The following is a 144,179-nucleotide window of genomic DNA, read 5'->3' as shown; positions in this document are numbered from 1 at the left end:
AGTAGTATTCTATTAACTGTAAGTGGTGATATAAAGAAATTTCGTCGAAGCATCGCACATGTTAGCGTTTGCAATTTCAAAGGTGTTATCCAGAGACACGGCAGCGTGTCAACGTCAAGTACATGAGTAGATCGCTGCTGCGTATCTTTTTAATGAAATTAATATTGAAGTTTGTTAAAAAAATATTGCCGCTGTTCAAAATCGAACGTACTCTAACAAGGAAAAGGAAAGACCGAGAAGAAAAGAAAAAAAACCACTATCAAAAAGAAGCTGGAAGCAGACAGATGTGTCGTTATTCGAAACTTTATAAATCATTCTATGTATATAGATTTCTACAGTAAATTGAAAATGTGTAGTTCTGTTAAAATTCAGTTCATTACAATTTTCATTTGGTTATAGGTCTGGGTTAGGTAAAAAGTTCTTTGGTTTATTTCCTTATTGTTATCAAATTTTAGTTTTCTCGATTTTTCTATCACACATAGTTTAATTGCATTTCACAGTTACGATTTCTACACAAACTAAGTTTCAAGTATAAAAAAATTTCGTTCTATATGTACTTTCAGTTTATCTTTCGATATAGAATCATTTCTCACGTGGTTGTGGTTTTCATTACAGTACGCTCTGCATAATAATCTCATTGAAGTAGTAGAGAGGTGGTCTGACGAACGAAAGCTCACCGATATGCGTTCACCTAGTGCATCTAAACTGAACGCCTTCTGTGAAAGTCATGCACATCCTTGACCTAGTATCCTGAACGAAGAAATCATTAGCATCAATAAAATGTAACTCTTCGCACTTCGAGGATCATCATCTCAAATGCGCAACATCCGCTGTTACCTATTACGCTTAGATTTGCTTCCTTTCTCAGCCCATTAAATACCTATTTGATCATGTTTAATTTTCTAAATTTTTTATTTTTTTTCTCTTCTACTTAAGTATTACTTGTCATAGATGCAAACGTTCGCCAACAGGCTGCTATAATTATTTAGTAATTATAGTTATTGAATAATCGTGTTACGTCGCTCTGCGTTGTACATACATATATTAATCAGCGTGCATCTTAATTAGGTACGCTCATAAATCTCTCTTCCTAACGACACACGACAACCCTCTTCCGCCGTTTGAAATACAGTGAGAATCGCTCAGTCACAGCCGCTCTGACCCGATTTCGCATAATTAAATGGTTACATGGTCCGTTGGGATTTCATTAAGTTCGCATTCGTCTAATTAACGACGAGCATCGCGGTTGATTCTACTTCTCAAGCTTATACGTATACATAACTCGCGGAATTTGGATACTCGTTTCGATACACTGTGACGATACCTTCTTATTCTATCTTTCTAAGAAGACCATAGAATTTTAACCAATTTTCAGTGTAGATAATTCAATGAGGTTAGTGTTTAAAATGAGGTTAGAACTTTAAATAGATGTGATTTACTCAAAACAGCACATATGTATTTAATCAAAACAACTTGATATGTATAATGTGGGTCCAGCATGCCTGCATTACGGCCCTGATAAGAAAGGTGTGTGAGTGTAGAAGTGTGATATGATGGCCATGAAAAGGCTATAGGAGCGAGTACAAGTTTTGTTTTCCATTTATTTTATATTTCATAATAAATACATATTTGAATAGAACCAAGGTATAGAGTTATTAGGATCGATCCACAAATCACAACACGACTGTTTTCTATGATCAATTAATTTTATTACTTCAAATTCGTAAAAATAATTAGTTCTAGAGTTTTAAACATTTATGGATGCTTCTTTTACATCTCCTTTGTTTCGAGACACTTTATTTATTTAAAAAAATGGTTATATGTTTCAAAAGATAATAGTCACTAAGCACTAGATCAAGACACAAGACATGAAGAAAAGAATAAAAAAACACTTGTGACTTGACATCACCAAGAATGTTATCAGAAGTATGTAAAATCATCATAAACAGAATAAATAAATGGTTAGAAATGAATGGCCAACATTTCGATCATTTAATAAAATAAGTTTCAGTCGTATGTAATGTTTACTTCGATGTCTTTCTATCCTCTTTTAAGCTACTCTTGCGAAACGTATTTTTCGCTTTAACTTTTTAGCTATGTAAAATAAGAAAAAGTTTCAAGTAGATGTTGTTAACTTGAACAATAGCTGTATAAATATTGGAAAATTAATTATTGCCGTGTCATTAAAATAGAGGCGCAATCCTTTTCATCCACTAGAAAATCATTCCTCAAATGTTTTACATCCTAAAAAATTAGCCCCTCTGAATTATTTGAGTTAAAAGGAATTTAAGTCGATATCTGCAGTGGTTTCAGAAATAACACTGTTATTTGAGACATCCCATATGTGTTGTCTATAAATATGTACTACATATTTGTAACAGAAAAACAGGAAGTTGTTAGAAGATATTTTGTTCGAATAACAGTGGTTTTAGGCTATTTGGATTTTGGATGTGCAGATATAACAAGTACTACTGTGCTCGAATATCTCGGTCATTCTTGATGTCAAATAATAATTCCTTAATGACATAAATTTTGTTTCGATTTATTTGTATCGTTCCACCTATTTCAAATTTTATGAAAACGACACTTCATATGCAATAAATATGCACTGTATATGCAATATGTAATCGCTACCTAACACGTGTAGCGATAGTACCTTCAAGTTTTCTGTTCAAACTTCGTCAACGTATTCTGTCAGTAAAAGTAAGACTAGAATTACACGAAACTAAAAAGTTATACAAGTTTTATTAAGGAATTGTAATTGAAATATGAAACGTGATGCAAGTTTAATATCCATATACTTGTTATTAAATTTGTTGCAGATTAAATTCCGTCGTGATATTGCCTAATTCCTTCACACGCGATGCTTTATAAGTGCGATGAAATCTAAAAGTATAAAATCGAATGGTTCAGGAGGACCAATGTTCATTAACACATTGACAGCGGCTAGTTTCTAAAATCACTTAAAATAACGCCAATCTGCCGTCAAGCGATCGTCATAGTGTTAAGATCATTTTTTAATTGACGTACACGATGTATTGACCATCCATATGATGTTAGTTTGCCATACAAAAGCACAATATCAATAGATTATAGATAATACAAACATTACGTATCTCGTCTTGCCCTTTATTTAAACTTGGAGACATAAAGTTATCGTGTTTTATGTTATAATTTCATATTACATGACATTTATATTTAGCGCATGGAGTAATTTTCCAGTTGAAAGTTTAAGATCCTATTTTTTTATTTATTGCTTCTATTAAGTTAAATATTTTTATTTAATCTTTACTTTACATCAATATTTTAAGACAAAACGTTTTCTTTTTTACATAATCACTAATTTTGATTATATGTGTATCTTATTCCATGATTTTTACACAATGGAAATTGTATTGTAATGTAGTATGTAGTACAAAATGTGACTTTATTTCGCAACATTATTCAAAATTATACACGCAGTGTCAAAGATTAAAAGACAAGATTCTGGGTTTGTAACTTTTACGAAGGTTAATCCTATTTACTCTGATAGTTTGAACGAAAGGGTGAGTTCGATTCTGTTCGCGAGCTAACATCCCCGCGATGACCTTACCAACGCCGCTCATCTTGCCATAGTGCAGGCGATTTGCATAAGAGCAGAATTATCGAGCGAACGCGAGGTCGGATCGTCCGATCGTCATGCAGCGAACATGTGCTTCAGCTGAGCCGAGGGTTCTTACCTTAAGGCCGCGTTCCGGACAACACACGTATACCTACCTATATTGTTTGTCTATAGAGCACCGTAAATTTCATTCGCATCCTACAAAGATCAAATTAGCCTCGGTTACCTCTACCACACATGTCCGCCGCAAATCGTTTGCTCGTTAATGCTTCACAAGTCTGCCTTTCGAAACGAAGTCTCTGTTAATCGTTGTTGCACGCGGGGACGCGACATAATGTTACCGAAATTTTTCAATAAAGTAGCTATAACGAATTGATAATTGTAACGATTCCGTCGGAACTTCTGGAAGCAAATTATGATTGAAATACATATGTTGGAAACCCGAATTAGAAACGTAGATCGATTATGTTTTAGCAATATAATATGGCGCGTGTATTTCAAAAGTGACAACAGTTATAACCCTAAGTAAGAAGAGTTTTTAATATTCGAAGTTTGGTTAATCGAGGTTCTACTATAGTTACTCATTACTTTCAAAAAATGATTTTGTTGAGATCGGTTAAATAATTTGTAGTTTACATTTAAAGAGTTTTTTAAATCAACTTTACAATTTCGAAGTTTAATTAGTGTAAATTTTATGATGAACAGAGATGTAGGTATTTATCAAACTGTTTCATGGTTGTAAATCAAAATTCGAGTTTTTGAGGTTGTGTCACTTTTAAAATATATGTGCAATATATTTTAATAATATTACAATTAAATTTAGGCACAATAAAATTGAAGTAAAAGATTCAGTACTCTGCAAGATTAAAATCGAAGAATGGAAAGTGCTAAATGAAAAATGCAGTTCTTAATAATGTTGTCTTACTACTTACATACAATTAGATGAGGTCTAAATAGTGGTTCTGTACGATTTTGTACTTTGGAATGAAAAATGTGATAATGTATAAGTTATTTTGGACGAAACTGTTACAAAGTTCTTATCAAGAAAATTCCTAATGACTAACAAAATGTTAGCAAAAAGCTAGCTATTGTATATAACTGGTAAATTGGCAATTAGGACGGTAACTAAACCCATCTTCGTCGCTTGTACAGGCATCGATTAATGAATGTAACCGATTCAGTCAAATAACGAAAATTCATGTGCCCTGACTATGATTGTGGCCAGTAGGCTGGCTCGCTACAATAAATTAGATGAGCATTTCGTCTGTGTGCCAACTTACCAACCGATACAGTAGATACTGTCTCTTTTTTGTTACACTTCGCGACAAAAGGAAAGCACACTACAATTTTATTAATTTTCATTTGTTAAACATTGTAAAGTTATTTTTTCTTTATACACATAGTTTTTCGATGTGTCTTTATTAATACCTATACATAAAACAAAACTGAGTTTCAGCAATCGGTTTTGGATTATTAAGCATAAAAGGAATTATCAATGAAATTTTGTACGATAAAGTAATAACACATTTCATAAGAAATTTGAAATATAAATAATAATAGCAAATCACTCAATTCCTAAATTCAGACTGTCATGTCAAATGAATTAGTAAAACTATAGTGTGTCATTTTTTTGCCGGAGTGTCGGAATATGGATTATTCGAGTTTCGCGAGCAAGTTGTCCGAGATAACGAGCTCCTAGCGACACTCAAGCACACATGTGCAGTTTGCTCAACACTTTCGCGCGAGACTCCAAAAGGTCTCGTTCAAATCTGATTGCCTTCCGTGTCTTAAAATTGCAATCGGTCGATCTTTCGCGTTGAAGAACACATTACTAAATACAGGTATTGCGAAACGCAATTTCGATAGCTATGAACCATGACTCCTACCATCTTTGCTACGTTTAGACTCTTCTCTTTCATTTATCTCTTTGGGTAGTAGCTTTGTAAGCAATACAAACTCACTTGAATTCAAACTATGTGCCAATATGCTCAGGTATGTCATTTTCCAATTCATTTTTTATTTTTAAACAGGTGTAGGATACACGTTAGAAAATGTGCATCAACAATTCCCTATTCCCACCATATACTGCTATGCAATAGCATATATCTATAAGATACGCACATTTTATTCTGTAGTCCAATTCACGTACCATGCCGCACACGGACTTCAAAAGTGACATAACTCAAAGAACGCAATTTTTATGTTACAACTAGATAAATTAGTTTGATAAACATACCCCTATTCACTGTATATGAAGGAACATCATTTTGAACACTTAATATGGTAACTAAACAGCAAATAACTGATAGATGATTGACAAATGTAATAGTGATCAAAGCTTCTGGAAAGATGTTTTTTATGTACATTCACAGGTTCTGGCCCGCCGCGCGCTGGTAAGTTCTGTGATCTTGATGGAAATAAATTTCACGTTTAATTTTAATTTTAGGTGTTGAAGATTACTTGAAAGTGATGTTATTATACGTTGCTGAATGCATTTTACTATATGAGCTATCATATGAGAGGAAAAATATACACAGCTATATGCAAAAAACATCGATAACCTTGCAATCTCCGAATAAAAGACCTTGATACAATTTTTTGTAATGTATTGGTCTTTTAATAACATACAAATGGCATACAAAATATTTTTTATACCATTACAACTGAGGGAGATATTCAAGTTGCTACCTTTGGGGAACCACCTCGTATATTAATTTCCTATTCCCTATCAAAATTAGTGTAAGTACGTACATCACCGGAGAAATATAACGTAGTAATATCCCAGATAGCACACGACGTCTTGAAGACGTCTATTCATTTTATGTCTGAACGTCTTACGACATAGTTTAGCTTTACGTAAGTCCTAAAGACTTACGCTTTTGGACGTCCTAAAAACGCTTAATTTTTGTCTGAAAGTCTTATATACGTAATTTGGACGTCTCTAAAACGTCTTATAAATGTTTCTTAAGACGTCCTAAAGCCATACTGATTTGTAACATCGGACGTCTCAGAGATGTCTTTTGGACATTTTTAGGACTTTACTGGATGTTTTTAAGACGTTTTTAAGATGTCTCTGTGCTATTTGGGATGATTCATCAAATAATGCATTATATAAATAAATAACAACAACAAATCGTGGTTCTGAAACATACTGAAATCTTTTTCTCAATATTTCTCTTCGCTTGTCCCAGTATCCAAGAAAATATTTACTCTTCGATGAATCTAACAAATCCACCCTATTTTAAAGTCGAAATTGAGGAGGTAAAGTGCCGATATCTTCGGGCTTTAGTCTTTAAGAGCTTTCATTTTTTCATATACTACAATAATATTTCTGTAAATACTCAAGCAAAAAATAGGTAAATCGAATTTATACGTTTTTCTTAAAAAATCACATTTACTTTGGAACTTTGAAGTTTACTTTGGATCAAAGAGTGAAAATAGTTATCCTTCATAAAATCGTCTTAAAAGGTAAAGAATATTTTAGTATAGTTGTATATATAGTACATAAAAACTTCACTGGCCCCTGGCTTTTTGCAATAATTACATATAGACCAATTTTAATTGCTTCCGTAAAGAGTTATTTTCTCCTTTTTTTTTTACCTCTCTATATTCTAAGCTTTTGAGATTGTATGTATAGTATAAATTGCGAATAGAACGGAGTACAAGTACTACCACGTGGCACGAGCATATATTCCGTTGCCGAGAAAAAGTGTCAAGTTCGTGCGAAATTAGATAGTTTATTAGATACCCCCTCGATAAGGGAATACAATGCCTGAATACTGGCAAGCGGGATTACTCGAACGTGCCTCGCATAATGGCAGGATGTTTATGCCGTGCGGGAGTCGTAAATTTAAGGGACGCGTACACGATAAAGTTGCATCGCGGTAAGGCACTTTAACGGAAAACCATTGAAGCAGTGTCTCCCAAATTTTGACTCTCAGATCTGTTATACTGTTACCGTTATTCATCCGAACGTTGTTATTTTCTGTGAATATGTACCGTTAACAGGTTTTCATAAAGCTAAACAAAACTGATAACAGTCTAAAGGAGTTGAGAAATCATTTAAAGTAATGTTTATTGTATCAGAGGAGTCCAAGATAGTTCACACTACATAAATAGTTCGCAGCAGTACATAGACAATAATTTGAAATAATTTCCATTTATTACTCAGGTTGGATCATAGTAACTTAGAATTGCTCATAGGCAAACAAATTTAACTCAAAGGCTGAAAATGATCATGGATTTACTTGTCAATGATAAAAACAATTCATTTCGTTCAGTAGTTAAGTTCAGTTGAGAAACACTGCATTAGAATAATACGCAACAGAAGAAACGAGTATTATCCCCCGCGATATTAGATCTTTTCAAACGGGACCTCATTAAGATCTCTCTGTTCTGACGTTTGAGCTCATTAAACTCGATTCTTGATATGATTACCGCCATAAATCATTGTTATTGAGATTTACGCGCAGCACACGCACCGGAAGGAAACGAAGAAATCCGCTATCCGGTTAAGAGACACACTTTAAATACTCCCTGATGTCATCCGTTTCTCTCATATACGTACGTATCTTTAACGAAAAATCTCATGGGATTTAGAGACAGGGAAAATCCAAGAACTTCCTCTTGGATTAGATTTGTCTATAACCTTCCAAAGCTGGTGTTTAGCCTTTGAAGTGACCTTTGTCCAACAAATATACCCCTTACCTTTGATATATAGCATTCATTATCCGCTTTTTCGTCGATTACATGGTTCACGGATGGAAGTCAACGATGACGCAAAACCGGCAAGTAACAAATTATTACCCCTTAGGTAGTTATGCCTTCAATATGATCGTCGTAATTTTCCAGTTGAACCATTCTTTAATGCAGTTGAAAGAAATTAGAAAAAATGGAGTTTAAAGTTTCCTGTCTGAAACGAAATATATTTTAATACGAACTTTCAAAAAATGTTCAATCTAAAATAATCGAAAAAATTAAAACTGGAATTCAAGTAACTGAAATAGTTGAAATTGATATTAAATTAATTCAGATGATCATTAAAAAGCTTTAAGTAATTCAAATTGGGATGAATGTAATAAAAATTATAATTTGAAGTTAGATAATGCAAATATCTGAGCTATGTAAAAAAATAAAGAATAAGAATTGTAGGTAAATTATGTAATCAGAGTAATTATTATACTTACAAAAATAGTTAAATTTCTTAATTCTGGAGTTAGTTAATATAAAATGTGAGAAATTGAAAGAAATGAATAATTGAAAGTTAAGTAGGTAATTTGACTTATTATATCCCAGCTGTCACATCTATAACAATATTAACAATAAAGTATTTTCTATTATGCCATTCAATAGAAACTGCTTTTGTGGCGCGTTGCTTAAATATTGCACTGCCATGTTTCATTGCAAAAATGTTGCTATTGTTCTAAATTAAAGGAAATTTAAGAATACTGTTACATATTTTGAAGAGTAAATCATTTATTGCTTCTTTAAACCATAGCATTTGCTAAATAATTTGTATCCATGTAAAGGAAAATAAGGGAAACAAAAATTAGACATAAATAAAATAGGGAATAGTTTATAATGCTATTAATTTTGGCAACAGTTTTATTCGTGGATAAAATAAATAATGTTGCAAGTAGACTCAGGTAAGTACATGTATGTTATATACCTATAAATACCACAGTGTAACTATTACTGCTTTTCAAGAATGTTATATCAATAATTTCTTAAAGTACACTATTTTATTTAATAATGGTGATATTATATTATATCAAAAGCAAAATATCGTAGAAAATTCTCAATTTCAATTAAATCATTGAAAAAGTTTATAAACGAATTTAATAACAAATGGAGTAATTTATAGTGCAATAAACATGCAGATTTATTTTCTGAAGACATTGCTTCACTTGCCTTAATAAAGAATTCCAATGATGTTACCAAGGATTCCAATTCTCAAAGTAATTAATTTGCCTTAGAAATGCGCTCGTAGAAGAGTGAAGACAGTTCATCTTCGCAATAATTCGCAATTAACATTGTTATATGACACGTGGGAGAAGTTGCAGCGCCTATCTCTTCCAGACCACGTAATGAGACAATTGCTCTGCGCTTGAATAGCGGCGGAGATTCTAATTTTATGGATATATCAGTAGTTTCGGCGAGTCTCATCAATTTATAACGGTACCTACTCGAATTAGATAGTAGAAACATTAACCACCGATGACTACATCAAACAAGATGTACGTCTCCGGTTCGTTGACTTTTAGCTGTGTTCCGCGTCGTCTGAGAAATATGTGCGCCAACAGGTTGTAAAAATCGCGCCTACGTGCCCCGGGGAAGGTTCTGACTTGTTCTGCAGTCGCTGCAACGAACCATTCAATGGAACATCTAAATTTCAATCGAGATTTAGTACCGTGTGAAAACACTATTTTACTTCCATTCACTTTTGAGGAGATAACGTATTACCGATATACATAATAGATAGTAGAGTACTTTTCGAATATTATCATGTAGTGTCGGTCACAAAACACGTCTTTCAAGAAATATTAGAGATACAAATTATTTTTCAGAGTTTTAGGGCTTTTTGTGTAATATCGATAATACCCTTATTGTATGCTTAGGATAGAATTGTTTCATAATATAATACAATGTTGGATGACCACCTTTCTGCTGAAATTCTGTTAATCACCATGCATCTCCTTGATAAGATTGTGAATACTCTACTTTTTAAAGAAGTCCACAAAGAAGGACTAGAGGATTTAAATAAGACGGACGAGGTGGTCAAGAAGTAGGATTGTAGGTGGCAAAGTGGTAAACCATTCTTCTGCATAAGATTCCATCAAATAGTATCGTGTTCTTGATTCGTATCTCTTATTCGCAGACTTTAGCTTTTGTAGAAGATTTAAAAGGGTTACGGTTAATTGCTCAAGTATCATATCTAAATAACTAAATAATATGATGAAAAATATTAAGAAAAGGATAGAAAAGTATTTCAAGTATAACGATAGAACGTTCAGGTATTTGTTAAGAATTTTTAAAGAAAGTAAAATATTTCGAAAAGTAATGAGTTGTCAGTGACTTTCCTTTATACCTTCCATGTGCAACATTACATAAGAAATCAATTTATGCAAAGAAAATCGCAAGGTTTTATTTAAAAAAGGAAAGTGCAGTTATACTTTACAATTGCGTCGGTGCATTTATTAAAAAAGCCTTACAGTAATACGATACAACAGTGCAAGAGTCTCCTATATCATTTCTTTCCTAAGTTCGCTTGTCCCAGTTTTTACATACACTATGTACGTTCAATAAATAATTTATTAAATATGGTACCAAAAACTTTGAATAATATTTATACATTCCAAATTGTAAAGAATAATTCTACATGTTAAGATTAGGTGTCAATCAAGGAGTCTTACTGTATTGATGCTATTGCGTCTGACTTGACTGATATACGAGAACAGTAGAATAAGTCTTTGAGTCAGACACATTTTTCAGACATTTTAGGTATATCTTTAATGCACAATCACTCTTTCAAATTTCTGACACATCTTGTCAAGCGACCTGTATGGCTGTATACATATATTCTATTGTATCAGTTGTTATATTTTTTCAGTAACATTTTAGAATTTTTAAAACTATTTGGAAGTGTCAGAATGCAATACAATGGACACCCATACTTTAACAATTTCGAGGATTTAAATAACTAAATTATTCACATTCGAACAGTTACAATACTTGTCGAAAATGTATACATGCAAATGTATGCTAATACTTTCGAATAGAAATGTACATACATGAAATACTGTTTTAATAATATAGAATATTGCTCTTGGTAACTACATATTTTCGATTTGAACTTCTTATAGGTGAAATACATATTATTTTTATCGTGATAGGGATTGACCACTACTGATATACAAACTACTGCATATTATAATTCGAACAAACAACACACCAGGTACTTTTTTCATTTGATATGAATGTTATACTTATTATTTATTTTACTACTTTACTAGTTAATAAGTACAGAAATTCAAGACTGTTCTTAGAAGGTGACAGTAAAATTAAGGTTATTTACGTAGATTTATAAAACGTACGTGACAGTTATTTATTAAAACGTTTATAATTTTAAACCAGAAAATTAAATAACATACCTACGTCTTTTCAATACTAGAAGCGTCAAAGTAGTTAAAATAATATCTACCATTATTTATACATATATTTATTAACATTATTACGGTTATATATATTGATATATTTGTTACGATTAATATATTTATTTTGAACTCATAGTAATTAAAACTAAAACAAAAGAGGAACAGATAGTAGATCTGCAATTATACATTTTTTTAAATATGTATATAATGACAATTGCTTCAAAAAAAAATGTATAATGTCAAATTTTCATCATTTTAATAATAAAATACTATAAAAGTCAAACACTTCTTTAACTGTAAATTGTTTAACCTATTTAAATCCACTATCATTAATTTGAATGACGATACTATTTCAAGACCACAACATGCATCGTCCAGATTTTTTACTCACTTAAGCAAGTGATGTTATTAGACCTTCAAATGACTAAATCTAACGAGGAAAATATGTAAACGGTAGTTATCGATCAATAAATGATATAGCAGCGATTACTGATCATCTGCCTACCCTGAGATTTGCATAAACGAGCGTTGTAAACGATTAGTTTCAGAGCTATCGATCGAGGTCTACGAAAGCTTCTCCTCTACGCGAGACTCGAGTTTTCGTAATCCCTCGATAGATATCAATGGATCTACCGCTGGCTCTCGGAATTACGGACCCGAGACCAGAAGCCTTCGACCAAATGGCATAATTTACAGAGCAACAATGAGATTATGACCGGTACACCGTGACGAGGTGTACCGTGTATGAAGCCCAAACGATATATCGAATCGTTCTCATCGCTTTTGCAAACAGGCGAATAAGGGCTGAAGAGAAAGGGATCGGGCAGCAAAGCATCCGGCAAATTTCGACGAGATCTCATCCGCTCGCTGTTCATATGCTGGAGATAGCACTGATTTTATCGACGATAGTTACCACCCTTGCGAAAGTCGAGGTTGTTCTGAAAATGTTGCGTTCTATCACTGTCTCTAGGCGTTAATAAAACGCTGTCGTGGGAATGCGAACTTTGGATGCAATGATTGAGAAAATAATTGAAAGTATGTCGCTTACATCGAATAAATGAGGTGAAATCTCATCATTAAGTATTTCGTGTTCTCTTTAACGACCCGTTGCATCTAGTTTTTCAGAAACAGTTACAAGTTACCTAAAATAGCTAATGCACTTGTGTACATACGTTTCAAAAGTAGTAGTAAAAGTAAAATAAGTACTAAAAGTACTGAGGTGACTGAAATCAAAATATTAGGTCGTTCACTAAGTTCTGTAGTAATTGCGTGTAAAAGGGTACACCTCACCGATTTTAATGAAATTAAAATATATTGCTCGGCTCTAGTTTTCGAGGTATGTGCAAAAAATTATTAATACACATTGAATTTTACTTATACGTATGCGTCCGTGGCATGAATCAATATGCGACGGCTGTTTTTCTGCAGTTTCTATAAACATAGCACGGTTCGGAGCTCGAGCATTGTCTTCAAAACCGTTACTTATTGCCTATGGTATAAGTTAATCTTATGGACAAGTCTAAAACAAGTCCCCCAGGTGATTCAACACCCTATTAGGACGTAACAGGACCTAATCTAAGTCGATTCAATGGACAAACACAGAATGTAAGAGAACTGGATTAGGTTACCTTTGTCCACTGGCTTAACTTAGACCCACTATATCCTAATAAGGTGTTAGATCACCTGGGAGATTTTTTTTATAAAAGTAGTCAAAACCAAAATGATTAAAATCAAAAACAATTCAAATAAGCAAGAAATAAAAACAACAAAGTAATTCAAAATAAAAGAAAAGCGAAGTAAAAAACGGTGAAAGTAACTGAAGTTTAGTAAGAGGTAAGAGACTCTCGTATCCGAACTAACAGGGAAACAAAAGTGGCTGGATAATAGAACAACCACTTTTTCTTGTAATAAACTTTAATTATTTAAGTAGAAATGAATACAATTGATAATTTATTTCAATGTTTAAGGTTTCCATATCTTTGTAGTTACTAAATCATATAAACGCGTAATTTTCAATATTACGTATCTGTTTTTTAATGTCTGAGGTTAGTCGAGTTCTGAAGTTAGAACTAAACATTTCGGTTGCTTGTTATTACAATACATACTCTGTCAGCCTCGGACTGAATTATCATGATTAGAGTTTCATCGTTCGAACATCGGAAAATATATATTACATTGTATGTAAACCTCGCTACAGCATACTGTTCAGATAACAGAACATTCGGATAATAGAACGTTCGGATGTTAGAATATTCGGATAATAGAGGTTGGGATACGGGAGTCTCTATTGTACAACTGACTAGAGTTTCTATTAGGCTCAGTCACGAATAAGTTTCGTGTTACAAAATGAAATAATATGCTGATAAAATGTGTCACATTGGACTTTAAAAACATGTCAATTCAGCTTGCATGAAATTCTTGAAACTATTCTAAAGCTGTCTACAAATGTTCCAGTATACTTATCAGATTTACCGAAAATGCAAAATGAAACGAGAGACAAACGATAAACCTGATAGGTATATCGGAACATTTGTAACCGACTTCACTAACACCTATTTTCCATATTTCGAGCCAATACATTTATTCTTCTCTATTAAAAATAACTACACATGAAGCTTTGAGTGATATATACTTACTAGCAAGGGTATAAAAGCAGTCCAATTGCAGGTAGCAATTCTTCGTGAATTGATTCTAAAGAAACCTATGAGTCATTGTAAGCGATCATCGAGAACGTTTAGAAACTAGTACTTATTGTAAATGTGGCTACAAAGGTTCGCGTGCCTTAAACGATAAAAGCGGATTCATTCTTACTTCGATTATAGACGTCGTAACGTTGTTGAGTACAATGTGGTACCGAGAAAAGGAACAGGTCCAGGAAGATCTAGAATGTTGGCCAATTAATCCGTGTGCACGTTCGCGGTTCATAATTGCACAATGTTAAGTAGAGTCACACGTCAGTACGAATGTGCGTGTCAAAGGTTACTATAATCCATGGTTGCATAATATCAGAAGCCTAAATGTCTTATAAACACAATTTTGCTGTCTACATGAAAGAAACATTACAAAAGGCCACCTCAAAGCATCATACCAATCTTGTCAGAACGATTTGATATTACATCTTAGCGTCCCTGTAGCGAGAAAATAACGCAATCGTTCTGTTCATTTCTGCTCTGTAACCGTTGGTAATGGCATGGGGTCTCTCAAGTTAAAGTCCAGCTTTGAAATATGAACGGCTATACGTTTCCTTGAATCACCTTCTATGACGAAAAAAGCTTATAAAAGTCTAATTTTATCTATTATTTGGTTTATGTATAATTTCGTGCCACATTACTCCTGCTTTTTTTCTCCGTAAAATTATTGATATTTATCCAAGTATTTTATTATTAACACATATGTACATGCTATGGTGACAAATAAAAACAAGAAATTATACCTATAGTATAAAATTATACTTATAGTATAAAAAACATATTTTTGATAGATGAAAAAAAGAAAAAAGTCACATCAACCCCATATACACATTCTCTACAGTAAATCACGAGTTTTGACTTTTGACTGCTTAGAATCGTTATATAAATAGCGATTGAGGGAAGATCAACCTTCCCCGTAAGCTTGCGCATGCACAAACTCTATGAGCAGGTACGTAGTTAGCTCTTGAAAAATGCAGCATTTTCATGTGTAGCAGAATTATTATTGGGTATCATTAAAAATCCTCTGTTTCTTACGCTAAATATTATCTGTTACATATTTTATACACATTTTTATCTATACATCAATTGTACACATGTACAATTATTTACTTAGACATTATTTAGACAAATTTTTCTAAACATTTTCCAAAATGAAGCTCCATGTAGAACCCGCTGTATGAAGCTATATGTATATAGTATACCATAAAGCTTAGTGTAATAAAAATTACTTAGTGTTCAGTGATGATTATTTAGATATGTTGAATAAATATTAAGTAAATATTATACAATCAACAATGACAATAGCCAATGTTCAATGACAACATGACAATGTTCAATGACAACATAGCCGTACTATCATAGTGTACAATTATAACAGAATTCGTGATACCAATACATTGCATTTTTAACTTTCTTAAACACTCTCAGCATCTTTATAAGGCTTGTTTACGATGGCAGAGACATTCTCAAAATTTTGTCCTTTAGCATTGACGCCTTTGTATAAAACTTTTTACCACTCGAAGACGAAACCACATTCCTCGCACAATTTAATAACAATGAGAGAACGGGCAGTCGCTCTATTCGATAAACTGCATCTAATATCATGATGTACGTTTTTATAGACGTCTGAATTGTATGGTAATGGCGCGGTTCAACGATGAAATTAGTTTCATTCACTGAACGATTAACTCTACTTACCTTGGACTGTTCACTTAAACGATTAGTATAGGATGCAATTTATGCTCTCCTTTGTTTCGATAGCTTCGCTACTTGTCTGCACGTGTCTGAACTACATAATGAAAACTGGAATATCTAAATTATTATTATTACATCTTTTCAGTATGTATTCGGTGACTTGATATTAATTACCATGCCGATGAGTAATACGTACAAATTATTAGTAAATTCTTGTAGTTACTTTATTATTTGCTTGTTCCAAACTCTACATGTTACAATACAGATTACAAACACAACATAAACAACTAATACAGTACACTTTATTAGACAGATTAATTTTAAGAGAAATTTACGAAATTTGTTTTAGGATTTTGAAATTTCCCACGTACAAAATTTGTCTGAATTGAAATGTTGTGCATACATTTGAACGAGGCGTAAACATAATCAACAAATTAGAAACCAACATACACACGCGCACACGCACTCACACGAACACAGATATAGTCTTCGGCTTTTTGGTATTTTTGGATTCAGGAGACCTCCAAATATCAAGGAAATAAGACAACAGAGGAGTCAAAATTTTACCAATAACAATACCTTTCCCTTTATTATATTATAACAGTTAAGAAAGTAATAAGTATTCATTTAAATTGTAATGAAATTTTAAGTTTTAAAATAATAGGTTAATTTTTAAGGTTTTAAAAAAATTATTAATTTGTTTCTGTAACGTTTTTAACTGTTTCCCCAATATTGATATAATATTATTCATTAAAGTCACGCAAATACCCCTTAATATTTCTTGCAAGAGGAAGAAAACGAAAAGGTAGAGACTAAAAAAGATTAAGGTTTTGATTAGAATAGAGGATAAAAGTGCACAATTTAGTTTCCTTCTACATAAAATATTATCACACAAGTTCATTACTCAGTAACATCAACCAAGAAATGACTTTTAAAGGAAATCCATCTGTTCTGGAGTTTCCTTCTGGCAAAATTACTTTAAATTATCAAGACTGAGAGAATGAAAAAATTCTTTTTCAATTAAGCTTCGAAAAAATTGCTTCCATATAGCACAACCATCTGTGGAAAACAAATTTATTTCTTCTAGATTCGTCTTTATTGGTCCCAGCTTCCGCAATGGAACCTGAAGGAAAGAACTTCAAAAGAAGGAATACTTGTCATTTTACTCATCCAATCATATCGCACTCATCAAGTCTATCATCACATAGAATTGCGAATTTTGAGAGCCAGTCACAAGAAATATTAGAAGCAATATTGTTCCTGCCGAGGACACGATTTCGTACGTCTACTCACTCTTCCAAAGTTTCCAGGCGAAGAAACGTTTTTCTGAAAGGGTTAAAGCGAAGAAGAAGACGTTCTTTCACGCGGCCGTAGAAAGAGAGGCCGTAAAGATCAAGGTTCATTGAATTAGATTCCATCTGATTTCGAAGTGCGTGACATTAACACCTCGCTTCTGGATCGCGGGATGCCCTGCTGAATGGATGCCATGGTGTATTCTTTTTCCTTACAGCAGGCTGTCCTACCTGTTCCACGGCCGTCCTCTGCCCCCATGTCCTTCCCTCTCCTGTGTGCACATTGTTCCAAGACATTCGTGACATTTCATCCTCCTCGATCTTAAAGTCTACGCTCCAAGATCGTTCCTCGTGAGTTACGTGATCCGTAATCCGCCGCCTTGATACAGCTGATTTTCTGTGCAACCATGTACTGAGCCTGTTAGAAAAGTCTTCCACGTGATTCTTCGGTTAGTTCTTCCTGTTATTGAAAGAAGAGGCTGAAGGGTGAGCCCGCGTGTTGTTCGTTTGACCTAGCGAAGAAACTTCGCCAAATGATATTTAGATATTTAGGTGCGTAATTTGAATCATTAAAAAACTCACATTAGCTTTCTTGATGTTAAGAACATGTTCTTCATATATTAAATGAAAATTAAAAACATGTTATAATAGAAATTGTATTATCTAAACAAAGAAATTATTTTGCTTCAATTTTTTGAGGGATACTAACGAATATGTGAAAACATCATTTTTTACATAATTTTTAATATAAATACAGTGATTTTTTTCAGCGTTTGATTAACTTGTATTTCTCTTATGATGAGTCTAAAGTATTTAACTGTTGAACTTATATTATGTGTATAGATCTTGTAATTTAATTCGAATTTTTGCAGTTCAATTTTGCTGACAAAGATAAAAACATTATGATAAATATTTAAAATTATATTTTAAATTATTTCGTAAATAAAATTATATCAGACATCGAACTTGTGCATTTCATATTTATTAATTTCGTTGTCAGGTTTGAGTTTTACAAACATAAAATTAGTAAAGTAGCTACTTTAATATTTTTGAATTTTATCTATTCGCTAATTATCATTTCCATTTTTAAATATTTCACAAAATATTATATGTAACTGGAAGTATACTGTCTTCTAAAAGTAATAAATTGTTTTTAAAGTTGTCAATACTATGCATCCTAAAGCCATATATTTTCATTTGGAATATTTGCCGTTCTATCACCATGTAAATCATTAACTAAATGTCGAACGATCAATTGAGATTGCTCTTTTTCAAGTTAACATCTCGAGCTCCAATTGGCAAGTTCTTTGATGACTGACATGAATTAATCCACCCCATAGTATTCGATAGATTACAATAAATCTAACCTATGTCGGCGCTTGGGAAATGTCTAACAACCGTCTCTCGTATTTAATTTCACTTCTGATTTGCGTAAATTTCATTGGGGACGCAGCTAGGCGCAATAAATTCATTATGGCACTGGCATGTCGTAAAAGCAACTAAAGTAACATCGATAATGATGATGATCATACGTTCTTCACCTCCCATTTCTCTTTTTTATTCTTTTTTAAAACATCTTCCATTCCGTAATGTTTCTAAATGCGTTTCTTCTGGGTTTTTCAGCTCTAATCTCTGACCTCTCCCCCACACACACCAGGCACGAAATTTCTTCTCGTCTTCCTTACTCATACAATTTTTTCTTCTCAGTTCATCCGTTAGTTTTAATTTTATTCCATTTAGATATCCAGATTTTGTCTTTACTTGTCTTCCTTTCCTTAGCTATTTTTTTTATTTCAGTTTTCTACTAGTTTTTTCATATTTAATCTTCCAGTTTGTATCGTTCTTTGGATTTCTTACTCTACTTGAACAAGATGTCGCAGAAACAACGGCAAACTGTCGTTTTTTGTAAAAACTCGATAGAATCGGCATTCCCAACAAAAACATATGTAACAAAATATAACATATATAATAAATATATATTATAATTATACAACAAAGGTAACTAAATAAGAGAAATAAGTAAAGTAAAATAAGAAATGGTAAAGGATCTGAGAACAGGAAAGGAGGGAATTAAATACTAACTGAAATTATGATTTAAAGACAGGGAAGTGTTGAGTAAAATGCACATAGAAGACAAGTAATAGAACCAGAAATAGGAAGTATCTAAGCTCCAAATAATAAACCATAGAAATATGAACATAAATAGAAAGAGAAAGGGATGCAAAAAGAAATAAAAGAATGAAGAAGAATATAAGCCAGGAAGAAAGGACCAACCAGAAAGAGAAAACCGCGTGACGTAAACAATTGCCCAATAAGTTAACCGGTAAATTGTTTTATCGTCGATTAAACGAGTTCGTCCGAACGCTCTCGCGTTTCACGTTAGTTTTTTTTCTTGTTCTTCGGTACGATTTTTAGGAGTCTCGTTAATTCTGAGCGGTGTACGTCCGGCAAGGACGTTCGCGAAACTCTTACATCATTTCCTTTCTCGTCTCACAGTGATTCGAACGGCGGCATAAATTGGATTTCGCCCGAAATTATAAGCTGCAATGAACGAGCGTCACTTTACGCAATTGTTTTATTTGACGAAAATATGAACGATTCCTCTGACATAATTGGTGTTTTATTTATATTTAAATTAATAGTGACAAAAAAATGACGCGAAACATGGTCGCGAAAAATTGTAAAGATAAAAAGGAATGCGCAAACTGCATAGCAAATCGTATTTACATAATTTTTATGTAAGATTTTATGTAAGAAAGATTCTTGTGTTTCATACGGAGGGAGAGGGATACATATTCTGTTGTGAAGAAAATGTCGCGTTTTGATCGGTGTTGATTCGAAAGAAACGAAAATAATACAGAACAAGCATGATGACACGATTCGAGAGCCGATCTCGCGCAGTCAGGCATTAAACTCACTTAATTACCCCGGGGAAGACTGATTGACGATAACCCAGCGAACTATAATAGCATTCCGCTGTTCGCCACCTTTATGAGGATAAACAAAGGGGACGGCGTGCGCGGTCGCCTTAAAGTTTAAGGCGAAGTAAAAGTTCACCGCGGTGTCGTTAACGAACGAGATCGATGTACGAGCGTAAATTTGCATGGAAAAGAAATGAATGCAACGACCAATTGGTTTCTCTTCGAATTCTAGAAGCTCGTTCTAATTTACAAGCACATTTTTACACAGTATAAAAGTATTTTTATTTACTTCTTCTGCTTGAATGAGTGCTTTTTAGTAACTAAATCTTTCTTTCTAAATTATTTTAATCATATCGTAATATTGTCTGAAATTTTTATCTAGGAGGATTAAAAAGGAGTTGAAAAATTATGGTACATTTTATTTAATAACGTTTAACACCAGAAGCATCCAAGTGGACAAAATTGGCACATACTATTGTTTATTCTACAAGATTTATTTTTTAGGAATATTATAGATACTTATATACATAAAATTAGTTGTGGTTTTCAGAAAATAGTGTATAAATAAATAATACATACATTTTCTCCAAAAACCTGTTTCAGCAACAACTCGAATAGTAAAATAAAAATAGTTAAAAATAATAAAAATACCAACCTTTCATTATGATCTTTGCGACGTAATCAGATTCTATAAATATAGTTCTAAAAGCTCAAATGTAACAAATTGGATAATGCGAAATCAGTTTTAGTTTACAAAAATACTTCCACTAGTTGCTAATTGAAAAACAGAAACTTATACAACATTCTCTCATAATCTGTATACAGAAGAGAATGAACAATTTCATAGATCTACGTCTATTTGCACCCTTCTTTCAGAGCACCTTGTACACAACTAAAAAATATTTGCTTCTAAGCACTTGTATCTTCATGTGTTCCATAAAGGGGCTATCTTACATGCAAGACTGTTCTCGGCGTCCGGTTTATGGTTTACAATCTATTCTGTTTTGCAAAGCATAAATACTATTTGAACGTCAATTAGAACAAGAAACCGTCTTAATCTTCTCGCTTGATCTCCCCACGCGGTTTCATCATTGACCGCCGCCGCAAGAAAAGAAGTTTCTCTCACTGTGAGGGTTCCTCGCCGCCGAAACCGTAACGAGTTCGCCACGGTCGTCGTTTCAGACACTTGTCTTTCTGTTTCTCGCTTACGTTCGAGAATAATCCGCATATTTCGTGGAGCATCTAGACAACATGAAATAACCGGCACACATTCTCCTCGCACTTCTTCCACCCGCGACCCTCGGAACTAGGACATCTTCATCGTCCAACCTTCGTCTCGCGGCTGTCATCTTTCCTCCCCGTATCCCCGGCTGGGAATCGCTTGAAACGCTCCTGACATTTCGGTCTCGCCTCAACCTTAGAGTCCCACCACCCGAGACCGTGGCTTGGTCGCCTGCGTGACACTAGTTATGTAAGCGAACGGTGATCTAAATTTTGGATGGAAAGATCACTTGGGAGAAGATTAGAGGTCAGATGGTAACTGGTGAACGAGTTCCCATGGATGTAAAGTTTCAAGTTTATATTCCAGATTTTTGGCCAACTTTTAGAACAGTTGAAAAGAGAGAGCTTATTGTAAGAATAAGCTTAGAATCTTTAAAGGTCTTCACGACTCTTCTAAGTCTGCATTCCTTCAAGATATGCAGTGTCTACGATTAGTATTCGAATCCTAGTATAATTATAACTTCCAAGCTTTTTAGATCTTGAATCAATATGAAACAAGCAACCAAATCATATTACTATAATACAATAGTAGGCCTCCATCTATTTATTATTCATTAATGTGACATTTATACAGGGTACTTCAGATATAGATTGCCAAACTTTCATATCGTATTCTACTCTTCCTAAGGCTGAGGAATGGTCATATAAATATAGGCTCAGAAACCCTGCCTTTTCAAGACATAAATGCTTTTTATTTGTGAGAGAATATTTTAGAAATGCTTGTAACTTACCTAAAAAAATTGTTAAAATAACGTTCTTATGCCATGTTATATTCTTGGTATAGATGTTTCAGTGACTATTAAAGATGTTTGAAAAGTTTGAGATGTTTTGAAAAATTTCTGAAGCACTCTCTTTATGTAAAAATATCGTTTCATAGACTTATTCATACATATTTATTAAAAATTCATTAAAAAGACATTTAAAATTATTTTCTTCTGTATTCATAATCATATCCGTACATAACATTTACAACACTTGTAACGATAAAAATTTATTATTAATAGATTTCAAAAATATTTTTATAGATAGAGGTATAAATCACATACAAAAGTCAACTTCATTTTTCTAAATAGAATCGTATATTTAATACATCAATTAATGCAACATACATTTTTTACAGAAAACTACTTATAACAAAAAAACCATTAATTTAGAATATTTTAATTTAAAGATTGTAAAGTAATATTTATATATGACTCTACACTTATTTTTTGAAAAGAATACATGGTATTTTTTCAGCAAAAAATATTTTACCCGTTTCTCTTTATTAGCGACATTTTTTAAACATTTTCGAAATAGGGCAAGTAACTCTTCACAAACTTTGGTATAGGATACGTTATGAAAGATCACTGCTATCAACATCGCATATAAAGGAAACTGCTAATCGGGTAGTATGGTTCAATTCGTTTCATTCCTATCCCTATCATTTTGTAGGAAAAAAATACTAGGTACGTGTTAGCAGGAAAAGCATATGTACTGTAAATAGGCCACTATACAAATTTCACTTTGCTATTTTCAGATTAAAATATTTCCAAATCTAATAGCTTTATCATAATGACTTAGTGCCTTTTGTAGAAAACGACAAGCTGTATCGATTTATATATTAAAAAATATAAGATTCGGCTTAAAAAAATAAAGTTGACTTTCATATCTTCGCTACATCTTCATTTATAAGAAACTTATTCGCACCAGATTATGTCCTTCTTTTTCAACAACAAGTGAATTATGGAAGTGACCTTAGTCTGTAGAGTTTGGAAATCAAACATACATGAACATCCGAATATTAATGGGATTTATTACAAATAAGTCTTCAGTTAGATCGTTTGGCAAACAGAAATGTCTTTGTTCAGAATGTTCGAGTGCACAAAGTTAATACTTTTTTAAAAACCCCTGGAATTCCTTGGAACAACCATTTTCAAATAAGAGCTCCCAACTGAAATATTTAGACACACATTTAAGGGGGAAGACTCAAGTAGTGGATCGAAAAATCGATTTCTTTGTTAATACATAAAACAATATATCTCCAGAGTATGGTGTAAATTTTTCAAACCGACATTTTAAGTTGTTTCTGAAAGAAGACCCTCGCTTGCGCTATCGGTTTTTCTAAATCGAACACTTTAAACCCGTTTTTCTCAAAATCACATTTTTAAAAATGGTGTGCAGCATAACTCAAAAAATAATTAACCGATTAATCTGATCCAAAATCTACATATACATATCTATAAGTTCCCTATCGTATGAATCTACTTGATTCATAATATTAATTATTCAAACTATATTTATTACATAATTAAAATACAAATTTTATGGAAAGATCATTCCTTTGCTTTTAGAGCCGCGTATTATAATTACTGTTGTATTTTTTTTAAACAAGATTTATGTTCATATGATGTAACGAGAAACTCCGTTTGACTTGTTTTGCTAGATCACACTAAAAAGATGCTAGACTGCACGCTGGTTAACACCGTCGACAGGAAGGTCCATGGAGAATAACCTTTATTACTCCAAAAAAAGACAATAAATTCTAACCAAAAAAAATGTTTATATCTAAAACTATTGGTGAACCTATGAGAAAAGTAAAGACAAGTTTCATTAAGGTTTTATGTTATAAAAAAATTGCCGTATATCACTTTTATCTTAACATTTCAACTGAGCCCCCTCCCTTAAGGAACAGTGATTTTAGTTATATTATTCAAGGAGAAGCTGTCTTGATTTTAGGGACCTCCCAGAAATTGCATCCACTTCATAACCGTCGTTCCAGTAACCGACTGGAACGGTCAGAATAGTCAGAATGAAGGTTTGGTAAGTAGTCTCTCATCCGTAGAGGTATCGGGAGAGGAAGAGGCCAAGTGGAACGTAGAGTTCGCACGAGCAACGCGCAAATTCAATGGAAGGTTATGAATATATCCGATTCTCTGTCGAAGTTGCGTGTCATACAAAGAACCATCTTTTCTTTTCGTCGCGACGCCTTTGTCCGTTGTACGTCCGAGTAGACATTCCCTCGGTTAGGATGAAAGTGAAAACTTCGTTCTGCTAGTGGATGACCTACTGTTCGCCAAGAATCTGGGTGCTCCGTCGTACTACTGCTGTTGTACAGTTGCGGCTTTCGAACTTACAATAGAATAGTCCGTTCCTAAATTGCACGGTGCGTCTTTAGTCAATCAACATTCCCTGAGTACCTTCTATGAAGTGTAGTTGTGGATTCTGGCAGCAGCACAATAAACCCTCCTACTTATAACACAGTTCATTTGTTCCGTGTTGTATCAAAACCGTGTTATAAGAATATTGTAGATATTATAGGCAGACTGTTGCAATTTTTGCACCATGTTATATCGAAACCGTATTTTCTGAGTATTATCGTATTACAATACGGTTGAGTGTATTTCTTGATGGGGCTGTGTAGCAAATTCGATTGAAATTCAACATTTTAGAATTTAACAGAGCAAGCTTTTATGTAGTTTTAAACTAGTGACTTCATTGATTCATTTATATCTTCATATCGATATCCTAAATTTAGAACTTTAATCATATTTGCATTTTTCCTTTTTTTTGTTATAAAGAAATTAAATTAATTGTTCTGTTCCTTACAGCAGAGTAAATAAGATTTTTTAATGCTTGTTATCAATCCATTGACTACTACACATTGGATTTCTAAATTTGAGTTCAAAGTCTAATTTAAATGAATTCCAAACTTTTAATCATCAACCATGCCTTTCCCCTACTTTATAAAAAAAAGTGAAGAAATTTTTATGACACTGATTTCGAATTTTAAAGTATTAGAACTTAAAAAATGCCTACCTTCTTTTTTTTTAAATTGAGTATCTAATACTCTAAACTATTTACACGTAGTAAACAAAAGTAAACAAAACCATTTCTTTTATTGAATTCTTGTAATATAGGCCAAAAGTGAGTCAAGTCTGAAGCAACAGTGATGAACTTAAACAGTGAACTTTAAACGCCTAATGATACCGTTTACCAAGGTGAACGAAAAACAGCCGAGGAGATTGTACAATTAACATTTCACCCGAGCGAAGGCATGCAACATGTAGACGTGAGATGGAAGATGATGAACCGGGAGCATTTACACGGGAGCATGCGAAGAGGAGACTGTCAATCCTGTCGCTTTAGCGGCTAACGTTCAACAAGTCACGGGCAGGCTATTAATGATCGTTTCAATAAAACCTAACAGTAAAATCATGAATTTAAAAAGCTATTTTCAAGTGTTGCGATTATACAGACAATTCTAAAAATATTCATGAAACGTGATAACTGAAAATTACATCTGGCCCAATTTTCAAAATCTTTACAAGTGAACTACTGCAAGTCGTAATCTGTCCACAGAGTTTGAAGAAAGATGCTGTAAATTTTAGTCTGCGCGTGTTAATGTTCTTGCACTTCAAATATTAAAGCACATTCTTTAACGTCTTCAAAAAGAATTTTCATTTCTATCTTGAAACTCGACCAAGGACAATGATAGAATATAGAAGATAAGAGAACTTGCAACGGGTGCATTCTGTCATAAAAATAATTCCCAAGGCGAAAGTGTAATTTTAATCTCCTTTTGAACACTCCGACGCTTTGACAAGCGTCGACACATCGCTGAATCGACGCAGAGAACGTCCGTCCAGGGAGTCCTGTACGGCGGCTGACGTCCGACAGATTTAATACTAGATAATTAATCGCCGCGTTAAATGTTAGATCGAGCATGCTAATTCAACGACGCTGGCCGTTCAGTGAATAGAAGTTGTCCAGAACCGGATTTTTCTAAGGTAAACTCTTTCAGCTTAAGATGAGCCTTGAAAGACATGAAACGGTAGCAGTGATTGTATCGAATCGGTATGCCTCATGAGTATGTAATCTGTGTACTGATCATTTAAATCTTTCTTCACCCATTTATTTCGTATTACTAAATATAAGTAAGATTTAAATGTCACTTATTTATTGCAATAACGATATGATTAAAAAATCATGATTTCTTAAAAAAAAATGAAATGAGTCATTCGACGCAAACACTTTCATTCTATATTAATGATTCAAAAATAGCTAAATTTTAAGTTTTGTCATTGTTGCAACAGATAAACGATAACTATTAAATACGAAAGCACTGATGCGACTATGTTAGCAAAACTGGTACTATTCATGTACCAAATGTTTGATTAATTTATATAACTGATAACAATTATTATTATTTATTGACAAAGAAAGTCTGTAAATAAAAAAGGACTTCGACATATCTTATACTACTTATCGTATCTTTCTGTTTAGTATGTTGAAGTACAACAGTTGAAGTTGAAAGTAAATCTTAAAGTGAAACATAATCATATATTATTGTTGGCAATTACGTTCCGTCCAATTTGATATTTGTATATTACAATGAAAATCTTGACTTGACGTTAATTACGATTAAGTTGATCCTGCTTTCATATTTATTACATTCCTTAAATCGTTTTATCACAGAATTTTCTGATTTTGTATGTTTCTTCTTCTTCATTATATTTTGTATCAATTTTATTTAGAAATGTATTGCTTTTTTAAGAGTCAATATAGCTTCGAGGGTAACTTAATTAAATAATGATTTATAACGTATTTATTTTTAACAAAAAATTAAATGTCTAACAAATAAATGTACTAAACTTCAAGTTCTAACATTCAAATAAAAAATAAAACATAAAATATCTTCAATTGCATGATTCTAATGGTTATCAATAATAGTTAAAAAGAAAAATAACATTAATTGAGTAACAATTTTACTAAAGCTATAAAAAGCAATATTCCATAGCGATTTTAAAATACCTTAAAACTATCGGGGATATTTTTTATTTTTCAAGTATTTGATATACATATATTTACTTTATAGTGACAAGAAGATGTAGTTACTGTTCAACAATGATAAATAACAAATAACAAAAAGAACAAATGAACTACAATAACAAAAAATGACGACAGTTGAAGGCGAAGTAGAATAAACATACATACCTATATGTCTGGTATCTATTTTCTTTGTTCTATTTTCATGCTAAATCCATTCATAAAGCAAGTTCCGCATACAAGGACACACCCCATTCATTTGCAATTATCGTAACAGATTAGTAGAAGTAGCTCTCATCCCCACTTTCAGTTTGAATTCCGGAGACTGCGGGAAGACCGTTGGAAGATAGATGTAGAGTGCACCTTTCCCATCGAGTTCAGAAGGAAAGGAGGGATCCCGCAGATGCCTCGATTCACGGCGGAAAAACGGCGCCAAAAGCGAAAACTTTCTCATGGCGCTGTATCAGTATCGAAAGCAATTAGCTCGACTTTACGATCGCGGGCCTTACGATCTTAAGGTTTGTCACGTTTTTAAGACCTGATTACATAAAATCAACCATCATTCGTTCTCTCTTTCTCCCGCATCTTTACGCGAATCTTATTGCAGCAATGAAAATAAATTCGCCGATTGTTTAATATGCGATTCCAATTTCACGTTTCATAATTCTACGCTCGATTATCACGTTGTATCTTATACGTTACACAAAATCCTCCACTACTTTCTCCCCAGGCGCATCTTTTATCGTTACTTTATTTTGTAACATGACAAATTATGGAAATTCTCTGAGCTTCGCTTGAAAATTCGAAATATGCATAACACCCACGATTCCTGTTCATTCCTTGTTGTAGATATAAAAAAAATTCACCGACTACTGAGAAATGTAAGTGGGCGTAACCACCGTTTGCAGTTGTCCAATAATTCGTGCACCGACATTCCGCGGTTTCGTAATGGACAACGCATCTTACTCGCGTTGGATGTCCTCTCCTTTTAGAGTTTCTAACGCAGTCGTTTCATAATTTTCATTGCACTTCTTCCCACGAGCAGCGATGTATATCTTCCTCCAGATGTTATGTATAAGATAAAAGAAGATAATTTTAACGGATGTTGAAGGAAAATGTTCTTTGGGACATCTTTACTGCTGGTAGCTGTTAAATTGACGTAGCAAAGGAATGCGTATTTGATTGATTATAGTAAAATCTCCTGCTTATGACCCACCTATCCTGACGACCGATATGTCAGCGTGTTCTTTCGTTTTCAGAATTGAACGTAAATGAGTATACATAACATTAAAGATTCGTCACTGATTTTTAGGTAAGGTGACAAGCCACACGGAGCCTATGAAGTATACATACCTACCCCTTTTACCTCCGTGTTATCGCCTTTGCCACCTTACTAACTCCCAACAATAGACTACTGCACAATGATACCTGGAATTTTAATGTCCTATTACTAATTTTGTTGCCATTAGAATATTTCTTTTTAAACACTAGTTTTGCACTACTAAATTTTCATGAAAATATTAACTCTCATTGGACGTTAGTACTTTGTATATGTATGATTTGCCACTAGATTAAAGTTTTATTTAGGAAAGTTCCCAGCTCACGTCAGAGGTGATATACGACCGATAAGGATGCAATTTTTTGTCGCTGTGATAATTTAATGATTTCGGAGTATGATTAATCCTTAGCTACGGACATAACACTTTAGGATACGAAGATTTCGATTACAACTAAGTGGTATTAAATATTTATCACCTTAATATAACGTTAATTGTTATATAAGAACTAGGTATAATTTATATTTCATATCAAGTTGCGTTATGAAGTTTTATATACTTAAATGGGAGCAATAATAAAGATGTATCATGCGAAGTTCATCCGACTCCAGGTCAGTAAATTGAGGGTTAAACAGCGTCATACACTGAATTAATCCGATAGATTTTATTTTTCAAAATTAAAATACACATGCACAGAAGAAAATGATATTACGAGAGTAGTGTAAAAGAATAGAATAAATTATTTATTTCATTTTATTGCATTGTATAATGAAATCGAAACACAGCAATGATTTAATGGTTTTTTATGGTATACAAAAACAGTCTCAGATAGATACATTTTATCAATTATGTTTTTGATGAGAAAACTGAATCTTTAAATTCCCGATAGTATCTTTTATCATTTTTTCCTCTGAACAACCTTTTACTAAAACGAGTTATAACATCGAAAGTACTTTTCATTGAATCGGTTACTCTTCCATAAAAAATTGATCTCTGAAATGCACATTATACTCATTATCGTTTATTTTCATTTAATTAAGAACCTGGCCTTGCATAAAAAAGTTAACCAATCAGGAACTCAATTAAAAATATAGAAACAGAAACGGCGACGATCGTTTTCCTTGTCCGATATTCTTTTACGAAACATCTCACCGATGTTCCACGAAATGACTGCAATCAGATGCTTGAAAGTGGCTAAGTTATTAGCTCAACTTGGTCCGAATGACTTCTGACACGTAACAGGTTGCCCCATAGATAATCGTTGCCCCAGATAAATACGAGAACTTGGTTTACATTTTCGAAGTGATTCGCTGTCGTTGATTCGTTGCCCACTTTCCCAGTTTTCGATTCATCTCGTTCAAATTTCATTACCTACCAGTTTTTTAAGTATAATTACCTACATGATCTTTCAAACCGAGAATTAGTCGTGATAAAAAAGTACTATTCTACTTTTTGATACATGATACAAATCAGATTTGTCACAAGAACCATTTCTTTGTTCACTTCTGTACCCACTTGTTTTGAAATTATAATGAAGGCTTATTTAAAAGTGAGACCTTTATATTAATTTCTTTTACAGAAAATTGTTGTAAACTGCTAAGCATGTTAAAATAATTCTTAATTAATTATTTCCTCATTGATTCACATTTCGAGAGCACATTCAGAGAGTTAACATTCCTGGAAAGCTTATTTCTTAACGAAAGTAGAATGTTGATTAATTGTTACTATAAGACTCAAATGTTTTAAAATTAAAGTTAACACAATCACTGTTTACCGTTTTTTCTGTGACAATCTTATTTATAACTGTAAGAAAAGCATTTTCAGAACAGAAGCGATTATTTTGTCTTAACTAAAGATTAATGAATACAAACTGTATACATTTAGAATTTGCTACGATCAAAATTAAATTTTTGTAATTTGTAGTAAATAAATAATAATTGTATAATAATAGGCAAATGATCCTAATAAAACATTATATTATTATAAAATTATGTGAAAAAGTATTAGTATCGGTGACAAAATCTTATTTCGTAAGGTAAGCCCATAATATACTGATAATATACTAATTGTAGGAATACCGACTAACATCTAATTTCCACAGCTGCACTATACTTATGTCGTAGTAAAACTACTGTAATAACAATAAATGAATTAACTGTTAGTAAACTACCACTAATTAAAGATAAAATATTTTCTCAACACATTTTTTTATACTTTGTTATTTTAAAGACATTGTTACAATTAACTTCCATCCAGACAGCCCACATCCAATTATTCTATTTATAAGTTTGTTTCCAAATATCAAGAATATACAAAGAAAATTATCTTATGCGAAGATTCATATTTTACCACAATTAAATTGTAAGTTCAATAATTCATCATCTTTAATAAATAACCTTTTTCGCAGAAGTTATTTGTATAGGTTCAGATTTTCTTTATATACCTACCATATACATTGCGAATAGTAATTTCTCTCAAGAGTTTATCAATAATGTCTCGATAGACCGATTAGATAGGATTGGCAAGCATTCTCCAATCAGTACTTACCTGTTTGCTGACAACAGACATTCGAAAATGGCAAACTTTAATGAAAGCGTGAACGTGTTGTTGCTACCACGTGAATGGTAGGTGTGTTTGAAAGTGAAGGGGTAACATTTTGAACATTTACTGAAGTAAAATTCAGATGTATGAAACATAAATTAAAGTATTAATTTTAACATACATATTGAATTATTGCGGTAAAAATTTATTATTATAAAATCGCTAAAATTATAGATGACAGAGAAATGTGGTTTAAACAAGAATTATTTATTTTCAATGAATTGATAAGAAATGTAACAACCCATAAGCTATTTTATTTTAACAAACGGAGAGGTGCAAAAATTTCCTTGTTTCCTTAGAAAGTCTGTCTATGTAATGTAGAACTCCATTTATTCTATGAAGTCCTATGCTCTGATATTCGTAATAATAAGTTTATTCCAAAAACAATTTTTAATGTAATAAGATCACCTCTTATACTTATCTTCTCGTCATATTCTATACGGTAGAATTAAATTGTACGTTTAACAGTTAATCGTGTTACATATCCCGACTTACAGACTTTGTTAAGTAACAATTATGTTTACTGACTAACATTTTCAATTCTAACATTTTCAATTCTAACATTTTCTATTCTAATTTAGAAAGAATGCGAAATCGATTAAGTAACTTTAAAAAATTCAGGCTATTATATTAAATTCAAATAAGCAGATTTACAACAATAATAACTCAGATTATTATCTGATCTATTGTCGAATAATATTTCAAATTTAAAAATAGACAAGTTCACACATACGATTAAAACAAACAAAATTTAATCAAGTAATCATAATTCATTTGCAATCAATTGGCAGGTTTTTGTTTCTACAATTTCGTTATTATATTAGTAGGTTCCTATGTGTTAAAACACGCAGATGACTACATAAATATTCAGTCATGTTTAATATTTAATTAACTTTATGGAAAACGTCATATTAGTAAAAAAGAAAATAACTAATAACAGATTATTACATTATTATGGAACGTTGCTTTTAACACTTAACTGCTATGATATCATTATTATAACATAATGTGATACAATTACTACCATTCCATTATTAAAAATGATTAATAATAGTGATCAGAAAATTTACAACTTTTCAATTTATTTAATTCACTGATATTTTACATAAATGATATTAAAAGTGAAATAGTGTAAATTCTGTGCCCCTAGTCCTACACCAGTTAAGAGTTAAACATATTTATAACATAAATGAACGAAGAAAGTAATTTCTTTAATTGTATTAAGCTGTCAGATACTTTTATGACCATCTATGATGTTTGAATCCAGTTACCCAACATTTTCGGTCATTTAAATAGAACATAGGTGATAAGCAAATTTAGTGAGTTCCTTTTACCTTAACCATTTTGTCTCTGGATAAGTTTATATAAATAAAGTTGTATTATACTTGAACATTTGATATACTTGTTCAGCTCCAACATTAGAATTCTGAATGCTTGATTTTCAAACTGACAGGCACAGTTCTCGAGGGAAATATGTATGATATGATCATAAGAAAAGTGTGGAGAAGTATCGATGAAGAAGTAATTTTCAAGTCATAAATCATAATTTCTCTCAGTAAGTATGGCACAACTGCATTGAAGAGACAACTAATGGTTTTAATCATTGCTGCAACCTATCTTCCCAGCATAACTAAAATTAATAACCAGCTAGTCTGAACCACTATGTACTTACTTATATGAAAGTGGAAGGAAGGGTAGCTTTCAAAATGTGAGCATCGAAAGAGCGTCAAGTAGGAAAGTCTGACGACTGGTGTGAGTTAGAGAAGGATTTAGAGCTATACAGCTGAGAATGTAATAAATTCAGTGGTGTCCGTGGCTTCGAAATCGCGACGTCGCTCGTTACCATGTAAGCGCAGATACGAGGCATTTCCTCGGCCGTGAAAGGGTTGAAGCGAGACTCTGAGCCGTGCTCTGCCCTGACCTGGTCTTGCTCCGCGTTGTTGGATGCACGTAAGACTGAGCGGATTGCTCGCTAAGCAATTCCGAGCGTGCGTATTCGCGCGTACCTTTCTCCTCTTGCTCGACGAACCTGTGAACTGAGGATGTACTGATAATACGCAAAAATGTGGATGCACGTCATGAAAAATTCACCTTTTCGACATACATTTGAAGTTGTTATGGAACACACCTCTATGGTATAGTAGTTGATCAGGTATGTTTTGGGATGAAGAGGCTATCATTGATTTCTTTTATTTTTCGATAGAGAAAGCAATTCATACCATTCCCCTTTTTTTAGACACATCTACATAGCTTATGAATAAGTAAATACATATCGGCTGTTAATAACTCTAATATTAGATAAAAAAATAATTTGTCTCTTCATGTTATCCTACCATTCCACACCCAGATTGGAATTTAATTATACAACATTAACTTTTCAGAGATTTGAGGCTTTCACGACCCGGCATCATACAGTTCTGATGAAGCTAGTTGCAATGCTGGCAGAACGTTGGGAATATAATTCCAAAAGGACACGGCTTACACCCGAAAGTCTCAACAGTCAGAACTGCATTAACTTTTCATTTTTTATAAAAATTTGTTATAAAAGCAATTCATTATTTATGTTCAACGAGAGAAGCAGATAGTAAAAAAGAATTGAAAAATAGCACAAAATGCAAATTTTAAAAATAATAGTGGATTACACAATATGAAGTTTTAGGCAAAACTGTTAAATGGAATGTCTTCATATAGTTTTAATGTTTACCAGGCTATTTTTTCTGTAAAGAAAAGATACGAGCCGCTCCATTTTTTACAAATATAATAATTTACCAATTATGTAACATATAAAGTAATATTTTATTCTTGCAATAAGGTTAAATTTTTAAAAACGTAAGATTATTTTTATCGTCCCATTAAAAAAAATTAAGTGGGATCCGCTTTGATCTTCGGGATAGATCACTATATTTATAAAAACATTCAATGAATTATAAATACTGTAAAACGAACTCTTTTAGTAAGTCAGTCACCAATCTCAAAAAAAAAAAACATTTCTTAGCATTTTACGTTCTTTTACATCCTTGTAGTTACATCCTAATTTCTCATGCAGAATTCTAAGCAACAAGAATTGCAGAAAGGGTTAATCAAGAAAAGATGCATTTCCTATCGATTAATAAATGCAGAAGGAATCGCAGACAATAAGACTCAATAGAATACTTCATTGGTGCATCGAATGCTTCTCGATCGTTCTGAACACCTATGAAATATCAAATTCTTTCCGATAGCAAGCGCGATTATCGGTAGAACGACTTCTTCATGCTGCACCTTCTACAGGCTAAGAAGTCAGCGCACGAATGGCTCGAAAGATCATTTGGCTCGTGTTGATCCGGATTAGCCTTCCCACGATGTAAAGCGATTTGTCACGTGTATCATCGGGACCTTTCCTTCTGCAATTTTTTCTAGAAGACATCACCTACAGAAATTGTTGTAGACTGATACGATAACATAACGTATAACTTTCATTTCAGTCATATGAAGATACACGTACTTGTCATATAATGCATCTGTCTATGAATAACGTTTATAATAATAAAAGGAACACCGTTTGGGTCCACAGTACTTGAGGGGTTGATAACACGAGGAGAAAGTGGTACAGAATTCATCCTCCACTGGTTGATCTCTCGACAGGTCAGCAAGGTTCTAAGGCAAGGTGAGGCAAGGTAAAGCGAAGCAAGGCAACAAGGCGCATCATCCTGTACCCCCTCCTTCTGTTCTTCTTCTTGGGGGACCCAACGCGTCCAAGTATCATCTTATTAGAGCCACGCTATATAAACCCAACCTACCAGCATGCCGAGCAGTTACGTACTGACTTTATTCACAGCAGTGCCGGAGTGCAACGATATATCGGTATAAAAAGACAACACGTGCCTCAACAACTGTATTTTCCGTGTTAGTTACGACGAAAGTCCGACCGTAAGGGCACTCGTCAGACACTTCGACAACGCTTCACTGTTGAACCACCCTCTAACGACACTGTGTTCCTCTGACTCTATTCCTCATGGAATTAGAAGTCTTTTATTTTTTCTTTTTGTTAAGTGATACCTTGTGGAAAAGTTTGTTACATTTTCTATATAATATTTCTTTGAGAGCTCAGAATTTGGCGATTCGTTCGAATTTTCCTAGAGGACTCTATTGATAGTTTTATGAAGGGGAAAGGGATTTTTGTGAAAGTTAAACTACAAAAAAAGTTCGTGAATATGGAGCTACATACACACAACTCATAAGATAAATATTCTGTTGAATTTTTCATGATACCATTATGTTTAGAGTATGTGTTAGTACAATAAAAATAGTAAAGACATGGATTTTCATTTAAATTTTTTAGTTGTTTGGTATTTCAAATTTTAAAACTTCTGTCTTTTATAGGTGAAGTGACTTGAAAGTTATACATTTTTAATTGGAGTCGATTTTCTATTTCCTCTGTTTTGAGTACGAAAATTATCGAAACTGTAAATTTCTTATCTCTGAAAAAAAAGAATTCCTCGAAGTTAAATCATTCATACTTTTTTGATAACTCAATCTGTTTCCTATTAAAATATCTCAAACCGCTAAAAATTTTCAAACTTCTGAGATTACTCAAAGAATTAACTAAAGAACTTTTGAAATTACTCAGCTACTTATTCTACTTGGGTTTCTTATAATCAAATTATTTATATGTATTACTCGTATGAGTACATTATCAAAACTTTTAAAATTTTTTACTCATTTAAGGCTCCTCAAATATCTTAAATTTGTGAAATCTTTTGTTACGAATAAGTAAGTTTCTAATATTAATGTCTTTTATTTTTATTCGGATTACATTTACTTATGTTAGTGTTTTTTATTTACTTTTTTCCACAAAAATTAATTAATCAAATGGAATAATTCGTTGATTCAGTCACGAGATTTAAGAATGGAGAACATAAAGTTACTGAACCTATATCTCGTTATTCCCAGGGAGTGGTGTGTATGCATGCAATGCTACGAACAATTGCAGTCAGGGTGTGGTTAACCGTGAAATGCCGTCGAGGTCTATTCAACCCTCTATGACGCAAAGCACGTAATCTATGCTTCCTTTCAATCAAAGCTCGGGATTATTATAATTTAAAATCCCCAAAAAAGCATAATATTTTAATGGAATTTAATTTATACCGTGAACCTTCAAAGGACTAATTACTTAATTGTAATAAAATAATCCTATGATAATTCTAAATGAATTTCATCTTTAATTAAATAAAAATCGTTAAATTATTAAAATTATTAAACTATATTGAAATAGTTATTGCGGCAAATAGGTATTACAGCAGTCAATGGATTTTGTAGTGCTTTTGTAAAAGGTTGATTTTCAATTTTCCACAGTGTTCTATTGCAAAAGCGGTGCGAGAATTCAGTTCACTACGCCTGGGTCAACATTGTTGCCCATAAAACATGTTTTACCTCCAGGTAAGTTAATATTTATACACTTCTTTGGAAAGAATGTTTTATAACTTTATCAACCTTTTGCACTTCACTAACATTGCTACTGTGGCACTTATAGAGAGTACCATGGCATGGAATGCAAAGGGTTGAGCTTATGAAAAAGTCAAATGTCAATTAATATAAAATTATTTTCATCAGTTTAATAATCGTTAATGTGAGCTCAGTGTTTACTTTCATTAATTAGATAACTGCTAATATTAACTTGCTTGTTAGTTTGTTATACTTTTGCAGTACTTCATTACTTCCAAGAGCTCTAAGTATTGCCCATTTATTGCTTAGTATTAGTGAAAACCTTTTATTTTACTCCTAAAATAATATTTAAATAACAATCCTCAATAATGTAGCGTATCATCTTAATTGATTCTAAATAGTTAGAAATCTAAATGACACTAACGAGAAGGGAAACCATTTGAAGCAATAAACACCAATCCCCTCGCCCGTCCAATTATTATAATTAATTGCAGTCTCTCAACCAATGAACTTCGTGACGCATAAATCTCGATTCGCGTATCTTAAGGGGAGAGGTGTCAACAAACCTTCGCAAGTCCTCGCAAATACTGCGATTAATCAGCAGAAAAGATGAATCACACGAACCCTCCATAATTGATTTATCGTTATGCATACTACGTAGTCCTTCCAGATGTTGGAGAAAGCATAGCTACTGCTACTGACAACCCTAACACTGGGATCGGATTCTAAATTGATTTTGATGAGTTTTCCAACTACATATTTAGACAAATAAAAACTCTAAGAAACCTTAACTATTTTGTATATAATTTAAGACGCAACAGCAATAAGACTAACAAATAAATTAACTATCGTTCCAGGATTTTCAATCTATTATGACTTCAGTGATTTTTAAAAATCTGAAAGTAAATACTTCGATAATATTACCGTGAAAAATAATATAGAGAAATAAGTCTTTAAGATGACCAAAAGTGTAAGACTTTAAGATTCCTCTGTAGTGTCTCTTCAAAGCGTCTTATGGATATTTTCGAAAGTCTTTAAGACGTACGATGTCGGATGTTTTTAGTTAAAATTATGTCATAAAACGTTCAGACGTGAAATGGACATAAAATAGACGTTTTCAAGACTTCGTGTGCTATTCGGACTGTTTAAATGCACATCCATCGACTATTGGTAACCGACAATTTTATCGATCTAAATGATGACTACGGACAGAACAATCCTTTTTCCATGTAATGGATAAGAAAACAATCGATATGTAAAATTTGTAATTGGACTTTAGATGGACAAATTTGTTGATCACCGATTGTCAATAGATGTGCGTTTAGGCTAAAACTTCTAAAAACTATAGCTTTTAAAATTATGAATACTTTGTTAAGGGGTAGATTTATTTAAAATTAATAGTATAATTTCGATGGTAGGTGGACACACTTGTTCACCCACTTGACCAGTTTTACCTAGGTAAAACTTATAGACAAATTTAAGACATAAAAATATGAATCTCAAAATCCTTTGATTCGAGTCTCATAGAATGACAATTTTGTTATTTTTACATATTACTTTGCTTCTAATCTTTCACATTCTTTCTTTGCTTCTAATCTTTCTTCTGGATGGTTCCTCTTTTCAAAATTTATATCTACTCCTAAAAACTAAAGTTAAAATATCTTCTAAGTTAGTAATTTCGAAACATAAATTTTCACTATAAAGTAAAAGAATAAAAGTAAAATTCACTTTCCAGTATCTAAAACACCTTCACCTTTAAAAGGGACTAGATAATGTGTATACCATTCGAAATCATTTAATTTTAACTAATTAAATTTTTGTCCATTAAATTGCACAAAAGTTACTCATGCATTTATATAAACATTTTAAACAATTAGTATATACAAATGTAAATTTAACTTCATGAAAACGGTATATAACTAATTTAAAAATTTAATATTTTTATATATTCAAATTTTGTATAAAATTTATAACTTGATTCACAGTTCTTGTAAATAATTACCTATATAAAGAATTAAAATATTGTAACTTCCAAATTCTGATATTTAAAGTTACTTTCTATAAAAACGAATAAGGATTAACAACTAATATTAGCAGATAATAGCAAATCATATTCTAGAATTTCTTTATACTCATGAGAGTTCATATTTGAATAGTCCTTCAAAAAGCCTTCATTCAATGTATTTCCTTCGTCAAAACTTAGTATTAAAAGCTAATATATACAGGATGTTTCCAAACATATGGAACAATTTTTGAGGGTAGATTCTAGACACGAAAACAATGAAAGAAGTTCATGTGCACATATGTCCGGAATTGCTTAACTTTTTAGTTATATTCTACTTTATATTGTGCGGGATGTGATACTTTCTTTAAGATTTATCACTGTATGCCACTCGTTCAAGGGACGTGAATATTCCTGAGTCTAGTGGGACCTTAAGGAGAACAGCACATCGTGCATATAAGAAATGGGCCAACATTTTACGCAATATAAGACATGAAAACAGCATGTAACTAAACAACTATGCGTTTTCGGGCATATGTGCATTTGAACTTTTTTCATTGCTTTTGTATCTAGAACCTATCCTCCAAAAGTGCCCCGCGTTTTTTTTATTGTTTTCACGATTGAAACCAGCGTTTTACAACACAAAATAGCGTATAACCAAAAATCGAAGCATTTCTGGACATATGTTTATACGAACTCTCTTTATTATCCGTGTATGTAGAATTTATCCTCCACAAATGTCCCATATATTTGGAAATACTCTGAATTGTATACATATGTATAATTAATTTCACTAAACATAAGCTGAAGAAAATAAACGTCTATTTAGGCAAAAATTGTTACAATCCTTCCGTCAATACGTTTCTAGAATCCTTCGATTCCAAACATCTTTCGTAATCGATTGACTCTATTCCTATCCATTGCTCATCAAAGGATTTGACTCTAAATTGGCGTTCTAATGACTTCGCCTATTTAATTAACCATGATAGAAAGTTTGCGTATACGTAGCTTACACAACTTGATTCAGTTTCGCAGCTACTACCCGGCACAATACCCTATTATTCTTCTTTCTTCTTTAGGATAAACGTATCTCTATCCCTTTCCAAGAAGTTTCTGAACAGAGTTCTATCTTGGAAATATAAGAAATCCGATAATGGAAAGTGCATGATCCTCTTTGCGCAATAAGATCATAAATGTTTGAAAAAAGAGCTTGATAGATTTACATATGATGGTGAAGTTTTATTGCTGATAATTATGTCGTCTACGAGATGAACATTTACTTTTGAAATAGTAAGTTGACAGGTTTGTTCTTAAAGGTTTCTTGAGATGTTTAATGCTTCTGTATAAAAGCTTTTACTCAATACTTTTCAGTTGCTTGATTGTATGGCTATAAAAGGATAATTTTACTACGCGATACAAAACCATAAAAAAGTACCTAATTGTAACGATGAAGTGCTTGCAGAATAAGCAAATTAGAATAAAACCGCTTTTGTAAACAGAAGATAATAATGTTCTATACTTAATTTTTATTCGGTTTATTTAGCAGAAGTTCATGTACGTACACATTTTCATAAGTACAACCAAAGAAATTAAAATTTATTAAAAGCCTAAATAAAAATTTATTTCCTTTTCAGAAATATTATAACGTGTACATTTTACATTCAATATTTCGTATATTTTTACATATTATTTGCGTTATGTACTTTTTTGCATTTTCGTCGAGGTATTAGTTCATCGATTATCTCGTGTTGATTGTAAGTTTTCTTATGAAATTGCATACCTGCTTGTATCTTCTATTTCATTCTACTTTAAAGCATGTCAAAAATTTGTACAGTATATCTCTTTCTGTGCAATGTTTTCATGTGTATGATGCAAGTAACATGGAGATTACAGTCCTTGATTTGAGATTTGAGGAAGACTTGCATCACTTTGGCTATGACAATGAACGTTAAACAATAACTACTGAAACAATGGTGTAAACCTGATAACAGCCGTACTTTTCTTTAGTTAGTAAGCTTAAGTGAACTAGCCAGTTAAACTGCTTAGCATTCTTTTATAAATTATTTTATAATATTTCAACATGTCATACTTCTGTCAACTATTTTCATACAGTACATATTTGACTTTAAAAACATCGATTTTGATTTGTTTTTTTTTTTTTTATTGAGCGTATCAAACAATTCAATTTAAAATACATCCACTAGTAGTATTTTTAACTATGATTTCAAACAATATCTCCAAAAAGCATAATATGGCATAGAAAAGGATAATACGATCTTTGATTGAATTCAATTTTATTAGATACTTGATAAAAAATATAATACAGTGATTCCCATTAATATATTCGGACACTCCTATAATTTTGTTTTCTGAGCCTTATATGTCGTATAAATATCATACAAGGAACAAAAATATATTACATCATATTATAGCATATATAGGTAAATACAAAAAGATTAAAAAAGATGTTGATTTGTTATATACAATTATTTAAATGTTTATAAGACTAAGCCTAAATCCACACCTACCGATAAATAATCGGTGACCGAGAAAATTGTTAGTCTAATAAAGGGCTCCATACACGATACGATCAATCTCGAGGCATGCCTCATGAATCGGTATCATTGAATTTTGGAAGACCCCCTTTTCCTCTGTATCGCTATTACAAAATTATTTAGTAATAGCCATTAGTAATTATTAGAAAATAATCAACGCTGAACATCATTTTTCTGGCAAACAATTTAAAAATTTTTTTATATTCTACAGTATAATTTATTTCGTAAGGGTTGTCATGCTTTTGCGACAAAATCATTATTTTAATTTTAAGAATTAAACTTTCAAAGTATCCGAATATATGTGCAGTATTAGAACCTCTACTTTTTCGATTTTTCTTGTATTATTTAAGCAGCAATCAACACTATTCTTATTTATATTTATGCTATATTTGCTTACCTAACAATAACCTAACAAGTCAATACTATCTTTCTTCTATTCTAAATTCTATTCTTCTTATAAATTTTTCTACCGGCAAACTTAAAAATTGTTTTTCGATAATATCTAAGATTTAGTTTTATATATTGAACATATAATTCAAATTCGAAATACTTTTTTAACAGAAATCATCGTTTTTTCCAATCAATTTAAAAGTACCTCTCCTATAATACTATCTAACAGATCGTTATATTCTACTTTCACAAATATTGTATTCTTCTCAGCTATCAACTTAATTGTATTCTTCTCAGCTATCAAATTAATGGAAGAGTGAAATGACGAAAACCAGGAAAAGCCGTGACAATTAAACAAACAATGTCTTTCAAATTAACTTTTTCCACAATCAGTGAGTTTTTCCAGGTCTTCGTTAGAACTCCATCGTAAGAATACATAATTACCTGTAACATACAGGCTGATTCTTGGTAATATAATTAAAGAAGCAGGCACAGAAATAATTAAAACTAGAAACAATGTCTTTAATTTGCGTAATGCATTTGTGTGCTTTCATAAGTTTACATATTAATTCTGGGACCAAAAATTAGGTAAAGATAAAATACATTTAGAGGAAACAGTTTCGCACGCATTCGCTGCACCTACAGTCGGCAAAGAGACGAAGCAGAAATGAGGCGGAAGGCGCATAATTAAATCGTTGTGAAACCCTTGTAAAGCGACACATATGAAGAATGAAATTCTCCACGCAATTATCTTACGCTTTAAGTACCCCTCCTTATTCTTTCTTTTGATTATTAGATTTTTTATTTATACAGGGTATAACAAATATAGCTTTCAATATTTCAAAGGGTTGTAGGGGATCTTAATTGGAGCTCAAAATGTCCTATGATATAGTGCAACAATAACGCCTAAATTAATAATCAGAGGATTATAATTTTACAGATGTAAGTTAGCAGATGGATTTTTGAAGTTTTATAAAAGTTAAATTATAAGAAACACAACATAATTTATCAAGACTTTTTTGATCTGATAATATAATTAATTTAGCATATAGGTATGTTAATTTTAAGGCATTATTATTGCAACACAAAGACAGGTTAGACACTACGTCACAGAACATTTTATGCTCCAATTTGGATACTCTATCACCCCTTAAAATATTGAAGGCTATAATTATAGCACCCTGTACAAATATTTTCAATTTTGCTTTAAATTTTTATTTCTACAATGACTTAATCTGTAGCAAGTGGTATTATAGGTATCATTATTCATTCCCGTAGATTAGTAGGATAATTAAAATTAATACTAATCTTCACTAATTTCTAATTTAATAATACTCCAAGGCTGGAGATATTATAATAATATTATGCCATTAGGTAATATTAATATTATATTATGTTAATATTTGATTGAGGTATTAATCAGAGCTATTGATGTCACTTACATGATTTCACAGCTTCTATCACTTATAACATGTGTTTTAATGCGATAGAGTTACACAATACCAAACATCTCAGTTTCTACTTGAAGAAAACGCCTCGAACGTCACATTATACATCTGTCGTCCTGTTTGCAACATGCCAACAGTTCATTACATTCTCATCACGACTACGTGCAGCTGACATGCGTTTTGTTAGCAAGAGGAAACGCGGTACCATTAAAAGTTGCGCGTTAAGCGATTACTGCGCGGATAATTGAATACAGTTGTGTAAATGGTAGTAGGAGGATGAGTCGGAGGACACTCGCCTCCAGAGACACTTAGATCCTGTCGCTTAACGATTGTATTCGTGGAAAATTGATGAGATCTATTGTCACTGTTCTAATTTTTAGACTTAATCGCTATGAATGCGTTATCCTTTCATTCTGGTATAATTAAAATTGAAAAATTACTGTAAACAACTTTTTACCTGATTATTTAATCAACAAATTTTTGTTAGCAGAATAAACTTTTTTAAAAAACATAGAGGTTTATTGAATTATAATAGTTGCAGCAGATGTCCTTCTACACATAAAATAATGCGTAATAATGAAATGAAGTATATTTAACAATATATATAATATCCTGAGTGTACCATAACCAATGGTGGGATTTCAGTAATTTAACAACTGGTTGGATGCACTATTAATAAAAAAATAATTTATTATTTCCGAAAATATAATTATTTGATGTTTATACATAAACAGTAACAAAAATGGATTGTTGCAAAAAAAGTTATTAAGTATTACTAAATGAATTTTATTATACCTACATCTTACAAAAAGAAAGGACAAAACTATGATTTCAAATATTACCATGTCGCTTCTCCAGTAGCATCTTGTTTTGCAATTTATTTCGCTTTTATCTGAAGATCACTGGCTGCATGATTGGTTCTTAACCACCTTTTCACTACATACGGAATTAGGATTCCATTCAATGATAGACTAATGGAACTAATATTTATTATATTTGCTATTTTAAAAGCAGTTGACCTAATTTCTCTTATCTCATTGCGTACAAATTATGTTCATTTTTTAAAAACCTTTCCCTGTTTCTGCAGAACTTTACAGCAGTAATTGTTCTGATTATATCTTTAGCTTTTCGAACACTTTCAGGAATTGCAGAATTCTTAGAATTTTGTAAAACGTTTTAGTTAAAAATTTCATTAAGAAATTGTAATTTATTGCTGTTTCCGTGTAACGAGCGACTTACCACCGTTTCCACGCAAATACGGTTGTAAAAATGTATTATTTAATTTAAATAAACGGTTCACAGAATTACAGAACTTTTAGGTAGCAATTCTGCTGAATCGGTATAATGCAGCTGAATTCCATTACTACGTACGTACATATACGTTTTACACATTACATACATACATATGCATTTGGATCTTCGCTTCAGAATTATTAATTATTAGAAAAACGTCTAAAATTCGAGTGCAATGTGTCTGGCATGCGAGTTTTTCCACTTCCCCCGTGCATTAGTCAGATTAGACATATCAAAATCACTAAAATAAGTCCTGAGTCAGATACATTTTACGCATATTTTAAACGTTTTCTCAACAAGTAATAACTCAGAAACGAAGTCTGAGGTTCATTTTCATTTTTGTCTTAGTTTAGCATACAGAATCATCCCTTGAAATTTCTAACACATGTTTTCAAACACTCTGTACATACTACTGTGCACAAGTATTTGAACACATTCACATGTATACACTTGCATTATTGGTAATGCATGAAATACTTACACTTTCTTATTTAGACTAACTGATATTAAATGTTATTCTTATCGGCATTTGTAAACCTTATATAATTGACTGAGACGATATTTGTAGACAAAAATATATTATAGAATTTTACTTTGTGTATTTTACATATTTCAATAACCTGAAAGTATCAAAATACTTATGCACGGTAGTGCACAAATACAAATTTTTTTATAAAATAAATATCAAATGATTTGTAAATTTTTTGTTACAGATAGTAATACTCTGCATGGCAATAGTCCATGTTCTTTGTGATCTACCTCCTGGGACAAGACGTAACACATATTTACCACCTGAACCAACAAAGGGCTACAATTATGATACACCTAGAATACCATTTCCCAAACCCACAACCACCACGAGACCACCCTTCTCTTCAACAACACCTTTTCCACATTCTTATCCTAAACCAACCACGAAATTTCCTTCATCCAGGCCACCTCCTGATAATGGATACCCACCTCCAGGTCCAAGGCCTACTCCAGAATTCCCAGATTATGGAACTCCCACCAGACCTACTACTAATACTATAACTCCTAGTGGGGTAAGTAACAAAGCAACAAAGTATTTTGGCTTGAAAATATAAAATCAGAAATTAGAAAAGCTTTTCGCATACATAGGTTAACTATAATAACGTGATTTTGTTTTCGGAGTATTTTAAAAAGCTATATAGGGAATCTAAATAATATAATTGAATTACAAAATAGTTAAAATACACTTTAGCTAATTCAATCTCGATTAATGTCAAATCTATAAAACTTAAATTTAAAAAACAATATTAATGTTTGAGACAGTATTGATAGTTCCGCATTGAAAACATTAGTTTAGAATAGTGGTTCTTAAAATCATCTCCTATTCATAGACGACGTCTTGAAGACGTCTATTTTATGTTCATTTTATGCCTGAACGTCTTACGACATAATTTAGACGTCTTAATAACGTTCAAGAGCGTACCTCTTAAAGACTTGCAAAGTTTACGTCTATAAAACGTCTTAAAGACACACTACATGGACGTCCTAAAGATTTATGCTTTTGGACGTCTTAAAAACGTCTAATTTTTGTCTGAACGTCTTATATACGTAATTTGGACATCCTTAAAACGTCTGATAAATGTTTTTTAAGACGTCCTAAAGACAAACTGATTTGAACATCGAACATTTCAGAGACGTCTTTTAGACACTTTTAAGACTTTACTGGATGTCTTTAAGACATTTTTAAGACATCTCTGTGCTACCCCCCCCCCCCCCCCCAAATAGCACAGAGCCATCTTAAAAACGTCTTAAAAACATCCAGTAAAGTCCTAAAAATGTTCAAAAGACATCTCTAAGTTGTCTGATGTTACAAATTAGTATGTCTTTAAGACGTCTTAAAAAACATTTATATAACGTATATAACGTATATAATTATAAACGTATATAAGACGTTCAGACAAAAATTAGACGTTTTTAAGACATCCAAAAGTTTAAGTCTTTAGGACGTCCATGTAGTGTGTCTTTAAGACGTTTTATAGATATAAACTTTGCAAGTCTTTAAGATGTACGCTCTTGGATGTTTTTAAGACGTTTAAATTATGTCGTAAGACGTTCAGGCATAAAATGAACATAAAATAGACGTCTTCAAGACGTCGTGTGGTATCTGGGACATGGGTATAATATAGACTGTATAACAAAATATGGACCATTTTGGGTAGTAGGTTCTAGACACGAAAACAATGAAAATCGATCATATACATATATAAACTGGAAATGCTTACTTTTTTATTTATACTCCCCCATTTATGTGGAATCCCCGCTCAATTTAAAAGGTCCGAAATATCCTTGGATCATTCTAACGAATTTTTTTTTCGTATATATTTTGATTAAAAAATCTTTATATGTATTTAAAAAGCCTCAACTACATATATATTGAAAGAACTCTTCGTAGTTTATTATTGTATCGCGTGTCAGACAGGTTTTTTGTAGAGAGAGACTTTGCAATGCCAAAAATATTTTATGTTGAATTTATCTGGGGAATAAAATATATGTATATTCCTCTAAAATAGACGAATGAAATTAGTCTTTATCGTAGATGATTTTAAAAAATTTTTTTTAAGTTGTAAACGTTTGAATTTCGGGAAAAATTTTCAGTAGTTCTTAGTTAATGAAAAAAAAAATAATATTCATAAAATAAAAATCGAAGCGTCGTAACTTGAAACGTCGAGTGGAAGTGGCCTCTAACATAAGCAGACAATAATTGTTCCTGGTCGTAGAAGTGATTAAAGCCCTCATCTTCTTAGACCATATTGTATACTACTAGACATGACTTGGGTGTAGTGTATGTATAGGAAATGCGGGAATCGAGTGAAACAAAGATAACGTGGAAAGTGTGACGTCACATGTAGACTAAAGGTGATTCACAATGGTTGACATGGCATTAACTTAAATTATAAATGTTTAAAAAGAGCTGCAAATATGCTGTGTTCAGGGTTGCATGGAAATACACAATAATATATAAGCAACAAATTAGTTTATGATAACGATAAAATACGCAACAGGCTGACTGAAACTACTTTATATTATAATCTACAATCAAAAATAAATAAATTTCCTCCAAATATTTGTGTACTATTCGTATTTTTATTATTCGTTTAAGCCAAAATAAGTTTTAAGAGAGTAGTTACTCAGATACCTTTTCCAGAATATTATCGGTATCTCAATATCGAATTCAAATAAATGCAAAATTATAAATCTCCAAAATATATGTATTATAATGAGCACTATTTAAAATTGTAAAGATAGAGTAAAAATTAATAACTAAAATACATATCCATAAAAAATATTATATTGTATACTTTGAAAAAAATATATGTATACATTTATTTATTTATTTATTACAAAAATTAATAACATACTCTAGTCGAACATTAAAAATAGTTTTATATGTTTGAAACATTGATATACCACTCTTTTGAAACTGCATAGATAGTATACAGGGTGTTACCTCTAACGCGACGTACGATATTTCACCCACTTTCAGTCACCTGACAAAAACAAGTTTAGAATAAAAGTTGCAGGGTACGGAATGTACAATAGATGTCAGTAAAAAAACTTCGAAAACAGTTTGTTTTCATGGCAAAATCAAGGTCACCTTGGGTTTTATTTCTTTTACCATATTGTAGAGAACATCGGAACAAATTCAAAACATCTATTACATAATATTTTTACTAGCATATTACTCAATTTTGCAGTTATGAAAATGTAAAATATTTAGTTTCTCGTCGTATTTGACTTTAAGATAGTCTAAACATTATCAGCAGCTAAAAATATTCTAGAATTCCAAGAGAGAATCAATTCAGAATGCAGAACTGTGAATCCAGCAAGTCTAATTGCAACAACACATTCAAACTTCTGTAAAAAGGCAAAATATTGCGTTGCGGAAGACGGAATGCATTTCGAATATGTAATTGAATAAAGTGTATTTTCCTTATCTTCTAGTCGTATGTTTACATTCAATAATCTTAGGTCAATTATGTTCACACGTCTTAAAATCAAATACGACAAAAAGCTAAATATTTCACATTTCTACTACTGTAAATCGAGTAACATATTAGTAAAAATATCATGTAATATGTGTTTTGAATTTATCTCGATGTCCTTTATAATATGGTAAAAAAAAATATGTGTTTCTATTTGTAAAACACAAGGTGACCTTGATTTCACCATGAAAAATAAACTGTTTTCAAAATTTTTGACTGATATTTATTGTATACCCCATGCCCTGTAAATTTATTCTAAACTTTTTTTTGTCAGATGGCAGCAAATGGGTGAAAAATCACGCATCACGTTAGAGGTAACACCCTCTATATCGTACTAGCATAGCTTATACATCTTGCCCACGTGTAACATCATGTAAATGTTTTATCTTTGCTTCAAGGAAATTATCTAACGCCGTGTCTATAAGTATACATGGTCTAAGCTCACCTTCTAATATTCTTGTCACTTCACTTATTTTAGCGACCTAATCATGTTCATTTTACCGTTTGATTAATCTTACAATCAAGCTATAGCTTGATAGCTTGAGAAATATATTTCTGGACCAACTATACTGAGCCAGCATTTTTTTGGACAGTATGCATATGAACTTGTTTGAGTGTCTACGTATGTAAAACCTACTCTGCAAGAATATCACATGTTTTTTATACAAATATCCTATATTTAAATATCCTGTATATCCTATATCATACTTGATTTAATATACGGGCTGTGTGGAAAATCGTAGTACAACCGGCCAAGGGGTAATTCTACGTAAAAAAAATAAGGAAAAAATTTGGTATTCAATTTTTCATCCGAAGCTTTGTTTTCGAGAAAATCGAACTTTAAGTTTATTACATTCATTTTAGTTTATTACTTTACTAGTACTGTTGGAAATATCCTCCTTGTTGCTGCATACATAACTGTGCTCGACGAATTAAAAATAACTGAACGGATTGTAACGTATTATTATTTTTTAGTTTTTCAAACACTTGAAGAATTGTTTGCTTTAGCTGTGCAATGTTGTGAATATTTTCTTTGTACATTTTTTCTTTCACATGTCTCCATAAATAAAAATCCCAGGATGTGAGGTCCGGAGACTTTGGAGGTCAGTATATCTTACCGTCACGACCTATCCAACACGAATACTTTTCATTTAAGAAATTTAAAACTAGTCCCGTGAAATGTGGTGAGGCATGTTGAAAAATAATTCTAGTTCTGATATCAAGAGGTACTTCTTCTAACAATGAAGTATCATGTAAAAACTCTAAATATCTGCTTCCATTTAGGTTGTCTGGGAGAAAATAAGATCCTACGATTTGATTATCAATTATGCCTGTCCAAACATTGACGCTTCACCTCTCTTGAAACTGAGTTTCACGATAAATACGAGGATTTTTGTCTGACCACTACTATGTATTGTGGACATTGAAAATTTCATCTTATATAATTTTGGAGTCATTAGACCATAAACCGTTGACCTACAGCGTGACATTCGAGTAACCAGTGACAAAAATTCATTCTTGGCACGTAATCTCGTTCCAGAAGATTCTGTACCCACATAACGCGGTATAGATACATGCGGTTATTGTGCAGCATATATCAGATTGTTCAGTACTAACATTATGTATTGTTAGAAATCGATATAAATCGTAGTCTAACTCGTGGGCGTTTATTACAACAATCACTGATTAGCAGCAAACAGTGCAAATGTGTGCGTAATTAACTATAAAAGTGACAAAAGCTCCACCGATGTGAACGCTGTTGATGCTCGAATCAGAAGAAGAGCCCTACGCGTGGGGTCCTCTTCCGCACCCATTTTCAGCAATGTTGCCGAGGTGCGTTGCCTCCCTGGGTTTTCCCCCGGGGCTGCCGCTTGTCCTCTCGGGGTGCATTCCCGCCTCGGTGGCTGCTTCCGGAGAGCACCATTCATGCCGTTTAAGCGACATTTTTAAATTTTCTTATAGTATAGAATTAAGATTTCTTATACTAATGTATCATTTACACTCTGAAGAGCACTTTCTTCAATTTTGTTGTACAATCATCGACTACAACCACGATTTTCATAACACGATACAAGATACAGATGAGCCAGTCTCAGCTGCCATTTATTCCACTCTCTGTACAACTTTTCTATCCGGATGTCGGCAATTAGAAAATTTTTCTGCGTAATATCTGTTTGCAGCAGAAGCGTTACCTCTACAAGTTCCCAAAGCGAGTAACATGTCAACATACTCTTGATTAAAATACCTTGCCATAGCTTAATAATTTGCAACAAACGAAATAAAATAAATTGTTACGCAGAATAAACTATTATCAGAATAAATTATGTTTATCAGAACTGTTTATCAAAATAAACTATGCCTTTCGACAGACATCGAACTATCTGGGTATTTCCTACAGTATCCTATCATTATCAATGCTTATAAACACTAACACGGACAGAAACAACCGGTAATAGAATACATGATAAGTAAATCACATTGCATATTTGAGCAAACTACAAATTCTATTTTCTCGAAAATGAAGCCTCAGATGAAAAATTGTTTACTACATTTTTTTCTTATTTTTTTAACTTAGAATTACTCCCTGGCCGATTATACTACGATTTTCCACCCACTCTGTATACATTTTTATATTTATATATTTTAAATTTGTTCGTGAAGGACCAATTCTTGTATTAATTCTTATATTAATATAATGATCTTAGCATGATCATCATCATCATGAGCCAGGCATGCCGTTCGACTTCAACTATGCAGTGAAGGAAGATGCCTTTGGCAACGACTATTCCCACAACGCCATAAGCGATGGTGACATCGTCCGTGGCGAGTACAGAGTCCAGCTTCCAGATGGAAGACTACAAATCGTTCGATATACTGCTGACTGGAAGCATGGTTTCAGTGCGCAAGTTTCTTATGACGGGAATCCCCGTTTCGATGCTGCTCGACCGCCTGGCACCTTTACGGGCTATTAAGCGCATCGTCGAGCCTAGGGTTGCGAATTTGTACGATGTTAACACACGTTTGTCTTGTGGTTCTTATTGTTAATTTTCACCGTGCAGTCTTGCGTTAATTAACTAAACTATTAATTTCATTAACATTCTCTTTCATTTTTCGAATGTCGTTTCGATTATCGTTAGTTTAGAAGTGAATCCAGAAATTAATGCTACTTAAAGTTGCAAAACATCTCATGTTTACGTGGAACTGCTTGATATTCTTGGCCTACCCACTAAAAAACCCCTACATGTTAGTCCAAGCTAATTAATCTGACTTGTTAATACCCGGATATCCCTTGTTGGGCATTGCTTCTGAGTGTTGAGAGATCCTTTCTTTGATATTTCTACACAGTCGAGAGTTGCAGCATAATGACTCCAGATATCAAAATTATTTACAAAGACTATCTGAAACAAGGGAAATTATAATCTGCTTGAAGTCTGTCAAATAAATTAATTGTTAGACTACAAAAATCTACAACAATCAACAAAAATCTATAACAATAAATACCGTTGAAACATACTTTTATAATCAACAAGTAGTATTTCTTTCTAATTTTCCCACTTTGGCCATTGAACGCAAATGAAATGAATTTTATTTATAATCGTGTATTGCTTAAAATTATAATTGCTACTACTGTCTCTTTTATATCTCCTGCCGGTGCAAATTTTAGATAAAAGTAATTGAAGACAATTTTCTAGCCAAGAATGTATTTCTTATTCTTCAGTTAGATATGTCCAATGGACATAAATATATACGAAGAATAATGTGAAAACTGATGAAGTCAAAGTGTAATTCTTTTTTGATTCATGAAATAGCAATTAAAAATTAATTTGTAAAGTATTTTTAAGGGTGTTAATAAAATAATGCTATTTCTATACAATTACATGCTACTGCTACAAAAATGATCGTATGAAACTTATAAAAATTTTAAAAATTTATGACTTCAATTGTATGAACAAGAAAATATTCAATAAATGTACAGAATTCTTAAGTTTTCATTATTTGAAGAATTTATTCATTGTATTATGATGTTTTATAATAAAAATGTATTTTATTTAATGTTTTACCTTTTTAATTAGTTTTATTTGTAACACTAAAAATTTCATGTTTGTCATTTACATAAACATCTACATATAGTACGTAAAATAATTCTAAAAGTTTTTATATTTAACATAGTCTTTTTATACTGGATTTAAAAAAAAAACTCAAAATTTAAAAGTACATGCACACTGTCAACCCTAGCCTCGACCAATAATTGTAACTTTTTGTAAAAAATCAAACAAAATACTTAAAAGTTTATATTGACAAATTACTTGAATAAAAAATCTATTAAATATGGCTATAATAATAATCTCATTTTAAAAGGTCCAATCTCTTTAACTCTGTAATAAGCTCTTTTTGAAATTTTTCTTCTGCTTTTGTATATGTAAATATTTCTTCTTGTTCTTTTCAAATGTATTGACATGCATATATTCTTCTTCTACTTTATGTATTTCTAGTTCAGACTTTTACTTTATATAGATTTTAAATATACTACTTTTCCTCCATTTTTGTTATTGTTTTTCTTCCGATGATATTCCTGTCTAACATCCTGCTTTGTCTATATCATATTTTATACATATTTCCTCTAAAACTATATTTGAAGAGTAATCTGTTATGAAACTTTGTTGCTATGGTTAAATTGATTGTCGCGCATGTGCGACGAAAATATACTACAGTATTACTGAAAACAATGTTTTAAGGAAAATCCTGCACATCATAATACAGTGTTTTATTTTCTTCTTTCTTCTAAAACTTACTTTAGACTTTAATTTATACAGTTTGTTCACTATTGAAGAAAAAAAAAACAAATTCTGATTTAATAAATCTATAATAATATCTAAAGTTTTGCTTTCTAAAATGACTCTACCATTATCAAGAATAGATTATGCAGCTGTAGGTGTCACATCTAGAGGTACAACAAAAATTTTCTCAGCTACAGAGCACAGACAAACACAAAAATTTGCTGTCGCTGATCATGATGGTGTCCTTCATGTCTATGGTTAAGATCATATAAATTTTATGTTTAAAAATTGATTAAAATCTTATACTTTAAGCAATTTTACTTTATACTGATCTTCAATATAGGAATGAAAAAAGGAGAACTACAAATATCGTTCAAATCTCTACCAGGACCAAAAATCAGCAAACTAGTTCTAGGTGGTAATGCGCGTGATAAAATATTTATAGCATATGGAAATACTGTAAAAGGTTTCACAAAGAAAGGAAAACTATTTTTAGAGTTTGATACAAATCTTATAGATCCCATATCTGCAATGTGAGTTTACGTGTTACATAATTTACGAATTTATATTTCACCATATTTCTTTAATTTGGTAGGTATGTACTTGGTCCAGATCTTGCAGCTTGTGCCAGAGATTTATATCATAGATATCATGAATGCAAAGATGCTGACTCCTACTTAGCAGGTGAAATCTTATATGATGTTGTACTTTTGCCTGCTGAAGGAACTACTGTCTATGCAATTCTTGCTTGCGGTGATTGTGCTGTAAGAAATTAACTTATCATAATGCTGTGCATTGTACAATTTTTCAATGTTAGGAAATTTTATTAAAAATTTGAACTTACTCAATTACTGCTAAACTTTATCTCCTGCAGATACGAGTTCTGCATACTACAAAAAGTCCAGTAGTCCTTAGACTTCCAAGTGTACCTACTGTGCTATCCTTGTACAGGTTTTTAATATTTAATTATTTTACATTTAGCTGTTTATAAAATATATATCTGGACCGAAGGACCAAGTATATTACACAGAAAATAAGTGAACTTACTAGACTCTGGCTCCGAGGTCCAGATATGTTTCACTTCAAGTAACACATTGATATTCTTTGTACTTTTATAGAGAAGGCAACGTAGAATCTAAAGAACGTGTTCTAGTTGGTACTATAGATGGCAAGGTAGGATTATTAGTTCTTCAAGGTAATAAAACTTTAAGAATCACTTGGCTACTGAATATGACAGGCTCTGAAATCACATCTTTGGATATGTATGAATTACAAGATGGCCCAGATATACTTGTGGGTCGACAAGATGGTACTATTGAAATCTACACTTTTCCTGAAGAGGATATACAATCTTCTCTTCGCTACCGTTACGTAAGTTTTATTTTCTAAAATCTTTTATCTGCTTTATTATATCCTTTCTGCCTCCTTTCATCTCTTCTTAGCTTCTTTTATGTTTCTGCATTTTTCCTTGTCTTGTTTAAAATTTGAACTATAACAAATTTACTATTACACAGAAAGAAGTTTTTAACAATGTAAATGTTTTTCTAAATATCTATCTTTTAGAATGCCAATGAAAGTATCACTTCAATAGGAGGTGGAATAATTGGTGCTGCAGGATATCCTGAAGTTCTAGTTACGACATATTCAGGACGAATATTTGGTTTGACAACTAGACCACCTGGACTTCTGGAAACTGATCAAAGTGATGGGTTAGCAAAGTTGAAGATGGAGATACAACAGCTACAGGAAAAACTCAATGAAGAAAAAGAGGCAGCTACTTTTACAATTGATCCTTTGGCGCCACTAATTTTATCAATAAATCATAGGTAATCATTCTTGGTCAAATCGTATTATATAAGTAAATCATCATAGGAATTAATATCTACATCTACATAGTCTATTGACAATCAAATTAAACACTGTTCCCAGAATGATTTTGAATAAAGAAGATGCATCATACTCACTTTCTGTAGAACTTGATACACCAATTGATAATATCTTAATACAATCAGATACACCAATAGAATTATTGGATGTAGAAAGCAATAGTGCAGTAGTAAGTCTCTCAATGTGTAACCCTAGAGAAGGGAATTTTGTTCTTGCTACTTACCGTTGTCAAGTGAGTTTAAAAATATTATAAACAATTGACAATATTTATAGAACTTTATAATTGAGTTACTGTTTTAACAGGTGAACGTTAATCATCTTGAAATGAGATTAAGAACTATAGAAGGCCAACCAGGCACTTTACACGTTTATGTGACTTCACAGGTATATCTTCAATTGTTTTTAGAAATATGAAGTAAATACATAAGAATCTTTTGTACTTTAGGTACAACCAAAGTGTTGTCGCAGAATATCAATACCTATATGCGCCCTTTCTCTTCATGTGAGACAACATGATGATAATAGTATAGAGTCTCCTGGAGGACCCTTTAATGAATTAAGATTAATTGGAAGCTTCACTGTTGCAGAAGTAAGTTTATGTTTACCAAACAATATTGCTGCAGGGTCTAAATACTTTTATACATACTTCAGATGCATGCTTGGCTTTCATTAGCTTTACCTGATATTCCTGAAAGGCCTCATTTGCAAGAAAGTGAAGCTACATTGACATATATTTCATCTTTCATAGGCACTACCTTAAAGTGCACATATAAGTAAGTTTTTTAATTTGTAAATTTTGCATTTGATTATTTTAAAGTTTACACTTAATAATTCTCAGAAAAGGAAATGCTGTTATTTTTGGAGAAAACATATCAAGTATCATAATTCTCAGAGATATATTAACCCGAGAAGCAACAAAGAGGAAAATCAAGTTAGACGTATTTTGTGGTGCGTTATTTCTGTGTGCAAACCTTAACTACTCTATAACAAAAACGTTAAAAATTTGTAAACTATAACAAACAAAATATAAAAAGAATTAGTAACATAACATATCTTTATAGACGTTGTGGAGGGCAGCATAACAAGGGTATTGCAGTTAATTCTTCCACGATTAAATGCTGCCTACGAGTTAATTACAAAAGTAAAGATTTTAAATGCACTTGAAGCATGGGAATTGAAAGAAAATTCAAAAGACAATTTATGCTCTGAATACCAAGAGTTGATACAAACAGAATCAGAAATTAAGGCACAAATGGCAAAAGATAATGAAATTTTAGACAGGCTACATGCAGTCGTTACTGATCTTTACGTTGATTGGGAGAGAGCTAAACGGTCTCGCAGGTAATGCATTAATAAATATAAATAATATGATATATATTGACAATATATTACAATTAACATCTGTCTTTTACCTATTAACTTGCGAAACTTATTTTTAATGAACAAAATCTTGTACCTCAGTTTTGTTTTTCGTAAATTTCTCAATGTATATATGTACTTAAAAACATTACTTATTTATTTTAATATAAATTTAAATTTAGGTCAACATTTTTCATCCTAATTTTTATCTGAAATATCGATCACTTTATGTTGTAAACTATGTTATATAAATTATAATAAAAAACATATCTAGGAACATAACTTAAAATACGACATAGGAAAAATAAATGATACATATAATTGATAATAATTTTGTTGATATTATTCATTGATTATTCTATTTGTAATAGGCTAAAATCTCTATTCTGTATTTACATTTGTTAAAAACAAAAACAATTTTAAAAAGCTGTTTTTAAAAAGTTAAAAATATTGGACAAATTATTGCATTTTATATATACATCCTATACATTTCAGAATCAATAGTAAGGATGCTGCTGAAAGGCTCAATACAGCACTCGAATCCAGGGACTTGGCTCAACTTTTACAAGTTTTCATTGATACAAATAATACGGTGCCTGCACCATCTTCAACACCTTTGATTATCTAAGACTGAACTACAATCTTTTTGTCTACGACGAATGCAATAAAAAGTGGACCACAGTATTTCTATAAATGTCTCCATGTAAAAAATATATTTTTCCACGACGATTTGCGATATAAATCGGCTAATTTACCTAAATTTAAAAATGTACATGTACAGTATTACCTCGATTACTGTTAATTATAGTACAGTATATGTATATTTTTATGTAATTATATAAGCTTTTAGGATTTTCCTTCTGGTTTGTACTTTCACAAATTTTCTGCTAAAAACAGTCTTGAAAAAAGTTAAACGCTATATCAATTACGACTTGCGCTTTTTTAAAAAGCATATGGCAGAGAAACTGGAAAGTACACTATATGCACATTATATAGGCAGTGCGTAGATATATAGCACTTTGATCAGTCATTTACAAGAAAGGTCTGTGGCTTCACAAAGCATTACCTTTGTGCAGACCTTTCGTATTACTTTATACTATTATGTATTACAATACAACCATAACCTTCAACTTTATCCCAGTAGATGTTACATGAAGAAATACTGCCTATAAAAATAATAACATGAAAGATCAAATCTTTTCATAATTTATAACATAATAATACTCATTAAACTTACATGTTATCTGTAGTGCGTACAACTGCCTCTAACGGATCTCTTTCTGAGTTCGTATCTTGTGCAGTTGTTACTGTATATTCTAAAGTTTGTCCTCCGGGATGTGGCAAAATGCTTTCAGGATTATCATCCGGTGGGACAATCTCTACAACTCCTGTTGCGTCCACTTCTAATTTCAAATCTCTAACTAGATCTTGTATAGTTTTTGCTTGCTGTTGTGATCTTTTGTCGTCCTCATCTTCCTCTAAACTTTTTCCTGCTATAATCCGGTTCAGAGGTCTCTCAGTTCTTCCCCTAGAATGCGTGTGCATGTGCCTTTTCATATCACTTCGCACTCTGAAGGGTTTCCCGCATACAGTACAAGGATGAGGTTTCTCTCCAGTATGTATACGCCGATGATTTTGTAAGTAACTACTTGCTCTGAAGGTTTTATTACAGTATTCGCATCGATAATTCTTTTCACCAGTATGAATTCTTCTGTGAACAATCAAAGAATACTTTCTTGCAAAGTCTTTACCGCAATATTCACATTGATATTGTTTCTGTTCTGAATGGATACTCGTTGAATGATATTTCAAATCCCCCCACTGACGAAAATGTCGTCCACATTCTTCACATTTGTATGGCTTATCACCACTGTGAAGGCGTTTATGTACCTACATTTCGAATCAATTAATTAATAAATGTAATTGATGTAAGTAATAAATGTAACATTTAAATGAATTGTTGTACTATATTGGTATGTATAATTACCTTTAATGCACTGGCAGCAAAGAAACTCTTTCCACAAACTTCGCACTGATGTGGTCGTTCCCCACTGTGAGATCGCATGTGATATACTAAACTATTTTTATGATGGAATGACCGATCACATTGTGGACAAGTTAATTCATCATCTATGAAAATAAAGGATTCTGTTTAAAATGTATCAATCAAAGAAAGATGTAACATTTGCATGGATATGTGCATACTTGACTTTCGTGTTTTCAATATTTTCTTTTTTTTCGTTGTTTGTGGAATGTCAGTCTTTTCTTTTTCATTTAAGCTCTCGTTAACTGCCGGTGGTTTCACATGGTCCCTGTGTACATGCTCCGTAACATCGGTAATAGTCCACAGTGGTGATTCATTGTTTACAGTAGACAGAGGAGATTCTGTTTCATCATCTGTATGAGCACCAGTTTCTTCCACTGTAAACATTTGATGTATATCATTTAATAAACTAAATTGAAATAACCGCATCCATGATTCCTGATAAGGTCTAGACTGTTTCACCATATCTTCTATTAGATATAACAGTCTAAACCCTCTCGAGTACTTCTTTTAGACGATTCTTCATAACACTTCTTTTTTGATGAATTTTCTAATCATTTAAATATGAAATGTTAAAAAATTGTAGCATTCCTGCTAGTATATACTTACCAACACCTCTGATGCCTTCCATGAGATCTTCAGGTTCACTAAATTCTTCAATCACAGTATTTTCAAGATTTTGGACAGTTTCCGGTACAGATATTGTAATATTGGTATTTGTTGCTTGTGCTATTCTAGTTTCCTGTTTCACAGGTTCATAATGCACCTGAAGTATAAAATAAATGTTTTAGAAAAAACAAAATCTAGACACATGAATATGTAAACATTCAAATCACCTTCAGATGCTCAAAAAATTTTAATTGACTACTAAATCTAGAACTACATAGTTCACATTTAAACATATGAGTTTGCACGTCTCCCGATGAATCTGCATTCATGGCATCTGAATTCAATCTGTTCCCATCTTTCTTTGCCGAGTTTTTTTTAGTCTGTTGTTTGAGTTTTCGAGGAATTCTCTTTTTGTGAGGTAAAGATCTTTTTGGTCCAGAACTTGGTGCAGCATCCTCGCTGCTCTCTGCTGATACATCAACGTCATATTCACTTTTTATGCTTATAAACTCTTGCTTTACATTATGTGTAATTCGTTTGAAAGGTTGTAAAGTTGGATAAACAGGTGGAGCATTTGATTCTGGTACAGTTTGAATGGAATATGTATTGACGGGTGTTAAAGTTTCCAAATGAGAAACATCTGGTAAAGTTGGATCCTCATGTTGAGATTGACTGTGAAGCTGTTGCTGCTTTTGTTGTTGCTGCAGTTGAACTGCAACTAAAGCTGCTGCAAGTCTACGGTCTTCCTACATGAAAAGTTGAAATTCAACTTTTGGTAGATCAACAGAAAGAATAAAAAATTACCTCTGTCAAATCATGCTGCAACAAATCATCTGCTTCATAATATTGTGTTGTTGTGCCATAATCTGTGCCAACGCCAGCATTAATCATATCAACAACCATTCCTTCAGAGATTAATTCTCCGTTTAATGTTAAAAGAGGAACGCTTTTACTCAGCGGTTCTCCATCAGCCCTCTGAATAGTGATATACTGAGCACCTTCCATTCCTTCCAACAGCACTGCTTGTGCTTCTTCTGTGGTAACTTCCATAATTATTTATGTCAACTGCTAAACTGAGAAAATCTTTTCTATGATTATTTCCTTTCCATTTAAAAAAGCTAGCTGCTTGTGCCTGCAACCAAAATAAAAAATGTATTCAATTTGATTAAAAACTGCAATTAACACCAATGCAAATTAATAAATGTTTCCAATAGTTAATAATGAAAAATAAAAAATACAGGGATTATTTATTTCTTATCTTTATCGACTGAACGCAAAAACAGAATTCAAATTTCGCGCACTTGCATGCTTTAGAAATGACAGCAAAATCAAGGTCACTGCACCCGAAGCTCACAGAAAATTTCTCTTGCCGTTTAATTTATTGTGCAAGGAGAAAGGCGATCTTCTCCGACCTCCTTGTACCGACCTTCGCAAGCTCGGATGGATTTCTTGAATTCTTCTCGCGAAAATTGAACGACATAAACAAAGCAAAATATTGAAACACTGTAGGACAAAATGTGACAACAGTGCTTGGGTCTTGACGCCATTAGAACGGATGTAGCTTTTTCGTCTTCCGCATGAATCTTTCACATCGACACCAACGTTAAACTTCTAAAAACACTAGAATTTTCCTCGTCACGATCTCCACCTCTTTAAATAATTTTCTCTTTTTTAAATATTGTTAACGAGTATTTTCAATTATTATTCATTCTTAGACATATATGATACCAATCCTCAATACGACTACTTTCTGTGAATCTCCAAGATTAAATAATAATAAGGAGTTTCTTGCTAGTTTTCCGAAGCAATAATATTTATAGCAATAATTTATCTAATGAAAAACGAACACTTCCGGGAAAGGAGTACCATACTTATGTTGATACACATGTATATATTGTAAAATTTCAAATTAGTATACTTACATTTACGCAATTTTTTTGCTATAAAGCAAAGTGTATTATTTTAAATAATTTGTTTTAAATCGATATATTTTTAAATTTGAGAAATCCTTATAATATTATTTTAAGTAAATGTTTACAATAATATTCAAATAATAACAAATAAAAATAACCTTTTATTCGTCAACATAAAAAATAAATGAGTGAATGTTTATTATTTAAATAATTATTTAAATAAATAATTAAATAAATAAATATATTTATATAATTATTTAAATAAATTATACATGTTTAGAGTATTTATTCTTGATTCGGATATTGAACGATTTGAGCATTAGCAAGAGCTGTAAATAAATAAATAAAGTAAATTGTCAATTACTTCTGTTGTTTCCTAATAATTTATTAGATTTATTATAATAAGTAATATAATAAATTTTCTCTTTTAAATAAATAAATAAATTTGTGAAAAATTCGAATAAATGCAATTAATACCACGGCTGATCATTGCTGATCATTGCGCGTATTAGAACTACTGAATATAGATTGTAAGCGCAAAGGTGCAAAAAGAGATTTCCCCCCTTTTGTACTGTCATCGTCAGCTGACTCGTTGGTTGATCAACGATTCAGTGTCTGGCAGGGTTGTTATGATTTTTTTTAACACGTTATTACGCGTTTGCCATGTTTACGCCTTTGCTGGAATTGTTGCATTGAGAGACGCGAAACAAGCTCATCCAACAAAAAAGTGTTTTGCTTTCTTCGTATTCGATGGGAACACCGACGTTTGGAGCGTTTAAATGCACCCATCTGTTCTGTACGTGTAACTACATTAAGGTTCACCATAACCTATAGCGAAAGGATTTATGTTCACGTGACAAAATCAAAAGCGGTTTGTCGCGCGACAAACAAATATTATTGTTTGCGCTTTGAAAAGTTCAAGTTGATTTGACTGATAAATTATGTGATACTTCGTCGGTCCGTTTCAATCTCACCAAGTGATATGGCTTCAATTTGTCGACGCTGGAGACTATGGATTTTGCCAGTTCTGACTTGCCTGTACGCACTCCTTATTGTAATTTTGGTGCCGATTTTGTTAGCTAACTCTATTAGAAATGGTTTCCAAGAGCAAGATCAAGGTGCACTTGTGGGAGGTGCATTTGTGCTGCTTGCATTACCTATTGCTTTTTATGAAATTGTTCAACACATGATATATTATACTCAACCCAGGCTGCAAAAGTATATAATAAGGTAAGTTAAGAAATTAATGTGTTGTAAAAATAATGTGCGTTCATGTTTGCAAAAATATTTTATGTTCTTCTTTTCCTGATTAGTAATGGTTGTATAAAACAATATTTTTTTGAAGTAGTCTTTTTTATAATTTAAATAAAGCTTCCTGCTTTGTGAAATAATAGCCTCTAAGAACAAGTAAAAACAGTTCTACTTTTATATTTATGAAATTCAGTTCAAATCAGAGATATATAAAAAATGTTGGTTTACAAAACACAAAATTTGTATCTAAGAAAATTAATAATCAACTAAATCCTTTCCTGTAACTACCTTGTGTATTGAATTAAATACTTTATAGTAGTATTGTCATGAATAGACTATTGTCTGTAATTATAATATAGTATACATTTTTCTTAAAACATCAAGGTCAAAGAACCTTATTGATTGATCTTTGATAAGGTAAAGGTCAAGAGTCAAACACATGTATGGATATTAATAATAGTAAATTTACTTTGTATGGTTTTCAAATTCTATACATTATCAAAGTTGATTAAAATAAATCTTTCATCGCAATATGAAAATAATAATAATATATTTTAATATTTAATAAATGTTCAAAAGGATTTTGTATTTGATCTAGTTTTTTATTGTGTACTTTGTAAGTGAAATTTATATAGCACAAGAAGAATAAAATTGTGTATTTTCAGCTGCAGTTAGAAAATAGATGAAACACTTCAAATGGAGATAATATTATGACTGATACAGCTAAACAAATCAAAGGTCACTTTCTTATTAAGTTCAGATAAAATTTCATTTGCACTTAATAATTGACAAGATTAATTGTTATTGAATGTACTTGAGATATTAATATGTATACAATGTTAAGAATTATGAATTCAAGCAAGTTTATACGTTATAAACTTATATTTGAAATTTAATAAGTAATTTTTTATGATATTAAATATAAATTAATAATTTTTATGATATCAAATGAAAACAATATTAAACTCTTAAAAAAATATTAAACTCTATTAAACTCTAAATTTATTTATATAACTTTTTAAACTATTTTTTATAGTTTTCATGTAAAAATCAATCTAATATGATTGTATATTAAATGTTCTGAAAATACACAGCTATATGAAAGTTAAATACCTGAAATAATCTATTTTTTCTTGTCTTTTAATAAAGTTTTCAACAATTTTCTTGAATGTGCAAAAATAATAAGAAAACATTAAAGTATAAGCTACAGAAGTTTTAAGAAACTATAGTAACATGTGATGCAGTACAATGATTTCATTAAATATTACAATTCGTTGTATTTGTGCATTCTTTCATTAATTTAATAGAAAAATTGAATACAATTAACAATTTCAGTTAACTAAAATTCGTTACTCATTTTAGGATATTATGGATGGTTCCAATTTATGCAGTCAATGCTGTATGTATACACCTATGTTTCTTTAAAATACATAATAAAACTTTTTTACATTTTATAATAATACCTTTTAAATTCATGCAGTGGCTTGGTTTAGTTTATCCGGAGGGTAGTATATATGTGGACAGTTTAAGAGAATGTTATGAGGCATATGTAATATACAATTTTATGATGTATTTATTGGCCTATTTGGATGCGGATCGTCAGTTAGAGCACAGACTCGAAATGTCTCCTCAAGTACATCATATGTTTCCTCTGTGTTGTTTGCCTAATTGGGAGATGGGAAGAGAATTTGTACATATGTGCAAACATGGGATATTGCAATACACTGCTGTTAGGCCTATATCAACTTTAATATCCATGTACATATTTTATATAATGAATCTTCAAAATTTGTTATAATAGTATAAGGATCTAGAATTATTTTTATTGCTAATAATGAAAACTGAATTTTTTCAGTATTTGTGAAATCAATGGAGTATATGGAGAAGGTGAATTCAGAACAGATGTAGCTTTTCCATACATGATTGCTGTAAATAACTTGTCACAATTCGTTGCCATGTACTGTTTAGTACTTTTCTATCGTGCCAATGCAGAGGCCCTAAAACCAATGAAGCCTATTGGCAAGTTTTTGTGTATCAAAGCTGTTGTCTTCTTCTCTTTCTTGTAAGTTTAAATTTATATATTGTGCAAATTTTATACGACAGATACATATTCAAACCTATTCTTTTTTATTTTATAGTCAAGGTGTAATTATTGCACTATTAGTGTACTTTGATGTCATATCAAGTATCTTTAATACAAATGACAGAGATGATATCAGAAATATATCATCGAAACTGCAGGATTTCCTAATTTGCATTGAAATGTTTTTGGCAGCTGTAGCTCACCATTACAGTTTTACCTATAAACCTTTTGTAAATTTAGCGCAAGGTCAAGCATGGTGGGATGCATTTAGGTAATCAAAAATTTAAACATTAATATTCTTTGTCTATCTACACTTGAAATACTTCCAGTTATTTAAATTCGTCTCGATTACAATTTATAGGGCCATGTGGGACGTGTCTGATGTACACAATGATATTAAAGAGCATCTAGGTGTAGTAGGATCATCACTAAGTCGCAGGATACGTGGTCGAAGTGCTTATCAGCAAGCCTGGGGAAGTGCTACAGAGCGTACGTCTCTCCTCCCAGAAGCACCAGTGGTTACAGCCAGAAGTGCACCAGCATGTTCCTTTTCCAGTTATAATACGGCAGATATTGGACAAAACGATGGTGTAGCTGGTTTTGACGTGATTCCAGACGTGCAGGATACTAGTAACGCAGTAAAAACTTAATTCTGTGGTGATAGTTTTCCCGATTTAAAGGAAACATTGACCAAAGGTTACACATTTTCTGGAATATTCTTTATCGCTAGTATAATCTTTAAACAAAGAGATCTAGTTTTGCAAACGGGCGTTCTCCCTGTAATTGTACAAATTATCACTGTTCTGTTAACGACACACATGTTTCCGGGAAACAATGCGTTAGAAATTAATCAAGGATTTGATAAACAAAGAAACGATAAAGTGTCGTTTACCTCGTCCATTTGATAATAACGCTTTTTTCCTCTTGATTTTCAGCGAAACATTGCGCTTCGTGTTACCAATGATGTACCACCAAATAATTGTATATATACATAATGTTTATACTTAGAACAATATATCGGTACAGCCCTATTTATAAAGGTGTTGCGCTATTTATTGCTGGTTTATCAACCCTAGAAGTGTACGGTAATGATCAGAGTTAGACATTATTTCTACAGAAACTCATCCATGAAAAATTTATCATACCTAGATATTAGGTATGTATCACTTAGACTGGTCTTCAGGTCAAGTAAAATTCTGTCCAATTCTGATGTTACTTACATTGTAAACAATGAGGAAGAAGAAAAAAGTGAACATTCCTGCCAAATGTACATCATTTAATTTTATATCAGTGAGATATAAAGGAATTCATGCGTACTGAAAATACTCAAATATACTAAATAAGGTTGAATAAAATTTTGAATAAAATCAGTCCTGCGTCGTTAATGCGTTACTAGATAATATAATCATATCAAGACATTTCTCATGCATAAGTGGTGTGAAATTATCACAGACTAATTTCGTGTATTTTCTCAGGTAGCCGGTAATTTTAATAAAATTGTCTCACCTTGATCAATACAATTTTTAAAATGATCCAAAGGTACTACAAATTTTCATGAAATGTATTGATATTTTATTATATCATTCGGACCAAAAATAATAGGATACATATTTTAACTCACAGTTAAGTCCTTTGTCCATCATCACAATGCAACTATAATTCAACAAAAATTATACTTTAGCTACTATTTAATTGTTTACCAACGAACATATGTTTTTACTACACATTTTGCCCATGGTAACAATTATAATTCAATACACAATTTCTATAATTGAGTACTTTTTTATATCATCTGTGCAAGTTTACTTCAAATTTTGATCAATTAACTTATTAAATTTATTATAATATGCTAATTTGTTACTTAATTACTAAAAATAATATTTATATTTCTATAAAGTAATGACATAGTCTAGAAAAGATCTAGTAGAAAAACGATAAGCGAAAGTAGTGACAGAAATTTCTGTTATTTAAATTTTTAAGTTGAAATCTATTTCCCTTTTTGAGTTCTTTTACTGTACCAATACGCGAGTATAATATTTAGATCATTTGAACTTAACAATACAAATAAACATAAAACAAATGGCATTAACGGAAAACTGATATTGCAATTGATTGATAATACCGAGTACAAATTATTTGTTATTAATTAATATTGTAATTACATTGTGATAGTAGGCAAAGAGCTTATTAGTCTTCACAGAATTTAACAATGAACTAAACAGGAAAATGTAGTTTTCCATCAGTAGACCTAGCGACTTCTACTGTCAATTAAATCTTAACGAAAAGGATATTTTTAATATGTTTCTACCATATTATATGTAAAATTATGCCTTTACGAATTATAGTTGTAAATTTCACAGTACACGAAAAAGTACTAGAATATAAATTACATATTTTAATAATCTCTGCCACTTTTATACAAACAACTTATCTTTCAAGTCAAGTAACTAGTGAACAAATCTACTAAATGTTGATGACAAATTTCTTAGAACAAATCATACAATGAAAGAAGCAATCTAACAATGTTTACATAGACTTCTATCAAGAGAAAACTAAATGCAAATTAGGATAATCTTTTTCATTTTCTTAGAACAAATATTTTATTTTGATTATCTATTGAACGATTTCAATTAAAAATGCTTTAAAATGTATCTATCTGAAAAAACACAATTTAAATACAACGACTACTTATGGTTCTACTCCTTTATTTCAATTATTTTGCTATCCATACAAAGTCTGTTCCATCCGTTATGTACGCGGAAGTATGTACACAAGGTGTAATAATTACTGCTATTTTCCTATATGTACATGATAAACGTGTGTAAGAATGAAATATATTTCTTTTTATTTCATAAAGACGCACCATTTAATGTATGCGTATATAGCTGAAGTGTTAGTATTAGAAATTTTAGATTTTTTTTGTTTCGGTACGACTGATAACTTGACATTAAGAAATATACTTGCATTTGAACAAATTTGTTACGAAAATATTGTTAAATGTATAATTAGCAGTTAATTGCAATTGTTGCGCTAGCTTTATAAATTTATTAAAAATCAAACTGCATTTATCACTTTCTGTTGTACAGTTTCTTGTAAAAATCAACGACTAGTAAATATCTGGTGTTACATCGCTCAGCAAATAAGAAAAATAAATTAATACCTAAGCATTCATACATAAGCCACCAGGGCTACTGCGTCATTTATCACACATGTACACCTCTAGTTTTTCAGTACCTGTTTTTTCCTATTCATTCCTTTCATTTTTCTTTGTTTAATGCCTGAATGAATTCCTCGAGTTTTTCTTGAATTTGCCTAACACGTTCTGCAATAAAAGATAAATATAGTTATAGTAGAAATATACTTAAATTGTATGTAACATTGAAAAAACTTACTAAGTTCCTCAGCTAACGTAACTCGTCTGCCAGTCAATAACTTTTGCTTTATTTCAGTATCTTGACTATAGTCTTCTAATACTTCTTTTATCTCTTTGTCCAATCTACGAGCTTCACGATTCATGATTTGCTGTCGGAGTGCATTGGCAGTGACCTTCAACATCTGCTGAATTCTCCAAAAAAGGACTACGTCGTTACATTCCATCTGTTAAAAAATATTTAAACTCAAGCGTCTTTCAATTATTTAATTAAGACATTTTTTAAAAGCAATTCCTGATTAATATACTTCTGCTTCATGACCAGTATGGTACAGGAAATATCCTTTTTTACAATCGTAGGCTCTTGCTAAGCTCTGTTGTAAGAAGAATCTTCTGTAAACTGGATGCCATGTTTCTCGAATAAATTCATTATCCATTTCTAAACCATTCCTCTGTAAATTCTTTCTGATTGTTGTGAGCTCATCTTGTGTGAGAGTTGGAGCATGATTCTGTTAATGTAAATAATATAAATATTTTGTAGTTTTTAAAGTTCTATTTTAGTTTAGTTCCCTTAGAGAATTTGGTCTACTAAAAAATAATGTAATACATATGATAAAATAATTAAGAGTTATATTTCTTCCTCTTACTTTGTCTGAATACAGAATCTTATCTAGCTCATTTTTCACGGCTGCTCGTTTTTGTTGCTCCTCTGTCTGACTCTGCCAATAAAGCCATCTCTCTTTTCTTCCAGGGCCAAGCATATTTCGTAGAATCTGCTCTGTGGCTTGTAATTTTTCCTTAACAGAGGTTTCTAAAAAACGTATTGCCTGATCCCAATCCCTTTTATCATTTACACTTCTATCTTCCAAAGTATTAAGTTGAAGAATACGTAACATTTCAGATGCCTAAAAATATTTTATCAATTATGAGTTCTCACTTATTTAAGTGTAAATAACAAGATACAAGTTATTGAATAAATTTACTTTTTCCTCCCAAGAATGACGTCTCATTGCTTCGTTAACGACTGCATTCTTTAAATTATCAAAAATATCATCGTGATCAGCACTCAGTCTTGCTTGGTTCATGAAATGATGAAATTCTTGTTGTAATGATTCCCAGCCACTCTCAACACTTTTAGCTGGTAACTGTTGTTCTGCCCACTGTCTCAGTTTTATATCAACAGTTGTATTAAATGTACCTACATTGTAAAAGTTATTATCATTTGTTTACAAAATATTCGATATTGTTTTGTAATTCACCTGGATTTCCACTTTGAGCAGCTGGTAAATAGATGTTCTCGAATACATGCATGCTAACTTTATCCCAAATTTTAGCCATTAACACTTCTTCCCAATGCCTTGGAGAAACTTGAGATAAATTCACGATTTCGTCTAGTATTTCGCCCCTTGCTCTCTCGAAAAGCTCATCTCTATCCAGTTCTCTTAATCTAGATAAAATTCAAGCATTGTTATTTGTTTAATTTAAACCATATATAAATTGTATATACATAGCATCAGGCTAAAATAAGTTGTGAAATAGTTTATAAACTTTTAATGAGTGTTTCTTGTTATATCGTTTACCTTGGGAAATTATTTTTCCATTCTGTTTCAAGATTAAATCTAGTTGCCTTAAATGCATCTGCCTGTTGCTCTACAGTTTCTCTCACCATTTTCCAAAAGCATTCGGCAACTGCAAGGCTCAAATTTCTCGTAGTAACTTGACCAGACATTGCTAGACCATTCCTATTTAAATTCATGAAAGTGGTTAAAAAGTAACAATTAATAATAAAATACCCAAAATTGTATATGCTTGCATACTTAAAAAGTTTCGAATTTCTAAAAAATTTTTCCTCATAATCTCTGATCGTTTGTATACTGTCATCCTGTTTTCCGCGACCAGTAACAACAGCGAAATAGCCTAATGCTTTCATAGGAAATAGTTTACCAGATAATATTTTGCGAATGCGTTCAGGATTGGTCAAGTTCTCCTCTGCTAAATCTACCTATTGATATCAATGTACTATAAAATTAATTCTGCCAAATCTTAAATTGCACACAGTAGTGTATCAAGATTAAAATAATATTCTCATTGCTATACTTTAGTTAAAACAAATATTGTTCGTTTGCCAGAAGGATCCATTTGAGCCACAAGGTCTGTAACATTACTTCTTTCGGCGTCCACGGATCCATCTTGGATACAAAGAATAATCGCATTAGGATTGCTCATGTATTGTTGAGTCATTTGTCGAATAGCATCTCGAGTATCTTCTGCCATGTCAACTGTAACTGTCTGCAAAATGTTTGTAAGTTAAACAAATACTGGATAATAATACATTTTTTTCTACTTAAATTATTACTTACACTAATTATTCCAGGCAAATCAACAAGAACCATACGTTGAAGACCTGGTCCTTTTACTGTCATTGCAATTACATCCTGACTAACTGTCTTTCCATTCTTAACACTATTCTTCATGCGTAATTCTACTTCGCGTCTGAGTTCAGCTAATTCTGATTCTTTTGTTAAATCAAATTCTCTAGAACTGTCTTTAAACTGGGCTATATGATAAGGGCCTTCACTTAAAGTCACTTTAACTGGTGCTCTTGTCATCATTTCACCACCACCTCTGAAACAGAATTATTGTGAAGGAAAATACTGTGATAATATGCTAAAATGTTAAAACTTAAATGTTTCATACTACCTTGGAAATATTCTTGCTTGAGCGATCATTTCTAATACAGACGTTTTACCAGAGCTTTGATCACCCACAACTACTACTCTTGGTAAATGATCAGCGGTAGAATAAGTACTATCATAATCACTAAGTTCATCCAAAACATCACTGTACATATCGATTAAGGATTTCTAGAAAAATTTATAATTAACAAACTGTAAGCGAAATATTGTACTAAAAAGTAAATTAAAATTGTAAATTAATTACTTTTATTTTTTTATTACTCAGTTTTTGATTGCCACGTAAGAGCATTTGTTTTCGTAGTTCTTTATTCTCTCTTTCTAATCTTTCAAGTTCACGTTGATATTTCAATTGTATTTGCATCACTTCCTCTTGCATGGCATTTAATCTCTCTTGTGACTTTTCTTTAAAATTACGTTATATCACATGTAATTGTAATTCGAAAAATTCCAAAGAAAAAGATTACAATACACTAACATGTACATACGAGCTTTCTTACGTTCCTCTTCAATATTGTCATCAACAAATGGTAGAGCAAATGCTACAGTATTGTTTATGAGTTGACCCTTTGTTTCTGTTCAAAAGAACATTCAAATTTTAATACATGGAAGTCAGTTGCAAGAAAGCTGGTAATTGATTACAATAACAATTTGCTGATAAACAAGTTGCTGGTAAACTTAATTTAGCAATTACATGAATGTTAAGCAAAATGAAATAGTCACACATATAAAAATCAGCAAAGTGTTAAAAATTAATGAAATATGAAATATGATACCTTCGATAAATTAATAATAGTTATATCATTTATTCAAGCTATGCTAAAAATAGTAATGAAAAAATAATTCTAATTATAATGATGATTATACCTATGAAAATAGAATATGAGTCCGTTCCATTCAGTATTTAAACTTCTCTAACTTAAATGAATAAAATTTTAGGTTTTGTTTAAAATAAATATATTAAAATTATTATACAATATGAATTATCCTACAATTATGTACAAAAAAATGCTGAATGGAAAGACAATGGAAAGTGGATAATTCTTTATATTTTTACACACCTGAATAAAGTTGGTTTACTATTGCAGAGATCGTGTCAAATATACCTGAACAGAACAGACCATAGTAAAATATTTCTAAATGAATATATCATAAAATAATATTCAATAAATAAGTGAGTTGTTACACCATGGATTAATCTATTAAGAATGTAATGATGCACTATATTAATACTATGACGATCGCTTAACGCTACATTGACGTCATTTTAAGTGATTTTCGAAACTAACGATCGTCAATGTGTTAATATTTATTTATTAAAATGTAACATTAGAAGGAAAAATATTTTATGGATCATGTATATGCATTGTTTATATAAACCTTTTACACTCCATTAGTACCATTACAGAGACATTTGTAATGGAAATCATAATATACTCTGAATGCAAAAAGATGAAAATGTCTTATTTTATGTAAGAATTCTTTCTTATTTTATGTAATTGTATGTATACAATTTCTCGTTCTATTTTACAATGCACGTAGTAAGATTAATATTTATTACTTCATAACTCGACCTTTTACTAATCAATATCAAGATAAAGTTACTACACATATATTAAACATGTCTGTACTTCAATCCATCTAATTTTTAATACACAAGTATCTGTGTATTATTTTATGTGTACATAGATACAAGTGTACTTAAATATATTTACTGAAGTAAGCTCTGGAACGAAAATATATCTAAATACAGGGTATACTAGAAAATGTAATTTTTGCAGGGTAAAAAACATAAAATATAAAATATTAAAATATAAAACACTTTTAGAGAATAGGCTATAAACACAAAAATGATGAAAAAAGGTCAACTACACATATGCCCGAAAATGCACAGATTTTTAGTTACACGCCATTTTATACTGCGTAAAACACTGGTTCATTTCTTGTCTGCGTGTTGTGCTATCCCCTTTAATTTCTTACTAAGCCCAGATATATTCTGATCCTGTGTAGTGCACAGTCATGGATCCTAAAGAAAGTATCACACCATACGCAATATAAAATAGCGTATAACTAAGGAACAAAATGTCTTTGAATACATGTGCACATGAATTTTTCTCATTGTCCTTGTGACTAGAATGTGACTCCCAAAAATGTCCTACGTTTTCTAATACACACTGTGTACACATGAAATAATATATGAATAGCCTTGTAACAGAAACTTCATGTATTGAACAGCAGATACGTTTAGCATGTATATATATACAGAATATATATACAGAAATATCTACAATTTAGTAATACCTAAGTAAAGCAAATATTAATCTTCACACAACCTTCATACAAAATGAATATATCAAACGTCCAATATATTAATGTATTAGTACATAAATTATCACTACAATTTAAAAATGATTGATTAAGAAAACGTCAGGCAAATCAAAGGATAAATAATATGATATATAGCAGTAACATATATTGAGATACTAAGCATGCAATGATATAAATATTAAAAAAAAAATTATATTCAACTCACTATTAGAAGAAACATCCACACCTGGAACATTCTGGTCAACTTCTGCTGCCTTGATAGCATCATCCAGTCTCTGATTAAACCACTCCCTATATTCTCTATATTTAGCTTCACCAAACTGCTTTACACGTGGATCTGTTCATATTTGTCCATTTTTATGTTCCCAACTCATGTTTTGCCTCACGTTTTCACATAATAGACACACAATTACATTTAAATACTCACCAATTTCGATTTTGTCTGCCATGTTATTTTTAACTGACATTAACATTCCACGAAAATTTTGCCACTCTTCTGTATTAGGAAGAAGATCATCCAACCACTTCATATCTGGCAAAACTTCTTTCCATTGTTCATATTTCTTCAGGAATAGAAAACATTTAAATAATTAAAAGATTTAAAGATTCAAATATATTGAATATTTCTTACTTTCTGTAATGTTACTCCTCCGCCAACAGCACCTCCCAATAGAAGATAACGAACTTTTAATGCTCCTCTTAAAATTCTTCCAATGAACATGGCATAAGCACGATTAGGATTTCCAAAGTAACGTACATGTGGAGATGACAAAAGTGGACGATATACTCTACTCATTTTGTTTGACATTAAATATCTTGTATTAATTATAGATACTGAGTATCTAGACGTTTTTGACAACAATAAAATGTTGTCCCTAAAATAAGTGTATAGCAATTGCTTAGTCTAAAAATTTGTAAATGATATAACATCTATAAATATTTATATAATATATATTTCTTATTCAAGACAACATGAAACAGGAATAATAATCATTTGTATTCACTAATGTTAATTCAAAATTCTAACATTTTTATTAACTTATTAAATGGCAAACATAACCTAAAATTTCAAAAACTTAACGTTTAAAAATTAATGCAAGTTTGTTATAAACCTTAACATAAATTATACGTCATTGAAATAATTAACTTTTTTTTCTAATTTACATGCATTTCATTGATAATTTAAGTGATCTTACCCTATTTTGCTACAAAGAATTTGTTTCATTTTCCAGGAATACTATTCGACAACGAGTTACGAAAAACAATTATTAAAATATACTTTTATAGAGATATACGTAAAATATATCAAACTAACTCTATAAAACTTTTCTAAAATTCAGTGTAACACGACAGTTTAGGTTAACAACTCATGGTCTCCTGCCTCGACCTGTTCTTGCATAAGTATGTATATCCCATGTAATATGCGTATGTATTATAAACAATAAAGGAGACACTGTTCTTCAAGAATACATGCGAAAAAGTTGTAATATTATGTATGTATTGTATGTTACATTATATATGGATCATCTATCTACTTTTAGTTCTGTACTTCGGTCAATTGTACGAAAGTAATCGCAATACAACGTATGTAGTTGAGGAACCGCAAAGCTAAGAATTGTAACAATATTCTACAATTTTACACTTGTCATGAGTTAAAACTATAGTATATTTAACATATGCAATTTAAAAACAAGCTCATTTATTATAATTATAATAAAAATTTATTTTATTTTGTTACACAGAAAAATCTATACGATATTTTTTTGAATACAGAAAATTTTCCCGCGCTTTTAGATTTAAAATTATAATTTGAAATTAATTAAAAACGACCATTAATATTACAATTATAAACGGGTTATAGTTACTGTGGATACATCGCTATAATGCATTCTATAATTTGATAATATCAAATATTTTCAGGTTTTTAATACTTTATGTTCTATCATCTGTATAAGGTAAAATGAAAGTCTACAAAATAAATCTTTAGTCTAGTAATCATTTATTTAAATAAAATTACATTTGTAAATTTATTTTTATACGCAGCAGTTTCTATATTAGTCCACTACAGGGCGCCACTTCACCAATTACATTAATCCTCAAGAGACACGAATCTATATGTATCCTTAATTCGTGTTTTTCCATCCTTGTTTCTTTTTACGTCGGAGAAGAATCGACACAAGATGGTTAGTGAAGGACACATAATCCGATTTTGTTTGAAACATCTTTATTGATAGTTCTTTGAAAATCTAATCATAACGTTTTGAGGCGTAATTTGTACTAAAATATCTATACATTTTTTTACAACACCCTACATGCAAAAAGATAACCTTTCACATAACCTCTTTTTTCCTTTCAACAAGATGTATAAGCGTTGATCAGCGTTTAAAAATTTCTACCGCATTTGCTACCTATATTGATTTGCTACCGATATAATAATTAAAATTGAATAATATTTCAGAATTTAAGATCGAAGTTTCATTTCTAATCAAAATAAACATTCCACGACAAGTATCAAAGGATGTATTCATTGACGATAACTTGAAAAAAACGTGTCATTGAATATTTAAATTTCCGAAAATAATGATTGAAATGTTTGAAAATAGAGTACAGAAGGTAGTAATGTGATTGTTATTTCAGGGTAAAGTTAAGTGTTCTGAATTGAGGACGAAAGATAAGAAGGAGCTGCTGAAGCAGCTGGAGGAGCTTAAAACGGAACTGACAAACTTACGTGTTGCTAAAGTCACAGGAGGAGCTGCTTCAAAGCTTTCCAAGATGTATGTATAAATTTTGATAATTTCCTCATGAATTTAGTATAGTAGAAACGTTACCTTAATAGTGTCATATATGTTTATTACTTCTTAAATATATTGAATGAAATACGAAATTGAAACTAATTTTAAACATTAAGATATGAATTCTTGTATTGTAAATTTAAAGTATATCCCATTATTTCATAATATAGCAGGTGGCAGTTGCCACTATAGTCAAATATGATTTATACAATTGGCAATGTATTAACACATTTGTCATTGCATTGATTACGAACAATATTAACGTCATTAAGAATAATATAAAGAAATCTATGCATTATTAAACTTTGAATTTTTCTTATTTTTAATAATACATTGGCATAAATAGATTGATTAATATTGTATCATTATAACAAAATATTTTATGATATGGTGGCACACAGATTGAAATTTTGACAAATTCTTATTAAATGTTTTCAGTTGATATAAAAAAGAAAACTTACTACAATGTATTTTAAATATTGTTTATATTCATCTAGATTAATTAAGCACTTTTGTTCTTATTTCAGCCGTGTTGTGAGGAAAGCAATAGCTAGAGTATACATTATTATGCACCAAAAACAAAAAGAAAATCTGCGTTTATTATATAAAAACAAGAAATATAAACCTTTGGATTTGAGGCCAAAGAAGACAAGGGCACTTAGGCGGGCACTGACACCTTACCAAGCCAACAAAAAGACTCCAAAAGAAATACGCAAGCGATCTGCCTTCCCTCCAAGGAAATATGCTCTAATGGTGTAAACTACGAGGTATTGATAAGGAACAAAATAAAGGTTTTTTAAAAATTCAGCACTGTGTTACTCTGTAGTATAAAAGATGTACATTTGTATTGGCAGATGCTTTTTATTTTCTATAGAAAAGAGTACAAAAATTAGATTAGACAGACAGCTTCCACTGAATAATATGTCTAATGTAATCCTTGATTGTTCAACATTTAATATTGCTTGAATTTTGCAACATACTTTCTAACATTTAAGAAAATAGTTATTAGTAATTAAATAAAGTTAATAAGAGTGAATAAAGACGATGAAAATTAATTTAAAGTTGGACAACAATGAAGAGACAATGAAAAATGAATTGAATGTATAGATTCAAAAGTTTGTACAAATATTATGTATCCAGTTAAACACGTTTAGATGTTGAACATTCAAGAGTAAGTAGAAGCTTTTAAAGGAAATTTAAAGACGTATGCCAGGATTTCTAGAGAGTACAAAGTTGAGCAGTTCATCGCTATCTTCACAGACGAATGGTTTTCGATGATGACAAGCCACATCGTGCCATTTAACACCATCATTGTAGAAATTATTTAAAATAGATAAGCAAGACTCATCATTACCCTGCAACATACAATGTTTTATCATATGTAATGAATCTCGGATCAGATTGTATTCATAGAAATATGAATATAAAAAATATCACAGTAAATACCTGAGCCGCTTCACGATTGTCTGGTTGCGGCTGTCCATATCCACCAGTATTGCTCCAGTCACCAGAGTTGCGCTGTGTAGTAGGACCTATTTTAGCACCTGAACCTGACCAAAACCATCCATTAATGTTCTGTGGTTGAAGATCTGGTCTGTCACAACCATTGAAGTTGCATTTACGTCCTGACGTCCAGATGTATCTAACATTTCCTATTTATAATCCAATTTTTATATAATAATTTGTCATTCCTTTTAATTCATAGATATATCGTAGTAAATTCTATAATAGGGAGGTTTTATTTTAGTGTACCTCGAGCGAGTCTCTGTTTAATAAACTCGTTTTCTTGCGGTGTTTCAAGAGAAACTGCATCCATACAATGTCTTCTGCAAATGTTACGGGCATCAAGCCAGTCTACTTCAAGGCTTCTAGTTGGTTGATGCTCCCAACTGAAAAAATACGAATGTGCTACACCTCTGGCATCTCTATATGTAGCATGTCTTACTCCTGAAAAGAGATTAAATTTGGTTTTTTATTTTTATAAAGAAAACAATTGAAAAAGTTTAATTTCTATTATTACATTATTGTTCTCATATGTTATAGTATTCGGTTACACGAAGGGGAAAATTTAAAAGATGATTCTAAACTCAAAACAAGATGAAAATTAAGAATAACAAAATTCCATTTATGCCTTTATTTGTTAACTATAAGTGTTTAAAAAATAGAAATGGCTATCGTAACCACAGACGTAAGAAAGCTCTCGCTTCGCACAGCGGCGCAGTCTACAATGCGATGTATATATACATATACAGGGTGTTTCTGAACATGCAGAATACTTTTGAAAAGTAGGTAAAGTTCTAAATACGAAGAAAATGACAAAAATTCATGTGTATACATGCCCAGAAACGCTAACTTTCTTATAAATTTATTTGCTTGTTACTTGCATTTAACTATTCAACCTTTTGAGAGATCTTATTTAAAATAAAAAATTCTTATTTAACCGACTTATACATTTTTAGCGAAATATCTTGAGTAAAATTAAAGCAGTTTTAAATATTAAAAAGTTCTATTATTCTGTAAGTGAAACATTCTTCAAAATTTGTGAAATTTATCGTTTAGCTTGAAGTAGAAAGTGATGAGATTATTTGTCTAATAAAAATTATTTTTTTTTTTACATCATATATATGGCTTAAGTAAAGATATCTTAATCTATAAAAATTCTAATACCTTCTATGGATACAGCATTAAAAATCATCTCACAGAAAAACTATTACAAAATATCTAACGACTTTTCTAAAATTCAACAGTATTTAATATTTAAAAATTCGCAAGACAAATCAAATAAATCAGTAATTTTTATAACTTATAAATCAGAAAATAATGAATACTTTTACAAAAATTGTAATATTAATTTATTTTGATATTTATAATGGACTATTATTTTTTGTCTTAAATTCTGTCATTTAGTCGCGCTGTACGATTTTAGTAACTATGTATAATCATTGCCATTCATGGCTTGTTCCGTGTCACAAACTTCATACAGATAATAATTTAATTTACCGAATTTCAAGCGGGCTTTATCAATTTTCAAACTCGTATAAGTGACAATCGATAACTCAAATGCAGTGTTGTTACTTTTAATTTCTATCTTACTTTGATGTCTAAAATTAGTCATGAAGGGTTCCGCACATGATCAATAATACGAACAATTTGATTTGATAAAAATATTGTCAATCGGCTTTGATTTTTTTGAGACCGCACATCATTAGTATTATTAACAATATACATATCGCGCAGATGTGATAAAAGTGACAAAACTCAGGAAATTTGATTTACAAATTACGATCATAAAACAGTTTAATATAAGATATATTTTGGTAACATACTTTATTGAGTTGTGTCTATTAATTGTAAGTTTTGTCAGTTGCCTTTAAGGCAACAAGAGTGGATCTGAAAATTAAACGCCTACATGAATCGTGTGACTATCGATTCATTCAATAGAAGAAATAATTGAACGCAATTGTAAATATTGATTTTAGATATTGAATTTCAAGTTCCAAACGGTCAATATTATTTTTAATATCTCATCATTACTAGTATTGATGCTTGGGTCACAAAAACCAAAAGTTCATGAATATTCAATCTCATTCTTTCCAAATCTACCAGACATGATCAGAATATTGTCAATGTCGAAAAGTACTGACAATATTATTGATCGTGTGTGGGCTTTTTTTAGATTTTCCCTCTCTGTAGCCGAACATCCTGTACAACATTTGAAGAATTTCCATAATTAATAGTACTTACGATTAGCACAACTACGTGGGTCAGGAAGAGCAAGTCGACGTTGAGCGTCTACTACAACGACAGCAAGAAGTGCTATCAACCACAACGTCTTCATGTTTTTTGATTCTGAAAAAAGAAAAATGAAATGTTTGATTTTTAACATAGTTTAATATTTGAATAAAAAAATATAAGTAAATTGAAAAATTTTTCGTGCAGTAAAAATATTTTTCAATATTTAAAGCATTCATTTAAAAAATATAGAAAGTTTCTAAAGCAGCATCTTCAAGCTAACTAATAATGATTCATTGCGTAATTTCAATTTCTTTAACAGGAAGCATTTAGTCAGATGAAAATTATTTTCCGTCCTGAATCTCTAGTAGGTAAAAGTTTCCTGGGAACGAATCTTTGTCGAGGGTGAAAGGAGACTTTTCAGGAGTAAATTATAATTCGAGAAGGAAAGGAGATGCTTCTCCATGCATCACTGTCACGCCGCTGACGACAAGGAAAAATGCTTAGAGATTTTGCAACAGACATTCGTCCTTTTTTTGTAATGTGCTGTTAATTTTCCTCGTAGCTCTGTGAGGCTCCATGGGCTTGCAACTTTCTAAATCGTCTTCACGACACCCGCAGACGACTCTGTAATTAATAGCCGGAGCGCGTCTTTGAATGCGAATCATGATTACAATCACTATTAGTAATACAGTAGTTTCCAGCGCATTGACAGTACAATAACCGTAACAGTTAAAACGAGATATTAACAATCTGTGTTATCTAGAATATGGAATTTGTCAAAATAAATTAATAATATAATAAATACATAAAAACTATTCTCGACTATAAGCTACTAATTTTATTTTTTGCCATTTGTTATCGTAAAATAACAAAATAAAGGATCGGATCTCACCAACAACTTTTAAGTATTGCAAGAATTATAAAATAATATCAATACTAGGTACTCTCTAATAAAAATGAAGTAATTCTCATATATCTAAAATGTAATGGCTATACGTTATACTGATTATGTGCTTTCTAACTACATATTTAGGTAATAAAGGTTCAACCGTATTATACTTTCTGTGTTTATAAGCCATTGAATAATTATAATCTGCCTTTGGAATTCCACGGAGTTACAAAATTAATGAAATACTACTCTTAGCACAGCTTTCGCTAAAAATCAACGGTCATTTACCCGTACAACTACAAATGCACAACTACAGCAACCACAGAAATAACAACAAAATAATTGAAATTCTTTGTTGTAGAAATCGAACGTAAAGTTTGGATAATTTGTAACTACCGTTAAGAAAAATTAGTACAATGTGCAATTTGGTTGAAATAATACTGTAATAATGGAATTCAATTATTGCCTGACGTAACATTCATCCACTGGAAACATGTACCTATTCGTTCCGCCATCAGTGACCACAAATCTAATCAACTGCCAAATAAATTAAATTTTTAAGTACATGATTTCTTTTTTTAATAAATATGAGACATATTGTATGAGTGGAACGGAAGTTGAAATTAAATTTATAGCTCAAAATAAGTAAAAAATTAATCCGTTTATTCAAAACAATTTATGAGAAATATTTAAAGGTCTTTATATTTGCTAATTTAAAATGGAAAGTCAAATAACATATATTGTATACAATTTACGAGGAAGGTGTTAGTAGGATTTCTAAATTGGCTCTCGACCGGATGTGGATTTCGACAATCATGTTAACAAAATCTCTTATACATGCATTGTGTAATAATTACTGTCCAGACGTGAGGAGAACTAAAGTTAGGTTGTTGTGTGATATATGTCTAAACATTGTACAAACATTGTACTCTGAACAAAGTATTTGTCAAATATCTAAAGTAGAAATTTAGAAAATACCTGATATTCCTATTTTCAATCTTCCTCAGATACTAGAGAGAAAAGAATAAAATATAACAATAAATTAATTAAATATTTTACTACAATATAAACTATTCAACTATATTTCGTTATATATGTGCCCTACTTGGAAGTGATATTCTATTCTCACGCATTCTGCGGGTTTTACATACTTTTTCGCACTATCGTAAATATTGTCCCTAGCTTTAGGGTTAAAACATTTACAATGGTGTAGAAAAAGAGGGATAAATAGTGGCTTTATTTTGTATCCGTATGTGTGCTCGTGGAACCGTTATCTGGCCGGCTTTATATCGTCCGGTTACACAGTTGGCTGTATGTTCTGAGCCTCTCTTAACGGCTCCTCGTCTGCCAGTGAGTCCATTGCATACGAGGAGGTCTCGTGGTATTCGGGACGAGTACATACATCAATATAAAAACGAGTAGGATAGTGCCCAATGCATTCAATGAAAAAATCGGTGTCGGTTTATTTTCGACTTTCGCTCGATCCAGATTAATTGACGATTGTCGTCTTTTCTACGTGTTTGATTTTTGTACCGCTTCATGAGCGTGTCTTCATTAAAATATGAATATAATACGTGCTATGCTATGATAAGTATATTTGGAATTGATTCTGAAGAATCACTGTCAAAGAACTGGGAAGTATCTACATTCGTGTAGTAATCATCTCTATTCAAATACGTGCTTGACATGTGGGTCACTGGTAGCACCTGCTGACTTAAAAATTGACTATCTCTTGAAATATGTGGGTCTGTTTAACATTCAGTATTAAAAGAAGGTAAATAAAAAATGGTAAAGACTCCTTTAAAAAATTTACCATTATTAGAGTGCATTCTAATATTTAAAGCTCAGTTTGAAACTATTTGTATCAACTTTTTTTGTTAATAATACATTTAAAAGTGAAATGCTAAAAGTTTAATTTAATTGTTTTAATTTACTGTTGGTATCCATACATGAGAATTATTTTTGACATTTAAAAGAAGCCTTAGTTAGTATTTGAATACCCTAAAAAAAATTCAGAGAATTTGTCCTACTTCGATGAGTGTCCTCTCGAAAAGAACACGTAACTTTTCAACTCACGTTCACCCGAACTTTTACTCAAACACCGTGACATATACGATAAGGAAGAAGATTTCTCCTTAATTCCAATTGCAAAGCGATTTGCAATTAGAACTACGCAAAAGAAAAGCAAGTTTGTTCCTTTTTTCCCTTTTACAGAAGCATCTCGTAAGATCGAGTCGTAATAAATTCTCACTCAAAGTATGTAGTACTGTACTTCTGTGTGTGTGTGTGTGTGTTACAAGTTGCATCGTTGCGTACGACTTGTACCGATCTTACGCAAGGAAAGCACCTTCGCGAAGATAAACCTATTCGCCACTCTCGCGAATCGAAGAGAAAGTGAGTGATCTTCAAAACAAGCGTGTTTAGTTTAAAAAACTTGGTTCGAGGAACTTACAGCACAAAAGGTGCTGCAATTCTGTATAATACTAGCTTTCAAAAAATAAAGTAAAGATAACGAGGAAGAAAATCCATTCATGGTTTTTTGACATTATTATTTTAGGTGGGTACATGTATTATGTATTATACATAGATAGTGAACGTATTCTATTTACTAGTTAATGAAAAAGATACTGCAATTAGAAGATTTCTTCGCTAAACTTCTTGAATATGGAAAGCGTGAGAACTGTGAGACTAATTCTCAGAGTGCGAATTTAGTAAAGCGTTCTAGAATCTCGAGATGCATCTACAAAAAATAGTGAAAGATGTAATTGAGCGTAAATCATTAATTAAAAGTTATTTGATGTTCGTTGTTAATTAGGGAAGTGTCAATTACCTGCTCTTTTGTTTGCTAAAACAAAGACTTTAATTAAATACCGGAACAAAATATAAAATTAACTTGAACAAGTTTTCTCTTTTTTCGTATATTTAATGTACCTTTTTGTATAATAGAATCAAAATATGAGTTATTGTTAAAAATACGTTTAAAATTACAATGATAATACATAACAGTTTTTAATTAACAAATCGAAGTTTTTGTAAAGAAAAACTAAAGAAGTAAATTAAATATAATATTATTAAGGACATTGTTTTTCACAAATTATTTATACGTTAAAACATATAATAATATTAAAAATTCACTTAAAGGTATTATATTTCAATTAATAAGAACTTTTTATTATGATTAAAGATTGTACCAAAACTATTTGAAAAAATATTAATAGTAACATTACGTTTAAAACATCATACAAAATTTCAAGCACTGTAATATAAAAAAAAATAATTTCATTTTTTTTTCATATTTGTGAACATCGAGGAAAATAAAGGTGCAATCATGCGCAGATTCGAAAGATGAAAATGGCGCGCAGATGCAAATGAAACGCGCGAAAACGTCTAGTAGGAAAAGAGAATTAGCAAAGAGAAAGCTTCGGAGAGTCACAGTGCGGGTCATGCGACATGATCATTCAATCATGAGGTCGCTGCTTTCGATTTCTCCGGGTTTACTTACCTAGAGAAGCTTCCCTAAGTTTTACTGAACGCTTGCTACTCTTCGAAGATTGTCAAATCGAGATAGCGACGGTAGAAGAAAATGGACAGCAAAAACTTAATTCGTTGCCTCTAATAATAGTCTCTAGTGGGTCTTGATGTTTTAGATGGTCCAAAGACGCAAGCTTGTCCACGACTTGTCGATCGCGACGAGAAAGAAGAATGAACTGCGGTGTACGAACAGGCAACCGGTATATAGCCGGCCCACATTCCCTTCTGGCTCGAGTAACCCAGATTCTTCCCACCCGAGCGTGTCTGGAGAACATCTTCGGGGGCCTGAAGGGGGCCCTGGATAATTCCCAGCGTGCCCCGGCACCTCTCACTGATCGTCCCCCTCACCCGTTACCGATGAGCTTCCTCGAAGTCTTCGTCTTTCGGTGCTAGAATTCGTTTTTCTCGCACTGGTATCTGAGATTGTGATTGATTCTGAAAAAGGAATTGTTCTTTCAACTTAAATACAATCACCCTATATAAACTTACAATAGAAGGAATAATATATTGTATCCGTATATTTATAATACTACTTTTATTTAGTAAACACTTTAATTATACTTCATGTATTAACGAAATCAGTAACATTTTTTTCAATAGCATTAATAGGAAATAATTATACACAGAAAAGAAATCTAAATATTTATCTGTGAAATAGTAAAATATAATAGCCTAGGATCAGGAATAAATTACAGAAAAATATTTAAGTTATTCATAATTTATTTATAATTAAATATAATTTACATGGAAATAATAAACATTATTTTACCTTTACAAATAAATTTTATGTAAACTCATACAATATTAACATACACTATTACATATGTATTACTCAATGTTTAAAATATCATTGTAATAAAAATGTACTTATAGGTTCCTGAAAATGTATTTTCAAAATTCTCTTAAACATTAGATATTGTTCCATTAGAACTCCATACATCAGTTATGTGCAATCACACTCTGTATTTTAAGCACCATTCTCTTTAATAGAAGAAAAGTGTTTCATTTCCTTGAAAATAGACACTTGATCTTTCACTCATCTTCTGTAGTGCTGAATGGTAATACCTTTAAAAGTTATGTACATTCTCTTTTTTATCAAACTAGGAATAGTTTGTTCTTAAAAATTTGTCTTAAGCTATAACAATACCGTTTGCAGCAGTTTTCAGTATTTCAGTGAGTTGTTTCAATTATTATGTATCAAATATCAAATGAACAAAAAATCATACACCACAAAAAAATTTAGCATATCACTCTTCTTCTTGAATACATTTTTCTACTAGCTCTTTCAAATTAGGATTTTCCATGGCAGCTGCAATTCGCTCTTTATCATTTATCTGTTTATTTACTGAAACATAATACATTTAATTAATGCAATAAAATATTTGATTCATGTTTTGTAATAGATTATACATACTTTCTTCTTCTGTAGAGTGTGTACCCTTTTTGATATATATATCTAATTTAAAAAGCGCTACTAAATGACGTTCTAATTTGACCCTGATACAAAGACCAATTAACGTGGCTAATGAACAGTGAGGTACGGTAGGATTAAATTCTATGCGTATCACGGTTACTCCTCTAGGAGTTTGTTTGGAAATTTCAACGCAGTCCTCATATACAATGTCCAACTGTTCTAACGTTTGTGGTTTCTCAGGATCTTTGATCGTTCTGAGCAAGTCTATAATAATTTGAATCCTTGTAAGCTTCAATCAAAGTGCTACAGTAATGAATTAATTCAGGGATATTATATACTTTGTAAATAATTTTATAAATAAAAAATAAGTTTAGTAAGTCCAAATGCTGAATATGTGCAGTACGAGACTATACCAGGTTGTAGCAAATTATATGTGAACTTCATATTTCCAAAATAAATCTTAAATTCGCTTGCTCAATGAAACAATTATAAAATGTGTAATTAACATATTTAAATCACTTGCTTCATAAATAAGTTTGATCAGCAGATGACAAATGACTCGATGATAAGTTTTTGATTAATCAAGATTTGTTGATACACAATTCTGTCTTTAAGGTCTTCAATCAGTTTTCAGTGTGAACTTGCCATAAACAGATTCCTTGAGTTCGGTGTCGGATCGTAAAAGCAAAGCTCGGTTTTTCGCGTCCAGATAATCTTCTGTAACCTCCATTTCGTCCCCTGTTGGCAAACCGTCTCTTATCTTCCTCCCGATTGAAATTTTTCGTAAAAATGATAGCATTCTCGCCCCGTTCCCCCCTCGTCTGTGTAGTAATCAACGATATAAACGATACATCATTTACAATTTTGTTTATGTTATGGCTGGCAATTTCAAAGAACTTAACCTCTAGAAACCACTTGAAATGGAACGCATGATAATCTGCGTCACCGTGGCGCGTAAGTTCATTGTCGAGAAACTTTTCTAGTCGTTTTGTATATCTTATCATTAGATTAAAATTTTTAAAGCGTCATTCTTCTGGGGTTTGAATTGTACTATTGAATGTTGTAAATAAATATACAAGTGTATGTATGTACATAATGTTATTTTATGATTACAAAGGTGGTTCCCTAATCTGAAAATGAGACAAAAATTGTATATATTGGCGAAAGATGAAATTTATCAGCGTGTACAATAAGGTAGATTAATTTGTAATTACAAATTACTGTTACTGCGCGCTATCTATGAACGTTTGTTGTAACTAGAGTTAGAAAAACAAATTGCTTAGTGTCAACTAAATTTGCTCGAAATGAAAAGCTAATTATTAAATTACATAAATACCTACATACAGTCGTTTAATGTATTTTTATGTTGTATGAATGATCAATCTTAGTTCAATTATAGAGTGCATCAATAAAAAAATGTTTAAGTGACTAATTGTAAGATTTGTAAGAAGTTAAATGAAAAATTTAGTTTATATCCATGTAATTGATTTGTCTACTTTCACTTGTTTATATTTATACAAATTTACATACGTTGGGTGAGGAAAAATTTTATTATTATTTATACATACATTCATTTGTGTGTAGAAGTTTCCATAAAACATAAGAAGTCTCTATAAATTTAAACCAACCGAGCAAGTTTCAAATAACTTAACACTGAAAAAAAATTTCACTTCTTCATTAACATACTAATCGTGCATTTTTTTCATCTTATAAAAAATGTACATAGTTAACACGTTAACATGATTTTACGTTCGGAAAATTTTACAAGAACAATGCAGTTTGTTATAACATGTACGGAAATTATAAAACATAGTAATGATTGTATCATAGATGGTACTGTTAGCAAGTGTTAGGTGTACTTCTTTAATTTATAAATGAACGTACAAACTCATGACATATAATAGAACAGAAGTCACTGGAAAAAAAAATAAAAGTAATAGATGATGTACGTATCTAATATGAATGATTGAAAATGGTTTTATAGTGTTAAATATTTGTTAGTTTATATAACAAGCTATTTAAGTTTTGAAAACAATTATTGCTTCATTAAACAACAGACACAGTCTTCATTTGCGTAATGTTAAACATAGTTGAAACATTGCGGGTAGTAAGAGCGAACTTAACAAACTCGAGTTTCGAGGAAAACGTTTTTTATTAATTTCCTTTAAGGTTGAATAAAATAAAAAGTATTTCTGAAATTGTTGAATTCGCTCTTACTACCCACAACGCCTCAATTGTACGATGCATACGTAAAACAGTTTTATTATTTTTCAGAATGCGGTGACATTTTCTATATTTTAGTATAGACTTTAATATAGAATTTCAATCTTATCAAAATAACGGTACTCAAATAAAAGTTTAAAGGGAGAATTCACTTTCGGAGTTTCTTCTCGTACATGTGTATTAACATGAGGTGTTATGAGTAATACGGGCAAACTCACAAATCCGAACTTAGAGAAAAACACCTTTTATTTATTTTTTATAAGGCCGAATAAAATAAAAAGCATTCTTGAAATTGTTAAGTTCAACCTTACTACCCGCAACGTCTCAAGTGTAATATACGTATATACTCTTTTATCAGAAATTCAAAGATTCAATTATGTATTTTGCTAACAAGTATAGGCACACATATTCCTTCTTTATGTAGTCTAATCAAAACGAACAACCTGTGTACATCACGAATAACGTGTATTACAAATCTATACTTTATTTACTTAAAAATTAGATTTATTTGGGTGTATAAAAACGATTCTGAAGTGTCTTTTCATCTTTATCCAATAACGTGCATGATTTCAAAGGAAAGGAAGAAGAGAGTGAAGACGGTACGGGGAGGAGAAGGTTCATAATAAAGAGATCACGATTCTGTCGTATCGTGACCCTATCGCGACCCGCCAACAGACACCGAGACGCGATGATCCGATTTATGCTGGAGGAAGAGCTTCTGGTTGCGTCGAGTTGGGTGCCGCATCTTGCGCACACTCCGTTCCGCAGCGAGCACACGCAGAGACCACGAGTAGTGTCTCCTGACAAATTCGTGGAAGCTAACGGCCGGGGTTCCTCCGTGAAACTGATAAAACGCATTCGGTCGTTCCGGCTTGGCGAATGAGGTTTCAAGGTGAGAGAACGGTGCAACGTTAACGGCGAAGAATGCGCGACGAAAGCTTTCTAGAGGTCCTCTTTCTCCGCTTAATCTACCGGCACCACCGCGACGAAGCATGAAACTTAAACGCGTTACGTGTTCTTACCGTCGAAATCGTTTGTGCCGATCCATCAACAATTAGATGAAGCTCGAAATCCTGGTTTGCTTGCGAGAATTGTAACTTGTTTCTAGACGCATCGACTACGGAGCGTTTTACGGCTTCGAGGCTTCGTCATACAAAGTTTAAGGTAAGCTTACCTACATTTCTAGCCCTAGACTTTAATATTCCTTAGACTTTAGGCCTAGCTTTTTCGACGGCGTATTTTTACAAACATTAAGGGGGAAAGAAACTTCTCTAGAATCAAGAAACTTTAGAAAACTTTAAGGTTAAAGAATTTGAACAATATACAAATAGATATCAAATTAAGATTTCACAATCTTTTCCTATTTTTTTATTTACATTCAATTCTCCTTTTACATGGATTTGTTTACATGATTCTGGTTTCATAAGATTTAGAAAAAAATGTAATTTTCTTTCTACACGATCGAAATGATGCCCTGTTAAGAACTTCCATATTTTTCAAAGTAGTTTTAACTTCAGTTTTATTATAGATATATATTCTGGGCACTGAGTTGTAAAAATGACTACACAAGTTTTTTCCTATTTTATCAAAAAATCTTAATTTTATCTTCAATAACATGTCTATGTAAGCAAGTCGATTAGTTTCGGCCTCAAAATTAAAATTAAGTAATCTTGAATTAGGTTTAATAGAAAAATTCGAAAAACCATTGTTCTGTTTTTTAAAATTTGGTGTGCATAATATATATATATATATATATATATATATATATATATATATATATATATATATGTATGTATATATATAAAATTTTGTTGATTTTTTTGTTGATTTTGTTGATTTGTAAAATCAACAAATTTGCATACTTTCATTTAATAACTACAGTTGAAATCATGATATAATTCTTGATAATGTGCCATTCATAACTTCAGTTTGTGTTTAAACAGCACCGCTTATTCGATATGAGTAAGAAAATAACTATTTTATCAGTAATTTATCATTTGCCTTTATAACTTTAAATAACAATTTAATTAAAGATTTTTGTATGATTTATTCGAAAATAACTCATTTGTATTGAGTTTGCACTATGGAATTAATATTCTATTTTTTCATGTATAGGTTTTACAATTGTTTTACACAGTTTTTTGGGAACCTACTTTCTGTGTAAAAAAACAATTGGTTGTTTATCACTTGATTACTAATTGAAAAATATATCGAAGTCCATCTTCGTTAAAATCTTCATAAATATGTAGTCGAGACAGTTAAAAATATTTCATCGCAGAGAAAGTTTAGTCAAAGTCATACGGCAGCCATGTATGCATGTACATATTACATTATACGAAATTTTAAATTTCGACTAAAATGTTCAATTTCGAGAAGTCTAACTCATTTCCAAAATTTAGTTATTAATAATTTTAGATCTTTCCGCACAGAAGCATTTTCCTTTTTCTACTTATAGAAGCTTGTTGTAATAATTAAATCGCTGGCTTTGAACACTATTTATAATCTGCATATTCTATTAGGAAAAATAGGAAATACTTTAAACAGAACATCAGATGAAGCACCATCTTATTTTTGGTGACGTTTGTTAAAGCTCTCTTTTTTATTGAATAAGTATATTTATTTTACTTTCTGTACTTATATTTTCATAATTTGTTGTTCCAATCTTAACTCTCTGTTGCCGTAATTTCATTTTTTTTTAGTCGCGTGACTACATACTGTATACGTGTCATAAAACACTTTTAACTTCTTGTCCTCTAACCAAATACAACTAAAATATAATGCATGATAATAAATTTGCCGTTTTTTTTAGATATTTTTATAAAAGAATAATTTATGTCCCCCTAATTTAAAATATGAACTTAAAGTCCTTAAATTTTTAGTATTTTTATATTTACCTATGACGTATCAATGGTTTTTAAGCAAATTTTAACATTGTAAATTACAACCAGATGTCCTTGTTTTATGTATATTTAATCACGTGTGTACGCGTGTAATAAATGAATCCGAACACGTCAATCAGTATAAGTTTCGGTATACGGATATACCCGTGTATCTATATTACACGTGTATGTATACGTGAATACTCTGAATACGTACATATACTTCAATATACATACATGTAAATTCGTGAACAGTCAAACGTCTGGCAATTCCAGAAACGAAGAAATCTTGATCTTGTTCAGAACCGTATGATATGATTGCGAATCAATACTAGAAAGACATATATGTCAGCTCAATTGTCAATTAAATATTTCGTTCCTTAATCGTATGATTTAAAACGGGCATATCCCGAATAGACCCAATGAAATATAAACGACTTTTTTATTATTATAATAAAATTACATTAAACATATACAAGGCTTTTGGCTACAGGTGGAAGAAATTTTAAGACGCGATGCTGGAGGTAAAAATAAGACGAAAAACAAGAATGATGATATGCCGTTTAGGGCTCGTTAATTATTTATAAGCAATTGCAGGTTTGGTAAAATGCGCCTATAATCAGGCAAACTGTCTTACGTTATCGATCACATTGGGCGCGCGGCAAACGACAGCTGATCGAATCGCAGTGGTGATCATTGCCATTGAAACAACATTTGATAATCTGATTATCTGATAGAGCTTATCTGATAGAGATGCAGTAAAATTCAACGATACTTATCTCGGCTAGATGATTCTACGATGTACTTTATAGAAAATCGAAGGGTAACATTGAATAACAATAAACCTGCCTACTCACAACAATTCATAAGGCGAATCAAAACATTCTCTATGAGATTTTGGAACAGAAAGGATTAATGTGTTTACTTTCAATTCACACACACTAGAAATTTAGAAGAGAACTACAGGAAGTTTGTATGAATATTTCGAAAGTATCACGTGCAACGACAACACGAATGCATATCAGTTAATTTCGTTTTTGTGAAACTCTTAATAACTGTACACAGAAACATAATTTCACCGATCACTAGCACTCACGGACTGTTTGTCGAATATTCGAATATTTATAACTAGAAAATAATTAGAAATTTCGGTTTGGTTATTCACTTATATTACATATATGTATAATGTACAACATACGTATACGTATTATATAATGCATAATGTATAGTATACGCATACAGGTCATTTTATGCCAACTCTATCACTTTTGTATCTCGATATCAAGGATTTTGATGATATTGAAATATATTGTAATCCATCTGTAATTAAGAGGAGGGGGATTAAGTCATTATTTTGATAATTTCGAAATTATTTAACAAATACAAGGCCCCAAAGTTTACAGTTTTTGTCGATTTTTTCGACAACTGCTTTCACGTTTGAATGTATAACTCTGAAACTATTAAAGATACAAAGTCCAGTTTTTTTTTTTCTATTAATCTTGGAGAATGTACATATCTAAATAAATTTCTTTCGTATTTCGTAAAAGATTTATTCAATACAAAAAAGATAACAATATTTTTATTTTACGAATTTGAACAGGATCAGGTGTCAACAAATTTGAAAAAAATATATCCGCTTTCTTTGGTCTTTTCCAATTCTAATGATTAATTCTGGTCTTTTTGAGGTAATTATATACATTAGGGGAGCCACCTCCGATTTCAATGACCTTGGAATATGTTGTCAACGTCATCATTCTGAACAACTTTTCCCTATACATATACCCGGCGGTCTGTTTTAGTTTTCGGGATATTCGCAAAAATGTTTTCAATATTAAAATGTGTGATCGGAGTTGGTCTGGGCGGCAGCCCCTCCCCAAAATAATAGACATGTTCCTGCTTGTTTATTCCTTTATATTTTCAGTTAGTTTATACGTATCTGCCATTACTTGAAAAAAAGCATTCAGTCGTTCGTCAAAATCGAATGTTCTTTCAAATACAAATTCTGCCAGATAGTGGTTGAAATGATATTCTCTACGACCATACCTAGGAATATTGCCACGAATATCTCTCCATATTCTTTCAATACTCTGGGTATGGACACCTGTGATTGGATCAACGACATTTTTTGAATGATTCACTACAAAATGTTGATATATATTTTTATCAATTTGTTCATATGCTTTTCAACAATCACTATGGATTATTGTTTCAGGAGCAATTTTTTTTAAAATAAGACGCAGTAATACTTCTGCTCTACGGGACAGAATTGGTACTACAAATATCTTTTTTGTGTCACGGTATGTACCACCGAAAATCCATTCTCCCATAATAAGTCATCCACGATTATATTTTCGACGTCCAAATTTGGCTTTATCGATTTCTACAATAATTAATGCACGACGTTACGTTACAACGATTTGTTCGAAACTGATAATAATGAACCGTCTTTCCTCGAGTTCTTTTGACATCATAAGAAATATCAACAATATAGGTTTCAGCGAGGAAGGTAAACAGAAGCTCTTGCTAACGAATCTAACCCAGACCTATTTCGATCACTCTTTTCAATATTGAAAACTTTCTTTGCGAATATCTCGAAAACTAAAAGAGATCTCCCTATGTATGTATAGGGAAAATATACGGAAACGTGTCAGCTGCTGCCCCTCCCCAAGCCCTGGCTAATGATCCTAACCCAGACCAACTCTGATCACACTTTTTAATATTGAAAACATTTTTGCGAATATCTCGAAAACTAAAAGAGACCGCCGAGTATATGTATAGGGAAAAGTTGTTCAGAATAATGACCTTGACAACATATTCCAAAGTCATTGAAATCGGAGGTGGTTCCCCTAATCTATATATTTACCAAAAATTTAATTGTTTATTATAACGTAATTTAGTGATTTAGTTATACGTGTACATAAATGAAACACTTTTACTTGAAATTAACTAATATAGTAAACAATAAAAAACTTATTTGCTTTCTAAATTCGAATTACAATGAATATTTTTGCATCAGGATCTTAATTTTTTTTCTTAATATACCTCGACAAGGTCATCTTATTATTTTTGTATATTTCCGTATTTTGCTTCAATATTATTGAGCTTTCGTTTACTGCAGCATAAGCTTTATAAATTATTAATTCTAATTCATCAATACAATTATGCAACAGTTACGCAACTCGAATATTTATTTTCGTCCCACAAAAATGAAAACGATTGAATAGCAACCGATAGAATCCACAAACACGTAGTTTCCATCACAGGGAACAGTCGACTAATAAGTTTAAACTAAACGTATCTTCTTAATCAAGATGCATGTATTCAATGTCTTGATCATTTCAGTATACCAACCTATCTTCCGTATCAACTTACCCCAGTCTCCCCTAAATATATATACAGGGTGATTCATATAACTGTAATAAGTCACATCTTTTTTTTGGTTGAGGTCACAATAAAAATGTCGAAGGAAATAAATGAATGGTTTCGAAGGAAGCACAAGGTGGTAGAATTAGTCTTTACCACTCTACCTTTTTTCGTGCATATATCGAAACCTCTCGTTATTCTCTATAAAAAAGTACTACAGTACTCTCTCAATAAATGTGAAATTCCTGGGTTCGAAGAGTCACATTTATCGTATAGGTACTGCATTCTTTATAGTTTGCCAAACGTAGAAAGAGACATATAGTCGACGAAAGAAAGGAACTGAGAAAGGAGATGGTTAGACGAAGATTAAAGGTCGTGTATCGGTGAGATAATACTAATGTATGAGCAAACATTTTTTTACTTGTGGTCCTTCTTTCACAATTTTTTTTATTATATTCGTGACATTTTTCTCATTAAAATGATACTAAACACGATATAATACTTTTCACGCATGCCTTCCCCATTCCATGACCAGATGTGAGGTAATATACGTGGAGAATAATGCGTTTATGTACACACATATACATATAATAGTTTTTATTCAGAAAGGTCTATAGCTTTCACAGAAACAATGCTCGTACAAGAATGACTCGACACGTTGTTCCACAAGAGCACTTATTATTGTTAGCGTTTTGCCAAAAGTTTCTTTACCCAGTGTGTACATATTGGGACATAAATTTTCTGCGGGGGAGTGTGACACAACACAGAGAAAAACTGGGGGTCAGCAACGCTTTGTTGCATAGTCTGCTCAGGAGCTTGAGGGCCAACTCGACGTTGCAACTAACCCAAAATTGTCTCTATGCACATCGAAAGCGTCGCTACAGATATTTCAAGAACAGAGGTCTATACATATTAAGCTCATATATAAGATTAAGCTCTCTGTTTGTGTCGCATTTTACACTCACGACACGATTGTTGGTGAGCAAATTATTTTCCTGTTTACATTTACATTCACCGAGTAGAAGACACGAATTCTACGTTACGTTCCAGATGTAATATTATTTTAAACTTTATTAATAACTTCTGTATTTCTAATTTATTCACAGCAATAGTGAAAGATAATAAGTTATGATTTTATAAGTAAATATAATTCGGATTATATCATATTTGACATCATTTTAATCAAAAAAATATCAAGAATATGTTAAAAAAAGAACCAAAAATAAAAAATATTTGCTCTTGCATTACTATTGTCTCACACGGATATTCGCTCCGGAACTCTATTTACACTGTTCAGCGGTCGAACTTTTGTGCCGCCATTGCCGTTGCATTAATCGCTTCACTGGTTCCAAAGTTAATTATCTTAGTGGTGGGGATAAAATATTCGCATTTTACGCATAAAATTTTTTTACTCAATAAATGAATACTTTACGAGAAATTTTGAAAAATTAATTTAATGTTTGAAAAGTTATCTTTATTAAGGATGTGTTCAAACGTTTTTCCATCATATTTTAAACCTTTTATACAATGTTTTTTAATTGTTGTGGTCACTTAATTAAGTTATACAATGGTGTAAGAAGTGTTTATGTGAAATGCTGTGTAAATACAAGCGTATATACGTGGAGATACGTTTTTCAAAATATCTAGTGAAGTTTTCATTTTCCGGCCATGTTACCTTAATACTTTTTCTTTTTTTTTTACATAGGATAACAAGAGGATGTGTGTGTTCCACACGTACAAGAAAGAAGTTAGGTTTCCGTTAGAAACGATTGTGACCTTCATATGACCTTTACGGGTCCACCTAGAGAAAAACTAATTATATCAGCTTGTGCTTCTCTTGAAATTATTCAGTTTTTTCTTGTGACATTTTCTTTTAACTTTAATAAAAAAAAAAGATACGGTTTGTTACAGGTACGTGGGATCACCCTGTATACATACGTAGGAGTGAAATCTACTAATATTTGCATATTAGAGTAACAATAAGTTTAATTTTATCTTCTAGCTCTATATTTTGGATATACCTAAAATAAGTAACAAAAATGTATTACGACACATTATAGTGTAATATATAATAAAAATTAAAAACAATTACTAATTTTTTTACGTACGATCATTTAAATTTAAAAATAAAGTTGAAGAAGAACGAAATTTAATGTTATATAAATACTTGGACGCCTTTCAAAAAGCCAATAAAATACAATAATGATATTTTTAAAAGGTTTAGAATTTGGCTGAGTACCACATTTAATATATTAGAAATCATTTTTTGTAATTAATCAAATCTGATTGTTACTCTTCTGTCAGATGATTTTTTAGTTCTTTTTTAATGTTTATTGTTGATTTCTTAGTGAATTCAGTCTTGTTTATTTCATACGGTAGTCCTGTCTTTACAAACGAAATCATTATTTTACTTTTGAGATTTGAATTCGTAAAGTATCTGAATACTCACGTAATATCAGCATCTGCACCTTTCAATTTTTTATCTAATATTAAAACAATAACGTATAATAAGTTAATGGTATTTTTTTCTCTTGGATATCTCTACATTGTGCTGTAAGGTGGTGCAATATATTATTCTTGTTTGCTGCAGTTATTTAAAATATCAAATTTATAAATGCAAATTACACGAGTTTCCGAATATTAATGGAGTCACTAAATACATATATACATATAAACAAAACATAGATCACTTAGAATCATCAAGTTTAGATTCTGAATTTCAAAACCTGATGCAAGTGATGGCAAATATCTATGTATTAGATTTTCGCTCGAGGTCGATTAGTCGGTATTCATAAGGAATTGCAACAGCTTTTCATTGCAAAATTTAAATAAATTGATGTTGCGTTAAATCCGCAACTGCATCTCCTTGAAATGCAGCGGGAGATTGTTCCTTTAGATTGTTACAGTATTAGAATTTTCATGAGATAATATTGGCGAGAGTGAATGTAATGCATCATATTTCTGAAAGAAATAAGTCCATTCCACTGAAGTACGAGAAATATGGAACAGAACTTCTGACAAAAATCTAAATGATCTTTACTACGTTACTATCTATGTTTTCAAAATAATGTAATTGATTTTTTCCAAAATATAATATTCAACGTTCAACAAGTAGTTTTTTATCATTGTAACGTCAGTTCAGTCAAAGTAATCAGTTTCCTAGGATGGATTTTTGGTTTCCTAAGTTGGACCACTGAATTAAAATGTAAAAATGATTAAGTTTTCTTAACAATAAGTTCACAAAATATATTACGTAGATGTCAGAATACTTACTTTGTAAAATCTCATAGTAAAACTCAACAATTAACGAAAATGTTTTTTTAATTTCGTATCTACTCCTATACACAGTATATGAATCCAAGTAACATTTTGTACATTTTAATATATTTTCTTCCTAGATTTGTTTACATAAGATACAAAACCAGTCAACATCCTTTCTTTGCCCTTTAAAATATTGAATTATATTGAACTGGTTCAATGTAAGCAATTACTTTTGGTCTAATAATTTTGGGTAAAAATTTAAAAATGAATACAGTAAATTGTAGCTTAATAGATGTACTTTCTATCGTATACAATATGTCCGGTTTAAATGTATACAGATGGTTATTTCCGTAAATATTAAAAATGAGAAAAAAGGTTTCAGACAAAAGTTGTAAAGCATCAAAGGGGATATACTATGATGATAACAATTTGACCTTGCGATGACCTTGGAGAGCCTAGTGAAGGTCACATTTAAATTTTTTAATAAAACCCTATATTTTTTATTGCATATTCTTATAGCTGATATCGAAACGTTTTCAAAACACTATCTACACATGTATTTTGCACATGATACTTATACGTACACACGTAACCTCTACATGGTATACATCGGATAATGTTAATGCCGGCAGTACGCCAACTTTGAAAGTTAATAACTCAACAATGACTTATGCAAACTACACGTGTAAGCAGTGTTTTGAAAACGCTTCCATAACCTCTACAAGAATATACAATCAAAAATATAGGAATCTACACGGGACTTCCAAGACATACTGTACATACTGAACGTACAATATACATAATTGGATGGCATGCTACTTACTTTAGAAAAAGTAGAGAGCTTACAGTCGGATGCTAAAATGTTAAATTTCTAGATGTTAAAACAGACTGCGTTTGTTTACTTAAACATCACGTGGTGCTGTGTGATAGTGATTAACAAGCAACACATATTAATTGTCATATGATGCAAATTGTTTATACATTACAAGATACACTGGTGGTCCAACCTTGGCGCCGCGCCCATCCAAATTCGACAATCTTCTAGTAGTCCCGAAAATTTGTTAATTTTTTTAAAATGTGATTTTAATTATAGCGAAATCGTCATAGAATTAATAGATTGTATTACTGTTACTGAATTCGTAATTGGTAAGGATTGTTACGGCGGGCGACGTAACATAATTATTTTATATGTGAGTTCGTTGACGCTTTAATCCGGAACTGGACCTTTATTGAAATTCTCGCGCTTGTCTTACTGTCTATTGGAATTCGAGGCTCGTTATAGAGAAGTAAAGAAACTTAATTGCAAGTGATTGTGAATATATGTATATGTATTATAAGGAGCTCAAAATCCAATGATATTTTCTTTATACAGTATGAAGCAACAAAACAGAATCTTCAGTCAGGTAATCCAAAGTTAATAATAACTACTGAAGATTACTATTGCCATTGATTATTATCGAACAATAAAATAAAACCCATATCGGAAGATGATTGGAAGATGATAATGATTGAAAGACTCACCCTGCCTATAGAAATTAATCGGATTTTTGTATAATTGCAACTTCCTCTTTCTTTCTATAACCCTTTATAGACTATCCTGTTCCAGGGACAGAAGGCAGCCACACATATGCACACGTTGATAAAAATAAGAATAAAAATACTTACTTGAAATAAAAGAAAAATTGAATTTTAAAAGAAAAAATATATGTATATAATAATGAATGAGTTTGCGGAAACTATAAACTAGGCTTTACGTGAGCCAAAGTCTTTTGCACTATCGTACAAACTCTAGCTTAACACAACTCACGGACCCATCGACACGCACCTCGCGATTATTCGTCAAAGAGTTTCGCAGCTTCGCGCGTCCGCAAGCGTCCAGAGTCGGACCGCTCCGATTAAGGCGTAACCGTATTGTTCTTTCTCATTAGCTAATGACAGTAAGATTTTCGGCACTCGACGATCCGTGATTGGTCAAGTCAAATCAGATCCAAGAGAAAGAAGTGTGCGCTACTATGCGTCCATCTCCCTCCCGGGCTCCCAGACTCCCACACAGTGCTCATTCATATGTTCATTACACATACATATATGTTCGGTTTTAGCTCAATGCACATATACCACTTCGTTCACTCTCATACACCTGATTATAATTTTATACTTAATTTTTGTTGCAATAAACCTTGATGGTTCGCAATTTTATTACGCATACTGAATAATCTACGAAAGAGAGGCACTATCAACATCGCATTGTTGAGAGAGTCCCTCTATACATTTTCGTTGTATTTATAATAGCATTTGTAACAATTCCGAATTGTATTGGTTCGATCATTCACACGAAAGTACTATAATTTAACGGACTGAACTGATTGATACGTTACAATAATTTAATGACGCAAATTTTCCATTCGCTCAAGAAGGTTCTCACGGCGGTACGCGCTATCGCGCCACGTAGTCGCCAGAGGAATTCGTAAACGATTTTATCGCATACTACGACGAGAGTTTAGGCTATGGACCACCTCGGCAACCATCATTTCAAAGAAGAAGAGGTTTACAATTTGATATATACATCCTGTACGTTCGATAAATCTATTGCGCAAGTGTTCAACTAGGAAAACTCCACAATGCAATGCTTTGTTGAATCACGTCGCTCCATATTTTGATGAAAAATTTGTTAAAACTTGATCGGAACGTAACAGGATTAAAAAATTAAGTTGAAGTTTTGTTAATAAATGTATGCAAGTATCTATACGTACGTATGTATGTACCAAAGCAACTTACAAAGTGAGAACCAGGTTGGACTATTATCTCGTACTATTATTGTCCCTTATTCAACAATTAAGTACATATAAATTAACCGCGATTAATAAAGATATGCGTATAAAATATTCTCTTAAATAATATTTATATTGTATGCTATACATATATAGATACAGTATACTATGTGTAGATACAATGTATCTACTATTGTAAAACCTTATTTTTATTTATTAATTATATATCTGGTTAACAAATTGGTTAGTGAATTAAATGAAAATTAAAAAGCATGTATTACTGAAGTTGAATTTAAACCGCTGCTAAATTGCTAAACAAGTAGTAAGCTGCTGCGTATCTATATCACTACTTACACCACACAATTTCGGTTAAGTGATTGTACGAGCAAAGTAAAGACTAATAATCCACTTTGACAAACTTTAAACTTCATTTTTTGAAATGAATATGGTCTTCAAGGCCCTCTGCCCCATTTGGCAGTTCTGATCCTCCCCTTATTAGAAGATATTCTCATTACTGACGAATTCAGTCAATAAAGTAGGATTCTTCGAAAGTACTTTATCAATCTTATTTTGGAATATCTTTTTATGTTCCATTAGTATTTTTTTTGTAATGATAATATTCAAGGATAGGCGATATAGGCGATCAAATTTGACTCATTTAATTGTTACAAATATATTACTTAAACGTATAATTTAACAAATGAATATACACATCAAAATTAATAACTAAAACTTATAACTGTTTTTAAAACTTTCTGAAATCATAACACATTATTCTTATTCATATAGATTTATATAATTAAATCAGTGTATGTATATTTCTAATTTACTACTTATATGAAATTCTCAATTTACATATTTGTAATTCCAATTTATTTAAAATATACTCGCATAGAAGCTTATCCATTATTCAATATATAATTTTCACTATTCTTAACTTCAGATGTATGTATATATTAATTGAAATATGACATTAGATGTTCTGCTCATTCAATTTGTAAATAAAAATTGTATCCTTATTATACAGGATGTTCGGCGACAGGTCTAAAAAATTGTACCACGTATCAGACTGATTGTACATGCTAAAATAAGCGGAAAGTAAAAAATAATGAAATTGTGTTTTAGACTCCGTTTCCAAATTATTAATTGTTGAAAAAACGCCTAAAATACGCGCGAACTGTGTCTGATTTCGGGATTATTTTACTGACTTCGATGTGTCTGACACGTCTAGTGATCATCAGCAGTAGAATAAGTCCCAAGTGAGATACATGTCACGCGAGTTCTAGGCGTTTCCTCAGCGACTAATAACTCTGAAACGAGGATCGAAAAGCAATTTTGCCACGCTTGATTTTTGTCTTATTTTGACACATAGAATCATGTCTTAAAATTTCCAACATCTGTTGTCTATCATCTTGTATAATGCAAGGGCGGATCCGGAAGAGGGCGAGGGGAGGTGTAAAATACATTTACACTCTTAAATCTTCTTTTACGCAATTTGCAATTTGCTTATAATTTATATTTTAACCCTCTGACGTTTTTTGACAATGTTGATTTGTGTACTTTTTACAATACGTTCGCTGCTGATCGCACGTTAACGTGCGATGAGACTTTTCGTCAAGAAGCCGGTCGCGCGCCGTCGCGTGATAGACCTATGTTAAATTAACGAGAGCTGTGTGATTAATAATTTGGAATATTTTGTCGCTCCATATCGGCAATGAAGGTGATAATGTTACGAAAGAAAATAGTACGTAAAGGAGTTGAAATTTCTATCTGCTACTATAACCTAAATTTATATTAATTATGTACACACTAAGTATATATCTAACAAATTATTCGAAATATTACATAATATTTTTAGATGTTATTACTCTTGAGGATGGTGATAATCTGCCCCTACTCTCAGGATCTGCCGCTATATTAATAATGCAAATTCTAATTTAACAATCGTAATTCGTAATCGCACTCCGTATGTTTACATTTTTAAACAATTATTTCACTTATTATTTTTTAAAGTTGATTATAACAGTCACGTGCATGGAAATTCTCGCTTTCAATCATTACCTACGTGTATGCATATGTAGAGCAGCGCTATCTAAGTGAGAGCCATCAGCCCTTCGAAGTTCTCTCACTTGCATTCTCATCGTCAGGGAAACCAGGCGACTCTACAAGTCTGCCATGTTAGGTTAGTGACTCTGCCAAAAAAAACCCAAACAGTACGTACGACGTATGTATTAGTGGATGAAAGAAATAGGAAGGGGAAGCAAGCGAGTTAGGGACTAGGAGCTCCACCGCTGGACAGAGGTGATATATATAGAGTGTCTGATTGGGGAGCTATACAGTATCGCGTTTTCATCTCACGCGTGTGCATAATAACGTCAAGAATTTTAGCATTTGAAATTCTATTAACGGATATTCACCCGTTTACACTTGTAAGTTTCACTAGCAGACCTTAAAACTCACAGACGTGTGCAAGTACATGTGTTTCTAACAAACTCAAAACTAAACTGTGGATGAAGGAAAATATGCTTTAAGAAATTTTATTATGTAATACATATGTAAATATACGTATATATATGTACACACATGTCGACAGGACGTCTCCACAGATATATCGTCTTTCCGTCACTATTACGTGTCTCTGCCGCAAGAAAGTTCATTCAGTGCAAAGCGCATGCGTAAACTCCCCACTTTCCCGAGCGAATTACCGGATCCCGTCGAGGCAACTGATTGAATCGGAGGCAGAGAGGATCGTGTGGAACGATGCCGCAGGCACGCTGGTGGAACACCGTTATCGCGAGCAGTCGGCCTAGGACGTGGGAACAACTGACTGTTTCCGCGGGGTCAGGGACGTCAGGAGGTAGACTTCCCGCACGTTTGACGACCGTGGATGCGGCAGTCCAGCGGCCGGCTACCAACAGAATACTCCATCGCGGCATGGCGTGCGTTACACCCGCCGGCAAGGTCCTCACCGAGGACACCGTTTTCACTAACCTTCGGAAAATGGAATATGCTGTGCGTGGGCCCTTGCTCATTCGCGCCCTCGAGATCGAGAAGGAGTTGCAAAAGGTAAGACAGAGTTCACTAGTTTCGTTGCTTATGTTTGGAACTCGGAGCAGGAAACGGCTGCCTGAGCGATCGAAACTAATGTATCGTCCAAAGTCAATGCACTCTTTCATGACTGATACATATACATATAACGAACTTGAATATCTACATAGCATGTGTAACACTGACGTTTGTCAGTTTGAAGGGCTTGTACGGAAAGATGAGGTTTTAAATGAGCTTTGTACATGTTAGATTGACTAGTGTCATAAAGTAATTGATTCGTACTAGTTTCTGTGTAGAGCAGTTGACGCAAATGCTGTGAACGAAATAAAACAGGATGAAAAGAAGAAATAAATGTTCCATATGTTAGGAGAGGGATTCAATAAAAAAATAATAAGTCGGATCAGGTTATGTTTCCATAAACTTCTATTACAAGAATACGTACTATAGAAGGAAGTTGGCAATTCTGTAATTGATAATAATGAATTTTGTATTCTGGATCGATATACCTACATGAAGTGTGTTTCATAAACGTCGTGTTATCTCGAGAGTTAACGCCTGATAGATAACTTATGATAAAAGCGTTACGCAGTATTAGAAGGAGCAAATTAAATTTATACATATATTTTGATATAGATCCTTTTATTTTAGTTTGTGCATATGTAAATTTTTCTATGTATAATTTGCAGTTCTTTCATTCATTCTTTATTTGCAGTTAAATTTTATTAATAATTTGAATGTAATATTCGAAACGTATTTATGTCTATAACCTATTGTTACATTTATCATTACCACTTATGTTGTAAGAAGTGTTCTTATCAACGACGTGCCAATTTCTTTGATAATTGTCGAATAGGGTAACTCATACCGAATAAAAGTATTATAATTCATTATCAATATGTATAATAAGAAAAATAATATATTGCAACATCTATTTAAAGACCAGAAATATATTTACATAAATATTTTTGAATAGAAATAGAGTACACTATAAATATATCAAATACTTAAAAATTAACGACATCGAGCTTGTTTTTTTAGAAAAAATACCCGAAAAAAGTATATTTTGAATGTATTTTTCCCGTCATAAAAAGTTAACATTTTTTTGCAACGTTCATTTTTATCTAATATAATGTCAATAGTGTTATTTTTTAGATACATGTCGATCGCTTTTGATTAACGGTGACTTTGAAACCACCTGTCGCGAAGATTGCACTTCAAAGTGTTTAGACGTTTAAAAATAGGATTTTAATCGGTGTGTCTATTGATGTGTAAATGTCTCTCAACTTTTGAAATAGTACAAAACTATTGCAATTTTCTATGATAAATTGTACGTATCCTTCTACAGTAATTTTTTTTGTACATATTTCAAAGAATTAAACTATTATATCTCCATGAACCCGTAATTATACTCCATAAATATACAAAAAATATGGTATAATAGACGATTATTTAAATTTTGCAGTTTCAATTTTACACATGATTATTTTTTAATTATTTATAGCAATACATGTCAGTGGCATTTATTTCACTGAATTAACAATTATTCACTGTAGTCATGTGATGACATTTGAAACGGACGAGCAAAGTAATGAGAGTTGTATACGTGTAATTTGACTCTATGAGCCATCGCGAGAAATATAAACATATTATGAAACCTTGTAATGTACTTTATTAGAGCGTTATCTAAATGGCATTAATTGTATTATTCAGTTGAAAAATACTCAAAAAATGTCAAAGCTCGTTGCAAAGAGAAATTTGTATTTCTTGTTATAAGCTAACTTTATTAATATATTGTTACACATAGTGTGCATAAAAGCTGAAGCACATGACTTAAAGAAAAATTATTTTTGTGAATTTAGAAAAGATTTTATTGACAATTAAGTAGTCCAATAATTTAATCAGTATAGGAGTCAAGAGATATCTAGTGTTTGTCAAATCATAAATAACATCAAATGTAATTATACTAAACAGTAGATACATATGCAAGTATAGAAATATGAAAAAACTATATATACATTTGTTAAGCTGTTTCTCAGCACATATTATTTTTATACATACAGGGTGTCCCTGATTTTTCCACCATAACTTTTCTACAAGCAAATTCTACAAGCAAAATGGAAGAAAAAAATGTTATATAAAGATAGGCTGTAGTTGTTAAATGCTTCATTAAGAAGTTGTAATAGAAATACAAAATATTGTGTGTTATTACAAATACAGAACTGGCATCTAAAAGAAATATTTTGGCACATTTTTAAATTCTTCATTTTCCTTAATTGCAACGAATACGTTACGAATCCTTAGAGTAAACTTTTTTTTTCATACAAGGAATTGGTCCTTCTCGACCTCTACCCATCATTGTGAATAACGGCCAGTTAACCGTACTGATACTACATGTTTTGAAATGGAATTATAATGCGAATCCATCAAGAAAGCAATTTATTGTTATTCCGTATTTTAAACCTATTTAAAAACCTATGTTTATATAAAATTTTTTTTATATTTTGCATGTAGAATGTGCTGGCAAAGTTATATCAGAAAAAACTGAAACACCTTGTATATAGTATCAGAAAGACAAATATTTTAAATAGAGGAATTTTAATAAAAAAATCCTCAAAAAGTAAATCTTAAACAGAAAGTTTATCTTAACTATGAAAACATTGATTGATATGTATTTATAATTTCCTGATTACGTCACTCACTAACATTCGCATACAGGAAATAATTTTATACGCTAGTGCATTTGAATTATTTTCGCTACGTGAGTTTCAACGAGTTACGCTGATCTTGAGAGTGCAACTTGAGGTATCATGGAATGACTCAGAGTCATGAAAGGGAATAGTGCCAACTATGATTGTTAATGTTATATGGATTGCGAATCACAGTTTATAGTCGTTATTGGAACAGCCGCCCACTACATTTCCAAATAATATTGACATTTCTAAAATTGTTACACAATAATTCGAACTCAGATTTTATGAGTAGAAAATCTTTCGATAATTAAATTATTTATGTGCTCGATGTACTATGTATATTCCATACATAAACTAAAAATAATTATTCAAAAGCACAAGTAATTGCTACTTATCGTGTAAATAAAGTTCTAGTAAATAAACCTCTATATAAATGTTCATTCATTTGTAACGATGCATATGCAGTCAATATTAGTTGCAAATAATTTAATTTTTATAGTTTGTTACAGTTGTAGGTATTGTAATTTATTAGTTTTTTTGCACTAATTCAATTATCATTCTTATAGGGGGCTAAAAAGCCATTCAAAGAGGTGATAAAAGCTAATGTAGGAGATGCACACGCTATGGGTCAGCAGCCAATTACATTTCTCAGACAAGTACTGACTTTATCAGTATCGCCACAACTCCTTGATGACCCCTCTTTTCCGGAGGATGCTAAGGAACGAGCGAAAACGATTCTTTGTGGGTGCAAAGGAGGCAGCGTTGGGTCGTATTCAGAATCAGCTGGGATTGAAATTATCCGCAAACACGTAGCTGAATACATAGAGAAACGTGATTGTGGTATCCCTTCTGACTACCATAATATCATTCTTTGCAACGGCGCATCGGATGGAATCAAAGTGTGTAAATTATTTGTTTTATATTTCTTTATAAATAGTTTCATTAGCATTTAGTATTCTCTTTTTTTCATCTTTAGTTGCTAAACTGAATTCAGTACACCTGTGTCTCTTTTTATACGATAAATCTATATTGTATAAATTGTATGAAGAGAATCGTGTAAAAATTGATTTACCAGTTGCAATTTGCTTCTTTACAATTTGCAAATCAATTTTTACACGATATGGTTCTGCCGTGTAAAAAGAAACCCGAGTATATCCTGTAATGCACTCAGTAACAAATAGAAACAAATTCAAAGAGTGATTTTACATCTTAGAATAGCATGAAAATCAAAAATAACAAAGTACAGTTCATCCTTCATTTTTTAACCCTTTCGCACCGAATAGCTACTAATGTCCCTATAGTGATCGCACGCGAAACCGTTTCCATGTACAAATGGCAACTATAGTAGCCACTCGCAAAATTTTTTATGAACAGGAATTTGAAGAATTAAAACAAATTCTAATCAATTCCACAAAAATGCTTTAGAACGAATTTTGTAGTATACTGCGTATTCGTGGCTTGCATACCCGTACAGCGACAACGCAGTGACGATCAGTTTGACCGTCGCAGAAGTGTTAATAAGTATTTAAACGTTTTACGGAAAACAACTTGAGGTTCAATAATTCATCCTATGTAGCGTTGATGTCTGTTATGCAAGTCAAGAGACACTAAGAGTCAGTGATGAAGTGGTATCGTTATTTAGACTTATCAATCTGTATGGAGGACACTTTACAGCAAGGTTGCAAATATGTTAGCCCAAGATAAAATTCTTTTTATTGTCGTATAGTTTTTTGAACGATGCGAACAGGAGTAACAGAGCCTCAAAGAGTTTGCGAACCTTTTTAAACAGTTGTAATAAATTGTAATTCAATGGTTTAGTACTAATTTCGTAATTCTTAACTTTTGTTTTATTTTGATATGTAGAATTATCTGTTACGAATCCCGTTTTGTACGTATAAAGTACGTTTCATTTTAATTAACTGATGTATTTAATTCTTGAATTCTTGTATTTAGCTATTTCTTATTGGAGGAAATATCTCCTCTGAAAAATATCAACTTTATTTAAAGAGAGGTGCTACGAAATAGGTTTAAATTGGGGGTAGTAAAGGCGGGGGGGGGGGGGGGGGGGGGGGCTATAGCCTCGGGCCTCACCATTTAAGGGATCTCATTTTTTGATATACTAAACAAATGTTTTAAATACTTAAGAAAACAATTATTTTCGATTTATTAATGGTATTCTTCAAAAGTTAAATCTACTATGAAGTTTTGAAGTTACTTTAGCCCAAAACTTGAAAATAGTTTTCCTTTATAAAATACTCTGAAAAAGTAGGGAATTCTTTAGTACAGTATCTATCCACCGGGCCTCACAAAACCTGAATTCCGATCCTACCACTGAGATTTCACAATGATCTTTGTTTAATTTAGAGAAACGTATATATATTTTGATTTTGCGAGACATACAATTCATTCTAAAGTGATTTTATTGGTCTTTAATATTTTGATTTTTTAAAGTTATTTATGATCATTTGAATTCTTTCTTAAGCTACGCATTCAGAGAATTTTTCAACCTAGAGTTAATTGTCGATTCAATCGTAAATATAATGATTTATCACTACTTTTGTTCATAAATGCAGAATATATACTGTTATATATACTGTAGAGATTATTCTGTTGCCTGCGCGTATAGCTAAGTTAGTGAGTGGTGTAATAACGTGTCGTACCTCTATTTGATTGTAAGTAGAATAATTCGCTTAACCTGTGACACTGAATGTTATCGGTTCGATTATAAAATAAGTTGATCCTTACTAAGGTAATACAGTAGAAGTCCCCGTGGTTGACACATTTTAGGCGTTTCTTTAATAATTTATATCTCGAGGACAAAGTCTCGAACGAAATTTTGTTATTCTTGATCTTCGTCTCATTTTGGTATGTAAATTTTATATGCTAAATGTAAATTTTCTAACTATTGCTGAACACCCAGTAGGTCAATGACTTCATTTTGGCATTATCTACATGTCTAATTGAACGAAATATATATATATTTAAACATAACATAGGTCATCTTGAAATTTCGGAGGCACTTTCATGTAGACAAGATTTTGTCCATTATAGACGTCTCTCTTGAAACAGAGGAATTTAAAAACAGTTCAAGAAAAAATTGCGCAAGTTAATTAAAATAAGCCACCCATAGAATAAGATGAAAATATATTCTGTAGTTCTCATATAACGTTATAGATAAGTTTTAACTTACAATAAGTTAGAATTTCTACTTATGTATAAATTTTGACGTGACTGAATGTATTTTTTAACATATTAATTGTTGGCTTTAATTTTTGTTTATAAAAATCTGTTAAATTCTGTGGCCTATTCAATCCAGAGATTTCAATTAAGTAAGGTTACAGAATAATTGTTTTTTTAATATCAAATGTTAATTACATACAAAATTCAACATTGAAGATTTCACACTAGATGAATTTAATTTTTTTTAATTCATATTAACAAAAGTACATTATATATAATCTGCAATTATGCTGTGTTACAGTCAGTTCTGAAGTTGTTCAATGAGAAATTAGATGGAAAGCCATCAGGTGTGATGATTCCTATTCCACAATATCCTCTTTATTCCGCTACGATAGCAGAGTTTGGCTTGGCACAAGTTGGTTATTACTTAAATGAAGACAATAAATGGGCACTGGATATTTGTGAATTAGAGAGAGCTTTAAAGGAATCAAAGAAAACATGCAATCCTCGTATTTTGGTAGTGATAAATCCTGGTAATCCAACTGGCCAAGTTCTCACACGCAGTAATATTGAGGACATCATTCGATTTGCGCATGACAATCATTTGTTCTTATTGGCTGATGAGGTTTACCAAGATAATGTCTATGATAAAGACAGTGCCTTTCACTCATTCAAAAAGGTTATGACAGAGATGGGTGAACCATACTGTAAAATGGAATTAGCATCTTTCATGTCTGTGTCTAAAGGTATATTTCTATATAGTTTATAATAATTAATTGTAAGGAGTACTATAATTTCTTTTTTCTACTCTATTATTACATTACTCAGGTTATATGGGTGAGTGTGGAATCCGTGGCGGATACGCGGAGATCGTCAACATGGATCCTAAAGTAATGGCGATCTTATTAAAATCAATCTCAGCAATGTTGTGTCCAACTGTACTTGGTCAAGTAGTAATGGATGTTGTGGTAAATCCACCGAAACCTAATGAGCCATCCTATGAATTATTCCAAAAAGAGAAACAAGATACGTTACGTTCATTAGCTGAGAGGTCAAATTTGGTGGTTAATACATTGAATAGTATTCCAGGTTACAAGGTGCGTATTAATGCAAATTAGTTTTGATTAATTTTTCATTAAATAGATAAATCTTCATTACATTTGAGGATATAAAAATTCTGCAAAAATTTAGTTTATAATTTCTTAATATTAAAAAGTTAGTATCTTTCAATTTTGTGGCTTGTAATTAATGTTTCTTTTTATATTATAGGCAAATCCAGCTATGGGTGCTATGTATGTATTTCCACGAATTGATCTGCCAAAAAAGGCCATAAAGGCAGCTAAAGCGGAAGGTCAGCAACCTGATGTTTTTTATGCTTTCAAACTGCTAGAAACCACTGGGATATGCGTAATACCTGGCTCAGGTTTTGGACAAACTCCTGGAACTTATCACTTTAGAACAACAATTTTACCCCAGAAAGATAAGATAAAGACAATGTTAGAAAGTTTGAAACAGTTCCATCTTAAGTTCCTGGAAGAGTACAAATAATGATATAATTGTAATATTGTTGCATTTTAACTATTCCTTAAAGTGCCGGGGATCATGATGTGCAAATTTTTTGTGTGGTATATAACTTTGTATGAAAAACAGTATTACATTTGTACAAGCTTGATGAAATTTTGTTTAAGAAATAATGTTGTATGAAAATGCTTTTTTAACAAACTGGACATAATTACTAAATTTTGGTATCCTCATATTCATTACATTTTATAACAAATGATCATAAGGAAGACTTGTACAATTGTTCTATTGGTGATATGAATTTTCTTACGAAAAGCAGTGAATTTATATTTGAGTAAGTTTATCTGTATAAACAAAACATTTGTCTATATGAACTAAATTTGTTGAATAATTGTAAATAGAATGATTTTGTAATTATGTTAAGAAATCAATACGCTTAATTTTTTCAGAATTAAAGAGTGCGTGATGAATGTGTGTATGCATGTATAGTAATTTCACAAATAATGATCATGTTGCTCGATACTACGATGTATAATATTGTCTCGAAAGATGAAGAGCGTTATTCGCACTACTTTTGTAGTTGCCCTAATAAGTGAAAAAAATTAAGGAAAAACAAGCATTATTGTTAATTCGCTCTTTGTAAAACAGGTGATCCTGAAAACACATTAAAAATAGAAAAATAAAAACTTATTTCTTATTCCATTGGTAGCTTTGTTTGAAACAATATATTTTTTTTGCTTAGTATTTTTTTATTATAACAAATAATAAAAATAAGATACATTCTGAATGAATATTGTATGGTCCTATTAACTGTATAGCAATTGAAGTTATTTATGAAACATGAAAATTATGCTTTTTGTCTGTACAGAATAATACTAAATAAAGTAAGTAAAATGAATACAAAAATCCACACCGCAAAGTCAATCAAAGTCATTGGAAAACGATTAAATGAACTCACGTTTCTGAAAGGTAGTTAAAAAAAGTACATAATAAAATCGAACTATCTTCTTCTCTCACGCTTTTAAGGAAAGGGCTTGTACGTCCACGTTTTGTGTGACAGAATTCTTAATATAAGTCCTTACATGCTATGTGAATAACTTTTTGATCTGTCCGTTGCTTTAACGTAACAGACAATGTTATCAAATTTCGGGACCGGTCGTAGCCATGTATCGAACCCGGTATTTATGTCAAGAAGGGGGAGTAGTTTATAATTTACTATTGTGGCAATAATAATCCACAATTTTGTTGTGCACCCTTTTGTAAACTGAATAATCTGAATTGTTACCATCTTTGGAGACAATACTGTTATTATGATACTCACAACGATTCTATCAAATGAAATGTACAATTAACTTAGTTCTATCACACGAGTCGTTTATATTACAAAGAATGATTTCAGTGTTCAGATTATTTGCACATTTGTTCAAGATCATCGATGTTATAATAAGATATACACATTCAGTGGAAAGGGATATTACAAAAGATGTTTGTTATAAAATATGTTTCCATGTTGTCTCTTGAACTCAATATTTAAAAGAGATCATTTTTTATTTTCTCCTGAGTTTCAAGCAACATATTATTTTTGTATTAAAAAATATAAATTATAGTTACTTAAGGTACTATTTGTTATAATGAACTATAAGTGAGGTAAAAGTCTATTCAGTTTCTTTTGTTTGTATGAATATATTTGTTTAAATGTAGTATTGCATCGATGATCTTGATAACATAAAGATAAAGAGTGTTGAAAGAAATGTGCAAAAAACTTTCATAATTAAATGTAACTAGAAACATTGAGTGTTCACTTATATATGATCGTATATTTGAAGACAATATTATACCTAAATGTTTGTCCTTTTTAAAAATGAATATTTATTAACACGTTAAACGGACCGGCCTTAGGCTTTCCGTTTAAGTCTTTTCATTCTCTTATTTTTCGTTTATAGTGCACACTTTCACACATTATTTACGGCTGTCTCCACTTGACGGCAAAATGCGGCGTGAACGGAAAGCCAAGCAAAATAAGCTTGGCGTTTAACGTGTTAAACGTTTCTCCACAAGCAGAATGAAATTCAATGTAAAAATCCAATATTTATGAAATGATTTTCGGAAAGAATAACTATCTAAGAAAATAAAGAAATCGTTATATCCAATGTATTAATTAATCAATTAATATTAAAAAAAACTTTATTTAATCTCTTCTATACTTTACATATTTTTTAAAATTTTAATTTTTGTTGGTTTTACAATTAGTCTAACTTAAATTTATATGTAAACAGCCAGTGCATTGTTATTATCATTATAATATTTTTACAAGTCATTGGCAAGCCTTTCAATTTCTTCTACAAAAAATCTCATGTCAGATTCCATTAGTCCAGAATTCTGTATAACAAGTCTAAAAAAATTGGGCACTTCGCGCAGAGGTTGATAAGTGACTAGCATTGATCCCCTCTTCACCATGCGTTCTTTTACTACTGGTCCGATTTTCTGAAGCACTTTCGACAACTCATCACCCTTTAAATGACGTTTTGACGGTGGTACGTACCAGAAACAAACGTTTGTACACTCTGGCTCAAGCAATAGCTGAAAGCCATCTCTTTGTCTTATATATTCGGTAAAATATCGTGACAATTCAAATACACGGTCCACATGTTTTTCAAGGCCACGAGTACCCTTTGCTTTCCACATGAACCAAAACTTTAGTACATCTGCTCTGCGTCCACATTGCACATGTTTGTCACCACTATCATACGACGTATCATAAAATTTGTCTGGCTGGAAAAGATAACTTGCATTTAAGCCATGCGCGGACTGTAGAAGACCTTCATGACGTAGCAACAACGTTGAACATTGTTGTGGTGCAGCCAATAATTTATGAGGATTCCAAGTAACAGAATCTGCCAATTCGATGCCGTCCAGAAGATATCTATACTTCCGAGACATCAATGCTCCTCCTCCCCAAGCTGCGTCAACGTGTAACCATAATTTATATTTTTTGCAAATGTCAGCTATATTTTTCAAAGGATCATAGGCGCCCAGAACAGTCGTTCCCGCTGTGGCAGAAACCATTAAAGGGGTTGCACCTTCGTTAAGAGCTCTATTAATTTGAGCCTCTAGGTCTGTAGTACACATTCTGCCTTTCTTATCGGTCGTTATTTCATAAACATTACTGACCCCGATTCCAAGAAACGCGCTAAGTTTTTTAATGGAATAATGAGCATCTTGTGATGTGAAAACTACCAGCCTGTTTGTGCTGGATAACCCTAATTCCTTCAACTGCGGAAACCTGGCAATAGTAGAAAAAATACATTTACAAAATTGTTTTATTATTAGAAGAAAAATTCATTTTCAAACAATATTAATTATATCATTAACTGTTAGGTAATCATATTCAGTACATATTTAGTAGATACTTGAGCACTTTTCTGGGTTCTAAGTAATTATCACATGCGAATGCGTATTCTTTTGCAGTGTTCCTCGAACAATTGCGAATCGGTGGAAATGAACTCTGCACGATTATCTAGAGATATATGTATATTAATTTTGTATACAGTCCTTTGACCTCCTTAAGAAGAAAAAGTACGTTAAATTTTATAAGAGGATAAAAGGACAGTATCAATACATTATATTACATTTGTTAATAACAGTTTAACTGAAGAAATAAATTACAGAATATAAATAAAAACGCATTGAAAATGTAATGAGAGCATATTATATAAAAATTGTAAACAAATTGAATTAACGTTGTTACTCTTCAACTTGGGTGATGTTAATATGGAGGTGCCTGGTAAAGAGCACGAAATCTATTACACATTCTATGTTTCATTAAAATTGGGTTTTTGAAATTAACGGTATACGTTAATCATGTTCGGTGTCACTTTCATAAAAAGAATATAAGGAATCGATTGATAGCCTTTTGTTCATTTATCGAAGTCCGATAAGAAATGTCTAATTTAATATTTTCAATTGCTGAGGTCTAAATAATTCTATCTTTATTTCTTATGACTTCATTGTTCAGCCTCAGGAGTGAATAAGTCTAACATAAAGGTAGAGGTGTTTTCACCTTAATTATTCGAGGAATGCTGTAATTTTGATGACAACTGAATTTTTGTAACAAATAGTACTGAATATTAATATTAAGTTTCGAAACATTGAGTCGAGTAGTACACAGGAATTAGTAATAGTAATATTTTAATAGCATCAATACCTGTGATGACGTGCAAGATTAATCGCGTAACCATTGGCAATCGAACCACCAGGACAAAATATGCCTTCGCCTCTACCATCCTTCCAACCGACTATTTTCCTCATTTCGCTTAGTAACTCTTCTTCCATTATAGAGAATACAGGAGATACCTCGTAGGTATAGACGGAAGGATTTAAAGCATCTGTTAACCATTGTCCCAGGAGACCATACGGATCCACACTAGAGTACAGCTGATTCACAAATCGAGGATGACCCGTTTTTACGCTGTACTTGATCACGTTGCGGGCAAGGGAAAGAAGTTCTTCGTGAGAGACTCCTTGATCTGTGAGGGATAGGTCAATGGCTGAATGAAGCGCAGTTGGTTCCATCCATTCTACCACTCGATTCTTTCTCGAGGTACCCTGAAAAGTGATGAGAGATGTAATTTTACTGCATAATAGAAATTAATAGAAGGAAGTTTAAAAGGATATTCTTATGTAAGACATGCATTGTATAAAGCTGTAAACAGCATAATAAATTATCAAAATCTTACAATGAAGTTCTTTCCTCAAGCACAAGCTTGAAAGTTATAACGTACATGTACAGTGTATCAGAAAGTGAGACATTTTAGCAGTATAGGTTTTATGCAGGGTGTAACAAATATAACCTTTAATATTTTAGGGGCTGTTAAGAGATTCAAATTGAAGTACAAAATGTCCTATGTCCAAAATGACATAGTGTCCGATCTACCTTCATTTTGCAATACTAATGTCTTTAAGTTAACATATCTATATCCCGAACTAAGAGGCAGATGTTTCTGTAATTTTATAGATGCATTGAAGGGTAGAAATAAAACAAAAAAGTCTTGATACATTTTGTTGTATCTCTTATGGTTTAATTTTTATAAAGTTTTAAAGATCTGAAATGTTTGTAAGAAATGGATGGCGGATTTTTAACGCTTTATAAGTCTTATAATTAGAAATGGTTTAGTTATAATAGTCTTTTCGTATTAATTACTTTTTCATCTCACAATACAACCTCTTTAATAATAATTCTCTTTGTCACAGCATTAAGGGCCCCAATTTTGTATTATGCCCCGTACCCTAGTATATCTAAATCCGTCACTGATTCTATTACAATAAGATAGGTTACCAGAAAGCGATAAAACATCAAAGAAACAAAATAAGAAATTAATACAAGAAAGTATGTGATTGCAAGTAACAAGAAAAAATTAATGAGTATGTAGTTTTTTTAATAACTGTAGATCGTTTCAGACAGCTATCCCTCTTTTACTGTATAAGGTTTTCAAATATTGATGTTTATTATATATAAGTTACGAAAAAAAATTATAAGGAAATAAATTATTATTATTATAATTTCTAATACATTAAAATATTTAAATAAAAAAAAATCACAAATTTTGTGGAACATCTGACGTATATTCTCGATACAGCAGTTAAGAACTACTGTGTTAGACGGAACATCCTATACATATATGTATGTACAACATTATATTATTATACATATAAAATTAAATCAATACGATTCCAATCAACGAATCGATAAAATCATAATACGATTTCTGAATTTTTTTCTTATATAAATAAGTAGGTTTTTATTTTAAATACTTCAAATTACCTATTTGCAAACAAGATAATTAAAGAAGTTTTAATTGTTAATAAACTAATTTGTTCTGTACAATCAGACAGTTGATTTGATGCACTGATGTCTCCAGTGACTTCTTTCCACTTCTGCATAGTACAATTTGAAATTCATTGTTTAATTTAGTTAGAGTAAAACTTCATTTATACATGACATTGCGGAGAACAAACAGATTCGTATAACCATATCGCTCATATACTTACTATAATAGGAATCTACTGAATTCTCTACACTAGCTATAATTTTTTAGTCAATTAAAGGAGTACGATACCTTGAAAGTTTAGGAAAATACATACATTTTAAGCTATTTTGCTACGTAAATTATTATTTAGAAAAATATCGGAATTTGTTAAAGTCATGTTAAGTAACATTTTAATTTTATTTCTGTACAAGTTCTATCACATAGGCGATATAATATTATCTACTGTCATGTTTAATAAGGTTCAGTCAAATGTCAGCTAATAGATTTTTGAAATTATTCATTCCATTGATTTCAAGCTTCACTCCTTACAGATACATATCAAATATTATGTACATACGTAAGAGTTTTGAATAATTTAAAAAAAATAAAAGACAACGATTTTCTAGAAATAGTTTCTTTTATCATTGAAAAAACCAGCTTTAAGCGTTTATAATATTTTAATAAATTAAGATATGAGGTGCACCAACATAATCACCCAAATTTTTATTCGACATAGCCCGAATTCTAGTAGGGTAGAGAAAGTCATAATAGACTCTTTCACTTCTAGTTAGACAATTGTACATCGTGTAGGCATATTTGTTGAGGAACTGATAAAAAACACAGAATTTGTAATCACGACGTAAATAGCCTTTTGTACTCATTTTGAACTAGGTTGAAACACTGTTATTATATTGTATCGATGTACCTTAAGATCTTATTAGAAAATTTTCACAATTCGAATCAACGACGACAAAGCAAAAATATGCTTTCAGGTTAAACTTCTTGGAGATTCCAAATTAATCATCTCACAACTTCGACATTCTTTGGTGTCCAAACACTTCATGGTCTATCAGATGTTTTTTATTTTAACACTGAACAGATGGCTTTAAAGTTTTTTAGGTTTTTACCTATCGCAAAACAGTCTCCTGGTAATACAATAGCTCTTTGCGCTGTGATAACAGACGAATTGCTTTTTATGAATTTATTAATAAAAGTGTAAAGTATATACCTGTTCAACTTATGATAGTTTGAAAATGATTCAGATAATAGATGTTCATCTACAATTGAGTTAATCAGACAGTAACTAAGATTTTGTTCATATATATAAATAGAATTGTACTATATAAAACTTCATGAAAGTTGAACAATTCATATATTGGCTTTCAATTAATTTAAATTTAGTTTTATAGGGCGTATTTACTGAGAGCAGCGATCATAAATAAAGTGTAAAATTTATAGACTAAAACTAAGGAATAGTCAGTTATTCAATTGAAATAATTTATTAACGTTTCTTCTTGCACTTTAGATTTTTTCAGAAGTATTGTGTACATTATTCTCTAGTATAGATGTGTTCTACATTAATAATAATTCGTTAAACGAAATGTGACGGAAAATTTCATTGTGTACTACATAAATATCTTAGAATGTTACTTTCAGTATTTTAATAACTCTACGCGCAAACGAGAATTTCCTCTTTCGTAGCGCAATATTTTATCTCTTGTATCCAGATAAATTACAACTTTTTTAACTAGCAATCGATTGCGACGTAATTCATTGTCCATGAATTGATGGAGTCTCATTAACAAGCTCTTGACGATAAGGCAAAAAATATACGTAACAAACGTTTGAGTCATGTTTAGAGACGAAGAGAAATCGAGTTTTCTATGGATCAATGAAATTTTTTCTGAAATGTTTTATATTGTTTGTAATATTAGACATGATTTCTGTAAACGATATCTCCAAATGTTTTACTGACAGTAAGTCCTTGCCGACACTAAATCATAAAACTAATTTTGCTTGTATAACAATTTTTTCATATGAAATTAAGCCTAAAATAACTAAAAATATATATTTTAAAAAGTGTTTGTTATGCATATATTTATTTCCCTTCTTTCCTTTCGTTTCTGTCTAATGTAGTTTAATTTTATACTTCTCACGATCAGCCATTCACTTTTAGTACATGAAAAAGATATAATTGCTGAGATTAGCATGTAATAATATATGCATTCTTTCTCATGGAAATATGGTAAAAACACGTTTTTTCTAATTCAAAGTTAAAAATCTTTTTCAGTTATAAAGTATATGTTGTTTTTGCATAAACATTGACGATAGAACTTTGAAGGTATTTTATAATTGTTAAATTATAATATAATAGGAAATAATTGAATAAAAATCGTTTTTCAATGTTCTAATAGTTTTCTATTCGCTTTAGGTTCAGGTGCACTTAGAATTGTATTTTAATTAATTTCAAAACAAGAGAAAATTATATAAATAAAAAAATTAACGATTTACATTCTAATGTAATATAATTTTAAGTTGAATATAATAATATGAAAGTAATTGATGTTTACAAATTAAAAAGAAAAAGAAAGTTTTCTCACATATACATAAGAAAAATGAAAACTGATTTCCACTGATTCATTTATGCTAATTAAGTTTAATACACAATTCGAAATAAGTGATAGAAATAATTGAAAAGTGGAAATACCAATAATAGGTTTATTTGAGATGCCATTCTTATCAGACCATGTCACAGTCTAACGTTTTTTCCTATTATTTGAATTTAGAATCGTTCTTACGCCATTGTTTCACTTTTAACTCTAATAAATTTTTATAAGGCATAAATAACTAATAACATCATAGAATTTAAAAGTACTACGAAATTCTTGCATCTAAATGACACATAATTTTGACATATTCATGTTTATAGTCCTATTATTTATAAATTTATAAATACCATTAAATACACATGTATACTTGATATCCTTATCTTGTTTTATGTTGCCAAAACGTTATACAATGTAGAGCATTCAGCTCCTTCAAAAATACTAATTTTGAAATAAATGTATTAAGAAAATATCTTTTCCTCTTTCTAAATTTCTTCTTAATTCAAATAAATATTTGTATAGAATAATAAGTATTTTTAAATTGCGAGCTTTAATAATTTTACTATTTTATTATTTCCTGAATTAATTTTTATTCCTTTTTATTGGGAAAATTAGATATATCTTAATAAAATATTTGTTGTACAAAAAATTAACTATATTGAATATGAACCTAATAATTACATTTCAAATACTTGTAAGAAATTTCGCCTATATGCACATTCCTAGTAGGTACTTTCGTATCGGAAAAGTATGAAACAAAGATATGTTTTTGGACAAATTATTAAACATACAAAAATACAAACAGAATTTCTTAGAACTCGATAATCAAACACATCAGTTATTTGATCAAAATATTATCAAAGATATTTCATATCTTTTTTCTTTAATTCTAGAGAGAATAATTGAAATTGTTAAATATGTCCAAGAACATTTCTTTTCCTTATAAGCAATTATCAAAAGTAGTTTCTTTTTTTTAGAAAATTGTATCTTACCTTAAAAACTGCATCTTCAAGGAGCACATCCACAAAATTCCTCATAAACTTCTCATGAAATTCACGTACAGGCAAACTTTTGTAATAACAATCTTGTTTGGAGTCTTTTCTGGAGGTTGAGTCGAGGTAACCCTTCTGGCAGTTATCTTCATCATCATCAGAGGACGAACGAACAGTGTTATTCTTGACATCAGTGATCTTCTCCAGAAAATTATCTCGCGTTTGGGATACCGCCTGATCCGGCGACTCGCCTAAAGTTTCCTCGTTCGCGGGCATGGTTGACGCATGGAGATTTTCTTCGATCTGTCCTCTTACTGGCTCGTACAGTTTCCTTTATACGTATTAATGCCCACGTACCAAGGACAATATCACTGCGTGTTAATTACCTTTATTCGCAGAAGTATCTTAACGTGCGCACGACTGGCTCGCCTTTCCTACTTCTTTTATGATTTTTGCTTGTGTTGTAACGGATCGCAACAGGGCCTTGATGAATTGGGAAATTCCTATTAGCTGTTTTGCTGGTAGAAGCAATGAATTGAAGAAAGTAACGAAGAGAAGAACTAGTAACGATACAACCATTTTAGTAAACGTTCAGGGGCACTCAATTTAGCTATCACAATGATTACTAGACTGTGGATTTGTATACAAATTCAAATTTTTGTAATTAATGTCAAAATAATGAAAAGTAATACAAAATTTGTTTCATCGTCCAACTATTAATTATGTGTAAAAATATTAGTATTTTTACATATTACAGACACTTTGTATTTACTGTTTAGCACACGAAAATTTCCTTTCAAGCGATTTTTTCTCTAACTTTTTTCAGGCCGAAAATCCGCAGATACGTTTAATAAATCAGAGAGAACATAGTGATCATTTTAATATTAAATATTAATTGTTCTTTATTAACTTACTACGATTTAAAATTATTCATAACGATTATGGGTGTGATAAGGTTTTCTAAAAGAAATTACATATAAATCAATGAATCAAGTCGTATCATCTAAAGTAATAGCAATTCTGCTATTAATTAATCTATAATAATAAACACCTTGTTTTTTAATTTCAGAATCATGAATGATTACAGATTAGAAATTAATACTCAACACAATGTAAACAACTGTATACTTGCAAGTTAAAACGTATTCCTTATTGATATCATGACGACTCGCATTTCCACTAGGAGTATGCATTACTTAAATACACTCCATTACATAATTTTATTACGCTTAAAAGTTATGTGAATGTAAATGCAGTTATTAATGATCTTTGAATAACTAATGTCATGCTCATGTAAAATTGGACGACACATAATTTTTTACTTTTACATGTTCCTTAAAAACGTTTATCTAATATTGTAAAACACATATTTAAAAATAGATACTGTTCAAGACATGATTGAAAAATTCAGAAAAAGATTTAATTTCAATAAGTATACATCAGTTGTAATAAAAATGCTCTGTTGGTAATTTATTAAATTCAATTTGGCATAATATTTACATTTGATAACTAAATTTGCATGTATACAGATTATGCTAAATTTGTATCGTTACTGTTATACATTTTACGTAATTTTATTTCATTACAAGTTTCATTACTTCATTATTAGAAACACTGATGCTATGTTATTTAATGGTGATTATGCGACGATTAATAACGCACAGAAAAAATACTCAAGATACATATGCATGCATAAATGAATATACATGCCAAAGATTGCAAGAGTGGGAATATATCATTCACGTATCGCGTGTATAGTGTCAAATATCATTAAGATGAGACTTTCTTGAATTACAATCGCAATTCAGTTACAATATCAACTATAGATAGATCATTGCAGGTGCAAACATAAACTATTTAAAATACAGAAGGTACGTTTCATGATCTATTTAGAACTCAGAAAACAAAGACAATAATGATAAAAAATGAAGGAAGTTTATTAATGATGGAAAGTTGGTAGTCTCTCTCATAATCACCCTCCTATATTGTATTAATTTGTTACGTAAGTTCTGTCTGCTACTGAACACTTACAAATTCGATTTTTCAAAACACATGTTCGACCATTATTTAAGACAGTTTTATCATTATTTAAGACATGTCACACGAGCGTTGACAGACGTCGAATTTGATGGACAATTGTACGCGTGTCTTTGTTATTTTCAACTGGGAAAACAAGGAAAAACATACAACGAACGTCGTACTATTTATTATAATAACACTCATATTGCCAGATTCTAAATAGGCTCTAACATTTAATTACTGACAATATTACTATTGGAAAGCCAACATTTTTCGACTAAAGAGTGAGCATAGCAACGTTACTTAACCGTACATAGGCTTAAAAGGATCATAAATTATCTCAAGAGGCTGACCAAAGTCTCCACTTATTTTTAATTGTAATATCGTGTAAATTCTCGAATCAGCACTTCCAGCATCGATGTTGGATCTTGTATCTTGCCGTGAGTACCGAAGTCGAAGTTGTAATTTCCTATTTTCTACATATACACTAACAAAATGGTTCTATCACTTGAACCTAGTATAGATAATAATCAGCGATCTACTGAATTTACAATTAATGCGCATAGTCAACAACACAATCAACTTTCACTTGATCTTCTAAATTCTATAATACGTGATAGCTTTAATGGTGATCGCTATAAGCTTAGGAGTTGTAACTAAGTAATTAAGCTTAGATTTAACTTGCTGATGCCGTTTTTGAATTAGTGCAACCGTGGCAGCAACTATCTCTATTGTTATATATAAAAAGTAAAATTATTGGGTAAGCTCATGAACAAATTGATGTTCATTATAATTTGACGCCATGGGCAGGTATGTATTTCTGATTTATTAGTGAGCTTATACTAAGATAAAGTTGTTGGATCAATTCTTAGAAGAATTAAATTATTAAATTATATTGGAGAAAAATGAAATGAAAATGTGTCGTAATTTAATAAAAAATTAGAGGAACTTTCCTCCAGAAAATTTGAAGTTATTCATTCAGTGATAGAAGTGAGGGAAAATTGGCAGCTCGATTAGTAATGATTAACAATATGACGTTTAATAGATGTATATATTTATCGTTCACATCCACAAATTCCTCAAATGTTTAAGTATCGCGATTTCAAAAATAGTACTTTAGCCGAAGAAAAGGCATTTCAACTTATTAGATATATGTGGTAATCAGTCTTCACGTTGTAAAATCTTTAGAGGAAAGAAATGTATTTTCCTCTAAGGTACAATCTGTCATATAAATAACCATCGTACAAACGAATGTTTCCTTTATCAACAAAAGCCTACAGGGGAAGGTTATCGAATTTGGATCGGCACGGCGTCTAGGTTGAACCACTAATGTATCTGTATAAGCAATAATGTAATATATAAACAATATGTGCCGTATGACAGGCAATGTTTGTTGCTTATATATTAAGTTAATGCGATAATCACAATTATACAGCACCACTTGATGTTTAAATAAACAAACGCAGTCGGTTTTAACAACTTAATATTTTAGCAGCACTAAATTTTTTTTAAAGTTAGTAGTTGACTTTCAAGTGCATGTATACAGAAAGTACATTCATTATTCTATATTTTATTATATTCAGTTTAAAATTTTCAATTATTTGGTCAAGTTGTCTACATTGGACCAAAAGTACTTGCTTGCATAGGATCAGTTCAATATAGTTCAATATTATTTTAAAGGACAAAAAAATGATTCTGACTGGTTTTGTATCTTATGTGAAGAAGTCAAGGAAGGAAATATGATAAAGTGCATAAAATGTTGCACTGGGGTTCATACACCGTGTACAGGAGTAAATACGGAATTAAAAAAATATTATTAATTTTTTTACTGATTACTGATTATGAAAATATTACTGATGTAGATTATTGATTTTTGCTGAGATTTTGCACATTAGGTATATTGATATCTATGTAATATATTTTGGAAACTTGTTAAGAAAATTTAATCATTGTAATACTTTAATCCAGTGGTTCAATTTAAAAAATGGAAGCTACATTTTGGGAAACCGGTTGTTTTAAGTGGACTAACAGCGAACGGTATACATGTGCGCGTAATTAGGCGCAAAAATTCCACCGATGTAACTAGTGTCGATGCTCGAGCCAGAAGGAAGGGCCCTATGCGTGGGGTCGGCTACGTTGCCGAGGTGCGTTGCCTCCCTGGGTTTTTCCCCGGGGTTGCCGTTTGTCCTCGCGTGCATTTCCGCCTCGGTGGTTGCTTCCGGGGAGTGCCACTCAGGTCGTTTAGGCGGCAATTTTTAAAATTTCTTACACACAAGTATAAAAGAACTATTTGTTTAACTTTTTATATTGTATTTTTGAAAAAATCAGTCATATTATTTTGAAAGCATAAATAGTAACATTTTTTACGCTACCTCTTAAATATTCAAAGTATTTTGTTATCAGTCTACAGTAAAAAATGTTTTATTGGTCCAATTTCGGCAACTTTCCTCTGAGTATAGAATGTAAAAAAATGAATAGTCGTGACTTTCAGAGGTGAATTTACATCTCTAGATCGGTGGACATTTGCAAAAAACACCCATCAGCAAAATTGTTTATAACATTGAAAATTATTGTTTTTTTTTATTACGTAATCATATTCGGATCGTTTAGTAGAAAAAATGTTCGAAAAGAACCATATGCTGTAAACGAACTATTTAATCAGGAAAAATTGTTAAAGATTTGGCATTAGTTTAACTGTGTAAAGTCGCACATAGAAGCATGAGCCTACCTCTATTCTGGTACGCGACAACATCTAACCTGAACATGAGGTCCAGCATAGTAACAGCTCAGTAAAATCAGTACGCTACTTTGAAATTTTGAACGCGTTTGCAGTACTTCAGCGCTGTCAGCTAATTTCGGACTGCACCCAAAATATGTAGTGTGCATGTTAGTGTCAACGTATTTTTAAGAGAGAGTTTGGGATGAATGGCCGAATGGTGATTAGCCTTTAGGTAAATTATGATAGGGTCTTAATTTATGTGTGGCTGATTGAGGGTGTATGAGACTAAACAGATCCGTTGGCGACCGATGGCTGATGGCTACATTGGACCCCCCAGTTATCGGGTGTCGTGTGACTGTTTGGAAGAAGAGCGAGTGTTTGGAGAAGGCAAGTGGCCCGACGCCGTATTGCTAAAGAATAAGAATATTGTTCTTAAAGGATTTGGCCACGGAGTGGATAAGGCTATGCCGTTTGGTAAGAGGACTGTGATGAACCCTACGGGACTTACCCCAGAACCTCGACAGTCAAAGAGGATTAGATAGAGGCGAAAGTGCTGACGTGAAAAATTTTTAATTTTTAATGTCAAATTCGTTATTAGCGACCCTAAAAACTCCTAATTACCAACTTTCAGAAAATTATGACAAAATTTTGAATTTTGGCCACAAAAACCGGGCTTCTGGACCACTCTGTATCGTAGAGACTTTCCTAGGACTTCCTGTGGCTCCTGCCGCCTGGACAACGATCTCCGGGCTCGTCTCCACCCTCGCCTTCCGCTTGAGTCGTTGTAGAAGGGCAGTACCGCGGGACCATCCCTTAGCTTGTTGCGGGCAAATTTTCCTTTGGCTCCCTGGTCCTCCGCGAAGGCGGCAAGTCCCTGAACTCCGAGGGTGGAGGGCCCCTGTACCATCCGGTGTATATGCGGCGCCTGAATCCGGAAACTGCACGGCCAGGCGACGGAGACGGCCTCAGGGTCCCTCAGATCTCTTCTACGGCCCTGAAACGTCGCGCGCGCTCGGCATGGAGGTACCCGAAATTAGCGACGATTCCAAATTCACGATATTTTCCTCCAGGAGTCATCTCTCGGCATGTGTTCCGCAAGGGGGCCGTACGGTCTTTCTTTTCACTAACTTCGCGCAGTTTCACAAAACAGGTACGGCGCTATGCGTAATGTCACACACTAGATTTACCAGACCAGTCATTTTGACTGGTCGTGCACTTTCAATTTAAAATTCCTACTGTATGTAACATTTGCTTTCCGAAATGATGTTATGACTTTTGTAGCTATAAGTAGTATTACCCCCTAACCGAGTTTGTCGTAATGAAACTTCTTGAACCGTATACCATGAAGGGTAGAACTGTAACAACCGATAATTTTTTTACAAGTATTCCTTTGGCGTTAAAATTAAGATCTAAAAATACTTCGTTGCTTGGAACAATACGCGCAAACAAGAGCGAACTGCCGAAAACTTGCAAACTGAAAAAAGACAGCATGGCTCGTTTCTCAACGTTGTTGTATCAATCCAATGGATGAATACTTACCGTCTACAAGAGCAGACCAAATAAAAAAGTATTTATACTATGTACAAAACATAAACACGTCAAAATTGATAAAATTGCTAAGAAATTACCTAAAACTGTATCGTTTTATAATAGAACTAAATTTGGCGTTGATGTCACTGATCAAATGGCACGAAAATATACCGTGAAATCAAATTCTAGAAGGTGACCACTTCAAGTGTTTTTCAATATTTTATATTTAGCCGGAATAAATTGCTGGATATTGTACAAAAATACAACAGGAGAAAATATCTTACGGAAAGACTTTCTGTTTCGATTAGCAGAAGAACTTGCTTCAGAATATCAGACTTCAAGGCAAAAACCACACGAAGCTGATATACCAACTACAAGTGGCACGGTTCTTATACGCAAATGGTGTCAAATAGGATATTGCAATAACAATAAGACTACAAATATTTGCAATACATGCAAAAAAAGTGTATGCGGAAAGTGTACACATAGCAAAATCTACATATGTAGAAATTGTGACCGACAAACTGTAAAAAATTAAGCGTTTTGTTATTTGACAATGTCTATAAATCCATTTATCTATTACAATTAATATTGTTCAACTTTTATTGCCATTTTTTAAGAGTGAATAAAGACTGAAAGCCTCAATAAGCATTTTTTCGTATACACCAGTCATTCTGACTGATTTTGGTAGAAATAGGTATATTTAAATAACTGGTAAATCTAGTGTTAATAATTTTCGTAAACTTCCCAAAAAGTTTTCATATGGAAACGCACTAAAATTGTCTAATACTCCAAATTTTCTTACATCATTGCAGACATGAAGTAAATTATGGAAATTATGAGAAATGTTTCCCATACACTTCATCGAAATGTTGCACGAAGTATTTCATCAAATCCTCTGCATATTTAATATTCTGTTTGGTGTTAATTAGTGTAGAGCTGACTAATATAGTTATAGCCGCATGCAGAGTTAAAAAATGCTCGTAAACCTTTTTTTGAAGTACAGGCCGTAATACAATGGGACCCGTATAAAGTAAAAATTGCCGAAATTCGGTAGCTTTCCATATGGGACTTCTATCAAACTTCTTGGCTTACGTGAAAATTCTCGCGGTATACAATTTCTCAAGATTAACTCATCCGAAATGGAATTTGTGGCTTGTCCACCAATTCTTACGGACAACGGTCCCTTCATCCACAACAATAACATCTTTTTCACAACCCCCAAACAAATCAAATGCATGTAATCCAGGGGTACGTTTCGTACTAGTCCAATACCTGGCACTTTTAATAAAGAAGTTGTACCTCTATGGTATTTTTCGTCGTTTTGCCGTACAAAATTTTCGTCTGTTCGAAATTTAGCAGAGACTTTGGTATACGGGAAACGAATGGTTTTATTAATCAGTTTGCCAACAATTGTACACTTCGAACAACTCGAGAAGCCTGTATGGCATTTTGTATATTATGCGAATGATTTGGCTGGAGCATCGCAGATCATTTTGGACAGACTAATAGTAATTTTACTATTATTATACACAAACCCATTATTTATCTAATAGGTCATCTCATCGACGAATTTTTCCAGGAACTCGTTTGATGATTGTGGTTTCTTGTACCCATAGTATATACCAACCATCTCTATCCGTTTGAAAATATTATCCGCTACTAAAATAGGCCAAAAGCTGTTGGAAGAGGCCCTGATTTCGTTCTGAAGTGATTGCTTTGAGTGATTATTTTTGCTGTTGTAACGACCCACGGTCTTCCCTCTCACTCTATCCATTTCTATCTCACTCTACCTATTACTATCTCTCTCTATCGATCACCATCTCTCTCTATATTTGTATCCTTCTAATACTTTATTATTATATTACTGCGTATTCTATTATCCTAATACTAATTAATATTTTTGTACCTTATTTTTATATCATATATTATAAGTTCTAATTATATTTTAACATAAACACAACGTATATCGTACGTTTTCATTTACGATTAGAATAAGACCGCCATTAGAAAGTAAGACATTACGCATGCGCGAACTCCGACTAACGGGTATATAAGGAGCTGCGAAAGCAGCAAGAGACACAATCAAAAGCAGATTCGCTCTCAGTTGACTTCATTCTCTGATCATTGAAATCGTTCCCAGTTCTGCTTCGTCAATTTCTATCATCATTCGACAGTTCCACTTTGGTGTTGACCGCTGACGCGAGCAGGTCGCTCTGAATCATTTCGAGACAACAAGCAGCCGTTAATAACAGTGAGTAGCCGATCCGCGCGAGACGCTGCCGTTTTTTCACGGCCTTAAACGAATCGCGAGTTAGCTCCGCGAGTGCCGCCTTGCGGGGTCCGTGCAGTATAGTATTCGAGTCCGCATATGTTCCCAATAACCTACCACTGGTGCATGGGATAATAGCAACAATTGGCCTTACGCCAAAGGAACCAGCCAGGCCCCGTGCGCTATGCGCACCGAACAACCCAATCTACAAGAGAATTAAATGCCACAGGGGTATTTTTCTCTCCAATTCCTCCAAAATCACGACGACGATGCCCAAAAGATCCGGGGACAGCTCAACTTCACGCAGCTCAGAAGTAACACTGGCTGCCAACACTCCAAACTCAACCCTCGCAGCTAACACCCATGACGTCCACCCAAAAAAGGGAAAAACATCGGACAACCCCACCAGCAAGACTAACCAAATGGATATTGAGATCCAGGCCAATATCCCTACTAAAAATAGGTTTGAGTTCATTAACTCTGAATTCTTCAGGAAACAGGTCGGTGATCAAATACATATCAATACCATCTCTCCAAAAACAAGCACCTCTGGCACTACTCCCACGAAAGACAAAAATTCACCTAACATTCAAGAACGACCTCCCCCCCTATTTATCGATGCTGGAGCTCACAGCGTCATCTCTCTAGCCAAACAACTCAAAAACTCGATTGGAGATAAATTCAATTTAAAATTCCTAGGAGATCAGGTTAGACTAAATTTCGTCGATAAACAGGACTATTCTGACTTCAAGAAAACTTTAATCGATAAAAAACTACAATTCCATACGTATTCCTTAAAATCAGAAAAACCCCTAGTAGTAGTTCTAAAAGGACTCCCCTCCATACATCAGTCCGAAATACTCGACGAACTAGTAACATTAGGTCTAAACCCCAATAGTTGCACACAGGTCAAAGGTAAATCCTCCTCTAAATTCTCAATATACAAACTCTCATTCCCGCCCTCAATTACATTCACACAGGTGACCAAAGTCAGCCATCTCTTCTATCTCAGGGTTTACTGGGAAAAATATTTTAATAACAAGAGATATACTCAGTGCTACCGATGCCAATCTTTTGGTCATGCCTCGGCTAATTGTAATAGGTTGGAGAAATGCGTGAAATGTGGAGACACCCACGCGACTCGCTCCTGTACAAAATCTCCTGAGTTGCCGCCTAAATGCGCGAATTGTGGGGACGCTCATACGGCAAACTACTCGGGGTGCCCTGCTCTTCAAAGATTTCTGGACAAAAAGTCATCCCACCAACCTCTCACGAGGAATACAATTAATTCACCACCAAACTCCCCTCTAACTAGAACAAGCCACGTTCTTCCTAGCGAACCCCTGAATCGGCCCACTATCCCTACAAACACGTCCAGGGTATATTCAACAAACGAACCCATAACAGTCAAAAACGCCACACAGCATATGACTTATGCTAAGGCCCTCACTAACAACAAACCCCAATTACACCCCCCCCCCCCCCCCCCCCCAGGAATCTCCCTTATCTATCATGGACGACCTCAAAAACCTAACAAACGCGGTTAATAATCTCGAGAAAGTAATTGATATCAGAAAGATGACTTCACTAATCATAACCCTCACTCACAAGTTAGCTAATTGCCATAATAACATGGAGAAACTCCTTGTTATTCAAGAATTCGCTCATCTAATTGATGACTAATTCTACAAAAAGGTCGTTTAATTTCATGACATGGAACGCTTGTTCCATCACCCCAAAACTCCAAGAGCTGGAGCTCTTCCTACACCAGCGTAACATTTCAGTAGCCGCCATTCAAGAAACCTGGCTAACACCCAACACTTCCCCATTCTTGAGAGACTATTCAATCATAAGAGCAGACCGTCCGGATGGCTCGGGTTATGGCGGAGTCTGTATCATAATTCACAAAAATATCTCCTACACCCCATACCCTCTACCAAACACCGGCTTGATTGAAGCCGTTGCAATCAGAATCGGAAGTCCTAACCTAATTTTTATCTCTGCGTATTGTCCCCCCACTGTTAAACTGACGCACGCCTTGCTTGACAACCTAACCTCTTTCCGCATCCCATTCATACTAGGCGCGGACCTAAACGCCAAACACCCATATTGGAACAACGCCTCACGGAACCTCAACGGGGGCCTTTTAAAGTCTCATTCAGACAGCGCCCCATATAACATAATCTTCCCTCCCACACCGACTTTCCTCACTCCCAAATGCACACCATCCACCATAGATCTGTTTCTTTCAAACTCCCAACTCCGATTCTCATGTACTTCCATAGAAGATCTCAGCTCCAACCACAGGCCGGTTACCCTGACTCAAAAACACAACAACAATTCTCCCCCTGCCACCTACGCAAATATAATGGACTGGGATAGATACAAAACTCAAACTAATAATTTTACTATCACCTCCTCACTCTCCTCTACCGAGGACATTGATATTACTATAAACAATCTAGGTCGCCACATTAATAAATGCAAAACAGTAGCCTCTACCCCCGTCCAAGCCACATCATTAGACTACACTCCAGACACTGAATTTAAAACCATTAAAGCCCTCCGTAACTCAGCCCGTCGTTCCTGGTATAGAACTGGCAACCCATTATACAAACAATTCTACAAATCACTGGCAGCCAAATTGAATAGAAAAGTCATAGCATTAAAGGCACAGGAAATACACACCCAAATTAAAAATGCATCTCATCAAGACCACACCTTCTGGCCAATTTATAGAAAAATCACAAAGAAAAAGACAATCATCCCTCAACTAACAGACCCCACAGGTTCCACTTCTATCACAGAGAAAGACAAAGCAAATGCTCTCGCTGTACAATTTCAAACGATACATAACATTGCCTCCCAAAAATCATCCAACATAGAGTCAATCACACATAACCAGCTCAGCACCTTCCTTGAAGAAAACCCGGTATCTAACTTACTGCCTGAAAACATTAACACCTTCCTAACACCTGAAATCATAGCCACTCACATCAATAAATTAGATCACAAAAAAGCAGTGGGTATGGACGGTCTCTCCGCCGAAACACTCAAAAAAGCTTCCAGAAAAATTCACGTTCAAATTTACTACATCTTCAGAGCATCCATACAACTCAATTATTTCCCCTCTTGTTGGAAGACTGCAAAAGTAGTCCCAATACCAAAACCTGGCAAAGACAAGACTCTAACCTCCAGTTACAGACCTATCTGTCTCCTGTCTACACTATCTAAAATATTTGAAAAGATAATCGCCAAGGCCATTCTCACACACACCGATACCCACAATATTATCCCCCAATTCCAATTCGGCTTCAGAACCAACCACTCCACCATACACCAAATCATCAGAGTTTCGCAGTTCATTACCCAGGAGGTAAACATTAATAGATTTGCAGCCATGGTCCTCCTAGACCTGGAAAGAGCGTTTGACTCAGTCTGGCACGAGGGACTTCTAGTCAAACTCATTTCATTCGGTTTCCCCAACTGGATCATTCATCTTCTACGCAGTTATCTAAACAACAGAAAGTTCTTTGTACAAATCGGCCTGAATAAATCTGCATTACAACCCATAACAGCAGGCGTGCCCCAAGGCTCCATACTAGGGCCCCTTCTATTCTCTATCTTCATAGCAGACATACCTACCCCAAACAATACCATTATAGCCTTATATGCCGACGACACCTCCATCATATCAGCATCATGGAGCCTCTCTCTCCTACAAACAAGACTTCAAAAAGCCCTGTTAATGCTAAACAATTACTTTACAAACTGGAAACTCACGATTAACCCTACAAAAACACAGACGATATACTTCACACGTAGAATCAAATTCACAATCCCACCTCCTCTGACTTTACAGGGGACGGTCATTCACTGGACCAACACAGTAAAGTACTTAGGTTTAATCTTCGACTCCAAACTAACCTGGAGACACTCCGTCATGGACAGACACAACAAGGCTAACAGAGCAATTGGCGCTGCATGCAAACTCCTCAACGCTAGTTCAGGTCTAAAGCAAGATCTTCGAATCAGCATCTACACCCACTGTATCCGACCAGTCCTACTATACGGCTCCCAGATATGGTGTGCAGCTGCACCAACCCACATCAAATCACTCCAGACACTGCAAAATAAAGTACTAAAAGTCATTCTTGGCCTACCTAGAGATTTCTCCACCAACAAACTCCACAGCAGGGCTAATCTACCTAAAATCATAGAACAAATACTAAAAATCAAAGCAAGATACGACACCTCCAGCCACAGCAATCCACTAGTAAAATCTACCAACCCCATTCCACCTAATCTAGTACCTTATAAAATCAAATTCAGATTCCCTCTTTCTTGTCACATGAAAATTGACCCAATCCCCCCCAAAGCAAATTAACTCTGTTATTTCTCAATCTATTTCCGCATGGCAAATCACTCCCAGCCAAACTAACCTCAAAGCCTTAAATCCTACATCTCCGCACTTAACTACCAGACTTGTGAATGAATGCTCTCTCAAGCTCACACCAGACCCCAATAAACGTCTAACTTCTCCTGCTAAATATGTTTCAGGTTTTTTTGCAAATTTTTCCTGAGCAACTTCAAGTATCCCATTGGGACGCCATCTTCAAGATCTCGGACGAGTACACTCCTAGGATTGTGCGCAGTAGGCATCCCCGCCTCCCAGCCACAGGAACGAACTCAAGCCTCACCCCTAAACAAAAAAAAAGCAAGAGACACAATCAAAAGCCTGCTCGAATCATTCATATCATTCACTGTCGCACGTTAGCGTGATCGTTCGTTGAACGATCGAGATTGGCACTGGACAAAGAGTCTAGCGTCAGTGCTAAGACTGACATCGTGACGACTGTTGAACGTTGAACCGTCAAGGACATCGTTAGTGCGCATAAGGCTAAAATAAGGTTAAAGTGTAGAGTATCAGTAGTGTAGTTCAGCGGTACATTTAACTGTTCAGGAAAAATACAACATTGACATTAAATTAAGTGAAACAAATGAAAATATAGTGGATCAACCAAAGACCAGCAAAATCAAAGTCCTCCGCCACCAGGCGAGGAAAGATCAACCGTATATCATAACATCAAGGAAGCGAAGCAAATCTGCTTCGCTAAGTGACTTAAATGCAAATGAATTTAAAATGACCCTATCAAAGGACAAAAAGGAAGACATACAAAAAAACATGGACCTAGATATTACGCCAAATATACCGGTAAGAAATAAATTTCATATATTAATGAACAATTTTGGTGAAAAATATACTTCACCACCACCATCACTTACTCAAAGACAAAGCACATCAAAAATAGCAGAGACGCACAGTAAAGAAATAACAGAGAATACAGTAACAGCCACTACTAACGAACATAGAAATAGAAGCAAACCACCCCCAATCTATCTTCACACGCCCAGATCATCTTCATTAAAGGAATTCATAAATGCCCTAAAAGACACTGTAGGGAACAAATTTGAAGTCAAATGTATAGGAAAACAAACGAAAATACAACTTTTTGAAATGGAAAATTATAACAACTTCATTGAAGCAGCAAAACAAGACAAAATAGAATATCACACTTTCTCCTTGCCAGATCAAAAAACTGTAACTGTGGTGCTTAAGTTTAGAACTTAAAAATATAGGATTAAAACCCATTAGCTGTTACAATTTACATAATAATTCTAGAAGACTAGCGTTCAAGATAAATTTTCCACCAGGAACCTCCTTTCAGGAGATAAGAAAAATCAATCATATTTTCCACACGCGAATCTACTGGGAAAAGTTTAATTCTACAAAACCCTATATACAATGTTATAGATGTCAAGCATTTGGACATTTAGCCAAAAACTGTAATAAGGCGCCCAACTGCGTCAAATGTGGTGCTAGTCACGAAACCCGTAGTTGTACAAAAATCCCGGACACACCTGCCACCTGTTACAATTGCAAAGGGAGCCACCCAGCAAATTATAGTGGTTGCCCCTCACTAATTAGGTATTTAGAAAAAAAGGAAAAGATTAATATGCATGACAAAAATTCACAACACACTCAAATACCACATATTCAACAGTTCCCCACACTTAAGAATTTAAACACTCTTACAAAACAACACACAACAGACTTAAACAAAAACATTCAGAGTAAATCTTCTTACGCAGAGCAAGCTGCAAACAAAATTAACAAACTCATTATAGAATCAACACAACTTGTGTCGAATAATAATATCCTCTCAACAATGATGGCGGAAATACATCAATTAAACTCAATATGTGATTTAAGGAAAATTTACCAAATAGTCAGAGAATTAAACCAGAAATTAAGTAACACCAAGTCCATCATGGAACAAACCATAATCATGGCTGAAATTGTAGCAAAGTACGATGGCTAATATGCCATACAAAATCTGCACATGGAACGCTACCAGCGTTAAATCCAAATCTCAAGAACTCTTACTAATTTTAGAAAATCATCAAATCAACATTCTTTTTCTAACAGAAACATGGCTACGACCAACAGATACCTTTAAATTAAGAAATTATAATATAATAAGGAAAGACAGAACAGATAAAATAGGTGGGGGCGTAGCTATACTTTTATACAAAAACTTTAACTATGAACATATTCCACCCCCAAATACGGGGCCAATAGAGTCAGTATTCATCAAAATCAATTCAAAACCTAAAATCATTGTAGGAACAGCATACAATAATCCAAAAGCAAAATCCACACAAGGACATCTTAATAATCTAACAACGCATAACACACAATTTATCATAGGTGGAGACTTTAATGCCAAACATTCATTATGGAACAATAGGTCAAATAACCAAATGAGCAATTTAATATACAAGCACATGATGAACAGTAGATACCATATTATTCACAGCGATACATATTCACATCAAACTCCAAGAGCTATTCCAACAAATATAGACTTTTTCATCACTACAATTTCAGCTCAAACAAATTGCAAAACAGTACATGAACTTTCTTCAAGTCACCTTTCAATAATATGTGAGATAGGAAGGCAAAATGTCCCTTTCACAAACACCACAATGACACAGGCTGGGATAAATACAGGAGCTTATGTGAAAAACAAAATAAATCATCAAATTCAAATGGAACAAGACATAACAAGGGAAATATCAAGAGTAACAAAAACCATGGAACTTGCGTATAAAAACTCTACCAATATTACAAAAACCTACACTAGAACCTTTGTACCTGACCTAGAATTAATTAACCTCATCAAGCTTAGAAATAGATTTAGAAGAAAACACCAAAAAACGGGCTTCTTACTATATAAAAACTTAAAAAATATGCTAACAAAACAAATTCAGAATAAAATTTATCAAATTAAACAAAAGGACTGGGAACAAAAGCTCCATATACTAAATAATGACTCTTCTAACACTAGAACATGGAAAATTTATAAAGCTTTAAAAAACAAAAAACAACTAATCCTCCCATTAACAACAGACACAAATACCTTCTACACAAATGAGGAAACAGCAAATGCAATAGCAGAATTAATGCAGCTTCTTACACATCTCCAATGGATATACAAGTAAACTTAACAATGCAAAATTTAATTTGAGTACAGGAAGCGTAAGTACACCGAATATAACACCAACTTATATTAAAAATATAATATCAAAACTAAAAAATGGTAAAGCTCCTGGTAAAGATGCAATTAAAACTGAACAACTTAAAAATTCTCACAAGAAAATAATAGTGCAATTAATGTATATTTACAAAGCTTCAATCAAGTTGGCATATTTTCCATCATGTTGGAAAAGTGCAATAGTTTTACCATTCTTGAAACCGAAAAAGGATTCCAAAAACCCCAGTAGCTACAGACCTATTAGCTTACTCAGCATACTAAGCAAAATCCTTGAAAAAATAATTTTAGATGATAAGCAAAAACAAAATACTAATTAATGAACAATTTGGATTCAGACAGCAACACTTAACATTACATCAGCTTAATAGATTCATAGAATTTACAGCAACAGAAATTAACAAAAATAGAATTGTAGTGGCGTCATTTTTGGATATAATGAAAGCCTTTGATACAGTATGGCATGAAGGGCTCATCGAAAAACTAAATACATTAAAATTCCCACAGCACACTATTAAATTAATATACAACTACCTTACAGGGAGAACATTCAAAGTTAAAGTCAACAAATCCAAAGCAATTGATCATTATACACTCACAGGAGTTCCGCAAGGATCAGTATTAGGACCTACACTCTTTCTACTTTATATAAATGACATACCGGCAAATACAAACACAAATAGTAAGCTGGCATTGTTTGCTGATGACACAGCAATTTACACATCCTCCTGGAAAATTAACCAAGCAATTTCCTATTTAGAAAAACACCTTCATGAAATAATAAAATTCTTCAATGAATGGAAATTAACATTAAATAGCGAAAAAACTCAGAACATTTATTTTACAACCAAAAAAATAGGAGAACCAAGACCAATCAAAATTAACAATGTGGAAATTAAATGGACAAAACAAGTGAAATACTTAGGTATTATAATAGATAGTAAATTAACATGGAACATTGCAATTAAGGAAAGGATCAAAAAATCATACCAAGTGCTAAACATTATCAGGCCATTAATAGATTTTCGCAGCAAACTGCAATTAAATACTAAATTATTAATCTACAAAGCTTATGTTAGGTCTATCCTAACCTACGCGGGTCAAATATGGATAATAGCTGCAGCAAGTCACTTAAAAGCAATACAAAGAATACAAAATAAATAAAGAAAATTATATATAACAAACCAAGAGATTATCCCACCCATATGCTCCATCATAAACTAAACATAGAATATACACATGAATATATTTTAAAATTATTAGGAACATTTTACAATAACGAACACAGTAATCCCTTAATCAAAACTCTAGGACATTACACACTAGAAGACATGCTATTAAAGATTAGAAAAAAAACACCAAGGATGATACTTAGTAATACCAGTTAGAAGACTAAGTCGAGAAATAATAACAAGGATATCATTGTATTTGGGTTTTTGAAAGTTTTTTCCCAAAATTCTAATCAAGCTCTTGAATTTTTCAGACAAAAAGCAAAAGGACATTCAATTGAAATGGGTTATGGACGTAAAGTCTAGGTACCACTAAAACCATAAACAGGGTATTTAATTAATTAAAAAAACAAAAAAAAAGACAAGAGCCTTCCATTCTCTCGCAAGCGTTCGTCCAGTGAGCATCATGAGCTTCGTCCGGAGATTTTCGCAGTGATCTGAACATACAGTCGCCGCGGAATGTATGTTGACATGTTTCGGAAGTATGTATTTCTGATGAAAGGCCGAGTGTTTACATTGTCTTCCAGGCTCTGAACGTATGTATCACTTATTGTTTACTTTTACTAGCTTACTGTTCAGTTTAGTTCAGGAAACTGTAAATAACAGACGTATAGTTTTAAGTTTGCATAAAAGGCTCACGCGGAAAGTAAGTTGACACGCAATTTTGAGCTTATTTTGTTATAATATATTTGTACAATAAGTGTTAATTAATGATTTATTTGATGTTTTCTCAGTGTTGAACAATATCCTACATATAATACCACTTTAAATTATAAACATTGCTTTATAGTGCCGAAAACTAGAGAACTCACACCTGCAGAAAGGTCACAAATATTTAGCAGAAGAATAAGAGGAGATTCTTTAAGAAAAATTGCTGTTGATTTCAACATTTCTGCGGAAGGTGTAAGGAAAATAGTACATAGATTAGAACAGAATGGAACTGCAGAAAATCAACCAAAATCTGGACGTCCTCGGAAGACAACTCGTAAACAGGATCGAGTGATTGTACGAGAAGTGAAGAAAAACCCCTTTGTTTCGGCCAAAGAGTTGAAATCTGATTTAAATCTACCGATTGAAGTAACACAAATTCGTGCACGCATAAAAGAAGCAGGATTCGCAGGACGAATATCAAGAAAACGACCATTCATATTTAAAATTAATGCTAAAAAACGTTTAGCGTTCGCGAAGCAGTTTAAAAATAAATCACCAGATTTTTGGAAGAAAGTTATATTCAGTGACGAGTCAAAATTTGAACTTCGATGTTGTAGTAGAAGGAAGTATGTGTGGAGAAAGCAAGGTGAATGCTTTAAATCAACAGTAATAACGCCTACAGTAAAGCATGGTGGGGGATCAGTATGCGTTTGGGGTTGTTTTTCTGCAAATGGTGTTGGCAATTTACACTTTATAGACGGGATATTAACAGGAGCAGGATATGTAAATATTTTGCAACAGAATTTACAAGATTCGATACTAAAAATGAACATTCAGGGTGATTATATCTTCCAACAAGATAACGACCCTAAACATACATGTAAACTACCGATGAAATATTTCAATGAAAATGATATTCAATTATTACCATGGCCTGCTCAAAGTCCCGATTTGAATTTAATTGAACATCTGGGGGATCATTTAGATCGAAATGTAAGTGAGAAATTTTGGAATAATAAATCAGTTTTTAAACGAGCATTACTGACTGCTTGGAATAGTATTGATAAAAATGTTATAAATAAATTGTTTGAAAGTATGCCTAGAAGACGTGAAGAGGTCATAAGAAACAAAGGGTATCAAACTTCATACTAATCATTTGTTTTATTGTTAAGTATACACTCAATTACGAACTTTCAATGCTGTCAACATACTTTCCGCAATCGATAAAATGTTATTTAATTTTTTCTGTCATTATTATAAACTTTATGTTCTCTTTAGTGCTACATATACTAGTTTGTATTATATTAAATAACATACCGCATATATATTTTCGATTAATTCCTAAATTATTGGTTTGAAATAGAAAATATGCATTTTTGAGACGTGTCAACATACATTCCGCGGCGACTGTAGCTACGAGTGCCTACATTCTCAACGCTACTAACGTTTCTGTACCCACACCTGCGTGGCTTCGTGCCACGTGGTATTGTTACAAAGCGAATAGTGTATCAGTTTTTTGGATTTTGTGCTGATGCCCACGACATCTTTCAACAAGATCTTGAAAATTAAGGGTCCGCCAGGCCGGCGTACCGCAAACATCAGGGACAGCGCTCCCTACCCGCACAGGACCATCGATTCGTCTTCAGATGCGATATCACATCCCAGCAAGGCCCATGAAGAGGAACCACATCCTTCCGGTGCGGATATGGAAGTCCTCAAGGCTCCCGATGTATATACCTCCAACAACTCGGTTAGCTTCGATACCGATACGCTAAAAACTCTCAGCAGTATGCTAAAAACTGCTATTTCCAATGCTCCTGGTACCTCCAACAATGCTGACGGCGATTTCATAACCCCTTCTAATCAAAAAAAAACGTCTCAAGAGAAAGATAAAATCCAGAAATGCCATGCATATGGAAATAGAAAACCCCTCAGGTTCTTTAGCTTCTGACTCTGACGTACCAAACATTCCCACAAATAACCGTTCTGAAGTTTTAAACTCATTTTCTACAGATCCATTCCCCATAAACAACATTCCTCCATCTAAGAAAACAGCTATCAATTCTGCTACTCCTCAGGGTCTCTCCGGCCACTCTCCAACACAGCCACCTCCTACTCATCGTGTAACAATCCCCCCCCCCCCCCCCCCCCCCCCCCCATTTACATTGCTGGTTTCGATGGCAATATCCCCCGTCTACGGAACAATCTTAAAAAAGATATTAGTAATAAAAATTTCAACTTAAAGTTTCTTGGTAATAAGGTTAGAGTTAACCTCACCAATGTTGACGATTTCAGAAATCTAAACACTCAGCTCACCACAGCAGAAGTCCCTTTCCACACCTTCACCCTAAACTCTGATAAAGTACTATCAACTGTTCTTAAAGGTCTCCCTCGTATGGAGCCGCAGGAAATTCTTGCAGAAATTCGCAATTCCGGTCTTTCCCCCTGTTCTGTTTCTACCCTCTCAGGTAGAAATAACAATAACCCGTCATATTATGCTTCCTACAAAGTATCATTCCCTATTGGAACTAACTTCACCGATGTCACTAAGTTGGGATTCTTATTCCAAACTCGTATCTATTGGCAGAAATTCATGTCTAAAAAAACTCACACGCAATGTTTCAATTGTCTAGCCTTTGGCCACTCCTCCATAAATTGTAATTAGTCCCCCATCTGCGTTAAATGTGCAGGCAAACATCGCTCTGCTGACTGCACTAAACCAATTGATACTCCGCCCTCCTATGCAAACTGTGCTGGCACTCATACAGCCAATTATAGCACATGCCCATCACTAGACAATTTTCTTGAAGCAAAGCGTCCTAAAAATCCCCTATTAGAAGTGTCGCTGTCTAAACCACTACCAAACTCCTACATCGTACCCAACATTTCATACAAGCAAGCTTGCCTTCAACTTCTTCAACCTGCTCAATCTGCTCAACCTGTCTAATCTGATATACCCCAACCTGCACATTCCAGCAATCCTACCTCATTTTTGAAAACCTTATGCATACATTTCAAGAAATCAATAAGCTTTGTAACATTGATAAAATGCTAGCAGCAGTCCAGGAACTCCTCAACCGTTTCAAAAAGTGTACAAATAACTTTGAAAAAATGAAAGCCTTCGTGGCTGTCTCGCAAATGTTAGACTAATGGATCTATTCCCTAACATTCTTCTCTGGAATGCTGGGTTCATTGCCAACAAAAAAATGAGCTGTGTCTCGTTTTCAGAAAACATAATATCCATGTAGCCCTTATCACCGAAACCTGGCTTAATTCAGGTGTTGTTTTCACCATACCTAACTATGAAATCCACAGGGGTGACAGAACCTATGGCCCTAAAGGAGAAGTGGCTATCCTTATCCACAAATCTATCCCCTTTCAACCTATCCAAGTCAATCATTCTGACAGGTTCGAAGCTGCATACATCAAACTTTTGAAACTTTCCTTGTTCATTGGCTGCATTTACAACCCACCAAATAACATTCTTGTGGATGGGGATTTTGATGCAATAACAGGGGTGGGATATCCACTCATGCTGGGAGGTGACTTCAACGCAAGGCACTCTGCTTGGAAAAACAGCTCTAACAACAGATCAGGAATCAACCTACATTCACACTCCCACAGAGGAACCTGCTTCATCATTCACCTGGACAACTTCACTTTTCATGGAAACTATAGATGTAATTCTTCACTGGACCTTTATCTTACTAATCACCACTTGCAATTACATTGCAGAACCACGGATGATTTTTCATCCCCACACCGTCCCGTTCGTCTCTGGGCTGAAGGAAACAAATTGCGTTCTCCTAACGTTCAGCGCACTGTTGACTGGAAACATTATATGAAACTCACAAACTCATTTCAGCTACAAACTAATTTTTCACAAGTTTCAGACATAGACAAATGCATCCACACCCTAAATCTTCATCTCAGAAAATGTCAAAATAAGGCATCCACCTTCACACCTACCAAAGACAACCTTACACACGATGACCTTCTGCAGGCCTTCATTAGACTCAGGAGAAGTCACCGTCGTCAATTTCAAAGAACAGGACATCCCTTCTTCAAAGACCAAATTTCTTTCATTTCCGGGGAGATCAACGCTAGGATAGTACACCTTCGTAGATCCTCTTGGAATGAAAGAATTAAATTTTTCCATAAACCGGATCCTACCTTTTAGAGAACCTATAAAACCCTCACCCGGTCCTATACACCTCTTCCTCCTTTATCCATTAACGGCAACCTCATTGCAGAAAATAAAGTCAGGGCAGATGCCCTTGCTCAAGAATTTGCCAAAGTTCACAGTGCAGCATCAGGACTTCCTTCTCCCCACGAGTACGAAGTACGAAATTACATCAAAGATCTCACACAGAAGACCCTGAACAACCCTCTGGAAGAAGTCAACATCTCTTTCAAGGACATCTTTGCAGCCGTGAGATCCCTCAAATCCAATAAGGCCCCAGGACCAGACAGAATGGGCTCCACAATGATAAAACACGCTTCCAGAAAGGTCATACTTCAAATCTACTACATATTCCGCTCCTCTATTCAACTCTCATACTTTCCTAATTCTTGGAAAATTGCTAAAGTCATACCAATCCATAAACCCGGTAAACCAAAAAACTCCTTACAAAGCTATAGACCCATCAGCCTCCTCCCCATTCTCAGCAAAGTTTTTGAGAAATGCATACTCACTTACATCAATAATTTCCTCCAATCTAACAATATTATTATCAATCAGCAACTTGGTTTCCGATCCAGTCATTCTACCATACACCAGCTTCTTAGAGTCTCTCAGGATATTACACTCATAAACTTAATGTAGGCAGAAAGGTGGCTTTAGTCTTGCTTGACCTTGCCAAAGCCTTTGATTCAGTCTGGCACCACGGACTACTTTATAAACTCTTCAAAATTAACTTCCCAACTACACTCATTAAATTATTACTCTCGTATCTGTCAAACAGAAAATTCTTCATTTCCGTCAACGGTATCTCGTCAGAATATCACCTTTCTGAGGCAGGGGTCCCTCACGGCTCTATTCTTGGTCCCGTTCTTTTTAATTTATTCATTAATGATTTACCCGCATTAGTTTCCCTCACTCTAGCTCTACATGCTGATGACACAACAATCTACGCTTCTTCTTGGAAACTGGACCTCCTCATCAAAAAACTTCAACTCTTTTTAGACCTTATTTTTAAATTCTTTACAGACTGGAAACTAACAGTTAACCCCTCTAAAACTCAAGCAATCATCTTCTCTAGAAACAAGATTTCCACAGACCTTCTTTTATCCATACATAATGTTCCCATTGAATGGTCACCTACCGTCAAATATCTTGGTCTGATACTAGATAACAAAATGTCATGGATTCCTGCCATCACCGATAGAATCTCCAAATTGAGAATAGCTACAGCAGCCATAAGAAGATATCTCTCTCCCAGCTCCAGATTGACCAGAAGACTAAAAATTCATACTTACTTGACATGTCTTAGACTTGTCCTCCTCTATGGAATGCAGCTCTGGTGCTGCGCATTAAAATTTCAGTTAAACAAAGTACACATTGCACAAGGAAGAGTACTGTGGATTATCTATGGAGAACCCACCTGGACCTCCTCCACAGACCTTCATAGACGCGCCAATATACCTAAGGTACTCGACTATATGAAGGAAATCTTAACAAGATACGAAGTCAGTAAACACCCAAACCCACTTGTTCAGAACACAGGATGATATTTTAATCACATGATCCCATACAATCCAAAAATCCTTTTCCCTCTCCAGTTCAGAAATGACTAATCCTATCAACCAAAACATAATTGCATTTTCTATGGGTTTTTTGAAAATTTTCACCCATAACACATCAACGCTACTTTCACCATACTCACATAAGGCAGGTAACACCACATCAACTATCGGGCCGTCCGGCAGGGGGGCTCTGGTTCACAGGCACGGACTACACTACTTAAGGATATAAAAAAAAATAAAAAAAATGCAAGAGACACACTTCTGGCGCGTAGGAACGGCTCTACCTCTGAGCAGAACTCCAATCGTTGATACGAATATTCTAATAACAAAACGCTGATAAACACTATATAACAGTCTACCTAAAAGCAGAAAATACTCGAGAAAAAGTTAAAAGTTCGAGGCAAACTGTCCCAAGGTAGAGTTTCAAACGCCAAGGAAGTCACTAGATAGCCCTTCAAGGCAAAAACGGTTAAAACCAAGGATCCAACAGTTATCGCTCTGAAAGCATTCAGAAGGCATCTTGATCACATACAGGCCCTGACCCCTCCAAATAAGAACGATTCAGTTCTGAGTGACAATCGGAGCACCTCACTCCAAGGCAATATGGCGGAGCAGGGAAAGCTCCAAAACTTACCTAAAACCTCAGGGATGAAATTGATCAATGCATCCTCCTCACAGATGGAGTATGAAAGCGTACCTAACGTTACCACACACAATCGCTTTGATATACTTAACTCCTTCAAAACCTCAACACCCACTCCTGAAAACACTAACCTCAATAAACAAAAAGGAACACTCTCGTTGGAAGACAAGGGAGAAAAGCCTCCCTCCATTTACGTCAAAAATTTTGACGGCGATATCGTAAAACTGGCGAAACTCACTCAAATCTAATTACAAAAGAGAATTCCACCTCAAATATCTAGGCAGCCAGGTCAGGATC

At 32.5% G+C, this 144,179-nt stretch overlaps 10 protein-coding genes, 1 long non-coding RNA gene and 1 pseudogene across 21 annotated transcripts; 5 read left to right on the top strand and 7 right to left on the bottom strand.

Moving 5' to 3' along the window:
• The first annotated feature begins 35,133 nt into the window (after positions 1 to 35,133).
• LOC143185714 (uncharacterized) lies at positions 35,134 to 52,265 on the top strand. Of its 2 annotated transcripts, none has more exons than XM_076388923.1 (4): positions 35,134 to 35,204; positions 36,654 to 36,737; positions 45,145 to 45,474; positions 51,150 to 52,265. In XM_076388923.1, exons 2-4 carry the CDS (start codon positions 36,723 to 36,725, stop codon positions 51,414 to 51,416), a joined length of 612 nt encoding a protein of 203 aa, XP_076245038.1. In that variant the 5' UTR covers positions 35,134 to 35,204; positions 36,654 to 36,722; the 3' UTR covers positions 51,417 to 52,265. The 2 variants fall into 2 exon arrangements, with proteins under 2 accessions (XP_076245038.1, XP_076245039.1); XM_076388924.1 differs by having other exon boundaries at positions 35,158 to 35,228.
• A 702-nt stretch (positions 52,266 to 52,967) lies between these two features.
• Positions 52,968 to 57,096, top strand: LOC143185882 (BBSome complex member BBS7). 2 transcript variants are annotated; one of them, XM_076389176.1, is made up of 13 exons: positions 52,968 to 53,479; positions 53,566 to 53,755; positions 53,818 to 53,986; positions 54,097 to 54,173; positions 54,341 to 54,593; positions 54,786 to 55,048; positions 55,152 to 55,341; positions 55,413 to 55,493; positions 55,555 to 55,698; positions 55,761 to 55,882; positions 55,948 to 56,057; positions 56,171 to 56,450; positions 56,964 to 57,096. In XM_076389176.1, the coding sequence occupies exons 1-13, from the start codon at positions 53,338 to 53,340 to the stop codon at positions 57,094 to 57,096; spliced, it is 2,154 nt and encodes a 717-aa protein (XP_076245291.1). In that variant the 5' UTR covers positions 52,968 to 53,337. The 2 variants fall into 2 exon arrangements, with proteins under 2 accessions (XP_076245291.1, XP_076245292.1); XM_076389177.1 differs by lacking the exons at positions 55,948 to 56,057; positions 56,964 to 57,096 and having other exon boundaries at positions 56,171 to 56,422.
• A 47-nt stretch (positions 57,097 to 57,143) lies between these two features.
• On the bottom strand, positions 57,144 to 60,663 carry LOC143185883 (uncharacterized). The gene is made up of 8 exons (XM_076389178.1): positions 60,548 to 60,663; positions 59,926 to 60,253; positions 59,349 to 59,867; positions 59,122 to 59,278; positions 58,674 to 58,889; positions 58,456 to 58,598; positions 57,706 to 58,358; positions 57,144 to 57,634 (listed from the first exon to the last, which is right to left on the bottom strand). Exons 2-8 carry the CDS (start codon positions 60,169 to 60,171, stop codon positions 57,616 to 57,618), a joined length of 1,953 nt encoding a protein of 650 aa, XP_076245293.1. The 5' UTR covers positions 60,172 to 60,253; positions 60,548 to 60,663; the 3' UTR covers positions 57,144 to 57,615.
• A 956-nt stretch (positions 60,664 to 61,619) lies between these two features.
• LOC143186093 (transmembrane protein 184C) lies at positions 61,620 to 65,399 on the top strand. Of its 2 annotated transcripts, XM_076389508.1 has the most exons (7): positions 61,620 to 62,264; positions 63,648 to 63,684; positions 63,766 to 64,043; positions 64,141 to 64,347; positions 64,424 to 64,639; positions 64,730 to 65,064; positions 65,304 to 65,399. In XM_076389508.1, the coding sequence occupies exons 1-6, from the start codon at positions 62,017 to 62,019 to the stop codon at positions 65,016 to 65,018; spliced, it is 1,275 nt and encodes a 424-aa protein (XP_076245623.1). In that variant the 5' UTR covers positions 61,620 to 62,016; the 3' UTR covers positions 65,019 to 65,064; positions 65,304 to 65,399. The 2 variants fall into 2 exon arrangements, with proteins under 2 accessions (XP_076245623.1, XP_076245622.1); XM_076389507.1 differs by having other exon boundaries at positions 64,730 to 65,399.
• A 1,645-nt stretch (positions 65,400 to 67,044) lies between these two features.
• Opa1 (Opa1 mitochondrial dynamin like GTPase) lies at positions 67,045 to 74,269 on the bottom strand. 5 transcript variants are annotated; one of them, XM_076389501.1, is made up of 18 exons: positions 73,956 to 74,269; positions 73,391 to 73,634; positions 73,187 to 73,322; positions 72,965 to 73,096; positions 71,493 to 71,537; positions 70,920 to 71,006; positions 70,679 to 70,836; positions 70,439 to 70,602; positions 70,099 to 70,363; positions 69,836 to 70,027; positions 69,556 to 69,740; positions 69,319 to 69,480; positions 68,998 to 69,185; positions 68,722 to 68,936; positions 68,386 to 68,643; positions 68,047 to 68,247; positions 67,761 to 67,965; positions 67,045 to 67,690 (listed from the first exon to the last, which is right to left on the bottom strand). In XM_076389501.1, exons 1-18 carry the CDS (start codon positions 73,982 to 73,984, stop codon positions 67,626 to 67,628), a joined length of 2,931 nt encoding a protein of 976 aa, XP_076245616.1. In that variant the 5' UTR covers positions 73,985 to 74,269; the 3' UTR covers positions 67,045 to 67,625. The 5 variants fall into 5 exon arrangements, with proteins under 5 accessions (XP_076245616.1, XP_076245617.1, XP_076245618.1 ...); XM_076389502.1 differs by having other exon boundaries at positions 72,986 to 73,096; XM_076389503.1 differs by lacking the exon at positions 71,493 to 71,537 and having other exon boundaries at positions 73,956 to 74,268.
• Positions 74,270 to 74,871: 602 nt separating this feature from the next.
• Rpl35 (ribosomal protein L35) lies at positions 74,872 to 76,358 on the top strand. The gene is made up of 3 exons (XM_076389511.1): positions 74,872 to 74,942; positions 75,397 to 75,533; positions 76,079 to 76,358. The coding sequence occupies exons 1-3, from the start codon at positions 74,940 to 74,942 to the stop codon at positions 76,308 to 76,310; spliced, it is 372 nt and encodes a 123-aa protein (XP_076245626.1). The 5' UTR covers positions 74,872 to 74,939; the 3' UTR covers positions 76,311 to 76,358.
• Positions 76,359 to 76,406: 48 nt separating this feature from the next.
• Positions 76,407 to 84,616, bottom strand: Ctl5 (C-type lectin 5). The gene is made up of 6 exons (XM_076389509.1): positions 84,476 to 84,616; positions 83,678 to 84,141; positions 79,296 to 79,400; positions 77,304 to 77,498; positions 76,998 to 77,203; positions 76,407 to 76,906 (listed from the first exon to the last, which is right to left on the bottom strand). The coding sequence occupies exons 3-6, from the start codon at positions 79,387 to 79,389 to the stop codon at positions 76,748 to 76,750; spliced, it is 654 nt and encodes a 217-aa protein (XP_076245624.1). The 5' UTR covers positions 79,390 to 79,400; positions 83,678 to 84,141; positions 84,476 to 84,616; the 3' UTR covers positions 76,407 to 76,747.
• Positions 84,498 to 86,145, bottom strand: Galla-1 (cytosolic iron-sulfur assembly component galla-1). Of its 3 annotated transcripts, none has more exons than XM_076389510.1 (4): positions 86,023 to 86,145; positions 85,766 to 85,941; positions 85,121 to 85,384; positions 84,498 to 85,051 (listed from the first exon to the last, which is right to left on the bottom strand). In XM_076389510.1, the coding sequence occupies exons 2-4, from the start codon at positions 85,917 to 85,919 to the stop codon at positions 84,954 to 84,956; spliced, it is 516 nt and encodes a 171-aa protein (XP_076245625.1). In that variant the 5' UTR covers positions 85,920 to 85,941; positions 86,023 to 86,145; the 3' UTR covers positions 84,498 to 84,953. The 3 variants fall into 3 exon arrangements, 1 of the variants encoding a protein (XP_076245625.1); XR_013003007.1 differs by lacking the exon at positions 86,023 to 86,145 and having other exon boundaries at positions 84,499 to 84,771; positions 84,854 to 85,051; positions 85,766 to 86,011; XR_013003008.1 differs by lacking the exon at positions 86,023 to 86,145 and having other exon boundaries at positions 84,499 to 84,757; positions 84,854 to 85,051; positions 85,766 to 86,011.
• Positions 86,146 to 88,210: 2,065 nt separating this feature from the next.
• On the top strand, positions 88,211 to 112,207 carry LOC143186220 (alanine aminotransferase 1). 2 transcript variants are annotated; one of them, XM_076389749.1, is made up of 6 exons: positions 88,211 to 88,507; positions 102,208 to 102,680; positions 105,919 to 106,251; positions 108,834 to 109,278; positions 109,361 to 109,629; positions 109,802 to 112,207. In XM_076389749.1, the coding sequence occupies exons 2-6, from the start codon at positions 102,375 to 102,377 to the stop codon at positions 110,078 to 110,080; spliced, it is 1,632 nt and encodes a 543-aa protein (XP_076245864.1). In that variant the 5' UTR covers positions 88,211 to 88,507; positions 102,208 to 102,374; the 3' UTR covers positions 110,081 to 112,207. The 2 variants fall into 2 exon arrangements, with proteins under 2 accessions (XP_076245864.1, XP_076245865.1); XM_076389750.1 differs by lacking the exon at positions 88,211 to 88,507 and adding an exon at positions 101,948 to 102,043.
• Positions 101,378 to 101,806, bottom strand: LOC143186223 (uncharacterized). The gene is made up of 2 exons (XR_013003026.1): positions 101,680 to 101,806; positions 101,378 to 101,526 (listed from the first exon to the last, which is right to left on the bottom strand). It is a non-coding gene; the product is annotated as an uncharacterized LOC143186223 (long non-coding RNA).
• Positions 112,208 to 112,219: 12 nt separating the features above from the next.
• Black (glutamate decarboxylase-like protein black) lies at positions 112,220 to 120,356 on the bottom strand. The gene is made up of 4 exons (XM_076389748.1): positions 119,845 to 120,356; positions 119,459 to 119,772; positions 114,258 to 114,658; positions 112,220 to 113,336 (listed from the first exon to the last, which is right to left on the bottom strand). Exons 2-4 carry the CDS (start codon positions 119,732 to 119,734, stop codon positions 112,361 to 112,363), a joined length of 1,653 nt encoding a protein of 550 aa, XP_076245863.1. The 5' UTR covers positions 119,735 to 119,772; positions 119,845 to 120,356; the 3' UTR covers positions 112,220 to 112,360.
• A 6,073-nt stretch (positions 120,357 to 126,429) lies between these two features.
• LOC143185970 (uncharacterized) lies at positions 126,430 to 127,629 on the bottom strand (annotated as a pseudogene).
• Positions 127,630 to 144,179: the final 16,550 nt, after the last annotated feature.

The sequence above is a fragment of the Calliopsis andreniformis genome, chromosome 12 (genome assembly GCF_051401765.1).
Source record: "Calliopsis andreniformis isolate RMS-2024a chromosome 12, iyCalAndr_principal, whole genome shotgun sequence".
Taxonomy (NCBI): Eukaryota; Metazoa; Arthropoda; class Insecta; order Hymenoptera; family Andrenidae; genus Calliopsis; species Calliopsis andreniformis.
This window is presented reverse-complemented; position numbering and strand designations above follow the sequence as displayed.

What these genes read in the sequence shown, in the direction of transcription:
- LOC143185714 (XM_076388923.1), top strand. An exon ending in ATACTATAACTCCTAGTGGG is followed by an intron (nt 45,475 to 51,149) that starts GTAAGTAACAAA and finishes TAATGATCTTAG; the next exon opens with CATGATCATCATCATCATGA.
- Rpl35 (XM_076389511.1), top strand. An exon ending in GCTTCAAAGCTTTCCAAGAT is followed by an intron (nt 75,534 to 76,078) that starts GTATGTATAAAT and finishes TTCTTATTTCAG; the next exon opens with CCGTGTTGTGAGGAAAGCAA.
- LOC143186220 (XM_076389749.1), top strand. Translation starts at nt 102,375, where the DNA reads ATGCCGCAGGCACGCTGGTGGAACACCGTTATCGCGAGCAGTCGGCCT. An exon ending in GCGCATCGGATGGAATCAAA is followed by an intron (nt 106,252 to 108,833) that starts GTGTGTAAATTA and finishes GCTGTGTTACAG; the next exon opens with TCAGTTCTGAAGTTGTTCAA. An exon ending in TTTCATGTCTGTGTCTAAAG is followed by an intron (nt 109,279 to 109,360) that starts GTATATTTCTAT and finishes TACATTACTCAG; the next exon opens with GTTATATGGGTGAGTGTGGA.
- Ctl5 (XM_076389509.1), bottom strand. Translation starts at nt 79,389, where the DNA reads ATGAAGACGTTGTGGTTGATAGCACTTCTTGCTGTCGTTGTAGTAGAC. An exon ending in CCCACGTAGTTGTGCTAATC is followed by an intron (nt 77,499 to 79,295) that starts GTAAGTACTATT and finishes ATCTCTTTTCAG; the next exon opens with GAGTAAGACATGCTACATAT. An exon ending in TAAACAGAGACTCGCTCGAG is followed by an intron (nt 77,204 to 77,303) that starts GTACACTAAAAT and finishes GATTATAAATAG; the next exon opens with GAAATGTTAGATACATCTGG.
- Opa1 (XM_076389501.1), bottom strand. Translation starts at nt 73,984, where the DNA reads ATGAAACAAATTCTTTGTAGCAAAATAGG. An exon ending in ATTCTTTGTAGCAAAATAGG is followed by an intron (nt 73,635 to 73,955) that starts GTAAGATCACTT and finishes CACTTATTTTAG; the next exon opens with GGACAACATTTTATTGTTGT. An exon ending in AGATTCTGTATTCAGACAAA is followed by an intron (nt 68,248 to 68,385) that starts GTAAGAGGAAGA and finishes TTACATTAACAG; the next exon opens with AATCATGCTCCAACTCTCAC.
- LOC143185882 (XM_076389176.1), top strand. Translation starts at nt 53,338, where the DNA reads ATGACTCTACCATTATCAAGAATAGATTATGCAGCTGTAGGTGTCACA. An exon ending in CTTCTCTTCGCTACCGTTAC is followed by an intron (nt 54,594 to 54,785) that starts GTAAGTTTTATT and finishes TCTATCTTTTAG; the next exon opens with AATGCCAATGAAAGTATCAC. An exon ending in CAAGTTAGACGTATTTTGTG is followed by an intron (nt 56,058 to 56,170) that starts GTGCGTTATTTC and finishes ATATCTTTATAG; the next exon opens with ACGTTGTGGAGGGCAGCATA.
- Black (XM_076389748.1), bottom strand. Translation starts at nt 119,734, where the DNA reads ATGCCCGCGAACGAGGAAACTTTAGGCGAGTCGCCGGATCAGGCGGTA. An exon ending in TTGAAGATGCAGTTTTTAAG is followed by an intron (nt 114,659 to 119,458) that starts GTAAGATACAAT and finishes ATCACTTTTCAG; the next exon opens with GGTACCTCGAGAAAGAATCG. An exon ending in AATCTTGCACGTCATCACAG is followed by an intron (nt 113,337 to 114,257) that starts GTATTGATGCTA and finishes TACTATTGCCAG; the next exon opens with GTTTCCGCAGTTGAAGGAAT.
- LOC143185883 (XM_076389178.1), bottom strand. Translation starts at nt 60,171, where the DNA reads ATGGAAGTTACCACAGAAGAAGCACAAGCAGTGCTGTTGGAAGGAATG. An exon ending in TGCAGCATGATTTGACAGAG is followed by an intron (nt 59,868 to 59,925) that starts GTAATTTTTTAT and finishes CTTTTCATGTAG; the next exon opens with GAAGACCGTAGACTTGCAGC. An exon ending in TTGCTGCCAGTGCATTAAAG is followed by an intron (nt 58,359 to 58,455) that starts GTAATTATACAT and finishes TTCGAAATGTAG; the next exon opens with GTACATAAACGCCTTCACAG.
- LOC143186093 (XM_076389508.1), top strand. Translation starts at nt 62,017, where the DNA reads ATGGCTTCAATTTGTCGACGCTGGAGACTATGGATTTTGCCAGTTCTG. An exon ending in CTGCAAAAGTATATAATAAG is followed by an intron (nt 62,265 to 63,647) that starts GTAAGTTAAGAA and finishes TACTCATTTTAG; the next exon opens with GATATTATGGATGGTTCCAA. An exon ending in GTTGTCTTCTTCTCTTTCTT is followed by an intron (nt 64,348 to 64,423) that starts GTAAGTTTAAAT and finishes TTTATTTTATAG; the next exon opens with TCAAGGTGTAATTATTGCAC.
- Galla-1 (XM_076389510.1), bottom strand. Translation starts at nt 85,919, where the DNA reads ATGCTATCATTTTTACGAAAAATTTCAATCGGGAGGAAGATAAGAGAC. An exon ending in ACTCAAGGAATCTGTTTATG is followed by an intron (nt 85,385 to 85,765) that starts GCAAGTTCACAC and finishes AAATTATTATAG; the next exon opens with ACTTGCTCAGAACGATCAAA. An exon ending in ACACTCTACAGAAGAAGAAA is followed by an intron (nt 85,052 to 85,120) that starts GTATGTATAATC and finishes ATTATGTTTCAG; the next exon opens with TAAATAAACAGATAAATGAT.